This window comes from Sebastes fasciatus, chromosome 24, assembly GCF_043250625.1.
Source record: "Sebastes fasciatus isolate fSebFas1 chromosome 24, fSebFas1.pri, whole genome shotgun sequence".
NCBI lineage: Eukaryota > Metazoa > Chordata > Actinopteri > Perciformes > Sebastidae > Sebastes > Sebastes fasciatus.
Genome location: NC_133818.1, coordinates 14,395,387 through 14,539,565, shown reverse-complemented (window position 1 = coordinate 14,539,565; position 144,179 = coordinate 14,395,387). Strand labels below are relative to the sequence as shown.

At 42.1% G+C, this 144,179-nt stretch overlaps 1 protein-coding gene across 3 annotated transcripts; it reads left to right on the top strand.

The window, feature by feature from the left end:
* Positions 1–38,627: 38,627 nt before the first annotated feature.
* Positions 38,628–134,599, top strand: nlgn4xa (neuroligin 4 X-linked a). Of its 3 annotated transcripts, none has more exons than XM_074627818.1 (7): positions 38,628–39,038; positions 52,764–53,485; positions 69,238–69,291; positions 80,825–80,977; positions 119,974–120,159; positions 123,124–123,913; positions 133,015–134,599. In XM_074627818.1, the coding sequence occupies exons 2-7, from the start codon at positions 53,035–53,037 to the stop codon at positions 133,907–133,909; spliced, it is 2,529 nt and encodes an 842-aa protein (XP_074483919.1). In that variant the 5' UTR covers positions 38,628–39,038; positions 52,764–53,034; the 3' UTR covers positions 133,910–134,599. The 3 variants fall into 3 exon arrangements, with proteins under 3 accessions (XP_074483919.1, XP_074483921.1, XP_074483920.1); XM_074627819.1 differs by lacking the exon at positions 38,628–39,038 and adding an exon at positions 49,204–49,349; XM_074627820.1 differs by lacking the exon at positions 69,238–69,291 and having other exon boundaries at positions 38,634–39,038.
* The last annotated feature ends 9,580 nt before the right edge of the window (positions 134,600–144,179 follow it).

The following is a 144,179-nucleotide window of genomic DNA, read 5'->3' as shown; positions in this document are numbered from 1 at the left end:
AGAAATCTCCAAATGTCAAAAGATTTTGATCCCAAATCACAGCATGGCTTTTTCTACGGTGTTCCTCAAGGTCTTGGTGTCTTAATGTGATATTTTGGAGGGATTATTGATCATTTTTATCAATTCTCCAGTGGTAAAAAATGGTTAAATTTTGCACCAAATCTGTGTAACAAATGGTATCAACCCAAAAACTGCTGCAACGATTAATCTCCAGGTTACCTCAAATTGATCTCCAGGTTTCCAGCTTTCAGATGATGTACACTACTTCTATGTGACATCTACTGCTGACCTGCTATCTCCCCCTAAAGCCCCACCTAAAAAAGACAAAAAACTCTTCTATCGTGGGTCTCAGAGGGTTAAAGCACAATATAAGATGAACTTTTAGGGTTCCTTAAGGTGGCTCCTGCATTTTTAACTCATCTTGAGGTACTGTCTTGCAGAGGAAATCTCAAATACTTATGCATTTAAATCATATAACCAAGCTTACTTGGGGAAACTGGGGAAGTCACGGGGGGCCCAGAGTCCTGTAGTGGGTCAATTCGGTTAAAACAGTCAACTTGTCACAATGCTAATATTGGTGGACGGGATGCTCCGACGTGTTTGAGGGGTTTTCCCAACTTGTTATTTACAGCTCCAGCTCCGGTACCAGTCTTACTTTGAATCCGATTGTTGCACTGGAAAAAATAGCATGCATTTGCTGAGGCAGCTGTCGTGGTAATTGGCCTTTCAGAATCCCCTCAGTGGAGAGCTATCGATTTCATAATCAGCGCTGTACTTCTCTCCCTTGACCTCTACTGTACGCGGCGAAGGCCGAGCCGCCCGTGTTTTCAAGAGCATAATTAGAATGGATCTAATATCTTTTTTATATGCGCCCACGGCTCAGCTGTGAGGCGCTGCTGCAGCATCCCCCCCCCCACCCACTGCCAGACCTTTATTTACCCGAGTAGGCCTGCTGCATTTTGATAAGAGCATCTGTCTGGAAGAATTAATGTAATGCCTACCCAAGGAGAGGGGTTTCAATTAGGGGGAGCAGGACAAGTTCGAATGGGATGAATTCAAGCAAAACGCAGCAGCACCTCATCCACCCATAAACACGAGAGGAATATAGAATCCTCCACTTCTGAAGCCTTCTGCTTATTTCTCCCTTCAGTGATTAGTTGTTGTACGCGGCATCATTTCCATGCAGAGCATCCTTCCTCTGTTAGCGTGATGGGCTGTCAGCGTGTACAGACTGCTGCTCATTTGTGCACATTATTCTCTCTGTGAGATGTTCAAAGTGTTGCTGAATGCAGAAGAAAAAGAAGAAGAAGAAGAAGAAGAAGTCCGACAAACTTTGTGATGCATCTGTAGGAGTCGGTGGAACTTTTTTTCCGGAGGCTGCCGCTGTTGCTCCTTGACGGATGTTGCCAGCCTTTAACTCGTGAATTCTAAATCGCCTTGGACTAATTAATGTGGAAAGGCCAACGCCGCTGCAGCCAGACATCCTCTGAAGAGCCAGACAGCGTTCAGAGAGGAGGAGGAGGAGGCTGTTAGCAGCCGTCACGTGGCTAAATAAAGGACAAAAATGTCGAATTTATCAGGACATGAAGCGGAATGTCCCTTTATATTTGGCCTGAGCTCTCATCTCATTCCCTTCTTTCTTCCTCTCCTCCTCTCCTAGCATCCTCCCCTCTTATCTCCTTATCCCCTTCATTTTTTCTTGTCTCATGACTTTCCCTATCTTCCTCCCGTTATCTCTCCTTTCCTCTCCTCTCTTCATCTGTCCTTTTACCCTTCCTTATCTTCTCCCCTTTGTCCTTTCCTACTCTTCTTTGCTCCTCATCTTCTCTCATGCTTCTTCTCCCTTCTTTATCTTCCTTTCTTCTCTTCTCCCAACATCTTCCCTTCCCTTCTCCTCTTCTCTCTTCACCTCTTCTCACCTCCTTTCCTTTTCATGCTATCTTTTCCTGCTCGTCTCTTCTTCTCCCCCCCCTCTTCCTTCTTTTCTTTCTTCCTCTGCTTTGCTCCTTCTCCTCTCCTCCCCTCCTCTTCTCACATCTCCTTACCCCCCTTTAATTTTTTCCTCCTCCTCCTCCCCTTATCTCTCCTTTCCTCTCTCCTCCTTTCCTCTCCTCTCATCATCTCCCTTTTCCCCTCCCTTCCTTCTCTCCTTATCTTCTCCCATTCTCTCTCCCCCATTGTATCCTCTCATGCCCTCCTTTGTCTTCTTATCCCTTCTTTATCTCCCTTTCCTCTCTTCTTCCAACACCTTCCCTTCTCTTCTCCTCTTTTTTCTCCTCATCTTCTCACCTCCCTTGTTTTTTTCACCCCTTGCCCCTTTTACTTTCCTCCTTCCTCCCTCCTAATCTCACCATCTTCTTCTCTTGTATCACTCCTCCTCCTTCTGAACTATCTTTTCCTGCTCCTCTCTTCTCTTCTTCTTTCACCACATCCTTCCCCTCTCTTCTCCTCTTCTCTATCTCCATCTATCTCTAGTTTAACCTTTCTTTTTCTTTCTGTACTTTCCTCTTTTCTCATCTTCTCTGCACCTCCTCTCCATCTCCCCTTTTCTCTCTATTCCCATCTCTTCTTCCTTTATTCTTCTTCCCATCTCTTCTTATTTGACCTCTCTTTGAATATCACCTCCTCTCCTCCCTTGCTTTTTTTCCTCCTTTCAATCTTGTCCTGCTCTTCTCATTTTCCACTCTGTCACCTTGCTTCTATTACTTTTCTTTCCTCTTTCCTCCACTCTCTTTTCTCCCAGCATCTTCCCTTCTCCTCTCCTCTCATCACCTAATTTCTCTCCTTTCCTGCCCCTATTTGCTCCATTCATCTCCATCCCCCCCCTCCTTTCTTGTCATCTCCCTTCATGTTTCCTCCCTTCATCCTTCCTCTCATTTCTCGATCTCTCTTCTATTCTCCTCTCCTGCATGTTTCTTTGCCATCCCAGTTCAGAACTGGAAGGACGAACCAGCACGTCCAAAGCTTGAAAATCACAAAAACGCTGATGTTAGATCGATATCACCTTCAGATAAAATGAACGAGGACAACACCAGATATTCATTCAAACGCTGGATGTGCCGTGAACATGACGACCCTTAACCCTCAACATCTCAATCACATCCCTTTTATAAAGGGCTGTTTAATCTGGTACATTAATAAGGTCTCCTATAAAATCGATATAGGTCAGGGTCCCGGTGCCGTTTCTTCGGTCCACATGTATCGACTTAAAGGATTAACAAGACCAAAGAACAGAGCCGAGAGGTGGATGAACAGACGGAGGAGAAGCTCAGTGGGAGTCTGTGGTGTTGCTATGCCATGCAAGGCCATACTGTATATTCATGTATCACAGTAATAACATTAAACACTGTTGTAGTGTTTAGTACAACTCCTTCTTTGACTCTCCAGCTTCATTTGGAGTTTAGTGCCAGTTGTTTGTGTTCTTGGCTGACCTCCTTTCAGATTTGACAATCAGCATAACCACACGAGTTTAGCGCTCGGTAGTTGTGCTACTTTTTTCCCTGTGTTTTTCTGAGGATTACCCTTAATTTGTGCTCAATTTTACTTCAAATTAACACACAAAGCACAGAGCACTGCATCAAAACAAAACTGGATCATCAAAAACACACTGTGGATTTACTCAATTGGGGCATTTTTTTGGCTGCGTCTCCATGAAAAATGGATAACCCGGAAATATTTTTGGCAAAGAAATCCGCTTGAAAAGAATCAGATGTTCCCCGACGTCTTTGTGTTCCAAGGAAAGTCACGCTCATTTAGTTCATGAGCTCCACCATATGTAACGTGCTTGGCCTAACAGCCTTATAAATAAGCCTAGCTTTATATTTTTGGAATACAAGAGTCACATATAAAACATGACACATATAAATCTTTACCCCAGAAACCATCCCGTTTTTTCTGGTTCATATTGAATCCCTCTCAATGCTGCTGCTTATATTTAATTGAAAGGTAGATTAAAGTTTCAAATCTACATGTGGTGCGTTGAAACACTGGCTTCTTTCTTTAGCAGAGAGACTTTGCCAGACAGTTTGAAGTTGGCAGAGCAGAGCTTGCAGACCTCCAGGGCGCAGCGAGTGAATCTCTGGCTTTGACTGTGGAGAGATCTGCTAATCGCTGTCAGAGAGCCACGATGTAACAGCAACCAGTCTCACGTAAAGTCCCACTCGAGTCTGCTGGGAACTTCCTGATGTGATTTTGCCGATTTTGTGTATTGTGTTATGTACGCCCAAAGCGAGAGCTGTGTTCGAGTTTTCGGCAGTAAGTTGGACTCGTTTCCGGTGGGGGTTGGCCTCCGCCAGGGCTGCGCTTTGTCACCAATCCTTTTTGTGATATTCACGGACATGATATCGAGGCGTAGTCGGGGGGAGGAGGGTTTGCAGTTCGGTGTGCTGAGGATCTCATCTCCGCCTTTTGCAGATGATGTGGTCCTGTTGGCATCAATCGGTCCGGGACCTCCAGCACTCACTGGATCGGTTCGCAGCCGGGTGTGAAGCGACTGGGATGAGGATCTGCACCTCTAAATCTGAGCCATGGTTCTCAGCAAGAAACCGGTGGATTGCCTACTCCGGGTAGGGAATGAGTTGAAGTACCTCGGGTTCTTGAGTGAGGGGACAATTGAACGTGAGATTGGCCGGAGAATGGGAGCAGCGGGGGCGGTATTGCATTCGCTTTACCGCACCGTTATGACGAAAAGAGAGCTGAACCGGAAGGCAAAGCTCTCGATCTACCGGTCAATATTCGTTCCTACTCTCACCTATGGTCATGAGGGCTGGGGTCATGACCCAAAGAACTAGATCGCGGGTACAAGCGGCCGAAATAGGTTTCCTCAGGAGGGTGGCTGGCATCTCCCTTAGAGATAGGATGAGAAGCTCAGTCATCCGTGAGGGACTCGGAGTAGAGCCGCTACTCCTTTTGCGTTGAAAAGAGACAGCTGAAGTGATTCGGGTATCTGGAAAGGATGCCCCCTGGGCGCCTCCCTAGGGAGGTGTTCCAGGCACGACCAGCTGGGAGGAGGCCACAGGGGAAGACCCAGGACTACGTGGAGAGATTATATCTCCACACTGGCCTGGGAACGCCTCGGGATCCCCCAGTCAGAGCTGGTTAATGTGGCCCGGGAAAGGGAAGTTTGGGGTCCCCTGCTGGAGCTGTTGCCCCCGCGACCCGACCCCCGGATAAGAGGTTGAAGATGAAAGAGTGAGAGTGTTATGTGTACATCATTCTCACCATCACCAAGAATGCTGGCTGATGATTTATGGTGATGTGAGATTAGAGGTGCTGATGTCAGTGACCTTTCAGCTGTCGGCAGGATAACGGCGTCATTTTAGGTGACGGACTACCACAAACAGGGTCAAATGAATACCAAAGAAAAGTAGAATTACCCGCCTTCCGTCAACCAGTTAAGTTTCAGTTTACAGCCATCACTTCACCATTTATCCTGTCAGACATTTCTGTGAAATTGGAACAGGGAATAACAATTGGGCAACATTTTACGATAGCAGTTTTGTCAGATGGACACCAGATGTTTTTGTTTGGGCAACCTAATAACTGCCATGAGCAAAGGGGTAACATTTTATTGTGCTTCATCCATTTCTATAATCAATCCATGGAACATAAGCTGGTAAGAGATAAATCTAGACTTGAACAAACTGTTAGGAAACCTTTTTTTCCCCCGGTGAATGGAAGAATAAGGCTCTTGCAAATGCATGTATTATTGTGCACAAAGTAAGCCTGTTTGAAGGGTCAAGGTTCTGCAAAGATTGTTTGTCTTGAAGAGAGGGTTACATTCAGGAGGCTCAGCATTATGCAATGTCTCTTGATGTTTCTAATTTCTGCAGAACAATGACCAGACCTTGGCTTAAGAATTGCATATATAACGCTCTCTTGTGTGCTCGCTGCTCAGTTCTATTCACACAGGTGTTGTTCTTTGTGTTTTGTTTCTCGCTCTCAGCTGCCTGAACAACTCTCGGTTGCTGAATTGGTGCACAAGGACTTATATGCATGTTTTATCAAGCTCGCACCATATGACATGAATGTGTTCGCTCTCAGGTGTATCCTTCCTCAGGTTACATGAAGCGAGGTCTAATCGCTCCAATTAAACCTTAAATCGCCGTGCGATGCCTTTTAAGAGAATTTCTAAATTATTAACGAAGGCTCTTTCTGCCAATGTGACGGCGCCGTAGGAGAGGGTTCCTTTTACTGCATCAATTAACCCTACATGGTTTCAGCATTAGCTTCCCGGGGCTCACACTTGTCATAAAACACAGAAACCTGCAGCTGATTGCTTCAGCGAACAAAAGAAAGGAAACGAAGGCCACGGCTCTCACACTGGCTTTGCTGCAGGATGCTCAGACCTTGGCTTAGGAATCCAGAAACACTGTCCTTTATGCCAAATAATGGAGGTTATTTGGAGGACCGAAACAGTTGATACATTAGAAAACACAAATAATTTATGTGCTGCCCAAGAAGCAGGGCACCGGGTGAGGAAATCAGAGCAATTTTCTGCCATAATCATTAACACAACCAGTAATATTCTGAGATTCTGTTCCATTTCACATGAAGTAATTGGCAGCCTGCTGGGGCGCCGACTGTGACACGGAGAGCAATCTGCATGAAGAGACGTGTCAGAGTCTGAGAACTGCCAGATATTTGGTTAGATCTGAATGATCATTTGGGCCATTTATTCTTTGGATATTTTTTTTATGAGATACTTAATAAGTAAAATTTAATATTTGACCTTAAAAATAGCAGCCTGACAAAAAAAAAGGATGTTCCACTTACTCATGGCCTTCTTCAGCAGATGCTCAGTTGCCAGTATCCTTTAGTTCTCCCAACCTCAGTTGTTTCAATAGAACAATGCATCCATCCATTTTCACAATGTCATGACGGCGTGACGTTGGGACCCCGTGACCGGGTCATGTGATTGAGCGGACGCTACTCCGCCAATCATTTCGGAAGCTATTCCGCCAAGATCCGGGTACTTTTCCAGACGGAAGTCGAGCCATTTAGGCCTCATGCGCCAATGAGCAACTCTCATAGGAATGACCGGGGCCCCGTCTTCAACGCTGTATCCAGTTCTTTTAATACATCCATGGCGAGCATGAGCAACAGGATGCAGGGCTGCAGTTCACGGCCACTGGTGTCATTAATAACAAGAATTTTCTGAAAGTTACATATAGTACCTTTAATTATAACGTCTTTGGTCACCAAAAAATGTCTTATTCAGCATTCGGTTGTGCTTAGCTCCACTCTCTCTCGTACTTCTGGTTGCAAAAAAACAACTTGGTGGCGGCCAAAAACCAAGATGGCGACGGCCAAAATGCCGAACTCGAGGCTTCAAAACGTCAGTCCACAAACCAGTGGGTGGCATAACAGTGACTACGTCCACTTCTTATATACAGTCTATGTTTGCGCCCCCCCTTCCACTGCCTGAATCACAGCATAAACATCATAAACTTCACACACGGTTGGAATTATTGCCAAGCATTTCTGTTGTACTGGACTATATTGTGCAGTTGCTCATGGTGATGTGTTCACCATCTGTATCTCGAACATAATAGCTTTTGTTAGACTGTTGATGGAAAACAGCTATTAGATAAATCTGGTCTCAAAACACATGGTTTCTGAGAAATAAAGGAATAAAAAGAAAATCACATTATATTAAGTAACTCGTTAAACTTTCTCTTTGATTTTTATGCTTTTAAAGGTCCCATATTGTAAAAAGTGACATTTTCATGTCTTTTATATTATAAAGCAGGTTATATAAATACTTTGAAACTATTAAAACGCTCAATCCATGGAGAAATACACACAGCCCATATTCAGAAACTGTGCGTTTGAAACAAGCAGGATATCTGTCCATTTGTGATGTCACAAATCTACAATATTTAGACCATTTCACAGTTTTAAACGTAAACATACTAAATGTGTCTCAGTTTATTTCCTGTTGCAGTGTATGTAAATAACATCAGCTGACAGGAAGTAAACATGGACCCACTCTGTTTCCTAGCAACGCAATTCTGTTGCCATTCCCTTGAAATGCGCTAAAACGGAGCGTTTCAGACAGAGGGTAAATACAGGCATATTCAGACACACAGTATGAGAAAAATAATGTATTTTTTGAACATTAAAGCATGTAAACGTGTTCTAGTAGAAACCCAAAATACAAGCATGAATCCGAAAATGAGCACAATATGGGACCTTTAATATTTTGTAACTGAGGAATTGCATGTGCACACACTGAAGCAGTGTCTTCTGTTTCTCTTTCACGCTCAAACACACCGAGCACCTTCCTCTCCCCGACTCGCTGTTTAATGGCCGTGATCATTTGTATCTGCTCCATAGATTGTTTATCGCCTGTCACCACCGACGCCACTCTTAACCTCACAGAACGTCAAGGCCCCGTCCGTAATGAAGAAGTTGTCTTCCGTCGCAGGTAAAAAATGAGCCGTTCTGCCGCTGCGTAATGCAGGAGATAGTGTTGCAGTCAGTGCTTAAGCTGAGTGTTTCTATATGAAGTGGGACTGAATTAGACAGGCTTCATTGTGGAGAATTTCAAGAGGCTTAAGAACAATGCTGTGATAGCCTCAAACAGAGCAACGGGTTGAGGACATGAGGAAAATCTAGGTTGGCCTAATGAATCATAATTAAAAAAGCACCTCAGTCGAGCAATACTGTAATTGGATAGCACGTACGAAGGCGCGGAGTGCAGCGCTGAGGCTTTCTTCCAAGCTCAACTGGCCGCTTGTGTAAATCGCTAGGCTGAAAGGATTTTAGACCACAGCTGGCGGAGCACGGAGCGCCGGCCAAATGAATTTACTCTGAGAATACAGACAGGCATGAGATCAATAGTAATTAGATTCCTAATGTGTTTCACTCTGCACAAGTTTGTTTACACGGCACAAGTTTGGTACACTTCCCAAGGTGAAAGTACTGTACGCAGCGGAGAGGTTAGAACTCATCCTCCCTACGAACCTTCAGCACCTCCAGCGCATTCCGGTTCAATACGTTTGACGAAGTCATGCCTATCAGCATCTGTTTCAAAGGCGGCGGCAGCTTAAGCGGAGCTAAGTTTGTCTTCATTTGCATTTTCAACATTGCCCCCTGGAATTGTTTTGACTCATAATCTCATTTGCCTTTATTCATTATTACAGTCGCGAGCTAATGGAAGATTTTGCAAATGTGCCATGACATGCCTGCGCGTGATTACCGCTCCGCTAAGAGAGAGAGAGAGAGAGAGAGCGCCGGCCTCCTCGCCTCTCTGCATGCCACGCACCAGATAAGTGAAATGAGAGCTGTCACTACGAGGCATGCAGATTCGAGTAGTTCCAGGTAGAATCCTCTTCTCACTAAAAATTGGCTTGCAACAAAAAGACAGCGGCAGTTCTAATGGAAAAGTGATTCACGGGAAAACACACCATGACAGCACTAGAAGTACTGAGTATATCTTTACTCTGCCACTGGTATTGTTTCTGAGTACTGCTGATAATAAAGGGTTTATACCAGGGGCTCCTTATCTTTATTATGTATCCACTGTATTCACGTGTCAGGTAAACACATTATCTGGATAGATCTATTCTGTTCGACTTGTTTTGTACATGTGAACACAAGACAGAACACATTTTCCAGACTGGATTATTCACAGAATGGTGCATATTATTCTAGTTGTGTCATCTTTTACATGTTTAGAAAATGTGGGACCCATTTATAACAATGACTCTTTGAACGGAAACCATTTCATTACAATGATTAGTGGATTTGCTCACGAAGGAGAAGTACATTTACTACTTACGGCAAGTTTGGTGATTTTTGACATTCACTGTTGAGTTATTGCAAAGTTGTTGCAGACCCTTGAGGGAGCAAAGACGCAATCGTACAATCCTATAAGCTAAAATTATCATAAAATCCATCTCCCGGCAAAGTTTCCCTTTAAGAAGTGTTTCCGAAAGCATCTTAACTTAAGACACTCCTAGAAATCCAATGCCTTCTTCCCACTTTGTACAAGGATGAAAGTATGCATCAAACAAAGCGGTGGTCGGATTGTCTAACAGCGTCTGAAATGTTCTTTCTGAGGTCCTAGAACCATAAAACCCAACTGAACCCAACTGTTATTGTCAAATGTAAGAACCAAATCCAACCCAGGACTATACTGTATATCTTTACTAGTGCAGTTTTATTCGGAGCAGATGCCCCTCCAGAACGGGACGATCGTTTGGCCCCCAGAAGTTCTACTTGCAGCATCGTAGAGAACCGCGGTATGGCTGCTTGTACTCGCTAAGTGTGAAGTTAATTGAATGAACGGTTCTTGAGATATGCGAAGGAACACAGACAAACAGAGAATAATTCCTTTATAGTTATATGATGATGCTACAGTGCTGTATTGGCCAAATGGCACCTAATTTGTAGACGTTATATCTACACATGTCCACCCAATGTGGTTGCAATAGCACAATGTGTTGAGACGTGATATTTTTAGCATTTGAGCCAACTTTGAGGGCCCGCTATAGCAAAAATGTACATCAGCAATCTTCATCCAGAGACGTTCTGTACCAAATTTGATGACGGTTGCTCAAAATTTGTAGGAATAGTAGCAAAAAAAATCTAATTTGGACAAAATTGTTAAAGACAAATCAGTCTAGATGCAAATGGAAGCAGCTTATATGCATAGATTCGCCTGGACCCACAAAACCCATGGAAAAATAATTGTATTTTCCGAGACGTTCAAAAGTTACAAGCCAAAACGTAAAGTTCATTGTTATAGCGCCACCATTTGGCCAAATTGCACCACATTCTCCACTGCACTTTGGTGGCTCCAGAGTAATATACCCACCAAGGGGGAAGTCGATCGGATGAACGGTTCTTGAGATATGCGAAGGACACACAGAGGGAGGGACAGAAAGACAGACAGACTTTATAGTTAGGTGACATGCATTACTGACTTTTAGATCATCTACCAGCAACACAAGTAACAAATCATTCGGTTTCCCTGTGGTGCATAAGCAAATCAAATATTAACAACACGGACAGCTGATGTTAAGAAGCTCTTAATGGCACATGTACTAGCTCATAAGTGCTGCTTTGGGAGCCCTGGTGGGGATTAAGGCATTGACAATGAACAGCAACATCCCTACACTAGTTCATGTGTGGCTGAGGACTTTTGTTGCACGTCATTCCCCTTCTGTCTCCTCTCTCTTTAACTGTCATCTCTCAAATAAAAATGCAAATCAAGAGAAAAAGAAAACTTAAGACTTTTCATAGAAAATACTCTTAGCTTTTAAAATCATTAGCTGTAGGGAAACACGGCCTTGCTCTGCCAAATGAAAATTAAACTTAATAAGCTTTTTCTATTTTGCTATCAGCAAATCAAGAATAGCTCCACAACTACCAGGTCTATATGCATGATCTTGGTCTATATGGATAGGTAAGACCTCAGAGAATTCATCCAAAGTGTAACAGTCACAATGTTACTATGCCTGAGTAAATTGTGATGAACCAAAGGAAGACATTTTTTATCCTCTCCTAAAATGTTTTCTACATTAGACAGTGGATAACACCATTATAGCAATGATGCCACAAGAGAGACGCCACTGAATTCATTCAGCAACTCCTTGACTACAACTGTGCCAAAGCAGATGTAAATAACACAAAGCACATAGATTCTACAAAGGTTTTAGTGAGAATAGGACCAGGAGGACTCTCCATTTGGCACACTTGGATACCCAAAGTGTGCCAAATGGGTTTTCTACCTCTTGAAAGGGAATCTGGCTCTAAAATAGTACTGATATCCACTATAGGAGGCTATGTGCACACAATGGAGCCTTTGGCCATGACATTTACCCTGTGCATCATCACATTCTACCATTGTGCACAGTATAAAATCAATAAAAAACAACTAAATTGTTTAATTTTGTCTCCAAATGGAGTAATTTTATTATAATAATGAAAGTAAAACTTAAACAAATAAGATCAATAACAATGTGAATAAGATAACAAAAGAGAAGTATGTACATTCAATATAAAAAAAAGTACTATGAAGTAAAAATACAATTTCTCGTGCATTGATTTTGTAACTAAAATATTGAAATCGTTGCCAAACAAACATTGTTTGGACAAAATACACTTGGAGTGTGGATGACACATTTCATTTCCACTTTAAATAACATTATATTTACTTAAATATGTCAAACTCGTGACAGCGGGACCTGCTTTGATCAGCTGAATGTATGTCATCAGAGTGTAAGAATCATCTGTTCTCATTGTGTGACTCTAACACGGACCGACATCATCCCCTTTGTGATGTGGATGAAGCTCCTGTGGCTCCCAACAGGATCCCTCCTGATCATCCAAGTGGCAAAATTCAGCTCATTGCCATCTTCACTACTGGAGAGAGTTGAATCAATTTCAAGGCTAATCGCTAATTGGCCCCGCAGCTGACTCCTGTCAGTCACTGAGGGGGGTGGAGGAGGAGACCAGCTGCCGCACCACCTCCCGTAGCATGATGTCAGCCGCTTTCGCAATGACTTCATCTTAGTGGGAAAAGGGCGTGGAATGGCTTTGATGCCGAATGTGAGAAGTCCACGTTGATTTAAACCCCCAGGAAGCGTTGGTCTCTTGAACTATGTTTCGTGGTTACTGATGAGCTCCCAGCAGGAGCTGGATGTGCTGCAGGAAGGTGTCTCTCTGATGTGCCTGAGGGCGAGGACGGCCCTGGACACCGAACACTATAAGGTCCCGCTTCCAATCTGGAGCCGCAAAACATTTGAGCATTGCGATGAAGGTAACACAGTTTATAGTCTAAGTATATAGTATACACTGTAAGTCTAATGCAGTGAGGGCCAAAGTGCAGATGTACTACGGAGTATTAGGGCCACATTGAGGGAAAAACATCTGAGATTTCCAGAATAAAGTCGTAATATTACGAGAATAAAGTCATAACTTTACGAGAAAAAAAGTCGTAATATTACCAGAATAAAGTCATAACTTTACAAGAAAAAAAGTCGTAATATTACCAGAATAAAGTCATAATATTACGACTTTTTTTCTCGTAAAGTTCTGACTTTATACTCGTAATATTACGAGACTAAAGTCATAACTTTATGATATAAAAGTCGTAATATTACCAGAATAAAGTCATAACTTTACGAGAAAAAAAGTCGTAATATTACCAGAATAAAGTCATAACTTTACAAGAAAAAAAGTCGTAATATTACGAGTATAAAGTCAGAACTTTACGAGAAAAAAAGTCGTAATATTACGAGTATAAAGTCAGAACTCTATGAGAAAAAAAGTCGTAATAATACGAGAATAAAGTCAGAACTTTACGAGTTAAAAAGAAAATAACACGTAAAATTACTGCATTATAATATTATGACTTAAGGCTCATAATACTACGACTTTTTTTCTCGTAAACCTATGACTTTATTCTCGAATTTTTTTTCCTCAGTGGGGCCCTAATACTCCGTGGTACCGTCATACCATAGACCTGCAACAATGATAATAATAATGAAAATGTAAACAAAAAAACAGTTATTCATTTCCATTTTTAAAAATCCACAGGGAGCCACTGGAGAGGTGCTGAAGAGCTGCAGGTTGCTGACCCCTGCAACATACGGACAATGATTCCACAATAGAGTTGGTCTCATAAAGGCTTCTTATCAAACAACACATACATTGTTAGCCTCTCTGACTGCAGTTCCATAGTCTGCAAAAACCTGCATTTATAAAGGCTATTTTAGCAGCTAATCATTTAAACGTCTCCCTCGTAAAAGAGATTCTATCTCAAGGGATTATTCAAGGGAATATTTTGTTATATTAACAATGGATTAAATGACTGTGTTGAATATGAAATGTGTCACGAATAGCGATGAAGACAGAGAGAATCATCTCCAGCTCTGCAGTTCCCCTCAACTTCACAGAACTTCGTTCATTATTTAGGTTTTCCAGCCCACAGACTCTCATCGGCATCATATATTCTCCATACATGTGAAACCGTATGCTGTCTGCTGATAAAAACTTCACATTTTCGCATGTTCCGCTGCGCTCTCATGAAAAAGACTACAGAAGCAATTAATAGGAGTTAATTAATTGGAGGTTTGCTAATTAAAAAGCCGACTGTACTTTCTCTGTAATCAGTACGTTATTACATTTATTATTTCCAGCAAACTTCTTGGAAATAATTATTCAGGAATTATGTAGAATAACGGATTATCGTTTTTGATTTCATCTTATTTATATCATGTCAAATTATTAATAATAACATAAATCAGCTCACACAACCTGGTAACTTTGTAAAAAAAAAAATTATTTGTATTTTTTTTATTTTTTTATTCTGCCTTTCTCTTTTCTATAGGGAAGAGGGAAAGTTTAATAATCATTTGCTCCAAAAATCCAACTACTTTTTTACAGCAGCAACCAGTAAATATCAGTTAGTCTCTCGATGGTCAGACTATTGTTTTTCTTGGTCTTCGCCAAGAGAAACGTTCATGTTAATCTAACACAGCTGCAGAATCTTGATTTATTTTGAAAACCCACAATGGATGATTTTAAAGTTTGTTATTGGCGTTTTTTTTTTTTTTTTACTACAGAGTGTGAGCAAACAGACAATCCACCATCTGTCTGAATCAGTTGTTAACAAGCTGTCAACCTTATGGGAAAATTAAGCTTTTTCCAACTGCCGCTGCCGCCGCCTGGTTTTCTTCCCACAGCTTTTGGGTCATTATTGCTGTGAGTTATAATAACATGATGACTGTGATTAAACAAGTTTACAACAGTTAATCCATGTTATGTAACGACGGATGAGGCAATTACAGTTATTAACCAATGTCACTAGATGCTGCACATCTACTTCTTGATCCAACTTTTGACTGTTGACTGACTGCTTTGTTTTACGATGTTAAAGATGCATTACGAGTGTGGTCACTTTCGGTTTCTGTAGTTGGATTTACAATAACTCCTGTGGCTCACCTTATTGTATTCTAGTGGCTCGCTGTGTGTAGGAGCTGCTGTGTCTCCACATGTCAGCAAATTAAGGCATCATAGCTAATATGGAAGCATAACTGGGGTGGAAATAACTAATTACAATATGGGGTAACTGTTGTAACTAGGGATGCACCGATACCGATACAGTACTCGTACTCGCAAAACGGCTCCGATACAATGGCAACGATTTTGGATTTATTGGCTCTCGATGATGGGGTTGTCCTGGAAACGAGGCCAGGCTGGCAGGTGTGTGTGTGTGCTTCTGTCATAGGCAAACATTATCAAGAAGGTAAGTTGAAATGCACAGTATGATAGTAATCATGATGGATAAAGATGCAAAAACAACTTGATATCAACCCCAATGTCTCAGCTACCAATCTAATCAATTTGTAGGGAAATGTCCAGATGACACTGCTATTCTCAGAGGAGACACTTATGACAAAACTTCACCTGCTTACAAGCATAGATATTTATACCTAGACGCTACATTGACTTCTGCATCGAATGTCAAAGTGGGCGCCATATTGGACAGGGCAAGACATATAAGTGAACAGGGGAGCTTCCCTTTTTTTCTGGATAAAAAGCACTATAACATGTACATTTCTCAACTGATTTCAAAGAGTTGTTTTATATTCAAACGTCTTTGATCTATGAGGAGAAACGTTAAGTTAAAGTTATGTTTTTTTCTCCCAAAGATATTGGTGTAAAACTAATATACGTTAACGTCGGACCCGATACTGGTACCGGTAACGGTGCATCTCTACAACGAGCAATCACGAGGTAAGGCTACATGTAATCCTATGATCTGTCTTTCAATAGGGCTCTTGTGTACGATACAGTATACATATATAGGTAGTGACGTCGAACTCCCATTTTAATCATAGCATTGTATATCTGGCAATAGGGGGGTTACGGTAGGAGCAGTAAGGCCACGTACTGTGTGTCAGATCACTGGACGTCTCATCATTTAGCCCATTGGTGTACAAGTCAGCTTTTTGTTAATGTGAATGTGTCATGACCACATATTGATCTTAGCATGGCGTATTGATTCTGTATTCGACGGTGACAGAAGTGTGAACGAGTCAACGGCTTACTGAGGATTTTCTTCGGAGGGTAGTCGAGTCAAGTTAATGGCACGTGCACGAGCGCGTCATCTTAATAACCACAGCCGAGTGATCTTTAATAAATGAACACCTCAACTCTCTCCGCTGACTTCAGCGAGCGCGCCGAGCTCCGTTCATTCGGCCCCGTGCATTAACTCCATATAGCGATTATAGATTAAAGTCCAGCTCATTTTCGGTGTACTTCAGTTTAGCTCTATATCAATAGAGGGATCAGCCCCCCAAAAACAAGATGATATAGTCATTTATATCATGCGGTGTCTGGCTTGTCAGAGCCGAGTTAAACGATGGATGGTATTAGCCCGAGGCTGGTTCAATACCTAATTTAACCTCCCTCTCTACTGTCTTGAATGATAGATCAATCAAACATGGCCATCGACTTGATTTACATTTTGAGAGCAACAGACACAGTCGCACTGCTTCGTACAGAAACATGCTCAGATACAGCTGTTTTCCAATTATTGAACATGTTTTAATTATTGTAATAACATAGTCAATATATCATGACATTTTAGCATAGAGCGGGTCAAACGATAACGATTTACACCTCATCTGACGACTGATCTAATTGAATATGATAAACATTGACTTCTGCTCGTTGGTTACACTTGACAACTATCTTTGGATGTAATATTTGTCCTGAGGACGGCGCTTCATTCTCTGGGGATCATGAATGTGATCAGAGAACCTAATAGACTAGATTTTGTGTTGATGAACACTCAATAAACTGTTAGCTGCCACGTAGAACTTTATATTAATGATGTGGAGTTTACATTTGGAGCAGATGGTGGTATTATATGAGGAGAAGTTGTCCAGATATTTTGTTCTGGATCGAAGTGTTGGGGGCGATATCACTATCTTTCATCCCTGCTGCTATTGAGCTAAAATTATCCAATCATTGATGTTAGTATTACTCTTAGTATTTAGTATTTCTAGAGAGAAAATGGGACTTCTTCAACTGATAACAATAATCTTTAATCTAGAAATTGCAGAAATTATGTTTACAACAACAACAAAAATTATACTGTTGCAGGAATCCATTTGTTTCCACTCAATTTAGTGCATTGCAAAAATACATTATTTTGAATGGATATACCTGGCAATATTCTATATTTATAAGTTATAATAACTAACCCAACAATGAATGTTTCTCACAAATATTGTGTGTGTTTAAAAAGCCTGATATCTTCTTCCTCTGTGCCATAGCGCTGTCCAAAAACTATTAAAAGCCCATTGATGAGCCACACTGTTGCACCAGTTGTTCCTTCATTACCATGAACACACACACACACACACACACACACGGAAATGAATGGAAACCACTGGTAAGAAACACACTCGTACATGGGAAGGTCCTTGAAAACACTTCCACAGTTGTATCCCAAGAGTCTAAATACTAAATATGGAAGAAACAAATCACCGGCACTCACAGATAAAGAGTCTTTTTTAGTTTATTTCGGGCCAAGAAAACGAACGCGTTTCAGCTATATATATATAGATATATATTCAAAGCCCACATGTCAAAAGCCAATCCATAAAAATAGAATGGTGACACACTCATCAATAACACATAATTGATATACATTTTCTATAGCCTCTGTTGAAGGAAGACATAAATAAAATAAATCTATGCTTACAAACTGTAAAATGTAACCTCGTGAATGCTCGGTGGCTCGCGGGCTGAAAATACCGAAGAGCACAGAAAAACAATCCAAAAATAGAAGGAATCAATCGTATGCAAAGGTTAATTAAGAGCTATGACCCCGTTAAGGTAGTAAAATCTTTTTCAGTGTACAATGAAAATGCCATAGAAAAATGTGTAAAGCTATCATAAGAAATATGGTAGAAAAATGTGTTAAGATATGTAGAAAAATAGATATCATGGAAAAATGGCATCAAGAAATATTTGCACAATACTTTGCAATACAACATATAACATTGTTACGTTCCCCTCCGTTTAATGTCCAGGGGATGGAGGGAGTAACAAAATAAACCCGATATTATAAAAATAATTATACAATTTATTCACAAAAATATGAAAAAAAATTTACAAACACCAACTGAAAACTACTCTCTAACAGAAAGTTTGAGGTAATTGAACAATTAAATAAATACGGCAATAAACCAATATTAAAACACTCAATTTAAAGCTACTGCTTAACGAATGTAGCGACTAACAACCCAGAAGTGCTTAACTTCAAACTACTGCTCCACAGAGACAGCGAGCAATTAGGGAGCAAACAATTTAATAATACTTCCCAAAAATATAGCAATAAGCACTTCACAATAAACCACTGCCGACTCCGACACACGTGTGAAATTGTCATATTTAGCACATGAATTATTGAGTTATGGCCAAAAATATGTTTTGTCACAGTGACCATAACTTTTGACCGTTGACCATCAAAATCGGAGAGGCGTACATACGGTCAGACGGACAACCCAAAGACATAATGCCTCTGACCACGGCTGTCGCAGAGCCATGAAAAACCGGCATAACAGTATACATACATCTAATGAAGAGAAAAAGTCAAAGTAGAGCAGAGTGAATATGGAAAATTATCCAATCTGACCACATATCCTGGATCCCTGTTATTGTATGACAGAAAAGGAAACAATATCCAGAGATTTATTCCGCAGCATTGCCTCATTTGTTGATGCTTTTAGGGGTAATTTGATGTGCAATAACAGACTGTTTATCAGATGGAACTTCTCTCAGATATTTGATATTTCTCTGTTTATTTGGACTCTCCATTTTCTCTCATCACCTGTAATGCAGCCACGGTTCAGACGGGATTTTCGCACTAATATCTGAACGCCGAGAAACAAATCAATTGCCGGGGACAAATAGCTTTTTGATTAAGATTCCCCCGGCTGCCTAATGAAGAAAGCTCTCTCTATATCCCCCCCAACTCCTCTGCAGCCTTATCGGAAGGGAAGTTAGAATGTAATAAAATGGAGAGCTCTCGTGTGGAGTTGCGGCATGGTTAGTGGGAAACATGTAGACCTCTGGAAGGATAAAGCGAGGGAGGCTTTACAGATGAATGGCAGGCGGTGGGCGTATTGATCGCACTCCAAAACTCATCAAGCCAATCCAAAAAAAATGTCCAATGGATCTGACAGCCAGTCCACTCGGCCCTCATGGTGGCTAATGACAAATCCGCAGCTATATGTCACAGAACCGTAAGGCAGCCTGTGGCATTTGTCACCGACTCCTGTTACAAACTGTTTTATTCCCCACTAAGATACTGATAGCATTCATCTGTAGTCCATGTGGCTGCCACATGATCCTGCTAAGGCTGCGATGTCAACAGAGAGATGAAGGTCAGGGAAGCTGCCAACAGACACGGCTGCGGAAAGGAACGCTTTAATATACTGTGTGAACTAGTACAGAATGAAGGATTGGAAACAGGGATGATGACTCGTTATTAGAAACAATAAATGTCAGAAGAAGCTGTCGTGTGAGGGGGGTGTTAGGCCCTGTGGGAACTTAGCATCACTGACATGCACGCACCACAACGCACAGAGCCATTCTTGGTCAAGTTAAACTAATTTCATGGAAATGTAATTTTTGTGCACAACTTTGAAAAGGTATAAAATGCAGGAATTTTCTAAAAAAAAAAAATGTAGGTTATAGACTGATAGAACAATAATTCCTCTCAATTATCACCTTTGAGCCACTATAAAACTACAATAACATTTTATTTCTCTGATTCACTGCTTTGTTCTTACTAACGCCGCTCCCTCTCTTCACTCACTCAGTCGACCATTGCTGTTCTCTCTCTCCCTCCCTCGCTCGTTGAGCTGTGGAGGAGGAGGGGCCAACTTTGAAGCAACCGACAACTGTGACATATTAAATCTTTAACAGCAATAAATTCAACCTGCACAACTATGCACAACTTTTAAACATGCATTGCATTTCATCACTAAGAGAAAACTAGAAGTGCACTCAGAGAGCGGAGACTTCCGCCAAGGCAGGTTTCATGTACGTTGCTGCCCCCCCCCCACCCCCCATGGTGGCCTGTGGTGTTAATGCACAGGCTGAGCGGAGTTATTAAAAAAAATTCCCAAAGCCAGATCATGATCCGGATCGCCACCAAAATCTAATGGACTGTTCATTGTGCCACATTTCACCTCCTACAAAAAATCATCATCATTCAAATCCATCGCGGACTTTTGGAGTTATCCCCCAAATGGACAAACTAACCAACAAACCAACAAACCAACCAACCAACCAACAAACCAACCATCAAACCAACCAACCAACCAACCATCAAACCAACCAACCAACCAACCAACCAACCAACCAACCAACCAACCAACAAACCAACGCCGGTGGAAACACCTTGTAATAACAATCTTTAGAAATTACCCTGACAGTCATTTATGTAACCGACAGACGAGATATTGCCGTCATCATCATCTGTAGACAAAGCCGGTGTCTCAGCGGGGTTGACCGCAGGCAGTGGCGTAAAATCGGTGGTTGGAGCGGGGACTTTGACGGCGTCGATCTCGAGGTCCGGCCCACTCTCATCACAGCGAAGCATCACATGTCTGCTGGCTTTGAATCTTGGGTAGCGCTCTGCGTGGGCTGCGCCGAGGCACTCGAAGCAGACATATCCCAGCTCGGCCCTGGATGAGTGTACGGATTTCGAGTAGGAAAGTCAATAACCTCAGTGTGATGAGTTGGGATTGATCTAGTTCATATTGCATTAAGGCACTTGAGTTCACTGAAAAATGTGTACAATATGTTATTTTTTGAACTAGTGCTTCAGTGTGTGTGACTACAATTGATCAAATGGAGATGTGTTAGCGCCTATGGAGCCTTAATTTTATACGAATAAAGATTCAGATTTCCCTCGCTGTTGCAGTTCATTACAGACGTGTCTACAGTGTATATGCGGGGATGCAGAGGCTCAGTGATGACAGGGATTTGATTAGTCATTTTTATAGATTTTTCGACTCATACAGGATTTTCTCTTAAATTGAATTAAAGTATTTGCAGAGGAGGATCCCCTGGAAGCTCTTCATCGACCCCTCCGTGTCCCCGGACCCCACTTTGAGAACCTCTGGTGTATCCATCATCCCCCTCCATGTGTCCAGCAGTGCTTCTCCTCTCTGCTGCGCCCTCTCTGGTTTCATAAGAGGCTTTCTGTGTCAGTGAATTTTCTGCACCCATGCCTCCCCGTCCACGCACTAACCCCAGGGGCGCAGCCTTGTTTTATGGATGTCCTCTTCCTGTTGTGAGGCCCATAAATGGTCTCTCAGTGGGGGAGAAGTGGGCCAGGGCTGCTGCATGCCACTCACATTGGGGATGTGCAGGGCAGCTGACGGTCTGCCCTGAGCCTCGCTGACTGTGGCTGATTAACCCCTCCCTTACTCTCACACACTACGCTCTATGACTCCGGGAAAGCGACTGTAAAACAGTGATTGCACGGGTCATGTACTCGCCAACTGCTTGGTTTGGAGAACAGCAAATATCACCAATAAATCCATTATGACTCACATTTAGCCTGCGGAAAAACTTGGGAGTAAAAGAAGGTGGGGAAATTCTTGAAATCATTGGGGATATGCTGACATGATATGACAAAGATATCATATGCATATAAACACTGCAGCTGGTCGCAAAGGAGGTTAAATAACGCTCCAATCTTACGCAAAATTTGGGCGAGGAAAAACTGTCATGGCCATTTTCAGAGGGGTAAAAAAAAAATAATCTGAAAACAGGATCTGCACACTGCAGAGGTAGCTCCTGGCAATTTTAATAAAGCAACGTTTGGATCGAACAGAGATCTTCGTCAGGCATTGTCAAGTCACCATCACAAAGCAGAGCAGGTAATATGTGGACACGGACACATCACCACTCAGGTGCTGGTGATCTGCTTGATTGGAAGTCAATCAGGTCACACAGCTGGACCAATCATGGGAGACGCAGGACACTCCTCTAGAAGACAACACTGGAAGTTGCACAAGCACTAATCTATCACATCACAGGTTAGATTCAAACATTAGAAGTTACAAATCTCAATTTACAAACTCAATACACTGTACATATTGTTAATGTATAGCCCACATTTTGCTTGAAGGATGAAGTGAAGGAGTTAAAGCGAAGAACTGACAGCGTATTTAGCGTCTATCGGGCGGATATGAGATAAAGACGTCGTGGCAGCCACTGATTGGTCGCTCTCCAGTGTTCAGGATAATGAAACAATTGAATGGTTTGTGAGTTAATGCGGCGGCGTAATGCCGGAAAGTCCCCGGACGCTCTCTGAAATAGTCTTCGACAGACAAATTAGCTGCAGATTGCTCTGTGCAAACGGAGAGAAAAGACCAGAAACAACAGTATTTCTCTGTGGAAATACCAGGCTCGCTGTAATGTAACTTCGTTTGTATGCATTAACATCCCAAATGCTTTTACACGGAATGTGCTCAGCATCACAATGAGGACTACCTCATGTTTCATGTTTAACTATACACATGTATTGTCCCCAGTAGGGAGCGTTACTGTGAAACAGTTGGGTGGCGTTAAATTTAGAATACTTGTAAAGCTTTCTCAAATATCCTGGAGGGATATCAGCATGCTTTAGTTACAACGCTGCCCAACACTGCCCCCATTAATATCTTTAATAAGCAAAAAGCTTGTGGTAAGTATCTATGCATCACGCTCCTAATTATGCATCTTTCTCTGCCTAACTTTATTATTTATTGTATTATTAGTTATACAATTCCATGTGTAATACTGCTGACACTGTAAACTTGGTAGAATAGAAAAAAAAACCTCTTAAAGGTCCCGTATCGTGCTCATTTTCAGTTTCATAATTGTATTTTGTGTTTCTAATAGAGCATGTTTACATGCTGTAATGTTAAAAAAACATTATTTTCCTGTCTGCTTGAATATATCTGTATTTACCCTCTGTCTGAAACGCTCCGTTTTAGCGCATTTCAACGGAATTGCAACGGAATTGCGTTGCTAGGCAACAGTTTGGGTCCATGTTTACTTCCTGTCAGATGATGTTATTTGCATACGCTGCAACAGGAAATAAACTATTTAAACATATTTAGTATGTTTACGTTTAAAACCGTGTAATGGTCTATATATTGTATATTTGTGACATCACAAATGGGCAGAAATCCTGACGGCTTGTTTCAAACGCACAGTTTCTGAATACAGGTGTATTTCTTCTAGTATTTATATATCACTTAAACCTGCTTTATAATCGAAAAGACCTGAAAATCAAATTTTTTACAAAATGGGACCTTTAAGTGAAACTCTTTAAGTGTCTTTCGAATGAACCCTTTTAAGTGGAGCCTTTATTGCTTTGGCTCTCCAATATTCTCAGCAGGTTTTACGACCACTCACAGACCTGTTCGCTAAACTTAAGTGGGATAATAACCCTCCATGCAGCAGGCCGGGAGGCAGCGAGCTCCAGGAGTTTAGAATCCTTCAAAAAATGTAGGCCACAACGATGCTGCTGCTAAAAAATACATGCAGAGGGGAAAAAAACATTTGCGGGAGCCTCTGTGAATACTGAACAGCCCATCTCCAGTCAGTGCGTTCCCTTTGTATAGAAAGTGATGGGGTCAGTGCAGACTGCTTTGAACCATAAGCACAGTCTAGGTTTAACAGTCAGGTAAATCCCAGCGAGGCTCACATCAAAGTGTCCGATGACAGCTCTCTCTCTCTCTCTTCGGGCTGTGCAGCCGCGTTGAGCTGCAGCCAAATGTTCCACTTGTTTTGATCTGGGATATTCTGTGCACTATAAACACACGTGTGATTACCCAGCTGTCTGTTGGCCCATTATCCTGAGATCACTGCTTCATTATCTCATTATGCAAACATAACAAGTGGTGCTCACATTTACTCTTTTTTAACTTTTTCGAGATCATTTTTCTCAGGATTTAATTATCATTTTATCATCAGACATCAGATATACACTCTTAGAAATAAGGGAACCACATGGGTTCTCCCTGAGGGGCTGAGGTTCTACCAAGTACCATTTGCTACTGGAAAACCTTTTTTGAAGAAATGTTTTTTCAAGGCTTCTATGTAAGATCCAAAGAATCCTTTTAGGAAGAAACAGTTCTCTAAGGGTTGTTGAAAGCACTGTGGGAACTCCCACCACCCAGCCCACACCCCTCCAAAAACTGTGATTGTGAACCACGATTGTTGCACCACATCAGCCCTTTAAGGCCCTTCAAGGTCCTTTCAGATGGACCACGACAACAGCAGCACTGCACTCTGAAACCACGCCCCTTGGTTGGTGCTGTCACGCCCCTTGGTTGTTGGTGTCACTCCCCTTGGTTGGTGTTGTCACGCCCCTTGGTTGGTGTTGTCATTCCCCTTGGTTGGTGGTGTCACGCCCCTTGGTTGGCGTCACACCCCTTGGTGGTTGTCACGCCCCTTGGTGGGTGTTACGCCCCTTGGTCGGTGTCACGCCCCTTGGTCGGTGTCACGCCCCTTGGTCGGTGTCACGCCCCTTGGTGGGTGTCACGCCCATTGGTGGGTGTCACGCCCCTTGGTGGGTGTTACGCCCCTTGGTCGGTGTTACGCCCCTTGGTCGGTGTCACGCCCCTTGGTGGATTTCACGCCCCTTGGTCGGTGTCACGCCCCTTGGTGGATTTCACGCCCCTTGGTTGGTGTCACGCCCCTTGGTGGGTGTTACGCCCCTTGGTGGATTTCACGCCCCTTGGTGTCACGCCCCTTGGTTGGTACCAACTTGGTTGGTGTCACGCCCCTTGCTGTCATGCCCCTTGGTTGGTGTCACGCCCCTTGAAGATTAGAAATGTCTTTTTAAGACGGTGGTTAACAAGAACAAACACTGAAGACTGACAGTATACCTGCACAACTTGACTGCCGAACTGAAATCACACAAATATTTAGCATATTTTTGATATTTTTGCAAATGTTTGTAGTCAAAAGTCAAAGTGATTCTTATCTCAACACAGAGGCTTATGTCTGTGTTTGTAGATCAGAACGAGACATCAGCGAGGAAGCTAATGTGGGTTGTTTGTCAAACTCTGAGGATCTTTTAGTGTTGATGTCTGGCTGTTAACTGCTGTCAGCATATGCACCTTCATGATTTGATTGAAATTATTTGATTGGCATGAAAGCATGTTTTGTGTCTACATAGACAGAAATACTTAAATTCTAGGGTCTGTTTCTTTGGTCCGTTTCTTATGCTCCCGTATTGTTTTTATTTCTTTAGTAGTAGATTTGTACCTACCAATCATACTGCAAAAAATACACTATTGAGAAAGATAATAATAGTATTTGTGACTTGCGACTTTAAAAACCAGCTATAAATTGCATCCCCTTTTTAATTTAGTCAGCTTGTATTTCTAAGGTTTCTCTGGAAACAGCCAAAGTGAGATGATGATTGATGCATTTATCCCACATTTCACATTATATATCATTTCCTGTTTGTGAAGTTACCCGTGAAAAACCAATGCTCTCTAACAATGACGGTGTTGTGTTTGTTTTTCCTTTGAGTTTATCTGAAGGGATGATATTGAAAAGAAAAAAATAAAGCATTTCATGACTGACGCGATACAAAGAGAAGTAGTAAAGAAGACTCAGCAGGTAAATTCACTCTTCGTCGTTGTGTGTCAGTGTGTGTGTGTGTGTGTGAGGTCAGCATCCTCCCCGCCTTCCTGCTTTTTAAAAAAAGCCTGAAAAGCTCTCCAAACAGTCCGGCGGGGGCGGAAACGAGTATTTGCGCGGGGAGGCAGGGAAAATGAATTCAAGGCCAACTGTAGAAATCAGAAGGACTTTCCATCACTCATGCTAATGAGAAGGCACTCAGAGTGCAAACCTCCATAAGAAGTTGAACTATTCCTGAACTGGAGTTCCACCCAGAAGCATCTTTTCTCTCTCTCTTAGATATAACTTAATTTGCTTCGTTGACCCTGAGAATACACCCGGAGGATGTGGCTCCTCTCTCTGAGCTCCATCGTTAAGACTAAAACAAGAGATCTTGGGCTGGAAATGCAGAAAATAAAGATTACAAACAAAATCTGTTTGCCTTTTTGTTCTTTGGTCCAAGGTCTGTCTACTAAAATTAACAGAAATATATTCATTTATTTTTGAGTCATGACATTGAAAAATCCTACGAATCTAAATGGGGAACTTTGATAAGAAATGCTTTATTTCCCCTTCATCTCCCACAAAATTACCAAACGTTTCCAAAACTGCATTCTACATTGAAACGTAACACAATTACTTGGATAGGTTTAGTAAAACATCACGGTTCGGCTTAAAATAAGTACATTTGTTACGTCATTTAAGTCAAGGATGTAAATTAAAATAAGTCAACGTTGACTTTTGGTTTCATGCGGGACATGACCAGCAGTCTCCTGGGTTTGTTGGACCCATCCATCCACCCTGACCTCCTCACTAAGCAGACTTCAGTGGACTTTGATTTGTGGTACGGCAAAAAAATGTGATCCAGGAGAAAATATTTTTGCCTCAAAACTTAATTGACAATTCAGTTTTGTTGTATGGGAACATCATTTTTAGGAGACCAGGCTGCAGATGTCATTACAGTAACAGATCTTTCAGCAATGATGTTAACATTCAAGTGACAACGCCCTTCAGAGGTCATAATAATTCTGACAGGGGGCAAAGGAGGAAGTTATTATAAAGCGACAAAGTCCACAGATGTCACTTTTGTTTGCTGCAACTTTGTTTGTTGATTGACCGCAGCCTGTTTGGCTCTCATTTAGATTGTGCATTTAACAATAAATGGCTACTTTACGCCTGATTCCATCGACTCATGTTGCTTCCTTACCCCTAAACCCTTACTGGGAACGTAACATTGGGTTTCAGGAAAGAACAACATGGTTGGGCTTAAAATTCCCATGTTTGTACAGTGAAAATGACACTGAATGTTGTGAACACCGGACAAGAACGAACAACCGATTGTAATGTGAAAGTGAAACTTAACGCACAAGACAGGAACATCGGCTGGATGAAAGCCCTGTGTTTGTTGGACCCATCCACCTCTCCTCCTGCTCACCCGGGCTTTTCGCTCTTTAAACTACGTCACCACACCACCCGGCGGATTTTCTCCGAGCGTTTACTTTTGCCGTGGGTTGATTTACATTATAGTTAATGGAACGCCCGGTTGTGTCTCATACTGTGTGCTAAAGAATGTCTTGTGCGGCGGTACCAAACCCCAAGAGCGCCGGGACGGTGGACTTACAACATCTGTGTCGGTCACGTGGGCCCAAAAAGACTTTTACATACATCCATGGGCGGTACCAAACGGCGACGGCCGTGACCATGCCTCAGTATTTTTGATGCCGTGGGAATAAGAACGGGCTGACTGTTGAGCAGAGTGCAAACACAACACGTGTGTATAAATATACAGCAGGCTATAGGTGAATATATAATGTAGGGATGAGCAGCGGTGCTTCCATGAACTGAGGTCAAGTACTACCAGAAAGAAAAAGAAAAAATGGCTCTCAGGCATCAATAGAGTCACTTGTATTCACTGAAGGAGGCATAAAAGCCAGGTGTTGAACACATGTCCTTGTGCTGCTGTGCGGATCACCACGCGCTACACACTTCGAGGCTTTAAAGAAGTGGAAGCAGCGGCAGTTAATTGACCACCGAGGCGGAATGAATAGGAACAAATGAGTGAATTGTTGAAGGAATGACACCTTTCTCTCTACAACCACCAATCGCAGCGCGGCGAGGTTGCGGCCAGTCAGCAGTCACCCAGGATTATTTTACTGCCAAACAAATAATCCATCTTAATCCAACATGGCAGCTGTGCGACTGTGGCCTTCCACCCTGCCACTTACTGTCCAACAGATAGAGCTCTAATGCAGCTCTAATGAACAGTTGACATAGTTTGTTTCCTCGCCGTGCCGACTCACACGGCCGGAGAACATGCGTGATTACACAAACTAATGCCGCGCTGCTTATGATTTTATGTGATTAAAACAAAATTCCTCAAACTAGGCAGCGAAGGGCTGCAGCGTGCACGGCGGCTGCCAGCGACTAATGGGCTCTCGGTGACCACAGCCAGTGAGCAGAGTGCTGCGAGGCACCGACTGCTTTATGCAGGTCAAGGTCGTGGACTGGATTTTTTGTCCCCACAGCCCAGCTTTGCATTCTGTTTCAGTGTTTTCAGCAGTCAGTGGTGAGCATTTTGGAGAGTTACCCCGGTGATTCTCCAAAAGCTGCTACCCAGTTCAGCTGGCGGTAAACTGTCCACGGAGTCCTGGACATTCACTCCACATCATGTCAAATTGACATTTCATGCGTGTTGCATTGATCTATGTTTGTTTGCTTATTCCTGTTTATGTTGATATAATTGATTTGAGTCACCAGCATTGCAGTAAGTTAGTTCCGTTAAAACAATTTGCGTAATAATGCACAGCTATAGAAAGATGAGGATGTGTATAGACATTTAATAAATGCTTTATAACACACTGTAAGGCTGCGTTTGTGATCATATATCATTAAATATGATGTCATACTTTGTTATCAAACACATAACTTACATACAACTTAAAGGGACTCTATGTAAGAATCAGAAATTGCTTGTTAACAGTGACACCTGTGGCTGTTAAGTCAACGAAAGTCAGCGTCCTGTTGCTCACGCTCATGCTCGCTCTAAATAGACATAAACGAGCATCGGTCAAAACAGTGAGGCGACACACGTCAGCGAAAACCATAATATCACTCTATATTTCAGCTGCTTGGCAGTAATGTTAGCTGACGAGCGCGCATGGGACACCGATCCGCAATGATTTATCCATGTACAAAGTTAGTCCCTTTAAACATGTCCTTGTATCTGCTAACAACCACCTTATAGTGTGTTATAAACCATTTATCAGTTTTCTAAAAGACTGCTTTTCAACGCTAAACACCATACCTTCCATTAGACATGAATCTGAGGAAACTCCCACAATGCACTGCAAAAAAACAGTGACAATGACCTTTTCCGAAGTATCCCTTTAGCACTCTGAGCTGTATAGAGGGCTCTCTGCATTAGGGTGGAGGGTATAAATAAACACGTTCACAACTTGCCATTCACCACCATGCCCGTCACCATGGATACTGATGGGTGTCTTACTCTCTCAGCTGATTTGCTACAGTATATGATTCCCCCCTGCCCAAAATAAAAGCGCTATAAAATAAATGGTTCCTTCTTTAAACTGCATGAGAAAAAAAGGGCACAAGGAAACAATTTTAGTGACAAATTTACTTTTTTTCCCCCCTTCATTATAACCCAGAAGCACAATGGGAAGCAACATAATGGGCTAATTCAATGTTTGGATGGATTATCAGAGTTTTACGTGCCGTAATGAATGAATCTATTTCAGATGCAACAATTAGGAGTTGAGCAAACGAGGGAACGAAAGATCAGCAGGTGAAGACACATTAAAGAAATACATACAACAGAAAGGATCTTCCCGTCAATTTACAACTCAACTGATTTAATTTGAAGATAAAAACCTGAGCTGCTGGAAACAAAAAACACAAAGGAGCCAACCATCCCTGCGGCTACTGAGTTTTACAGTCAGCAATAAGCACATAAAACTCTGCCCATGTCATAATCCGCCCTGCTTCTGAGGTCATGTTTTTCATTTATTCATATCATTCATGTTTAGTGCTTCCTGTTTTGTTTTGTTAGTCACATCTTAAGAGACTTAATTGAAAGAGACACTTAAAGAGTAATAGATTTAATTGAAGATGAGAGGTGGAGCAGGACTTTCTGATGAGCTCGATGGAAGGCCAACTGGGAAGGTTGTGATGGAGACCGAAGGTGAATGGGGAGGAGGGTCACATCGATCTGACAGCTGACAGCAGCAGAGACAGGAACGGTTTTAAACGTTGGCAGCAACAAGATAATTGTCTCGCAGAGATTGTGGTAAAATCAGATTGGTTTAACTGGAAGCTCTCAGTCAGCTGACGGAGAGAGAGAGAGAGTATATGAATAGAGTAAGCATGAAGATTGTCAGTCTTCTTGATTGAACTCATGCTAAAGTAACCTAATATCCATATGTATTCATTTTAACTTGTGATTTTATATAAATTCTAACGCTATTCCCACACAGAATGTTGATATTGTGCAATACTGCCAAATGACACCGACACCGCAGCAAAGCGTTACAGTGATATGGACGGGGGACGGCAGAAAAACGTATTCTAGCCACCTAAAAGAAAGGCTAACTTTAAAAAACATCTGTTTATGTGTACGCTATATTTAGAATATTTTCACCACTTTATCTCGCCGTCAGACAGCCGTTTCCCTCTCCTTTCTGACGGGGAACTGAACTGAAAGTAAAACTTATCTGTGCTCTCTCCAGATGACAAAAACAGTAAAGATACGTTTCACTTTCAGTTCGGTTACCCGTCAGAGGTGAGCCTTTATTTTAGGTGGCTAAAATACATTTTTCTGCCGTATCCGTCCACAGCACTGTATTGCTTTGCTCCGGTGTCGGTGCTCCTGTCTTTCTCGATGCTGGAGGCACACTGACCACCATCTACTACGGGTGAGTACCTCGTACAACCCCACTGAGAAACATCCGAACTATCACTTTAAGATAAGGGATAAATCAAAGATCGTGTTACAGTTTAAAAAAAAAAAAGGAAAAAGTTAAAGGCAGACACGCTACACACCCTTTCACCACCCCAACCTCCACAATGCTACATAAAAACTGTGATATAAATAGTGTAAGAGATATGCTACAAAATGTTTAAATATTTAACCGTTTAGCCGATTAGTCAGCGCCCCTCGGTGTCGGAAACACGGAGGCCCCCTTTAGCAACAGTTTGTGACGAACCGGGCTTTCAATTAACTCCAATGTAAACCCACTCACGGCGTTATTTGACGATCGGAGCAAGTGACGTAGTTGTAATAGCATGAGAGTCTGCTCATGGTGGTGGATGGGTCAAACAATCACAGGACTTTCAACCTGTAGACCCGTGTTCGTGTCCCGTTGACTTATTTTGTCACGTGAGTCGCTAGTCGGTGAAGTTAACGTCAACCTCGACCGTTTCCTAACCCTAAGTAAGTGGTCGTGTTGCCTAAACCTAACTTCCTGTGAAGTTTATTTTGAAAGGACACCATGCATGTAACGAGCGTATACTGACACGCCGTCCCTGGTCCGTCCAGAAGTAACGCAAGAGGGGTACCCCGTGCGTCGGTCTCCGATGCCGAGGGGCGCTGACCAAGCGGCGGTTACAACAGGCTTCACTAATGTAGGTTTAATGTCGATGTGTCCGTTAGAAAGCAGTAACAATGGTGTGACATGTCAAGATATTTCCAGCTGCCACCAGTAAACTGCATAGATTTATGTCATGAGACGGTATCACTGAGATATCGATGATAATGGTTTTCACACCTGTTCATCCGTCCATCAGCTGCTCGAATCAAAGTCAGCTGAATCTGATGCAACGGCACGAAAAAAGAAAAGCAAAATAAAGAAATGAATGACAACGAGGCTTATATGTTAAGACAGAAAAGCCCAGTACGAAGAGGGGATCGCTACGGGACAGCTTTGCGTCAGGCTGAATCATGAATAAAACAGTCACAGTTACACCAAATTCACTTCTGTCTTACTCAGATGCATTACTCTGAGTCACAACTAAAAGACATACTTTGATTAAAATGCACAACAAAACAGCAGCTGAAATATGCTCTTCACCTTAGACTTCATGATATCCTGCACATATTGTGATCCGTGACACCACATCTGTCTGTGTGCCAGTTCGCTATGGCAACTGCCATTTACGATTTAGATCAAAAGCCCTGGTTGGCGAACGGGATCGCCTGGAAATTTTCCGCAGTCTAAGGTCAGGGAGAAACTGTGGGCAACATCAATCCAAATTCATGAGAGTCAGGGTGACGTGGGACGTCTGCGAGGTGCACTTCTCTGTTTGAGAAGCGAGGATCACTGACAGGTCAAGGAGACGGAAGGGTGAAAATATCAATGCAAAACACAGGCGGTGGAAATACCTCCGGCGAATCCAGATAAAAAAGAGGGGACCAAAAGAGAAAAAATATGAACTAGGGTCAAAACAAAGAAAGGGCTTAGGGCACAACAAACGTGGCCAACTTAAAATGTCTTATTTTTTAACATTTCTACAAGTGGGCGAGCAAGCATTTCACATTTCTGCTTCATCAGCCCTGCTTGCAAAATCATGTCATCATTGTGTAATAAAGCAGAATTTCAGTTCTATTGCTCATCATCTGACACCCTAAAGTTACACAAAAATAAAGACTTCCATCCCAATCCAGTCTCAAAATGTAATCTATTGATTTGAGTACATAGACACAAATTTATTTATTTTTTCGTGATGGTCAGGACAAAATCATTTTGTATGTAATCCACGTAATTGTGAACCAAGGAGTTTTCGCCAGGAGACCTCTGTTCATGTCCCGTGTCAAACCACAAGTCAAAGTTGATTTATTTGTAACTTCCGTACTTAAGTTACAACACTTCCGGTGTTATTATAACCCAAACCACCATTTTTTTCCTAAACCTAATTAAGTCGTTTTATTTATAATGCTCATATGCCCAACCAAGACCAAGGTTATTACATCACGCTACTTCCTTTGTATGGAGGACGGAACCTGCCAAAATAAAAATAAAATAGATAAATAAATAAATGACCCGATAAATAAATATGTAATTTATCTTTGTATTGATGTCTCTTCTGTTTAATTTTCCCTTATATTTATTTATGTATTTATTTTTCTACATTTTTAAATTTATTTTTTTTGCATTTTTTTTAATTTGTTTTATATTTATTTTAAATATATGAATGTATTTATTTATGTATTTAATTTATTTATCTCTGCACAAATTTCCCTCTGCATTTCACCCCTTATTTATTCCCCCCAAACTTATTTATTTCTGTATTATTTGCTTTGTATGGAGGACGGAATCTGCCAAAATAATAAAAAAAGATAAATAAATAAATAATCTTATCTTTGTATTGATGCCCTTATTTATCTACTCTTCTGTTTAATTTATATTTATATTTATTTATGTATTTATTGTTCTACATTTTTAAATTTGTTTATTTATTTTTACATTTGTTTTATTTGTTTTATATTTATTTTAAATGTATGTATTTATTTATGTATTTAATTTATTTATTTCTGCACAAATTTCCCTGTGCAGTTCACCCCTTATTTATTTCTTTATACGTGTCTTTATGCATGTCAGCCTCATTATGCAAATGAGGGTGCTGTCCTTCAGCGTGTGTTGTCGGTCTCAATCCCCGAGGTTTAGCTCGCTCAGAGTGGGAACTTCCAGGCCGATGAAACTCGGCAGAAATGCAGAAAACAGAAATACCAATTTATCACATTTGTCACATTTTACCAATCCATTAATGGCTACATTTATTTTTAATATTATTTTTTGCTACATTTAATGACATTTATTGAGTCATTTATTTATTTATCATTGATTTTGGCAGCTTCATTCATTATTCACATGACCACAAGAGGTCACTTGTCAGGCGAACGTAACATGAGTCATAAGTAACCGAGGTGAGGATGGTGTCCATAACTTCGGCACGTAAAAAACCCAAACTACCTGCATGGTGAGCTATAGCAGTAGAGTTCCTTTAGTGGAAGGGTGAGAGGAGCAAACACACAGAGTCTCTGCCTGTTTACAGAGCCTGAAGTCTCAGCAGCACTGAGCAGCAGAGGAGTGACTGCCACTGATCACTGCCAGAGTATGACTGTATCATGCTGCTGATTGTTCCTTTAAAAGATGGTGGTTAAAGAAGGGCCTGCAGAAAAGAAGCCGTCTGCAATCGTCTCTATTGCTTTCAACACGGAGACGACGCTAAGTATTCGCTGAAGAGGCCTTGTCCTCGTCTTCACGTGTCAACACCAGAGAGCTCGCTGCTCCTGAAGAATCCCATCGTCATGCCTCAGCGGTCCCTTTACTGCCTTTATGTATCTGTTTGCTACCCCGAGGCGACAGGAATTGTCTGTGCTTAAACACAGAGGAAGAGAGGAGTCCTCGTCGTCTCAGATCCCCCCTCCTCCTGCCTCCTCTCCCCATCTCTGTCTCTCTGCATGCGGTTACTGCCACTGTTTGTCTAAATCATCAGAGGCGAGCTTGTCCTCTGTGAAGTATTAAACGCCACACTTCTTGCCCTCAACTTGTGCTGCCTGCTGTAAGTCTACAGGTCTGACAGTCTCTTCATTCTGCAAGAGAGCACACGGCCACACGCTCCATCCATCCATGCACGCCCCATCCACTGCTGGATTTATATCTGATGGGAGCTGCATGCACTGCACTGTTCACTGTCAAATGCATGCATTCATATCTGCTTCTAACAGCAGTCGTAAATATTGTCTTTTGTGCCTCTCCGATGCTTTATCAAGTCTAACTAATCCCTGATGATGTCATAGCGGTGTCTTCGGGATTATATCAGCTGGGGTTTTTAAAGGATACAGATTTATAACAGGAAGCCTGGAGGAGTAGAAGGATGTAGGCGTTTATGAGGCAGGGAGGGTCTAATGAAGAGACGCTTGGTGGCATTATGGGAAATGTAGGATCTAGTGGGGATTGTATATATATATATATATATATATATATATATATATATAATATATATATATATATTTTTTTTTTTTCAATTTTGTTGTTCCTCCTTTTTCGTGTCCAGCAACTCTTTTCAAATTAAACTTCCATCTTCACAGAAAATAACTTCCTCAGGTTTAAGCAACAAAACTACTTTAGGAAAAGATCAACTTGGTTAGGATAAGATTACAAAACTATTTAGTTAGGTTTAGGCAACAACACTATTTAGTTAGGTTTAGGCAACAAAACTACTTACTTAGGTTTAGGAAAAGATCAACTTAGTTAGAATACAATTACAAAACAATTTAGTTAGGTTTAGGCAACAAAACAATTTAGTTAGGTTTGGGCAACAAAACAATTTAGTTAGGTTTGGGCAACAAAACTACTTGGGTAGGTTTAGGCAACAAAAAACAGTTTTAGGAAAAGATCGTCTTGGTTAGGTTTAGGAAACAAAACTATTTAGGTAGGTTTAGGCAACAAAACTACTTGGTTAGGTTTAGGAAAAGATCAACTTGGTTAGGATACGATTACAAAACTACTTAGTTAGGTTTAGGCAACAAAACTACTTACTTAGGTTTAAGAAAAGATCAACTTGGTTAGGATAAGATTAAAAAACTACTTAGTTAGGTTTAGGCAACAAAACTAATTTGTCAGTTTTTGGGAACAAAACTACTTAGTTAGGTTTAGGAAAAGATGGTTGTTTGGCTTAAAAATAATTCCGGAAGTGGTGTTATTTAAGTGACGAAAGTTACATGACAATTAAATCAACGTTGTCTTATGGTTTCACAAGTGGTATGACCGTTGGTTTCCTGGGCGAAATTCTGGTGTTTTTAGACCCACCCATCCACCCCGACCTCCTCCCTATGTGGCCGTTCTTTATATTTCCTGGTTCACGATTACTTGAATTGCACACAAATTACAGTGCATTACTTTTAGTTACATAAAAAAATTAAGCGTTTGGCTGTTTTAAACGGTTGAGTTCTCTGAACTAGCACTGGAAAATGTGTTCAGTTCCTCGATGAGCTGTTCCCATGTAAAGAGGCAAACTGAGCTTCAGAAAATACACATTTAAGAAACGACGTTTAGGGCAGCTATAGATTAGTTTTGATTCCAGTTCAGGTCTCTTGAGCTATAGCTGTACTATTAGCGGTCAAAAGCAGCAGATTTGCAGTACTAAATCTTCCACTATGGGTTGTATTTGGAAGATGAAACCATCAGTGACAGTTCCATCATGCAGCATGCATGCTAATGCAGGAGGAGAGAGAGGTCATGTGTCATGCTCAGAGGTCCACTGCCACAGGTAGCAGCTGGATCTGTAATCCTGCGGAACATTTGATTCGGCTTCACCGAGGCAGCGGTGACGTCCCCTCATCAGTCTTGTGAAAGTCAGCCAGTCGATCTGGGGCCGAGCCGCTGACTGAAGCTGATATATACTTCAGAGGCGAGGAGGGTACCCCCGACCGCTGAGGGGTTATGATGTGGGGAGAGGGAATAAATGATGACGATATCAAAGGGAGGCCTGCCGTCTGTGCAGCTCTCGGCCTCTGACTCCGCTGCTCGCTGACTCCACCGCTGTAGGCCTGTTTTTCACCGACACCACCACGAGGAACGCTGGCGATCTTATCCGTGTTGATTTGAATTGAACTTGACCTTGATATCACAGAGGGATCCTTCTGCAACTTTAAGAGCTTTTAGCATCCTTTATCGTGATCTATGCACACTGTTGAAGAGAGAGGATATCCTCGGTGGATTATGAATATCGCTTTCTTGAGATCAAATAAAATGTGAAGTGCATATATAGGCTGAATAAAAGTCAATAAAAGGGGTTTGGAAACATGACGAAGACTTTAAGGAGAAATTGTTTCATTAAGAAACATTGAGCAAAATAGTGTCCAAGTGCGCTATTGACCATCCCTTGGGGATGACAAATAGATGTATAATTGGATGATACACCTGCATGTTAGAAAGACAGTAAAACAACAGTATTGTTTGTTTGTTCAAACTTTTAAACGACCTTTATTTATTCTCTCCTGTAAAGTGACCTCTTGTGGTCGGAAGAAGAAGAAGTCGGCTACAGGAAATGACACGTTACTTCTGTTTGGGGTTAAATACAAGAGTTTCTGTGGGTTACCAATGTAGTATTTTCTACACGTGTGCATAAAGCTACTACAAGGAACTTTCATTTCGTGTTGATTTTTTGCAGTCCCTATGGAAAAGAAAGCTGCAGTGTTTCCAAGCACCAGATTCCCTTTAGAAAACCTCATTTTACTGCCCGTTCTCATTCCCAGGGCGTCGAATACCAACGCTTTGTCATGGCCGTCGGCGTTCAATACCTCTGCACAAGCATCTTTTATGCACCGGGCTCTCCATTAACTACAAAGTAAACACATCCGCGTCAATATTAAACACTCAGGGAAAGTGCTGTGGTGATGTAGAGTTTTAAAAGAGAAAAAAGAGACACACAGGGTGGATGGGTCCAACAAACACCATCCAGGAGACAGCTGTTTGTGTTCTGTGCGTTATGTTTCACATTCACGTTGCAATCAGCTGTTCATTTGTGTCCCGTGTTCACAACGTCAAGTCACATTTTCACTGTAAAGACATAGTAGTTTGATATCAAACCATGTTGTTTTTTCCTAAACCTAACTAAGTGGTTTTGTTGGAGGAGCCGCTGCTGCCAGGCGTTGAGCTCTCCACCTCCCGCTGGAGCACCGACTGCAGGTCGCAGGCAGCAGCGAAGCCGGATCTGGGTCCGTCTGCACCGGACTAGCCGAGTAACTATGTAGACATAGCCTATATTCTCGCTGATGGCCTCGCTTACTTCTGTAGGTCATATAGAGTCATCAGCATTACACTGCAACCCAAGATCACGCAAAAGCGTGTAACAGACCCGCCTGTCCACCAGAGGATAAAGTGTCATGTTTTGCCTCGCAGAGATGTGAATATTACACGCCTGTATTAACGTGCAGTACCAGCAGGGGGCAACAAATGCACTGACTTAGGTTTAGGCAAGAAAACCACTTAGTTAGGTCAAGTACAATGTTTTTTCTCCTAAACCTATGACTTTATTCTCATAATATTACAACTTTTTTCTCGTAACATTATGACTTTATTCTCGAAATCTCAGAATTATGTTTTTCCTCAATGTGGCCCTAATACTCCGTCGTAACGTCGTACCATAGACCTACAACAATGATAAATGAAAATGTAAACTAAAAACAGTTATTCATTTCTATTTTTAGAAATCCACAGGGAGCCACTGGAGAGGAGCTACAGAGCCGCATGTGGCTCACGGCCGTGACAACCGTCACTAACTTGCAAAACAAAACACCGGTCTCAAACATGGGTCTCCCGCTTGAAAGTCCTGTGTTTGTTGGACCCATCCGACTCCTCACCTTGCCCACCATAAGTGGTCTTTCTCACTTATATTAAGTTCGACTTTAAGTTAAGAGTTAGACTTCTGTCGCTAAAAAAAACAAACACCGCAATTTCATGCAGACGTGTAATATTCACGCCTGGGTGGCAAAAAATATTTGAAGACAAAATACACACATTATTATTAGTAGTATTGTTGTTGTTGTTGTTGTTGAGGAAGTAAAGACACCAGATTTGGGGGGGAGTGATGGGTGATTGGGGGCCCATATCCCTTTTGCCCGGGGCCCTTCTTCTGTCCAGATGTTTTACCTCTGACACATGTTCCGTCTCTCGGTATACATATACATTATAGGCATGTAACATGTTTCTTCTGTTGTTTACATCCCAGTGAAGTATTCCTCATGTCTCTATGGTGGTGTGTCTCTCAGGACCCCTGGGTCCTGAGAGACACACCCCCCCCCCCTCACCATGTCCCCCTGCTCCATGCCAGAGCTGCCACAACACAGCGGCTGGTTAAGGGTGATTGAGAGAATGCGGCAATCTATTGGCTGCAGGCTTAGTAAATTTCAGGCGGTGTAGTCCAATGGCAAGCTAGAGAGAGAGAGAGAGAGAGAGAGAGATGGAGAGAGAGAGAGAGAGAGAGACCTGGTTTCTCTAACACTAATCTTGTCCTCGCAATACACTCTGCTCTATGAGAGCAATTAGATTCAGCACCGTTTCCAGTGCCTCTGCAATGACTCATTGAAACATCTTCTGTGCTGATAAAGCCGCATCTCTATCCACACACACACACACACACACACCACACACACACACATACACACACAGGACGTATAGCTGCTCCTTCAGTGCACATCGGGACTGCGCTTCTTCTTCTTCTTCTTCTGACTTTGGATTTTTGCAGAGCAGCAGCAGGCTGGACGTGGACTTAATTGTGGGTTTTTTATTTCCCCCTATGAAGTCGGGACTTACATAAAGAGTATAGAGGCGGTGGAGACACAGGCTGAGGTAAGTGTGGAGACTCACGCATTTTTCCTTCCAGCAAGGGAGAAAAACACACGAAATTTATAGACAAGCGGCTGGATTTCTGTGCGTTTTTTCCTCCTCATCCTCCTCTTCCTCCTCCTTCTCGTCCGGACGCGCTTCAGTCTCACAAAAGGAGCATAATAATCCACAGGGGGATTCATCCACATCCACATTTACTGTTCACCTCGTAGTCCGTCTGACAAATCAGAACTTCTTAGAATAAAGATTATTATGGGAGCAGGCGTAATGGAGAGATGTAAAAACGCAGCAGCAGATTTCGGATTCTTGCGCACTTTTTTCATCCGACTCCAGTTGTAAATGTTGATGAATGCATGAATGAATGAATGAATGGATAGCAGTGATATTGATTTGTATTATTAATAAATGTGTGATTGTGATCAGTGTCATCTCTGCGCACACACATGATGGTGCCTTTTTTTTTTAACCAAACTCGGTGCCAAAAAAGCAACAGCTCGGTTAACTTTACAACGCCACCAGGATGAAGAAGAAGAGAGAGAGGTGGTCGTGATGGTGATGTGACAGCACAAAGTAGTCCCTCCAACCCCCTCCCCCCCCCCTCTCTCCTTCAACATGGCAAAACCCATTTCACACCTGCGTTTTCTCTCCACAAGTCGTTTGTGTGTGAACGAGGCGCAGCAGCAGAGACGAGCATCTGCCAGCAGCTCCATCTCTCTCTCTCTCTCTCTGTCTCTATCCAAGCAGCCACAAGATGGTGGTGTAGATATCTGGATGTGGATTTTGAGGGAAAAAGGGGGGCTGGGTGGTTTGTGGGGTTTTGAGTGGGGTTTGTGCCTGGCATGATTTTTTTTTTTTTTTCACAGCTACACTGCTGCTAATGCTGTGATGTTCAGCTTGTATTCACACTGGGTGGCATTCAGTGTGTGTGTGTGTGAGAGAGAGAGAGAGGTGCATCATGGGCTGCAACTGCTGCACACTGGTTTAAACAGGGGGGGGGTGACCTTGTGTGTGTTGTCATGCACTTCTTACCTGCTCCAAGATGGAATCACAATGCCCACAGTGGCTTTCAGGCCCAGAAAACAATGTTGCCGTGTGTGTTTGCTATGGGAAAAAGGTGTAGGTGTGACCTCTTTTGCATTTCAAATATGCTCTATCGTACAGAAGGGTAATCACTGATAATAAATTCTGATGGGATACATTCCTAAAAAGCGTGATATCCTCCTCCAGTGCAGCTGAGCTTTTGAGTGTCTCTGCTGTAAAAGCGTCGGCTGCCTTCCTTTCGCCATCTTTAGCAGGGCGAAGGGGGGGGGGGAATGGCCAGGCAGGTGTGAGATTCACACCGTCTGTGATTGTTTGCAGATTATTGTTGTTGTTTGACGGCGACTGAGAGAGCCGGACACGTCTAACTTCCAGGAAATCTGCATGTTGACGTGTGTTTACTTCTGTGTCCAATCAAACAGTCACTCAATCATTCCCCCCCCCTCTCTCCCGGCTTTGGCTTTTTTTTTTTTTTTTTGGTCCATTTTCCAACAAACTGCACAGTTCATCCAGGATGAAATGTCAATTTAAAAATCAAACATGTCCAACATCACTCCATAATCCACTCCTCCTGTGCATGTTCCGAATAACATCGAAGGATTCCTGGAACATGTCACGGCGAGGAAATTGCTTTTATTGTTTTTGCCAGAGAATAATCTTTGCCTTTAAAATATGCACTCACGGTTTTGGCCTTAAATCTTTTTTTTCATTTTTAATTCCTCCCTGTTGTTGTTTTTTAAAATGCACAAAGAGAAGAAGTCATTTAGGGTAAAGACTGGAGCTAAACGTGGCCAACATGTTGCAGTTTTAATGCATCCCAAATAGAAGTAATCTGTCATTATGCTCACTGTGCCTTGCATCTGCTTCCATAATGATGTCATCTACCATGTGCAGGCCCTCCGTCATCATCACATTCATCTGACAGGCGTGACATGCAGATGCTGAGCAGGCAGTTGTTTGCTGATCTATCCAAACCGTACGCACACAGACACATGACTAGCAGGTAAAAAACACAGCAGGAGCCGTGTAACATGCCGGACTATAGCCTATCTGCTGTTGATATTTATTTTATTTAGTGTAAGCAGAGCTAGTGAAAGCTATGAAGGAGGGATTATTGCACAGTAAGACATCCTGTTGTACATCAGTCCCCCACGCATTCATTACTACTCCGTTCGTGTGCGCGGTATGTGGTAGTGAATAGAATTGGACCGATCTGTTAAAGCTGCAGAAGGAAGAGGTGGAGGGAATATATGATTAAAAAAATATATTTTTATTAAACGGTCGCTATATCCTGACATGAGACAGGTAATCTGAAAAAAAAAAAAAAAATCATGTGCCTCTGTGTCCTCCGGTGCTCCTAACGGCATCTGCAAGATTTCACAGACCGGAGGATAACAACCAGTCAGAGCTGATCTGGAGTCTGCCGTCTCTGAGCCAGCTGTCAATCACTCGCAAACTCCGATCAAACGGTCAAACTAGGCAGCGCTGATGAAATATGAATCAATATTCTGTCACTGTAATGCCTATTTCTCGCTTCAGATGTTTTCAGAATCATCTTGTAGTGTACTGTTGAGCTGTAAAATGAGAATGACCCAGAAGCCATGTTGAGATCTGTTGAGGAAATACCAAGCACAGCCAATAGGAACACTCTCTCTCTCTGAAATGACCTGTGATGGTATCCCGGCACGGGCTAGATTTTTTTAAAAGCCTGTAAACAGAGCCATGAGGAGGTGCAGAAGTCTCTCAGAACACTTGAATTACAATATGCTGAAACGTTATTATGGAATTTTTGCCCAATGATGCCAAAAAATGTCTGCCTGCTGCAGGTTTAAAGGGTCATTTCAACCAAAAATCACAACAAAAAAAATATTTGTTCATGCTAGCTCACTGTCACACCGTAATGGGACACTTAAATAGAACAGAGCCATCGTTCGATCGCCAGCCTTAGATCAGCACCATGGACAGCAGCGATAGCGCCACATTTAAACCAGCCTTAGATCAGCACCACGGACAGCAGCCAGAGCGCCAACTTTAAACCAGCTTCAGATCAGCACCACGGACAGCAGCCGTAGCGCCAAATTCATCAACGCTAATTTAACAGCGTGCCCTGAACTCAGCAGCCAAATATTATCACGTACACAGATTACATTAGGTGTGCATTTTCCATCAGATGTGACGTAACTATTACAGTGCTACAGATTTCATCTTTAACCATATTTGGAAGAGTTATGAGAATGTACATTTTCCTCAAGAAAATGTGTCAATAGTATTATTTATTAAACGATTTGTGAATGGTAGCACGAGTTTCCACTCCAAACTCATAAGGGGCATGGAAGGAAGAAGTGCAACTTCTTCCGGGATGCAAAATAAGCTTGAAAGCAAACTTACCCCGTGTTTGGTTCATGGTAATTCTGCCTCCATGTTGGGACACAAACTGTTTCCGTCGACATCCACGCAACGTTTTGGTAGCTCGTTAAATGGTTGGCCGCTGTGTTGAAAGTTCTTTTACATAGTTGAGATGATGGTTGTCTCCAGGTTGCTGCTCCTGCACATTAGAGCACATCTGCATACAGATGAACTCTTCTGAACTTCCCCACATTGTGCCACTGGGTGACATTTCAAAGGACATCTGAAAAAAGGAGAGGCATTGCACCAAATGCAGGGTGGCTCAGTGGTTAGCACCGTGGCTCCTCTTGTGTAGAGATTCTGTTCTTCATGTGTCCATCGTGAAGAGAGGCACAGTGTGATGACTCTTCCAAATGATGTATAGATAGCAGCACACATTCTTCTTCAGCAATCTGACACGCAGCATACTGATGTCTTCCATCACGTTCGGGTTCGTCAGAGGACACTGAAGACATCCTACAAACCTCCAGGTCACGCAATAATCTTATTAGACGTTTTTTCATTAAATCACTGAGCCCCAAATTCTGTTGACGTGCACAACATGCATCTTAAGTAGCCGGTTTTACCATAATGCGTGATGCTGGAGTGTATTCTGGAACCTTTTAGTGTTAGTCTACAGTATATTCTACAAATCTGCAAAGATGCAGTGTCTCAAAGGGTTGTGGCCCTGGCCAGTGGCGGATCTAGAGAAATATTCATGGGGTGGCAAGAAGGTGGCATGGAGGCAGAAATATATATGTTGATTTAAATGCAAACAATCACATACATCAATATTTATTTGGAAAAGCCCCCATATGAAGATATTTTAACTCTAGAACATGAGTGAAGCATTGCATAGAAATACCAAAAGTTGTCTGAAATTTCCAAATATTCAGATATTTTTTCAATGGAAGAAAACAAAAAAACATACATTTTCCTAGCCTAAAATGTGGCCATAACAGATCATTACATTATACATGTTAATTTTTTTTTTTTTTTAACAGATTATTTTTCAAATTATCTAAATTATACGTGTTATATTTGACACTCTTTGAATGAACTTTCACTGACTTGTGGGGCATTTTGTTCGGAGCTTGGAGCGAGTGGTTTTAGCGCCCTTTAAACTGGCTGCTTTTGTACGTAGAACTGATCTCAAACGCGAACATGTTCGTCTGCAGAATGAGCCGTTTCAGAGATGTTGCAGGAAATCAGGAGACACTCGTAAGCACCGGTGAATATTTGGGTTTAGTCAGGTTTACACCGTCCCTCACACAATCAAACACCAGATACTATTACTAAAAAAACAACCCGCCACTATCCATCTGCAGCCGTTCTATATTTATAGTATTTATACAAGGAGTCTAGGGGCGTCGTCTCCTGCTGCATTCACTTGCACTTGGACACTGGGACCGATAGAAAATGTGTTTGGGACTAACATAGATGTTCCCCGGGACGCCTTCGGGACGAAAGCGATTTGTAGGCCTATGTATAACGCTTATCACTTAGTAAGTGACAAACCGACATGTTAAATCCAAAAAGGACACACTAAACTACATAGATAACAACAAATCCGTGTTGAAATCAGCAGGTATAGTGTTAGTAATGTTAGCTGTTATCAGCCGTTGGGCAGCACAGTCCTGCTTTGCTAAATAACGGAGCTAACAGCTAACGTTAACAGAGGTTGCATTGAGTTACATTATGATGCCTTCAAGTTCTATTCAGTAAAACTAAACCTACATGTAAAACTTTGCTTTTGGTCAGTATAAAACCGTAAATAAAGGAGTGGATGTTGAAGTGCATGGGATTTATTGTTTTGTTTTTGGAAATGGTGTCGAGAGTCGTGGAATTTATTGGTATCGATTAAAAGTTCTGGTATTGTGACATCCCTCGCCCTGGCAGTAATTTGCAGTAGGTTTAATAAACCTGACCCCTATCATGGTCCAAATGATGCTTCAGCAGCACAGACATAACATGTATGTATAATATATACAGTATGTAATTACCAGCTGCTGTGGTTGTGTTGGCGTCTGTGACATTTCATAGTTAGGAGGACAGGGTGCCTCTGACAGGATCATTTCGTAATGATTGAAATGCAAATGACCGAGAGCGCCTTCATTGGTATTCATAAGACTTATCTCCTATAATCATTAAGAGTGAACAATGTTCGCAATCTCCTGTGTGCGTCTGCCAAGGAGAGCCACGACTGGAGCACGCTCTGCATTCAGGCCCCCGAGCCGTCTGAAGAACAGTGTGTCATAAAACAGCACATTATTACAAATACTGTACGCCGTGTCAATCTATCACAGGAACATTTACAAGCACATAACCTCAGTGAACAATGAGCAACAATCCCACCTGTGCAACCTGTCGCCACATTCACCCCTTTTCACGGTTTGACTGTTTCTGTGCTGCCATGTGAGGCGACTGCACACACAGCCGCTGATATTCTCCATATACATTTCATCATTATGTAACCGCTCTTTTAGGCAAACAGCCAGCGATGAGCAGCCTGTGTTTGTTCTCAAACACCAAACAAAATGATGTGCTCAAGGCAATCTGTCTCCTGTTGCTAGGATATCTATACACAGTGATGTTAGATAATTAAAAAATATACTTTAATTTCTGTACAGTCGCCATAAATTGAGCTATTTAATGAATCAATAGTCTTTGTTAACATGTTTACGTCTTTACACTTTAATATGAGCTCAAAGCATTTAGGAGTTAAAGTAGACAATTTTCCTTATTAATATGCAAATGTGTATAATGTAATCAGCGCATAGAGGAGAAGCTGTGGGGTAAATATGAAATGTTCTATTCTTGGTCCCTGTGTTCAGCAACCCATGGCCATAATAACACTGAATAGAGACACTGGTAATGTGTTGCCTGCACTTTCATGATAGATGGGTAATTATGGTGTTATTCTATATGTTTTCTTATAGTTAACAAACCCCACAAAAAGACCAAGACCAGTAATGTGTTAGTCCACCTCGTCTGTGGCTCTCAGCTCCAAGCCCATGTTGTTGTAAGACTGATTCAAGTATTTGTGGAATATACAATTTACATATACATTTATACATAAAGGATTCAGTGATTATCCCCCATCATTCGGCAACGGCCCCAGACCCTCAGGGAACCTAAAGGCTGCAGGTCCACAGTGCAATTAGTTTGCGGTGATTGAATTAATTCATTTCAATTAAGTGTGTCTGCTAATGCTGTATACACCACTAAAGCACAAAAGGCCTTTAGTAAACGTATATATACACAGTACTGTGCTTACATGGTGCATTTAACTACATAAAGGTGTGCTTAATCAAGTTACCACAAACTAATTACTTACTAATTACAAAAGCTGCAAGGGACTGTAACTCCTCCACTACCCATGGAGAACTTCAGGGATCAGTCCTTGGTCCTTTACTAATCTCATGCATACCTTTATTTCAAATGCATCATATCAGTATTTCTTCTTTGCAGATGATTCCCTAATTTACATCTTTGATTCTGATATCATGCAATGTGACGTTATCTGGAAAGCACTTTACTTGTCAAGTATTTAATACTCTTATCAACACGGGAGTGGACAAATATGCTCCTTTATGCAAATGTATGTATATATTTATTATTGAAAATCAATTAACAACACAAAACAATGACAGATATTGTCCATAAACCCTCACAGGTACTGCATTTAGCATAAAACAATATGCTCAAATCAAACTCAACAGCTGTCAGTGTGTCAGTGTGCTGACTTGACTATGACTTGCCCCCAAACTGCATGTGATTATCTTAAAGTGGGCATGTCTGTAAAGGGGAGACTTGTGGGTACCCATAGAACCCACTGTCATTCACATATCTGGAGGTCAAGGGACCCCTTTGAAAATGGCCAGGCCAGTTTTTCCTAGCCAAAATGTAACGTAAGTTTGAAGTTTTCCTTCACTCTAGCTTTAAAGTTGAGCCCGCTACAACCTAAAAATTGGGAGGGCTCATTACCTCAGTATTTCTAAAATCACCCTGATGGAAGACTCCTCATACAGTGTACATGTGTGTCCATGGGAAAAATCCCACACTGTGATATGACTTCACAGTCAGTTTAAATCAATACATGATCAACTCTGTCCCCGACCTGGCGACACTCCATTAACAATGTGTTAGACTGTGATGTGGTGCACTTCAAAACAACCCAAACAGCTTTTATTAACGGTAACATTTGTGGATCAGGACATGTATTTATGTACTGTGTAATGTGAGAAATGTCCTCAGGGCTCTGTCACAGTGTCCACAGAGACTCTCACTGACAAACACATCATCATGTTAGTCTCGATAGGGTTCCTGTTAACAGTCGTGTTAGACATTTGTTCATGGAAGTCAATTCATTAGCAAATCAGGACTACCAGGCCACCTTTGGCAGGTAAATAAACCAACGTTTAGGACAAATTAAAGTTTTGACCTGATCATTGCGCTGGATGAAAAATTGAAGGATCACCAAAGTTATTACAATTCATCCTGAGGGAAACATGAATGTGTATCATGAGAATCCATCCAACAGCTGTCGAGACATACAACTCAAAACCACAAATGTCAACCGCTGTTTGCTGGAGGGAAAGTCAGGGGGTCACCTGAGAATGTCTTAACTTTGCTGAGATATTTCAAAGTGATGGACTGACTGACCGACATTGCCATCCATTGAGCCACACAAATAGAAATGAATAAATAGTTGGTAATTTGAGTCAGCTGTGTGGCATATTGCGGTCAGCCCCTCTCCAATTACATCCAGTAGTTGTACAGACTATAATAGTGCTGCATCTTGCATGTATTGTTCGAAATTCTCTGCGGACTGCGGAGGACATGAAATTGTCTCTTCCATTGTCCAATTGTCCCTTTTCAATTACACCTCTTGTTGAACATGTTGAACATTTTATTATTTCCATGCCTGTGTTGTGACCTATTTCTGAAATATTATAGCGCTGCTATCACCAATTTTAAGTAAATAGAAAAAAAAATGTCATGACTTCACGTTGAGTGGTTTTAGAAATGAATGAATCTGTGGATTACAAATTGATGGTAATGTACAATGGTGTATTATGTGATTTTATGTATGATGTGCTTTTCTGTATTTTTTCAATTTATTTCCTTTTTGCTTAAAAACCAGGGACAAGGTCTGCAAATTAGCTACAGCTAGAAGTCCTATATAGGTTGCATTGTTATCGGTTGCACTTCAATTAAGTGTAAAAATGCCTATGTATTGTCCCTGTCAAATGAACCAGTAAATAAATAAAATAAATCTAAGGGGCTGTAAGAGAGAAAAATTGATTGATTGTGATAGACTTAAATCATCACTGTTTCAAAACGGTGTTTTTCCTGATGCTGTGAGGTTGCTTGTGAGGACCTTGACTTTTGCCAATCATTGTAACTACCCACTAAGCAAAGACACGTCCAAAATACATCAATTTAACGTCTCTGTCGACCGTCCAAAAGACATCCAGAATAAAAAAGTTTGCGGCGTCTTTTTTAAACGTCTTTTTAACGTTCGACAGACGTCCAAAAAGGGGTCCTGGTCAGACGTTCAAATATTGAACCCAACTTGCACGTCCACCAGACGTACAAAAGTGGGTCTGGAACCGACGGATGTTATGCCCTGAACGTCTTCCTGACGTCACATGTTTACTGGGAACATCAACAACTCTCCTCCGACTGAGAGGAGGAGCGTGTCCGTCTGGCTCCGCTGGAGTTCCCAAATATCCGCAGGTGTCGTTTCCTAATTGAAGGAATCTGATAATGAAGTCTGTGTGCATCAGTGTGAGAATGTGTGGCCATTAAGGGCTGACTTCCTCTGAGATGGACACTAAACTACATTTGCCAATTGAAGAGAATGTGTCTGTTTTTGTGTGAAACCAAGCAGACATCAGTTTAACTATAGATTTTAGGACATTTTTCTGAGAAATTCAGAGATGAGAGCAGCAGCAGCAGACATTTAAGAAACTATTTTCCTCCCCAGTTTTTTTTTTTTTTAAGAGCTTGTTTACTGCAGTCTTGAAGAATGCCTTCTCTTCTCATCGCCGGCTCCACAACATTGTTAGCGAAGCAGAAAGTACGAGGCATTCTTTGCCTCGGTTTTTGCCACTTGTCAGCAGGTGTCATTGATTGTTACCATGGAAACACAGCTGCTAGCTGCTGTTGATAACACTGATAACATTCAGCTATGTGGTTGCCAGTTCGTTGCACAACCTGCATATTTAATGATCGAGTGAAGTTAGACTCAGACAGACAGACAGACAGACATGCAGCTATACATTAGCTATAGATATTTGGGTTAATCTGAGGATATGGCTCTCTAGTTTTAGGTAATGTTTAGCTTGCCATCTGGTGTAGTGCAGGGTATACACATGTTTATACTGGGAGTGGCCAAATGTATATATATATATATATATATATTGAGGCCACAATTTACTAATATGTACACACAAGATATAATTCTTTTCCTGAATTTAATTAAATCGTTCCCACGTTTTGATGAACTTGAATGTGCACAAGATAGTACTGTTACGCCCCACCCTTGGGCAGCCCTACTGGGGCGAACAACACTCCCAAAACTGACCCAAACCAACCACAGGAGACACCTTTAAAACCCTCAAAATCCATAGGATTTATTAACAAAGACATATGAAAAAAAAAGACTCTTCTGCTGCTGCTGGCACAGGAGCTTTTAAGCACTTCCCTTCCTGACCTCGTTGAGCAAATGCAGCACACCTGGGAAGAGCTACTTGAGAGGGGAAAGGGACAACAGCACAGAAAACATACAGCTGTAGCAGTACTTTGTGGCTTATAGTTTGACAGTTTGATCGGAGTTCACAACCTTTTATTTTGTTAAAGGTCCCATATCGTGGTCATTTACAGGTTCGTACTTGTATTTTGTGTTTCTACTAGAACATGTTTACATGCTGTCATGTTCAAAAAAAACTTTATTTTCCTCATACTGTCAGCCTAAATATGCCTGTATTTACCTTCTGTCTGAAACGCTCTGTTTTAGTGCATTTCAACGGAATTTTAATGGAATTGCGTTGCTAGGCAACAGCTTGGGTCCATGTTTACTTCCTGTCAGCTGATGTTATTTACATACACTGCAACAGGAAATGAACTGGGACACATTTAGAATGTTTATGTTTAAAACTGTGTAATGGTCTATATATTGTGTATTTGTGACATCACAAATGGACAGAAATCCTAACGGCTTGTTTCAAATGCACAATTTCTGAATATGGGCTGTGTGTATTTCTCCGTATATCGATCGTTTTGATAGTTTAACAGTATTTATATAGCACTTAAACCTGCTTTATAATATAAAAAAAGACATGAAAACCTCACTTTTTACAATATGGGACCTTTAACAACCTCAAAACATTTTTGCGCATTTCGATGGAATTGCGACGGAATTACAACAGAATTGCGTTGCTAGGCAACAGCTTGGGTCCATGTGTAATTCCTGGCAGCTGATGACATTCACATAAACTGCAACCAGGAATAAACTGGGACACGTTTAGAATGTTTACGTTTGAATCTGGGTAAAGGGTCTAAATGTTGTATATTTGTGACATCACAAATGGACAGAACTCCTGACAGCTTGTTTCAAATGCAAAGTTTCTGAATACTTCCCTGTGGATTGAGCGTTTCGATACTTTTACAATATTTATATAGGACTTAAGCCTGCTTTATAATAAAAAAAACATCTCAGTTTTTTATAATATGGGACCTTTAATATCCCCTGTGTTTAATGTGTCATCATGTAGAGACTTGAACTAAATATGTGTTACCTTCATTCCTACACCTGCACATGTTGATCAGGTTCATGCACGTGGCCTTACACGTTGCGCTTTTGTTCCTATGACACATAATACAGCTTGTTCTGCTTCTTGGGGGTGATGATAAAGTCAGCCGGCTCAGCTCATGTTGCCACCCTAATACGCGCCACCGTGTTGAGGTGGATTTTCGGCAGCCCGAACAGCCATTTTCTTGTTTGAGCTGATGTGTTTCCAGGCAGACAGGCCCCTTACATGACAGATCCTCGCAGCTGTAGTCGGTAACAGCTTCAATCCTTGTTCTCTTTCGCTAATCCATGCTGGGAAAAGTGTTTAGTTTAAAAAAAAAAAAAATCTTGCTTGCAAAGATTGGCATGTACTTTGACTCTATTAGCAGGAACTCCACTCATTTATTCATGCAGCCTTTTCATTTATATTTGATATCAGAAAGGAGTCAGTGCCGGTCAGCTTGATATTTAATAATTGATTTGGCCGGCCTTTTGAGTGGCACAGTGTTATTTGAGCGAGCGGGTAATTAATCAACATTTCTTTGCAGTCAGGTGTGAGATTTTCTTCAACCAAACCACTTAAAATATATGAAAAAATATGTATTCAAAAAGTGTCTACAGACCTGAGGGCAGTGGATTGAGGCGAGAGCTCGATCGGGAAATTGAATTAATGGGTGGAGTTGCCATCTAGTTTTAACCACGAGATCATGAGACTGTGAGACGCATCCAAAACCCACAGAGCTGGTTCGAAGTCAGGGGGGCTTTCCAAAGAGAATTAACTGTCATCTAATTATTCCAACCAATCTCAAGACCTCAGCAGGCCTCCACTTGTTTTTCTGAATTAATTTTTCCAAAAACCCCGTTTAAAAATTAATGTTGAAAATTAAGATATAATTCATTTGCATTTTTTTTTGTGGCTTCAGCATTTAACTTGTGATATGGACAGTGTAGTATTTTAAGAGTTTACAGCGATGCTAGCGGAACTGTGAGGCTGTACTTGAGCTAAACTTTATCAGCAACATGCTCACAATGACAATGAGAATCAGCTGTATATATATATATATATATATATATATATGCGGTTAGCACTGCCGCCTCACAGCAAGAGGGTCACAGGTTTCTTCTGTGTGGAGTTTGCATGTTCTCCCCGTGTTAGCATGGGTTTACTCCGGGTGTTCAGGTTTCCTCCCACAGTCCAAAGACATGCAGGTTAGGTTCATTGTTGACTCTAAAATGTCCCGTAGGTGTGAATGTGAGCGTGAATGGTCGTCTGTCTCTATGTGTCAGCCCTGTGATAGTCTGGAGACCTGTCCAGGGTATACCCCCCCCACCCTTCGCCTAACGTCAGATAATGGATGGATGGATGGATAGTGTGTGATGTGGTTAAAGTTCACTCTTCTCTCTCTCATTAAAGTAAATTCTTCAGAGTTGAGGTTATTTTTGTCACGCTACTGACATTACAGATTGAATATTTAAATTATACTGTGATCAAACGGTATCAGGGGATCCCCACAGTTAGCAGGATTTATCCTCTGGGGACCATGAACATGTCCTGTATGCAATTTTTTTGGGGCATTTGGACTGACCAAATGACCAAGATTTATGGCGTTAAATTAGTATCAAAACCCGCGCACGCACAGAACAGTATCTGGATGGAATAGATAGTGGCTGATGTGGCGAAGGCAGAACCTGAAGAATTCATGAACACGTGACACCGTCGTCCAATCATAAAGCACATAACACGTGACCATCCACTCCTCCAAGTATCACAATGTTGTATCTGGGAAGCAGTTGAGTATTAGCATTAGATAATAGCATTTGAAAAGTACCCAATTGGCTAAAATTGGCACATTTACAGAAATGCCAACAACAATAATAATGAAGAACACCCCCTGACTTTGACTTTCGACAGGTTTAGGAAAATAATTTTAAGACAAAAGATGTTGAAAGTGACCAATCAAAAAGGGGACACATCAGCCACTGTTGCACAGTTATGGCACAGATCACAAGATCACAAACTTGGTGTTCACCAAGATGATTTTTGAATGGTCTGATTAATAAATGTAAATATAATGCTTTGTTTGTGTTGACAGTTTTGTTGTCCAATGTGCTCCAGGCTCTGTGGATTTTTAATGCGTTCCGTGACTTTTTCTCTCCTCCGACCTGCCGGAAATCGCCCCGTCAGAAACTCAACACAGACTTTGACTCATCATAAAATCTATTCTGGGGCATTACAAGTTACAAATTATACCACAGAAATGTCTTGGGGGTGCTATAGCTCTTCTAGAGGTAGCTACAGCACCCCTGAGCCCCTCCCTGGTGCCGCCTAATCCTGGAACCCCCTGTTAGCTAAGGACAACCAAGGATCTGACAGTTGTTGGTTGATCTGAACCTAATGATTGCTGATGTGAGGAGTTAATGGTGTTAACTACTACGGCTCCTCTGCTACTGTATATAGACAAGTGGATAAACATAATTAGTGATGATGCTAACTTTTTTTCTTTCAGGATACCCCATCAAGCTGGAGCCCAGGTAACCACAAAGTATCCCAGGCCCTCTCCTGTTCTGGACAGGGGAGTCGTACAGCAGCTGCCAATCTCCATGCAGGCTCTCGGGATGGGGAGCTCTGAGAAAGCTGCTTTGTCTGGCTGGAGCTCCTTCGCTCAGCTCGCAGCCTGAGGAGGAGGAGCGGGAAGCATCTCGGTGGAGGGGCAGGGGGAGCGCCGAGGACCGCCGAGGACCGCGACCTGCCAGGCTCAGGCTCAGCACAGCGGGAGCATGTCAGCGCCGGGAGGCCCTTCATGGATGTGTCGCTCCGCAGCTGCGGCCAACCTTCTGCTGTGGATTGGGCTGGCGTGCGTCTGCGTGGCAGCCGGTCAGGCCCAGCAGCAACCCGTGGTCACCACCAACTATGGGAAATTGCGGGGAGTGAAGGTCACGTTACCCAATGAGATCCTGGGACCGGTGGAACAGTATTTGGGGATCCCGTACGCGCTGGCCCCAACGGGGGAGCGGAGGTTCCAGCCGCCGGAGCCGCCCATGTCCTGGCCGGGCATCAGGAATGCTACTCAGTTTGCGCCGGTTTGTCCTCAGTTCTTGGAGGACCGCTTTTTGCTCAACGATATGCTCCCCGTGTGGTTCACCGCCAACTTGGATACAGTGGTGACCTACGTGCAGGAGCAGAGCGAGGACTGCCTTTACCTGAACATCTACGTCCCCACGGAGGATGGTAGGTCAACTGAATGTGTCTCTTGTCTTCGTCCTGTTTGTCTTTATGTTGTATTTCACACTTCCTTGTGCAGGTCTACCCTGAACTTTGAGGCAGTACTTCACTGAAGGTCTCAGTCCTTTTCTACTCACAGGAAACAGTGTACTACTTGTGATTCATCAAGATCACTGATTTGTGTTCTGGCCCCCACTAACCTTACAGCAAGATAGGGATGCACCGATACCAGTTCTTTCAGACAGAGTACAAGTACTTACATTTGGGTACTCACCGATGCCGAGTACCGCGTGCAATAGGACCCGAAAGATGGTGAAGAGAGGTTAACATTGCGCTGTTTAAAGTGGTATCGGTGCCGTTGTATCGGAGCCGTTTTGCGAGTACATGAGCAAAGTATCGGATCCGATACTGTTATCGGTATCGGTGCATCCCTACAACAAGATCATGGTGTGTACCTTTTAATATCATCATCATTGGAAGGTGAAGTTCTAACACAGCTTGTCATACCTGCCCTTCTACACAGGACTGCACTGCCCAAGGCTGACTGTGTGGTATTCTGATGATTGTTAAATTGTTTGGCAATATCCTCCACTAAAGTTCAATATAAACAGAAATTTATGGGGACATTTCTTTTGGCATTTTTTATTCGTTTACTGGACAGAGAGACGGCCAGAATACAACAGGGAACATTACGGTTCTATGAATGGATGCTGCAGCTCCTGCATTTATATTCCATCGCCTATTTGTTGCATAAACTTTTTTTTATCGTTTGCTTTAAAATGCTCGGATGGAAACATGGTTTTGTGTTTCCCTGTTGCGTAGTAACTCGAGAAAACCAAGTGTCCTTGTACACTTATTCAATGTCATGAGCCACTTTTTCTTTACATTAGGTCGGCCTTTGTGCGGCAGAGCGAGAGGTTTACTTGAAGCCAGTTTATATTAGAGACAGGCCTTTAGCTCTAATTCTCTCAGTTTGAGAAGTATATTTCCTTTATTTCCTAAGCCTGAGGCTTTTATTGTGAAACATTTTGCAAGACCTTGGTGTGAAAAATAACACTTTATATGAGAAAAGCATGACTATGCTGTTGAATTTATGAAATTTAAGCAATGGAAATGTACATTATGCTTAGTTGGCATGCACATTATATGACACCAGAAGTTTATCCATCCTTGGTTCTTATTGCACGGCTTGTATTTGGGGCATAGATTGTATATGAGAAGTGGATGTAGTCACCGTGACGTCACCCTTTGGTTTGTGGACTGCGGTTTTGAAGCCTGAAGTTCGGCATTTTGGCCATCGCCATCTTGGTTTTTTGCAACCAGAAGTGACACGAGAGGGTGTGTCATTGCGGGTCTGTAGGTAGGCATTATACGCCTATAAACCAAAAGTGGGATGATCGTGACAGTCCATGCAGGAGGCTGATCAATCCTTTTTATGGAGTTTCAGTCAGCACCATCAGACCTGCAGCAAACGCCGTCTCTACTGCTTGCTACAAAAAGCTCTTCAGCGCCGAATGGGCGAGCAAATCATTTTTAATTGGTTAATCCATCCATCCATTTCCTTATGGGTGCCCAGGTTGTGTTAATTTAATTAATAATATCACTAGGAATTATTGTTATATACTGCTGGGAAGTAGTGAAACTAAGTGATTAATCAATAGTAAATTATTCTAAGCATATAACTGCTTTTAATAAGACTTCTCTCTGCAGTTGAGGTCAATAAAGGCCCTGGTAACTTTTTGATAAATGACGGTATTCCTTAGTAAACATACTGTATTATCCCAGAATATGGTTGCTTTCTGAATAAAATATAATGAAGCTGCTGTGCTCTGTAACAGATGGATGCTTACAGCCAACATGCATGATGCAAACAAAGTGACAGGACCCAGGGGCTGGGTCTGCTAACCAGTTCCTCCCTCGAAACACTGATTGCATCCATGTGCTTTCATTTGCTACTTATTTAGAAATCATTCTCAGAGTTTATGCTGAAGATGCTTGATTATGGAATTGATAATGGTGGATGCTTCGGAGCAATTTGATTAAAAAAAACATAATTTTTGATGGGCAACTGTCACATTTTTCTCAGTTAAAGGTCCCATATCATGCTCATTTTCAGGTTCATATTTGTATTTTGGGTTTCTACTAGAACATGTTTACATGCTTTAATGTTTAAAAAAATATTTTATTTTCCTCATGCTGTCTGCTTGAATATACCTGCATTTACCCTCCGTCTGAAACGCTCCGTTTTAGTACATTTCAATGGAATTGCAACAGAGTTGCGTTGCTAGGCAACAGCTTGGGTCCATGTTTACTTCCTGTCAGCTAATGTCATTCACATACACTGCAACGGGAAATAAATTGGGACCCATTTAGAATGTTTAAAATCTTTGAAATGGCCTAAATATTGTATGTTTGTGACACCACAAATGGACAGAAATCCTGATGGCTTGTTTCAAACGCTCAGTTTCTGAATATATGTATTTCTCTGTGGATTAAGGGTTTCGATTCCTTCACAGTATTTATATAGAATTTAAACCTGCTTTTTAATTTTTACAATATGGGACCTTTAAATATTTTTTACTATTTTTTTTTTTTTTACTACAGCATACATTCTGTAAAAATCTGAAATCAAAGGAGAGACATGTATAGTATATATGTTTGGTCCTATCTGTGAATTAACTGTTCATTTTCCATCTGCATATTCTATGGAGATTATGTTTTTCCGTCACACACACATACACCAACAGGCCCCTTTAGAGGCTGAGAGAGAAAAGGGAACATGTCTGACATCTCCTCAAACAGCTTTTTGTTTTTCCTTTTAATAATGAAAAGAAAACACAAAACCGCCATAAATTTAATAATCGCTTTGACGCGATAGAGCTCCTTTGATTTTTCTCAACAAACAAAGTAGCTGCACAAAATGTTGGGCTCAGTCAGGGACAAGCTCATGCACGCTTTCTTTTCTTTTTTTTACAATGCATTTCTATTTCATTTTACAGTGAGTGATGTGTGGTAGCCTAATGGTGAAATTAAACTTGTTTCTTTGTGCACTGATTACCTGGGAGCCCTGCAGTCTGTGTTGCTATCAGGGTAAAGGCTGTTAGAGCGAGCACTTTGACTTGGAGTGGGTGTGGGGAGCACTTTACACACCCAGGTCCTGCCGTGTGCACGACTCAGAGTGTGTCGAACACGACCTGGAGTGTTTGGAGGTCAGAGGGCTTGTTTTAGGAGGCAGCGGGACGGTGTGGACGGCCTCTGGAAGGACACATTAACGTGTGTGTCTGGTTGAGATCTTTGACAGCTCCGGGCTAAATTTAGTCTGAGCTCTTGAGTACATGGTAGATTAAAAAAAAAGTGCAGGAGAGGGATAATCTCACAATCCCGTGTTCTTTCGGTGGCTTTTCTCGAATGATAAGTTATTGTACTGGAGTAGGGACCAAACACAATAAATCAGTGGACAGCATGTTTAATATTTTTTTGTGCCTGTTTTATGTGCATTTCTCTTCCACAATGACCAATGTAGTAGTAGCCAGTAATAGGGTTTTATCACGGGCCTGGGTCGGTCCACTTTAGCCGTGCCGTGCCAAGCCGTGATGACATGCGAGACATCCTCAGGGGGATAACTGCACCGAGCTGTGCTGCGTTCCTGTCTGTACTGTCACGCATCAGCCTTATTCTGCTGTTTACTGATGGTTTTCAGCCAGCTGTGTTAAGTTAATGCTTTTATTGTTAAAAAGTTATAGGGAAAGCAGTGTATCGGTCAGCAAGAAAGCGTAGCTTCATTAGCAGGTCAATAAAAACTGGTCTAACACACAAGTAAGGCTGCAGGATTTTGAGAAAATAAATTCTCATTTTCATTGAAAAACATATTAAAATGATTATGGTGTGATTTATTAATTGTATAGAATATGATTTGTGGACCAAGACATATCTGCAGCACGACAATATTTAAAGTTACGACTTTATCCTCGTAATATTACGACTTTATTCTCGTAAAGTTATGACTTTTTTCTCGTAAAGTTATGACTTTATTCTCATAATATTAAGATTTTTTTCTCATAATATTATGGCTTTATTCTGGAAATCTCAGATGTTTTTTCCCTCAATGTGGCCCCTAATACTCCATCGCACATCTGCACTTTGGCCCTCACTGCATTAGACTTACAGTATATACTATATACTTAGACTATAAACTGTGTTACCGTCATCACAATGCTCAAATGTTTTGCGGCTCCAGACAGATTTTTTATTTCTCATTTTGACTTAAATGGCTCTTTTGATAGTAAAAGTTGCTGACCCCTGGGTTAAGGAAAAGATCGCGGTTTGGGTTTAAATAACACAGGAAGTGGAATAACTTAAGTACGGAAGTCAAGTGACAAAACTTGACTTCACTTTTTATAACATTTGAGTAGCTGGAACCAACTATCAAAGTAGTTAGTGATAAATGTTCTTTTGAACAATTAATTCATATCAATTTGCTGTTGTTCGCATGAAAACATCATACAGTGTGTCCAAATTGCCATCCAAAATAATCCAAAATATGCTGCTGTTCAGCACGACCGCTATGACTCCATGCTTTCACCCAACAGGGGTTTTGAAAGGTTTTCATCAGACCGGCATTGTGAAACACTACATTAGTCCAGGCAGCACTATGTCTCTGAGCTATTTTTAATGGGTTATTGAAAGCAACGGGAGCCGCTGCTGTGTGTGTGTGTGTTTGGAGGTGAGGTGAACCTGTAGGAAAACAGAGCGCGGCGGGTTCAGACTGTACGTGAAAATCACCCAAAGTGGAGTTATGAGATGTTCAGACACACGACATAAAATGTTGCTCCACATCTGTGCATGGACCGAACAGTTTTTCTATCCCACTATTTCCCATTATTGTAAGAGACAAAAAGCGCGAGGAGCAGACGGAGAAAAGACTCATAATAGTGTGTCTCCTCAGTCGACGGAGGAGTGACATGTCTATCCCAGTTAGAGCTCCCCTCGCTGCCCATCATCTTTATATCCCCCGAGTTGGCCTTTTCAGAAATCCGGTGTAATGTCAAAATATCCTGCGAGCTCGAGGATCAGGGAGGGATTTATAGTTTTACTGCACCTCAAGTGGGTTTGACAGATTAAGCGATGCCTATTCTTTGTCATCTGATTTTTGAAGTTGAAAGAGGAAAATCCGTTGCCGCCTGCACTGAGCATGCTCAAACGACTGTATTGCCGTTTTCCTGCTGAATCCATTGGGCCGAGCAGACCAAGGTGCTGGCTGTGTGCAGCTGAAAAGCCCAAGAGCTCTTTTTCATTTGTGTGTACAGACAGAGAAGAGGCTATGAGGATATGAAGAGGAAAGAGAGGCTAGTTTGGAGTGGTGTTAAGGTCTCTGCAGTAGCTGCATACCGACTGGGGAGGTGGCTGTATAGTGAAGATGTTTCTACCTCCGCCGCCTTGTCTCTATTGTTTAATTGTCGACATCTCCCACATTAGCTCCGTTTTACTCGGCTCAAATGTGAAACCCAGTGCAGTGTTACAGCCGCCTGTTCCCTTCATACGCTCTACCAACAGCTTAATGTTTCAGCAGCAGCAGCCATGATTTATTCCAAGCTCCCAAAAAAAACCAAAAAAGCCATTTTTCAGCTTTTTGTGCAGCGTTGGAGCAAGCTGTTCAATGAATTAAAATACTCTTACTGCACTTTTTATACGGCGGAGATAAAACGAGGTAAAACCGAGGTAAACAGAGAGAGAGAGAGAGGGGGAGAAAACGGCTCCAAGACTGCATTTTCCGAGCCACTGCAGCTCAGTTTTATTTACTTGCGTCTCGATGCCAAACACATCAACTGATTATGTAATTTGTAGGGTGTAAAGTCAGCACTTCCACTTTATTTGGTGTAGCCTAAAGCTCAGATCTGTGCTACACTCAGCCACAGTCTGCCTGCAGTGTTGTGGGAAATAAAAATCATTCAACCGACGTTGTGAATTTCCATTTTTTTTCTGTTATTTTCCAAGGTTTTTGCTGGTATAGACGTACAACATTTGCTTCCTTTCTGCATGAGTTGGATGAATGCATTGATCAGGGACAACTATAACAATAATGTTCATTTCAGTGCTGCAAAATATTGCACACCACAGCGCCGTAGTATGGAAGATGTTAAATGCGTAAAATAAAAACAAATCAAAGAAACAAAATGGAATATATTTTTTCCATTTCATGTACGCATTTACTGTATATAACTGAATGACTTGGGTGAGCGACTGGGAGTCACTTTCACTTTCCAAGGCCGCATTAAAATCACAACACAGAAAACAAAGTTGCTGACGCAAGCTGACGGCAGCCACGATAGACAGCCTTTTTATCGGGACTGCCCATTGTTCCAACAGCCCAAAATTGGTGTAATTTAAGCATTTTAAATCTTCCATACTAGAGATTTAGTAGCGTTAAAAAAGTTATGTTGTAGTTTTGTTTTGTTTTTTGCCAGTGGCCTTCTTCATCAATCAATACCAATGGTGTAGTACCAATAGTGTGTCAAAATCTGGTTTTATACCTTCATTATTTGAGTTTAGATTGTGCTCACATGGAACACATTTCTAAATAAAGTTGTTTAATCACGTACCAGGCCAGGTAGTATTTTAGAACAGGAAGTACGGGTTGGTTTATTAATGTATCGTGACCACATATCACAAAACAGTAATGGCTATTTTGTCATGCAATAACTTCAGATTTGGAAAACTGTTCCAAGACCGCCACCCTGAACAGAAACCAGAAACCATCATGGCTGACCGTCACTCCATAATAAATAAATTGGGTAAAACAAAAGTCAAGTGAATCATCTATTTCTCTCTAGTGTTGTCTCAGTCCAGCATCCATTAGAGGAGCATAGAAAGCAATGTTTACAAGCAGCAGTGAGTGAGAGGGGCTTTTTTTTTAGCCCTGAGATTTGGCTTTCAGGAGGATATTTTCCCCAAGAAACATTATAATTGAACATCAATTAAAGAGAAAGCCCTTTGTAGGAAAGATGCAAAGACAACCGTATCTATCAGTATCAAGTCTCCATAATGGAAACTAAATGTGCTTTTTTAAATTAAGGTTAGTGCAGTAAATGTATAAAGCATTCCCGATGCTTTCGTTACACTACCATTATGACTATGAAACCAAAGCTGCCGAGGGGTTTCTTCCACAACAACCGTGCGGTGAACTGGCCTCCTCTCCGTCTACCCACTGCTGCATCTGGGCGCCTGATAAAACAGCAGTCAGGATATGACATTTGGAGTCTTGTGACATTCAGTGCTCGGATGCCACCAGGCTGTCTTCTAGCTCGCCTTGGGAAATATACAGGATGTCACATGAACACTGGATGATACTAATCAACATGGAAAACAGTTTGGACACTTCTTTCACTTCTGTTTTTTCTTTTAAGGCTGCGTTTATTATCATGTTCTCTAGCATATTCTTCTTCTGTGGCTCTTTTTGCTCCCCTTTAACTCAAACAAACCATTCATATACATTACTATGTTGTAAATGTTTGTCTCTAAGACCGTTTTATTATCAACAGCAATCACACCCATCTTCTGTTGCATTCAATAACCATTCACATGGTTCCTACATACTGCACGCTTCATGATACATCATCATTTTGCAGGTTTTTTTTTTATAGAAGGTTGTTTTTTTTGCTCACTAACTCAAAAACGGTCAATGCATTATCTCTTTATCTACCTTTTATTACATTTGCAAGTACAGATTTTATGCAATTTCCATTTTCTCTCTAAGCCCGTGTTTATTCTGTACCCCTTGCATACTTCTTCCAGTTATTAATATACTTCCTTGGCATTGTAATTAGCTGTATTTACCTGTACCTTGGGATGCACCGTTACCAATACTGGATCGGATATCGGGCCAATATTGACTCAAATGGCTGGATCAGATATCGGTGACGATGGGACCGATCTATTCAGTTCTATGTTTATATACTATATACATTATATACAGTCATTTTAATTCCTGTTTAAGTTTTGACCCACATCCAAATTTTGCGTGCACACGGATGGGCGGCGGAAATTGGAGAACTTTGAGGTACTTTGAGTGTCTGTTTTGCTGCAAGGGGAAATCAGCACAAAGTATAAAAAGATGCTTCCTCGTCACGATTCCACGTCAGCTTGTGTCCGTGCGGCCGTCCTTGCGGAAAGTATAACTGGAGCTTTAGTGGTCTCTGGTAAGTATGCCCTACTCAGTGCATCTGCCAGCAACATTGACTATTTCGTCTTTCAGCCTTGGAAACGCTCCCTCAGTCCATTCCCACAAGTTATCTTTGTGTGTGACTTGTCTCAAAATCTCACAATCATCCGACAGATGGTCATAGAATTTTGACAGGTAGGCATCTCTCCCTGACCCCTCGCACCGTCTCCGGGTCAATCCGCAGTCCCTCAGCAAGTGTCCAATGTAAAGTACTGCCTGTCGTCTACGTTTAGTTTGATGTTTATTCTCTTTGCACCTGGAGAGGAAGCGTCTGAGTTTCTCGTCGTGATCTTTGCTTGATCTCAGCTAACGGAACTGGTCAGATTTTGGTGGTGAATGTGGTGATGTAGCGTCCTCGAATTTGAGAAGAAATGCTTTACATCACAGAACACTTTTTGCCTTTGACATCTCTGGGAGGATGTCATCAATTGTAGGGAGGCAAAATGGCTTCTTTTCAGTGCTCGATTCAGTGGTTTTGGGTCGATGCAGATCCTCGGTTTTCCGTTCGGTTTTGTCACTGAGGCCATACTACTTATCCTGTCTGCGCTACGTTCCACTGGTGTGATGATCCTTTGTCTCTCCAGATCCTTCAGTTCCTCTTTAAGAGGTGCAATCATAGCAGCCTGCTCTTTAATAGGTTCACTTGGTGGTACACTGTTGTCTATTTCAATGCTGTATTCACCCTCCATGCAGCCATCACCGGTGAACATCATCATGTGTTCGTCACTGGGGCTGCACTGCGACGGTTATTTTTTTAATCCATCAATCTAACAAGCTGGGTTCAAGGGCAGCAGCAATGATTTCACACATTTAGCCAATCTCTGAATGTGGTCTCGCCCTCCCACCTTGAAGCTATCTCCTGTGCTGCAGCCGTTTTTGAAAGAGTTGACAGGAGCCGACTCAAAAGGATGCTTTCTGTGCTGGACATCTGGAGACAGAGACAGTTATATAAGCCTCTCCACTCAGACGGTGGCTTGCTCCAGTTCCTCTAGGGTCCACTGGGCACTCTTTTTAGATCCAGGTAGTGGATTTCCTCATGTCTGACCTCCGGGTCTGAAAGGGGTTGCAGTCACTGGCCACCGCTGTTTCAAGAGGCGACTCACCACATCGTTGGGTCTCTGTCTAAAACACACTTTAGTGGATCATGGGCCACGTTTTTTGGCTGCAGCTCGTTCTCCGGGGGAATCCATGCTTTGCCCGTGCGCAAAGGCTGTCAGGCAAATATTTCTGTAATTGATGACGGACGTTGACAAATCACCCCAACCCTAATCGTCACATCTTTCCTCATTTGTCAGAGGACCCAGTTCTTTAAATATAATGCTGTCATTGACCAGGATATTCTTGTATAAAGGAGTCATTCTGGTCCACCACTTTCAAACTCCAGTCTGTACAGTCTATTGTTCCTTTGGTTTCTGACCTTACATTTACCGAGCGGACCATAACCTGGTCTTGTTATACATCACAAGCTCTTTCTCAGTGCGCTCCCGCTGTGTGTCTGGGTTTAGTATTGGGGCAGCTGTGGTAGAGCAGGTCGTCAACCAATCGGAAGGTCATTTGTTCGATCCCCGGCTGCTCCGGGTCACATGTCGATGTGTCCTTGAGCAAGACACTTAACCCCAAATTGCTCCCAAAGGCATAGCCATCGGTGTGTGAGTATTTAGATTAGATCCTGATGGTTAAAGTTGGCACCTCAGCAGCCTCTGCCATCAGTGTATGAATGTGTGTGTGAATGGGTGAATGCTGACATGTAGTGTGAAGCGCTTTGAGTGGTCGGAAAACTAGAAAAGCGCTATATAAATGTAAGTCCATTCACCATTTAGTAGATGTATGGGGATGATGTTACAGTCTATCTGGAAGTTGACCAATGTTTATCATCATCCCTGCAAAGAGTTGTTGGCCTTACTTGGTTTGACAACATTTGATTTGCATTTAGTAGCAAAATTATGTTCTTCTTGTCAAAAGCTGGACACTTGTTCTTGTTTCTCTCGTGTGTTTTACCACAAAAGTCTGTTTCAGTGTAGGAACTTCCTCTACTGTCTGTCCTTGCTGTGTTTGGTCGTTCTCCGTTGACAGCTAGCTCTACATATTTGCAGCCAAGTATCAGATTAGATCTTCTTTGAGTAATCTCTCCTTCATTGCAGGACTGTTTATTCCACACACAATTTGATATCTCTTATCAATGAGTTTTTAATGTTTCTGAAATTGCAACTACTGGCCAAGACGTTCAAATCTGTGACATATTTGTCTGGTTTTCTTCTAATCCTTGGTTCCACAAAAATAATTTGTACCTCTCAACAGTCTCGTTCACTTTTGGATTACAGTGTCCGTCAAACAGTGCCGTCATCGCTGTTCTCCTCGCTGACGCGCTGTCACTCATCAGAGTGTCCAGTAGCTCTCTTACACTCTCTCATGATAGTAAAAATGCTTTCTTCAAGGTAATGTCCATGTACAGTGTTAACTACCCCTTCCAACTCTTCCATGTCTTTGCAAGGCTGTTAGGGTCCAAAACCAGTAGGCCTATTGCCAGAGGTTTCAGTCCTTCAATCCTGGCATCAGCTATTTTCTCTTTAACCAATGTTCTGTTAGCCAGTCAACTCCTCAAAGCTAATCAGCTAGCTAAGATAAGATAAGATAATATATTCCTTTATTAGCTAGCAGCACTTGTCTCCATTTCATAGCAACTAAACTCTGCCACCACGTTTCATTGTTTTCCATTCTTACCAAACCATACAGAATGGACAATCAAAGCCTTGAACTTGCTTACTTGTGACTTCATTTTTTTCTTCACATTCAGCTCTAGCCAGTATTACTTGTGGTGGTGTCACACTCTTTTTCAATTGCTCCCCGCAATAACACAGCTGTATGTTTACGTTTAAAACTATGAAATGGTCTAAAAATTGTAGATTTGTGACATCACAAATGGACAGAAATCCTAACGGCTTGTTTCAAATGCACAATTTCTGAATATGTCCATTTCTCCGTGGTTTAAGCGTTTTAATAGTTTAACAGTATTTATATAGCACTTAAACATGATTTTAAATGTAAAACACCTGTAAATCTCACTTTTTACAATATGGGACCTTTAAAGTCAATGAGTTTTCATATTGTCACAGTACAGGCGATTGTAAAATCATCAACAATGAGGCCAATCCGCATCAGTGTTTATAACAGTCACAGGATTTATATAATATAACCTCTGTGAAATATTGGTTTCATTAGGCTGAGGTTGTGCTTATTCATCTACACGTATTTATTCAGATTTATTGTATAATTTATGGCATGCTGTGCAGATATGTGTGTGTGTGTGTGAACAGCCCGAGCAGATGTGGACGTTCACGCTCGGCCTAGTTGCACTGACATCATGGCACTAGCCCGTGTTTGTGCAGCTTGCCCTCTCAGTGAGCAGCTATATTGTGCAAACACTCCACCATCCCAGCCATGCTGCCACATTATGTGCCTGTTGAGACCTATTCTCCACCATGTGTTGATCAGTGAATGCTACAGCACGCAGCACGGAGGTGGGAGCACAATGAGTCGAGCAGATGATACACTGTGAACGGCACAAGAGCTCAAGGACTATTGGGCGGCATTCATAATGAGCACCATTTGTTTTTCAGCAAAAAAAACAACTCTCATTTATATCGCGTCTGCTTCGTGTCATTACAGTGAAGCGGCACTTGCAGTAATAAGCCCGTATTACAGCAGATTTCACAGTTTAAAGATGCACTCACCCGATACAAAATCATCACATGTGATGTTTCATAACTCAACACAGTTCACAGATTCGAGTTTGGAGACATCAATGCTGAGCTGAGAGGAAACTTTGGATGTGTGGGTGTTATAGCAAATCTTTAAAGGTCCCATATCGTGCTCATTTTCAGGTTCTTACTTGTATTTTGGGTTTCTAATAGAACATGTTTACATACTTTAATGTTTAAAAAAAACACGTTATTTTCCTCATGCGGTCTGCTTGAATATACCTGTATTCACCCTCTGTCTGAAACGCTCCGTTTTAGTACATTTCAATGGAATTGCGTTGCCAGGCAACAGCTTGGGTCCATGTTTACGTCCTGTCAGCTGATGTCATTCACATCCACTGCAACAGGAAATAAACTGGGACACATTTAGAATGTTTACGTTTAAAACCGTGAAATGGTTTAAATATTGTAGATTTGTGACATCACAATTGGACAGAAATCCTGACGGCTTGTTTCAAAAGCTCAGTTTCTGAATACTGTGTGTGTTTCTCTGTGGATTGAGCATTTTTTCGATGCATAACAATTAGCTCAGGTGTTAGAAATGGGGGGTGGGGGGGTTACACCTCTGGAAGATTATAGAGAGAGGAGATGATAGTGGCATCAGCAATGTGTGCAAAAACATAAAATGTCACAGAATGATGCATGTTTTTGGGATAAATATAGTACATACAGCATTTTTAGCTTTATAAAATGTTTAACTATGTTGTATGTATGGAGCTAGTTATCTAATATGATAAAAGAGGCTACATTTACAAAAGGATTAGACAGACTGAAATGTATATTTCACTCACTCCACCATCCCAGCAAAGATTTGCTTCATATAGTAGACCTACTAAAGTTGTTCAGCTGGGCATGTGGCAACTGTTGGATAATGTAAGAGTTTGTCCAAACATAATAAAATGAGATTATATTTCATTTAGTTTGCCAATAGCTTGATAATGTGAAGAACTTGGACTGGGTTTGCGACAGATGGAACAGGTGACATATGGACCTTTTTTGCAGGTTTATTTGGAAAGATAAAAAGTAAAACAAAAGGTAATGTTACAAATAGAACTTGTGCAAACACGCTTTAAAAACAGACGCGCGTACAGCTGGCGGCACCGTGAGGTGGTCGGCTTATTATTAATAAATAAATAAGTATTTCTGTGCTTAACAAGACATAACTGAGGAAAAACAGATAGTGTTTTTTCTTTCAAGTTAACATAAAATGGTCCAAGAAGGAATGCACAAGTTTCTGATTTGATACCACAGGAGATCCTTTCATAACTAGGTGATAAACATTTCAATTCCGTTGAAATGCACTAAAACGGAGCGTTTCAGACTGAGGGTGAATACAGATATATTCAGGCAGACAGCATGGAGGAAAATAAAGTTTTTTTTTAAACATTAAATCACGTAAACATGCTCTAGTAGAAACACAAAATACAAGTATGAACTTGAAAATGAGCACGATATGGGACCTTTAACCTTTAACGGGACGGGTTCGGCCCACGGGCTGCCAATTGAAACTAACTGTTACATGGACACTAGGTGAGGCTGTGAACTGTAACTGGAGATCTCCCAGTAGCTGCTGGTTTTAAGTCAACATGAAAAGCTTTGGAACCATCTAGAACAGGTAATACCTTTTGTCTGAAAGGACAAAGTGGATATACGCGTACAGGTTAACACCACCGCCTGCTGCCCATTCCTGTCCGACAGGTCAGAGCTATCTGACAAGATGGAGACGGAGTGGGCAGTGAGCTGCCAGTCAGAATGAGCAACACCTAAAACTAAATAGGCGTGTTTTTTTATGTTTCTAATGTTGCTGTTAGCTCAGCTTGTTTGCTGCTGTTCATCTGTATTTGGCAATCCACCAGCTGGCTGGGACATGTCTAATTACTGGAGCTGCATGTCCATCACTGCAGTAACTCACACCACCTGACGGAGAACAATATCTCTTTAGGCTGCATTGATTGTTTAGTCTCAATTCATTTGAAATCACATGAACGTAATTAACACCCAGCGCAGGTGAAACAGGTACTTACAGAATTTAATATTTCATAGTCATAGTGAGTGTTGGAGGTGTCTTTTTTCCCTGCTGATCTTCGAGTTCTGACTCAACTTTCTGCCCTTCAAAGTCAGACAAAACACTCCCACACTGATCCCGGACCAGAGCTGCCTTCATACAGCCCCTTTGTTCCAGGCTGGATCGTTGCCAGGGCCAAATGTTTGACAGTGGAGACCAGTTTTAGCAATAAGCTGCGATAACAGATGAGGTTACAGGGTCAGTTCACCCGAATAACAAAAAGAAAATAACGTATTAATCTTCTCCCTTCACTGGTATCTCTTCATGCAAATAGATTTCTGCCTCCGCATTAATACAGTGGAGTTGGATGGGATTTAGTTTATGGCACTCAAAGCATCACATAAATGCATGTACAAATTAAAACAATATCTCTTTTAAGTTTCTCTGTTACTGTAATTCAAAGAACAGACTATGGACAGTTTTTCATAGAGATTGTTTAGTGGTTGAAAGTAGTTCCAGTGTTGACAGATTGGTCTGGTTTCTGCCCAGTTGGGCTACTTTTGATTGGGCTGGTGGATGACTTTATGGGCTGCTTTTTTCAACATTTGGCGGGGTTTTATGAAAACAATATTCCCAAACAAGCTGTTTTATGGATAATGGAGTAAGTATGGAGGACCTATTTACCTTGACGTCAACATCATTGACATGGGAATTCATAGTCGGTTGTCTGACTTAACTCTTTGGGGGTTGCGATAGCCTATTTATCTAACATTTTATCTTTGGTTATTTGATTCAGATATGAAGCTTTGTATGCTGATGTGTTTTATATTGCACACATAATGGTTTTACACAGCAAGGTTAGGATTTGGGTTGTTTTTTTATTGAATTGGGCAGTTTTTAAAGGTCCCTTATCATGCTCATTTTCAGGTTCATACTTGTATTTCTATTAGAACAGGTTTACACACTGCAATGTTAAAAAAACAACTTTATTTTCCTCATGCGGTCTGCTTGAATATAGCTGTATTCACCCTCTGTCTGAAACACTCCGTTTTAATAAACATAAAATGTCACCGAATGATGCATGTTTTTGGAATACAGTGTAAATATAGCACACACAGCATTTTTAGCTTTATAAAATGTTTAACTATGTTGTATGTATGGAGCTGTAATGGATGCAAACACATACAAACATACAGATTTACAGCATCTATTCATCATCATGAACCTTTTTTTTGTATCTATCTTCCTCACCTGAAGTTTTTCTTTTTCTCTCTGCTATTGTTCAGCCTACTGTGTTCTTGGTGCAACATGTATACTTTTGCCACACGGATAATTGCAATTATCAAAAATAATCTCACTCAGCTGCACAACTTTTTTAGCGCGTTTGTGCTGTAATATCTTTTAGCGAATGGGTTCGTTGAGACGGGGCAGATATCGGTTGCAAGTGATGGTGCTGTCAGCGGCCGCAGTGCGTTCTTTGTGAATCTGCCCGTGACCGTACAGTTAATGAGAGTGTGTATCAGACCAGTGTGGCAGATTTGTTTGAGCTGGTGGAACCGTTTTGGTCCTGCCAGGCTGCTGTTGTGCTCCTTGTTAGTCAAAGACACTTCATCACACCACAGCCTGTTTCAGCACACGATCAATTTGTTCCCTCTTGTTTTTCCTCACACAGCACCACGAACCTTTTTCATCTATTTTTAAGAAAGAGATTTTTTTTTTGGCTCTTCTTTTTCATTTTAAATCTTTCCCCTTATTCTACTTTTCTCCTCAACACTAGGGGCAAACACGCAAGGCGCAGATTTCAACAGTAATGATGGTGGCGGTGATGAAGGTATTTCTCTTTTTTCCCCCCTTTTTGACCAACAAAATAAAAGCCTGACACCTGTGCATGACAGCAAACCTGCAGACATTTTTTTTTAGTCCGTTTCTTTTGACCCCACTTCCTCCCCTCTCTTCTTTTTTTTGTATCAACCTCTTTCCTCTTTGGAGTCATGTAGATCAGAGGATCTGAGGAGAGAGGTCACCTCTAAACAGGAAGGAGGCCCCAGTAATCCTTTACTCACCTGTCGTTGCCAATTCAAAATGTGATTTGAACTCAACTCTGCATGTTATTTTGCCTCCGCTGATGAATTAATATTTTAAAGCGATCATGTCCCTCTCCTCCCTCTCTACATTCTTTTTTTCTTCTTCCATTGCTCGGTGAAGCATGAACACTAACCCATGTTGTTTTGACAGTGGAAATTTGTTCATCGGTGGCTCGAGAAAAAAACAACCCTGCCACGTTTTTTTACTGTCTTCTATTAACACCTCGCTCCTCTGCATGACAATAACCATATAGTGCAGTGTATTCTCTGTTGGGTAATCTGTGGGGATTGGCACATGACTGGAGGTGAAACAGCCGACAGGAGGCGCTTCAGTTAAAGGGCACCGTTTGTCTTCAGGGCGGGGAGAAACATGCAAATGCCAGAAAAAAAGCGGTGACATTTTGTGAATAACATGGGCAGTTGTTCAGTTTTTACGGATGTTGCTCCAGAGAGTGATATTTGACATAATCCTCACCGTGCATTCTTCTACATGAGTTAGCTTTAGCCAGGCTGCTCTGTGAGCCGGGGGCCGGTCTTAAAACTGAGCGGGGTTGAATGGATTGTTCACGGATTTATAGCATCAATGTACCTGGATGAAGGGGGTTTATTTCTGGTTAACATGCAGCTTTTTTTCAGACTAATCGTACAAAAATATGTGTCCAAATCAAACCTACATATATTAAATCATTGGCTCGCTAAATTAAGTCCTCCTCAAGATGGATATACACCAATCAGCCATAACATTAAGACCACTGACAGGTGACGTGAATAACATAAATTATCTCATTACAATGGCACCTGGCAGTGGGTGGGGGGATATATTAAACAGCAAGTGAACATTTAGAATTTTGAACTTTGTGTTGGAAGCAGAAAAAAATGGGCCAGCGTAAGAATGTGAGCTACTTTGACAGGGGCCAAATAGTGCTGGCTAGACAACTCGGTCAGAGCATCTCCAGAACTGCAGCTCTTGTGGGATGTTCCCGGTCTGCAGTGGTCAGGACTTACCAAAAGTGCTCCAAGTGTAACAGGGATGCCTTTAGGACCCTGGAGAGTGAGGGAAGATTATTTATGGACACTGGTAGCGAGCGCGCTCTCTCTCTCTCTACTACCGATCCTGCCGACAACGCCAATTATGTAGTATTGAAAATTGTATTTAAGACTGTAACTATCAATTTCCAATCTAGTTCACCTCATCACTCCCCAGGGTCTTAAAGGCATCCCTGTTACACAAGGAAGGAAAACTGTTGAACCGGCGACAGGGTCAGACCCGAGGCTCATTGATGCACGTGGGGAGCGAAGGCTGGCCCGTGTTGACCCATCCAGTAGAAGAGCTACTGGAGCTCAAACTGCTGAAAAAGTTAATGCTGGTTCCGATAGAAAGGTGTCTGTACACACAGTGCATCGCAGTTTGTTGCGTATGGGGACCAGTCAGGGTGCCCGTGCTCGGTGTAAGCTCTGCAGCCAGTAATGCTCCTTGTGTAATATTTAATATTAGAATGAAATCGGGAGATAATCCAATTAAAACCCAGCTCAGTTTCTTTTTCACAATAAAAGTTCATTGCAGGTAATTTTATGTAATTCAATTTCATAATTAATATTTCATAATGCCAATTTTCATCATCCCCAAAAAAACAATGACCTGAATGACAAAGGGTCGCTACTGGGAAACTAACAAAAATAAACTGCACACAGAAATAATAATAAAAGGGTCTCCCGGGTTCTAAAAGGAGACTGAGGGAATATAACTCCTCACAGCTGCCCACTAAATCTACCAGAAATGACAAATGGGGCACAAAAAGAGAAGTAGAGGCTGGCTAAAGATGTGCACACTCAAAATCAAAACCCCACAAAACAAACCCAGAGAGCCAACTGAAGGTGTTGACCCCCTGCAGACACACAACCAACTGTGCAGCCAACCTGCTTATAAAGCCTCCCAGCCAGGCTGATTATCAACAGCTGAGGGTGATCACAGGTAATGAGCAAGGAGAGAGAGAAACCTGCAGCCGATTAATTTAATTAAATTTGTTCAAAATGTAACTTAAAGGGAGATTTGTCCAGTATTTAATACTCCTATCCACATGGGAGTGGACAAATATGCTGCTTTATGTAAATATGTATATATATTCACACTATCTTGAGGTCAAAGGTCCATGGACCCCTTTTAAAATGGCCATGACAGTTTTTCCTCGCCAAAATTTTAGCGCAGGTTTGGAGCGTTATTTGCAACAAACCTTGCATGGTTGGTACCAATGGATTCTTTAGATTTTTTAGTTTCATTTGATACCAGTATCTTAACTCTAGCTTTAAAAACTGAGCCGCTGCAGCCTCCGAAATATCATTTGTGTTAAGGCGTTATTAATCTTTGACAGCCCTAATCCAAATGCATTCTCACCTGGCACAAAGTCGGTGTAGGAACACACTGGTTTATATTTAATAAGTGCATCAGATTGCGCTGTGTTTTTACCTGCGTAGGAGATCTACCAGTGAGTGATGAGCTGGTGTAGATACAGGTGGACTAAAAGTGTGCAAGCTGATGGCTGGTCATTACAAATATTCATGCTTGAAGCAACGATGGGAGATATGATGAAGTGATAGATAAAGTGCTACAAGGTTGTTTAATTAACTACGTTCATGCAATTTGCAAGAGAACATTTCACATGGAAGATTCTCTGCCTCTGAAGAGCTAATAGCACCGGTTGATTAACAATTAAAGCTGTGATGGGGAAAATAAATGAACAGCTTTCATTTATTGAACTTCTATAATGTATAATATATTGAATAAGCGGAATATAGCAGCAACCAAAGAAGGAACAGGAAGTTGTGGTTTTGTGTTCATTAAACTTGACGTTCAATGAAGGATGAGTTTATAATGTACATTTGGCTGAATCTACCTCAGTGTTCTCTTGAGCTGTATCAGCTGTATTCAGCATTGCAGTGATAGGTCTAAAGGTTTGTCTAACGTAGTGAGCAAAAATACACTTTCATTTCCAGGTGAACTACATGTTTCTTACTTCATATTACCATGCAGCATCACCTTATCATGTGTGATATCAGATAAATCCTCCTCTGAGCTGCATCACCTGCAGAACGCTGCTGTGTAATGAGCTGCTGCTGCGGTAGATCAGGTGCTAATTACATGCAAATTGTGAGCACAAATTGAATGAAAGGCGCAGTGCAAATTTGCCATGCACTATTACATATGTAAATCTGGCCCTGGGTGTTTTTTTTGCCGCGGTTCCGTTGCATAAATTGGTGCCAATAAAGGATCAGTCTGGTGTTATTGTATATTATATTTATTGTCAATTAATCCTATGGAAAGACTTTCTGACCTCCCTACTGTCTGTGTCTCACAGCTCCAAGCCCATTGTTTCCTATACTGAAGACGTGAATCTTTAAAAGCTAACTATTATTTTTAAAGTCTCGGTAATTTTCTAAAACAGCTGGTCACTGTAGTTTTTTTTGCAAATACTACTCAAATAAAATGAAATAGAGCATTTGTTGGGGACTATTTTCAGTGGCGGATTAATCCACATCTGGTGCGCTTACTTGGCTTATACTGAAAAGTACACAGAAAAGTCTAAGTATATTTGGCTCAGTACTATAAGCAGCAGAAAACACAGCAGAAACGCTGCAGAAACACAGAAGAAACGCTGCAGAAACACAGAAGAAACACTGCAAAAACGCAGCAGTAACGCAGCAGAAATGCTGCAAAAACACACCAGAAACTAAGCAGAAACATAGCAGAAACATATCAGAAACGCTGCAGAAACACAGCAGAACGCAGCAGAAACATAGCAGAAACGCATCAGAAACGCTGCAGAAACACAGCAGAAACGCAGCAGAAACATAGCAGAAACGCAGCAGAAACATAGCAGAAATGCTGCAGAAACGCTGCAGAAACATAGCAGAAACGCAGCAGGTCTGAACATCCGACGCGTCAATCACGCAGCCGCCACGCACTCCTGACGTGCCCAGTCTGTCCCGGGCGTAGGGCTCCTCCAGAGTCACAGAACTTATTATGCAACTGTTTTCACAGACTGAATTTGGTGAAAGTGCCCCTTTAACCCTAGAGGTTGGTGGCTTGTTGCTTTGCTCCTCCTGCCCTCTTCCTGTTAAGGACATGTCCTCCTGTCCTTAAAGCAAGACACTGAACCCCAGAATGCTCCCAGTGTATGTGTATGTAAAATGTATGTCACTTTGGTTTAATTGTGTAAATGAAATGATACACTAATGTTTAAAAATTCTCCTCAGAGACTTCCTTATGTGAGCCAAATGTTCCTCTTCACATGAGAGCGTTCCCCAAATTGGTTTCATGAAGTGATACCTCTTATTTTCTTCTTAAGGAAACTGTAATTTATTTAGTCTTGCTCCGTAGCAACGATCTTCTAAAAGCTTGCATTTCCTCTGAGGTTTCATCACGCAGCCGAGGAAACACCATCATATATTGGGTTTGCACCTAACAGATGTATAGTTTACATCCACTTAGAAGGGCCGGATCTTTGGGAGACGGTGATGCGTTGTTAAAATAGATTAAAAGCACACCATCTGCCCACAGCTGCTGTGGAGAAAAGACAATATCCACTTTGGAATCGCAGGAGGAAACTCAATGCCTTTGATTATGTAGCAGACGTGTTCCTACTCAGACATGACTCAGGTAACGGAGATAAAGATAGAAGCAAAGGAACAGTATGAACCTTTCATGTTCTGCTGAATCTACAGGGAAAAAGGCAAACACTTGTAAAATAAGATTTCTATATGGTGAGAGGTCTGGATAAAGAGCGTCTTCAGGCACCACTTGGCTTGACTGTGTTTTCAGGGGAGCACGCAGGATCGATGCACTCTGACTGTTTGAACATCTGCAGTGGCAATGAATTACTCCTGTGGATCCCCTGTGGTTCCTGCTATACCTCAGCGGCGGCTGCTGCTGCAGAGAAACCTTGCAGCACTGCAGACAACCTCAGACCTTATGTGCTCGACTCTCCCACAGCACTTCTTCTGAAAGTTTGCTCAAAACTGTTAGATGAGCTTTTGTTAGAAGTGCTTGTCTTAAAGGGGACGTATCTTTTTCACTTTCTGGTTCATACTTGTGTTTTAGGTGTCTACTAGAACATGTTCACATGCTTTAATGTACAAAAAACACATCATTTTTTTGTCAACTTCACAGAGGTTAGCGGCTTTTCTACTGGTGACTGTACAGTTGTGACATCACAACATTACAGAAGTCCTGACAGGTCATTTAAAGGCTTAGTTTGTGAATACGGGCTGTGCACATTTCTCTATGCATTAAGCATTTTAATACTTGCACAATATTTATAGCACCCGCTTTATAATAAAACAAGACAAGGGGATCTCTCTTTCTACAATATGGGAACTTTAAGTGTACTATGTCTATCAAATGCACCCTCAATTATAATTATGTCGAGGGCATCATTAGAACTGCTTTTGAGATTTCATTGTAATTACATTCCTCCTTTTGACCTTGCTGAAAGAACATTGTGAGATCAAATCACAGGGAGTGTATCTTAAATCTGATAAATGGCCATAGGCTACATGATATAACATACACTGGTCAGCCATAACATTAAGACCACTGACAAGTGAAGTGAATAACAATGATTATCTCGTTACAATGGCACCTGGCAGTTGGGGAGGATATATTAGACACCAAGTGAACATTTTGAACTTTGTGTTGGAAGCAGAAAAAAATGGGCCAGCGTAAGGATGCGAGCGACTTTGACGAGGGCCAAATAGTGCTGGCTAATGACTGGGTCAGAGCATCTCCAGAACCGTAGCTCTTGTTGAATGTTCCCGGTCTGCTGTGGTCAGGACCTACCAAAAGTGGTTCAAGTGTAACAGGGGTGCCTTTAGGACCCTGGGAAGTGAGGTAAGATTATTTAGGGACACCGGTAGTGAGCGCTCTCTCTCTCTCTACTACCGATCCTGCCGACACCGCCAATTATTATACGGGTCAGGGCTGTTTTGGCGGCAAAAGGGGGGACCTACTCAATATTAGGCAGGTGGTCATAATGTTATGGCAGAAATGGTGTATATCCATTGTATAGCTGTCATTTTATTGGTAATAATACGGTCCAAGTTGGACATTCTGCAGAGATCCCTTACACTATTCATATTGTATATGCGGCACTATATACTTAAGAATGCTTATAAGGTATGCACATATTGAACACATACCTCAAATACACATTTTTTATGTCACATATACTGTAGTATATTATGCAATATGGACAGTATTTTAAATGCATGAACAGTATGCTACATATTAGCAAATACAGTTTATAATATATGTTTATAAATGGCCATATTTGTGATTTTACTGTTTTCAGTGGTTGTTTCGCTGTTCCTGACAGGTTTGTGTTTGGCCAAATAATGCCTCTGTGTGACGGTGGAGAGAGTAGGCTGTCAGTAGACGTGTATCGAACAGGAAGTAGGTTGCTGAGGTTGTGGCAGTGATAGTGGTGACACACGGGGGGGGGGGGGGACACACACTTTACATCGCCTCCATTAACCGCCATTTGTATTCGTCCAGCTAACAGTAGGAAACGCTGAAAGCTATGGAAAAATTCAGATAGACCCCCTCGAACAAGCTCAATAGCATCCTCCTTCCTCCCCCCCTCCACCCCTCCGCCCATATAAAGATGAGTAATGTGTGCGACGCCGCGCAGCCAGCGGAGGAATATATTATCCCCCCGGCCCGGGTGGCAGTGATGAATGTCCGGGACGAACTCGCTGCACAGTCACCCAGGCGGCACCGCGGGGCCCCTGAGAGAGAGACCGCGGAGTGAGAGACACGCGAGAAGAGGGACAGACAGAAGAGCACTCGGAGCAGTTTGATTTCTTCAGTTTTAAGTGCACTCCACGCTGACAGGATTGGGACACGGTGCCCCGAGACCACCCTCTCCTTTCCCCGGCCATAAAGCACGACTCCATCTCTCTGTTTGATCAAAGTGCCCCCCCCTCCTCTCTCTCACTCCTGACTTCTGACTCCATCGCTGCACTACACCAAAAGAGATGGGTAGTAACAGTCAATTTGCCTGTTTGTTTGATGGAGAGCCAGCCGAATAGTTTTGTCTGAGCCCACAGAGGCCTGCAGCGACCATCAGATGTGTATCAGTTAGAGACTATGACAACTTAATGGCGGCGCTCTAGTTTTATGTGCATCTGCCTCTTCAAGGTTGTTTCCCACCCGCCCACGCCGTTCCACCGGGCCTCTTCTAATGTGGAAACCGAATGACAAACAGGAACTTATTGACACTGGCCGGGGCCTCTGTAATTAGCAGGCTTGTGTTTAACCGGAGTGAATCTGCACGGGGGTCGGTCCGGGACGCCGACCCCAGATCCTCCTTCAGGTTCACTGTTTAGAACCCCCCCCACCCCCTTCTTCCGCCCTGCCTGGCTGCAGGATTAGCAACCCACTCAGATCACAGCGGAGATTAATAACCTGTCACTGTGGGTTGTTTTCCACTCTTTGCCTCACTGTTTTCTTTTGCGGAGGAGGAGAATGATACACTCCTCCTGCCCTGCTTGCCTTCTCCCGGCTCTGTTGCTTTCTGCTTACCGAGGTGCGGCGTATATACACAGTAGCTTTCCTGTTGCACACCGTCGTGCATCTCCACAGCCCATGGCAACTGAGGAGAGAAAAGCAATGATTGGTGTGGGCAGCAGGCATCCTCTCTTTAAAACTGCACACGGCACACACATCCCGCTCTAGAATTTAGTGGCAGGCTCGTTTTTTAAATGGCAGTGGTGACTTCAATTAACATTGATGTTCCTGTGCACACACTAAATGTCCTGATAAAAGCAGGTGTTCCAAGGTCACCGTGAGATAAATAAAGTCAAACAGGGTAAAAAAAGCATTGTGGAGAGATGGAATTACCCGTACTATAACAGCTCACATAGTACATTCAGTAGAATGTACATTTCCACAGCAGACATGTCATACACATGTCTCTTTTTGTTTTGAGCACGGTTAAGCTACTTTCTATGAAGGTCAACACTTACTGCACTGACGTTTATCCCCAAAGAAAAGCAATGAACTAGTCAATCAATTCATGTGTTATTCGCATAATGGTGGTTAAAAAACACTGGACTTTCGCCCAGAAGACCGACCTTTGTATCCCACATGAAACCAGAAGTCAACGTTGATTTACGGTATTTGTTAAGTTACATACTTAAAGGTAGGGTCGACGATGTTGGAAAGCTAGCATCATTTGAAAGTAGCATCGCCTCAGGAGCTCCGTCTTAACCGGAGAGAGGACCTCAACTCAACAACGCTACCTCATGAAAAGTAACAGTGCTACAGTTGGCTGCGTTTTCTCTTCCATTCTCCAGTGAACTTACGACGGCGCGCTTTGAGTTCAGGCCGGTGCACGCCAAGGGTAGAGTACGAGCAGGGAGGCAGGGAGGCATCTGATTGGTTCTTTCCAAGCGGACCGCGAGGCAGTGATTGGTAGACATTTTTACAGGATCACAGCAGCTACAGATAACGACATTTTTCCGGTCCTTTTTCAGAGCTCATCAGTAATGGATCGCTGTCGGGGTGTAAAGACCATTTCAACCAATATAACAAATAGTGTCTACTGGACAACATCGTCAACCCTGCTTTCAAGTAATGCCACTTGCGGAGTTATTTTAAGCCAAAGTGAAGACGGAAGTTTATTTTGAAAAGACCGTATGCACGCAACGAGCAGAAACTGATGTGTGTTTGCTGGACATTCGTAGGAAAACGAACAAAAAAAGGGTTATACATTTTTCGCAAGATATCATACATTAATGATGTTAGAAACACACAGCAGCAGAGTGATGAGTGTTGCACGACTTGTACTAAATTAGTTTGCATTAACAACAGATCAGATTGAACCCCTGTCTCTAATAGAAGCCTGTTTCAAATACAGTGCTCTGCAGCCGAGGTAAACAGAGGCCACTTTCTGAACACAATATCGTGGCTTTAAATCTCTCACACTTGCAGCGCACAAGCTGGCCAGCCCCCCCTTCTCAGAATGACATTTGAGAGACTTCCAAGCAGCCTGGTCGGCAGGGCCGGGGATAATGGGTTCGTTCTGCTGCTGGTTCCAGGCAAACCAGAGCTTACTGTAGAGCAGCAGATCTGAGACACGCTGGGCCATGTGAGGACAACAGTGATACTTACTTTTTTTGTTCTTGGGTTAAAGGACGTGAAGTGAAAAACAACACTGAGAGCTCCCGATGATGAAGCTGCTGCCGGCTGATTTATTGTGAACCGGACGATTTATCTTCTCCTTCCATCTTCTTTCATGCAAAAGGACCCACTCCTAATTTATAATCACCACCTACACATGTACTAATCACCCAGCTTAATCACAACTGGAGAGCCTCATAAACAAGGCATTTGTCTGGCCTAACAGCATCCCCCTGCACATGACACAAAGAACAAATGAAGCCGGCCGGAGGGGAGACAGATGTAGAGATAGCAGGGGCTGAAGCCATGGAAACTCTCATCAGAGTCTGCTGGAGAACCATATCTCTGACACCATCTATCCCTCTTATATGGTGTAAAATGATCAGTGTTACATTAAGAAAGGTCAAACTATTTTCTGTGTCTGCCGGTTGATTACAGCATCAAGATTGAATGTCGTCCATGTTTCAGTCCAAGCTGTTACTGCTCTTTGTCCAACAGAGAGCACTGACAAGTTTATTTTACACTATAAAAATGTCCTGCTCTGTACTTCACAATTCAAAGAAACTATTCCAAATTTGACTTATCTACCATGTGCAACACGTTTTTGTCACATATCTTAGCTTTTTTTGGTTGCAGTAAATACATGCTTAATGTTGTGAATTAAACAACAACACTTGCTTATAGGCAACAAAACCATTTAGTTCGGAAAAAACAACATGGTTGGGCTTAAAATTACCTCCTTTTTACAGTGAAAATGTGACTCGACGTAAACAAACAGCTGATTGTAACATGAAACGGACACGTACAATGTACCTTAAAGGGAGATTTGTCAAGTATTTAATACTCAGTCCTTGCTCCTTTACTAATCTCATGCATATCTTTATTTCAAGCGCATCATATCAGTATCCATTCTATGCAGATGATTCTCTAATTTACTTCTTTGGTCCTGATATCATGCAATGGGACGTTATCTGCAAAGCACTTTATTTGTCAAGTATTTAATCATCTTATCAACATTGGAGCGGACAAATATGCTCATTTATGCAAATGTATGTATGTATTTATTATTGGAAATCAATGAACAACACAAAACAATGACAGATATTGTCCAGAAACCCTCACAGGTACTGCGTTTAGCATATGCTCAAATTATAACATGGCAAACTCAACAGCTGTCAGTGTGTCAGTGTGCTGACTTGACTATGACTTGCCCCAAATTGCATGTGATTATCATAAAGTGGGCATGTCTGTAAAGGGGAGACTCGTGGGTACCCATAGAACCCATTGACATTCACATATCTGGAGGTCAGAGGTCAAGGGACCCCTTTGAATATGGCAAAATGCAAAAGTTTGGAGAATTATTTAACCTCCTTCGTGAAAAGCTAGTTGGTACCAATGGATTCATTTTTCTAGTTTGATAATATACCAGTATCTTAACTCTAGATTTAAAACAGAGTTTCGCTACAACCTAAAAATTGTGGGCTGACCATAGGGGCATCCAAGCAGGCACCTTTGCTTTGGTTTGTTCGAACATGGGGGCACCAGGGGGGTTCATCTCATTTGGTTCACTTATTGGGTCGTTTTATTTTGATTCAACAGTGTAGTTTTTTATTTGAATGTCATATTTCCGTGCTTGTTTTTTCTGTACAGTATATAGCAGATGATTATATTCAGTGGTGCAGATTCTGCAGGTTCCCCAAGTTGAATGCAAAATAATTTAAGAATACACTATGGAAGTATAATATCGAGTGAAACACTGAAGGAACTAAAACCAGATTGTGACATTGGGCCACTCTGCATGGGGCCCCTTGATGGTCTGGGGCCCTGGGGTAGTTGTTTTGCACTTACTTTGCTAATCTATGCATGCATCTGTTTTGTACTCCTTCCTTGCTGCTTTCCCTGCATGGGGTTAATGAGGTTTATCTTACTTTATAATGTAATACCAGAGTAAAAGTAGCTCAAAGTTACTTTCCACCACTGACCTCAGATATGTAAAACAAAATGACTGAGCTCTATTGTGACATTGAATGCAGTATGATATTCTTTGACAACGCTTGCTGGATACAAAAGCAACATTTTTACATCTTTGTGTGTCTTCTCTGCAGATATCCACGATGAGAACGGGTTAAAGCCAGTCATGGTTTACATCCACGGAGGCTCCTACATGGAGGGAACCGGCAACATGATCGACGGCAGCATCCTGGCCAGCTACGGGAACGTCATCGTCATCACGATCAACTACCGGCTCGGCGTTCTGGGTGAGTCCACCGGTCTGGGGGCTTTAATTAGTTTGGAGAAGGCTGATTGAGTCAGAAAGTGAGTTATTGATTTAACGAGTGATTTAATGACTCATTGGGTCCCACTGTTTCACCAACTGGCTGGTCTCTGCGTGAGGGGGAAGCTACGGTGGATGATATTTATGTACATGCAGGGAGCTGGACCGAGGAAACCTTCTTCAGCTGTCTCTTTTGAATCGTTGATATCTTCAATTAAACTTTGTCTGAATTTATCATATTCTTATAGAGCAAATCAAGCAGGTTAATCTCCTTCTGTATTTTTGATTGCTTGCGTGTTTCGTGGGGTTTCCTGCCTCCAGCTATCATGCATTATTTCCTCCCCTGGTGCCAATCAGCTGCTAATGGCAGCGTAGGAGTTTGTATTTTTCGGCATTCTTCGCTTTATTCCAAAATTGCTGTATTTAAATGACCCAAAAAGCTCAAGATAAGCCCATGCAAATTAAGTGAAGACTCTGACATTTGTATTCCTTTTCAATTACTTTAATCATTCTGCAGCATCAAACATCCAACAGCCTCAAAAAAATCCCACGCTGGGAAGATTGATCCGTTGTGATCTGAGCCGGCATCTACACCACGGAGCCGTGCATCTTATTTTGTTCCCATCTGGTAGATGAAAGTAGTTTCTGGCTCAAACCGGGGGTACTTTATCTTGCCTTTAACATAAAGGTTTTGGGTTTCTGTTGCCCAAGAAAATGTCTGAGTCTGAGAGGAGGCTGATGACATCAAACGTTTGGAGGGAAAGAGTTTTGAAATTTCCAGCTGGAGGGAGCAGAGCTGTGGCCATTTTCTGACAGAGCGTCGGTCCTCTTCTGCTCAACTTGCACCATTTTGAAAGGTTTTCTCAGAAAGTATACTTTGTGTGGCCAGAAAACAAACCTGTCTTTCTCTCTTTATAAACAACCTGCAATGCCTTTGGTGAACACAGATTGTGTAAACGGGCAGAGATGCAGTCGAGTTTGATGCTGTGAATTGATGTCTGATGTTGAGCTGTTTAAGAAGCATCTTCCACATGTGTGAAAAGGAAAGAAAGTGTGAGTCCGCACCTACGAGCTTGAAAAGAAACCATTAAGCACGCTTCAGTACTGCAGTCACACTCTTCCCTTCTGCAAGATGGAGGGCTGTATTGGAGAAAGTGGCAGTCAGCTCGACAAAAAAAATGTCATCATGAGCTGGGAACTCGTTCTCATATTATCCTCTGGCAACATGAATAGCAATGAGTGATTTAGAAACAGGCCTCTACTTTCTCAAATATCTTCTACCGGGCCAGCAGAGCCACTACCAAATGATGCATGAATGACAGTTATTTGTAAAGCATTTTGGGTGCAATCACAACGCCTCTCGACGTCATTTCACACCGTGAAGTCTGCACTGACTGCAATGCAAACGCATACGTGTGAATACGCTAAACGCTCAGAGCTAGTGACGTATAATAAAAAAGTGAGCTGGATGGATCCAACAAACGCAGGACTTTCAAACCAGGAGACCGGTGTCTAAAGTGTTGTGGAGTTATTTTGAAGTAAGTGACGTTTGTGCCGTGTTTTTGGTGCTTACGTTACGTTGTTTACATACGTATTTTGCTTACTTTAAGTACTTAGTTTAAGCCCAACCATGATGTTTTGCCTAACTAACTGGTTTTGTTGCCTAAACATAACCGTGACCGTTTCAGGGTAACAACGTGGTGCCAAACGCGAAAAGTCCCCATGCTATTTATATGCATGCCCATGAGATCAGGTTGGTTCAGGACATCTATTTCATTTGGAGCTGTCAAAGATAACGTTATAATGCAAATTTGTTTAAACGCCACTAATTTCTTTAATGCATTAATGCAATCGATATTCCGGTGGTTGTACCGGGCTCAGTTTTGAAGCTAGAGTGAAGATACTGGTATCATAATAAACTAGACCTAGACCTAAACCTAAGGAATCCATCGGTACCAACCATGTCATACTAGCTCGTTAAATAGCTCATTGAAGGAGGTTAAATCACGCTCCAAACGTAAGCAAAATTTGGGTGGGGAAAAACTGGCATGGATTTTCAAAGGGGTCCCTTGACCTCTGACTTCAAGATATGTGAATGTAAATGGGTTCTATGGGTACCCACGAGTCTCCCCTTTACAGACATTCCCACTTTATAATAATCACATGCAGTTTTGGGGCACCAGGTTATGATTTGAGCATCTATTTTTTATGCTAAATGCAGTACCGGATCAAAGAAGTAAATTAGAGAATCATCTGCATAGAATGGATAATATGATGCGCATAAAGGTATGCATGAGATTAGTAAAGGACTATATATATATATTTTTATGCTAAATGCAGTACTTGTGAGGGTATCTGGACAATATCTGTCATTGTTTTGTGTTGTTCATTGATTTCCAATAATAAATATATACATACCTTTGCATAAAGCAGCATATTTGCCCACCCCCATGTTGATAAGAGTGTTAAATACTTGACAAATCTTTAAGGTACATTTTGACAGATAAAAAAATGTGTGATTAATTTGCAATTAATTGCACTTCTATGTTCCTAATTCAAGGAAAATGTTCTTGCACCGACTTGTCCTGGTAATAGCTGTGAAGTTGTGTTTGCAGCTTTAAACTGGATGTATCTGTGATGTGGCTCCTGTGCTGTTTGCTTGCGGTTCGTTTGTTGAAGTGAAGCCACAGCACGTCCTTATGCTGATACTCCCGCCGCCGCCGCTTCTCTGCTCTTGCTCTGCTCTGCTCTGCTTACCATTTGTTATAAGGCCGAGCTGTCTGCACCAGTCACTATATTTAGTTGCCTGAGAGCCGGGGGGAAAAGGTGTTCTGGAAAAGTGTGCACCGCAGAGAGGAGAAAAGAGATGAAGAGAGAGAGAGTGAGAGAATGCAGATGAGGATAGAGATAGAGCCAGGAAGGCGAGTGCAACAGAGAGAGAGAGAGTGACAATGTAGAAACAGTGATCTTGTTAGGCTGCAGATTTTTATATAAAAACACACCAGTCCCCCAAAATCACAAAGTGTATGTGGCTGTGACAGAAACTAGTGTTCCATCTCCACTAATTGACACGCAGTAGATTCACTGTGTGCTCGTATTAAATCCTCGCGTCGTCGCAGTCGCTGGGGGGAAGCCATCTGTGCACAGAAAGGTGACAAAAACTTAAACCATCGAGCAGCATGGGTCCAAACGGAACCGGACTCACTGGTGTTTGGTGTCTTTCTGGTCCCCTTGGTATCATTAAATATAATGCACCGGTGTTGTGCAAACACTGGGGACTGCCCCTTGATCTTAATTTGGTGGAAACAAGCTTATTAGTTTTTACTAATAATCCCAGTTCATTACAATTTAGCTTATTTCTTTTCATAGTTACCATCGTTTCTTCCAGTCACGACGACATTATACTCACTTTTTTTTTTTCCATAATGTTATTCCATAGGATAGCATTGCAAGAACAAAGGTTTTAACCTTGATAACATATTGGAGAGGTGCTGGTTTACACAAACTACAGTCGTCTGCAGCTCATAAAGGCTGTACCCACCATCGAGGGTCCAGACCTCGATATGTTTTGTGAAATAAGTGCCTAAAAATAACTTGGCTGCGGCAAAGATAAGGAGTACAACGTCAAGATTACTGACTTAATGGGTTAGGGTTAGGGTTAGGTTAAGATAAAGGCGCTGCATCATAACTGGGTGCACCGAGGGGCACGGGCACAAGGGGATTTATGGGTTCAAATATGTTCCTTGATTAAAACCACAGTAAAATGGTTAACATCCCAAGAGAGAAATAAAATAATAATACAAATAAAAAAGATAAAAAGATTAAGATTGAGATAGAAATGAAAAAAAAGTGTTTGAATAGTTTAAAAGGAGTACAGACACAAGCCAGACAGCGGAAGCATCCTATTTTAATAAAAGCACTCCCGATCCCCTGGTTGTAGAGATAAAAGAGAAGTGTATTATAAAACTGCTCACCATAAAACCATAAAGTAAAACAATAATTTATTGATAGAATTTGTTATTTATTTATTTTATGTAATTTAAGAGATGACAAGCTTAAAAAGAAATGTATTTGAAATATAGAATTGACGGGATTGATAGGCACAGGAAAAACCTACGCACACATTTAATGTAAGTTAAAGTGCCATAATAAGTGCTTAAAATACGAGAACCAGAACATAAGTGCTTTAAAAGTGCTTTAAAAGGAAATAAAAAAATATGTATAGAAATATGAATAATATAAAAAAAAGAATTTCATGCATGAAAAATGAGGGTTAATGATAGAAAAGGTGTAAAATACTTGCATAAATAAATATCTGCCTTTCAAGTCCGTCAATTTGAGTAAAAATTAGATTAGGTTAGATTATATTATATTACTAACCTGTAATATTTCCCTCCCGTAGATTGGCACTGAATTGATTCTCAAAAACACGACACGAAAGGCGCCCCTTATCACTTCAATACAGAGCACGTCTTTTTAGTTTCCAATTAAAACTGTTAGTTTCAGTTGACTGAATGGAACCAGCTAGCTAATTAAATTAATTCCATCCATTCCAATGGGTAGACTGATGAACTTTCAACAAAAGTTGAAATGCTTTTCTTTTAATTCAGTTTGTGTAAAGGTGTTGAAGTTTGTGTTAAAATAATCTTAGCGGAGGCCGGTAACATTTACATATAAATACCAAATTTACTGTTTTGATTGAAGGGAAGAGATACAGGACAAAAACAATCAGAAAACAGGATCCGCACACTGCATTGGTAGCTCCCGGCAATTTTAATGAAGCAACGTTACGATCTAACAGAGATCTTCGTCAGGCATTGTCAAGTCAGCATCACAAAGCAGAGCAGGCAATATGTGGACACGGACACATCACTACTCAGGTGCTGGTGATCTCCTTGATTGAAAGTCAATCAGGTCACACAGCTGGACCAATCATGGGAGACGCAACACTCCTCTAGAAGACAACGCTGGAAGTATCAAGCACCATATATCTGGGATATTCCCCCAGAGAGGGGACAAAAGATGCCTCTATGATGATGATCAAGAACAACTAGAGACAACAAAATAACTGATATATAAACACATTAATTTTGTCGTCTCTAGTTGTTCTTGATCTTCTTCATAGAGGCATATTTTGTCCCCTCATTAAAATTGTTGGGAGCTACCTCTACTGTGTGCGGATCGTGTTTTCTGATGTTTTCCCTTGTGTTTGTTGGACCCATCCACCTCGCCTCCCACCTGCCCGACAGATGTGTCTCTTTTCACTCTTTTAAATCTACGTCACCGCACTTTACTGGAGCACTTTCCCTGAGCGTTAATATCGCCTCGGATGGGTTTACATTACAGTTAATGGGAAGCTCTGTGCATTGCTAAATGATGTCTTACAGTATGTTCTTTGGTAATTACAGTGGAACCTACAGGCTCAATTTAACAATACAAACATCTAGCGCAATTATAGTATACATATATTATTGTATAGTGTACATTTTGCTTATGGTCATGTACTGTTTTGGACACCAAAATAATGAAGTGGATCTGTAACTGTGATGGAAGTTTGACTGGAGGTTTTCTTGAACCCGTTCTTTCAGGTCTCAGCAGTAACCAAGTGAAAGGTTCTCACTTGTTTGTGGAATATCCTGAGTCACAGTCAGGTCAATTAGGAAGCCCATTTTTTGCCACAGAACGCCTCTCGGATAAGGACACTTCTGTTCACAGGACGGAGCGAAAGGTCTCCTAAACGCTGTCAAACGGACACAGCGGTCCCGCCCGCGCCTCACACCGTTTCTGGGTGTTCGTGGTTCAAATGATCCAAACACCTCCAGCTGTTGCGTGGAAGGTGCTAACGTGCAACACTGCCCATCGCTGTGAGTGTGTGAACAGTGTGAGCTGGAGCTGAAGCAGAGACATGTTGCGTGAAGGGACGGACGAGCTCCGCGGGGCCGAGCAGCTTCCGATAGTGTCTGTGCCGGCGGGCTGATACGGTGGGGGGGTGGTGAGAAGTCATCAGACACTCATCACCCTGCACCACTTTAACCTCACACACCCTGTTGGACAGCTGTCACAGGCTGTATCGCTTACTCTGTTTCCCTCAGCTCACTTTCCTCATATTGATTCAGAGGTCCAACCCGGACTACTGCGCTGCACACATACAGTACAGGGAGCTGTGGTTACTTTATCTTCCTGTTTATGTGCAGAATAGTGTGGACCCGCTCATCATCACGGGTTATTTATCACCATATCACTCTGACGATGATGACTAATGGAAGAGCCCAAAGTCAGAAAAACAAGTGTTTCACAGATGAAGATTGGGTCCTGTTCACACTGCTGCATGACTCAGCAGCAGTGAGACTAAAGAACCAGTTTGGCACCAGAAAGGGTCACTGGGGTCTGCTTATAATGATAATGATGGCAAAAACAATTACTCAGACTTAGTAATAAATTCAAGTGTTCAAGCGGTAATCATCAAGATCCTCAAGATCAGTTGGATTTAAAGTACGAGATCATCCAATGGCATATATGTTAACTAATGTTAAATTGTTAATTAACATATCTGGCAGGTCACAAACATTTTGATACTGAACAAAAAAAAATTACCCATATAACTAAACTGCATTCTCAATTATGTTTCGAGAGACACATATTTTATTATTACTATTACGGTCACACTTTTAAACCGTTTAACCCTCCTGTTGGCCTCCCGTCGACCATGCAACTTTAATCTTCCCGGGTTAAAATTGACCCAATCTGGTTTGACTGTTTATAAAGCATGCAGTATAAATTATCTACTAATTCTGTATTACACCTTTTTGGCCAACTTCATACCAACTTTTACACTTTTTATTGGAATTTAAGGTTGATAAACCTAATTTTGCTGACCTAATTTTTGATTTAAAAAAAAGCAGAAATGATGAATTATTTTGACTATAGTTATCGGAGGAACATAATGTTGATGGATTATCACAGACGGGTAAAAGTTTAGTTAGAATATTCTTTTGAAACCATTTGAATTATTTTTTAATGACAGCACATAATGACACCTGTGGTCCTCAAAAATGACCCGAGAAGACCACAGATGCTATAACTGAGGATAAAACACCCATAATTCAACGAAAGAAGTGGTCATTAATTGATTTTGCAAAGACCATAGTATAGGGAACCATCCGTGTTATTTTGGGGCAATTAGATGAAAGAAATCCATATTTATGATATAGTGAATTTTGAAAACGGGTCAAGGTTAAACTACTTTGTTAAGTTTAGGCAAAAAAAACAAAACGCCAAGGATCTAGCTTGGTTAGATGTAGTAAAACATCATGGTTTGGCTTAAAATGACTACGTTAGTTATGTTATTAAACTAAATTAGAATAAGTGAACGTTGAACATTTGATTTCACAAGGGAGACGGACAGAGGTCTCCTGGGTGAAAGTCCTGTGTTTGTTGGACCCGTCCACCTTCCACAGTCCATCATTAGAAACTTATTTGTGATGAGTCAAAAACAAACAACAAAATATGTTTCCCTCGAAACGTAATTCACATTGCAGCTTTGTTGTATGGGAACGGCATTTTTAGGAGACAACGCTGACCACAGACATATCCCATATCCCACCATAATTCCGGCCACAAAAGTAACTGTGAAAACAGTTTATCAATATATAAACATAATTTGTAGAAGACAGGGTTGTTGGACAAGCTGAAAGGGCTGCTGGCTTCACATGTCACTACAGCTTCCTCCCTTGTTGGAGCAGTAAAGCGATATAGTTGCCTCAAAGCTACCTTCAAGTCTTTTGGTGCAAGTCCAAGTCACGTCTCAAGTCAACCCAGGCAATACAAAGTCCTCTCAGGTTATGTCAAAAACAAGTCTTGTGTCAAGTTGCTTGAGGGGCAAGTCCAAGTCAAGTCTTCATCAGCAGCTCATTTTACAGGTCTGTTATATCTCAGGAGGTTTGCTGCAAACATTATAGAGGAAATAGGAATCCCTTTCAGAGTAAAGCTCTGTTGAGCACTGACTAAAAGAAAGTCTGAGTTATGCTAGGCAATTACTAGAATTAATTGATTGGAAGTGAACCAACATTATATTCTCTACAATTGGTACCAAATTCAACATATACTCATACAACGGTTCGTATGATATTTTACAATTCCTAATTTTTTCGTTTGTTTTCCTACGAATATCCAGGAAAGTCCAGTGTTTCTTGACCTCCTCCCTATGCATCGTTTGTCACTCTTTGTACTTCCCCATCCACAATTACGTGGATTATATACAAATTGATTGGGATATACATGTATTACAAGGCATTACTTTTCATATAGTGTATGAAACCAGCCTGCCAAATTACAGTTATTTCCAGGAAGCATCTTAGAAATTATTTGAATAAAGGGTTTCAGCTCACAAACATTTCACTTTAATGCTAACGGTGTTTTTTTAGAGACCAAATGTTTTCAATGAAGAGGACAAATAACAAAGTGGGCAAGCTCTCAGCTCCTGTCTTATTAGTTATTCTTTATGGTTATGGTTTCTCTCCAGGATATTGGCAGAGAAAGTGCACACAGAACCATGATGCCTCGCTGGCGAAGCCTCCCAGACAGGATGGACAGATCACTAATCCTATAGGGCACAAGCATCAACATGACCTTTCAAGGCCAACGCATGACGGACAGCGCGGTATAGCGGCATCGTCCGCAGGGCCAGGGTCTAGGTTTCCCCCTCTTCTCAGCGAGATGGCCACAGGTTGTAGCCCTACCATAGCTGCAGTGGGTCATCTGTGCGTACAGATTTTGGTTCCAACAGCGGGGCGCTGGAGGTGCCAAGATGAGCTCTCTTGGATAACACTGAGTGCCATCTGGCTTCAGGAAGCCGTCACGTGAGCCAGAGTGACGGTGAGCTCCATTTGGCTGTACTGGGATCTGTCAGAGGCACATGGCACTCTCCATTTTCCTCTCCTCCTAAACCCCCCCACTGCCCATTGTGGCCATATGGGAGATGACTGGTAACGGTTGCCTGATGGAGATGTGCCGCTGATTTGTTCTCGATTTGCTACAAAACCTGTGGGAGAGAAAAGAAAACGCAGCTCTCTCTCAGTATATCAGAGGCCCTTTAGACCAGAGGGAGATTTTACTCGTCATTAAATCACGTTTAATGGAACATAATGTTGTGAATCAAGCAGTTGGCCTGGAAAGTATTCAACCTTCGACAGATTTGTGGAGCCAATACAAATAGTGCTCTGTTATTTTTGAAGCTCCTGATAGGAATTTAAAAAATGTTCACTATGTTTCTTTTTATTTGTATTATTAGGGCCCGAGCACCGACAACGTCGGGCCAGCGAAGGCCCTATTGAAACTGTAGGAATTATTTTTTTCTTTCTCCCAAATGAATCGCCTTTTTGACGACCTTAACATGCTCAAAAAGTTGTTAAGACCCGGGGAAAAATTCGATATTTTAGGATCTCGGGCTTGGGTGCTGTAAAATGGCTCGCTAGCGCCCCCTAGAAAGTTGGAAAAATTGAGCCCCTCACTTCGGTTTCACCTACATGTATGAAATTTGGCAGGCAGATGTAACATGTGGAGACGCACAAAAAAGCCTCTTGGAGTTATGCCCAAAACTCAACAGGAAGTCAGCCATTTTTAATTAAATGTGCGATTTTCACCCATTTTTAGTGTTTTAAAGGGCGCTTACTCTAACAAACTCCTCCTCCAGATTTAATCAGATTGACATGAAATTTGGTAAGGACCATCTAAAGACCTTAAGGATGAAAGGTTATTCAAATGGTGAGTTTTCACTGAACGACCTGACCGTGGCGTGGCGGCCATTTTGAGCCATTCGCCATGAAACAGGAAGTTGTTGTAACTCCACTGTACATAGTCCGATCTGCCCCAAATTTCTCAGGCATGATAAGGGTCCAGTCCTGAGGACATTTACATGTCAAGACGTTAGCCCCACCCCCTTTCATAACTCATTAACCGTCTGTTGTACAGTCTTGTGGCAGGCGTCATTGCGCTCATCAGAGTTCCGGTTTCATCGTGCCAGGCCATGTCAATCGGCGTCTCGCCAGTACCCCCCATGCGCGAGAAGGTGCGAGGGCCCGTTCATCGCTGCTCGCAGCTTTAATTTGTATTGTACTTGTAGCTGATGGGACCTGCAGATCTGTTGCTAATTGGGAGGGTGCGCATGACCAGGGGAAATAATGTGAAGTGAAGAGACTTTTTTCACAGCAGACATTTTGACTTGTCAAACACAGGTGTCCCTCGTAACATTTTTAATTGCCGCTTTGCTCTGGAGTATCCGCTGGAACGGAGCCACCCTCAGCGTTAATGAGTTTCACCTGTTTCACCTTTCCTCAATGACAAGTCAACATGTCTGCTGTGAAGAAGGATGCTCTGAGGCTAGCGAGACTATAGCATGATTCAGGATACTTAAATCTCCCGGTTTCCTCCCGGGATCACAATTCACCCGTATTTCTCCCGATTTATGGCAAATTTTCACACCGTTTTTTCCTTTTTCGTTATCTCAACATATTTCTGGCACTGTGCAGCATGTATAAGCACTACTGAACCGGCGAATTATGCAGTTTTCTTTCATGAGAATTAAAAGTAAAATGAAAAAATAGGCCTATTTAACATAAAAAAATGCTTTTTATTTTGTTATTTTCATTCTTTAAAAGTCACCAGAATTCAGGAAACAAAGTATCTGAAATATTTCTGGTGGAGGACCCCCACAGCCCACGCCTTGGTTTTGAAATCCTCCCTATTTTTGTAAGTATGTGACTCAGTACAACATGGAGTGGCATCTTTCGGCTTCCAAAGGGAGGCATGACACTCGTTCTGAGTCGTCATCAGTCTGAATTAGAGCGTCCATCTGTGTGTCTCCATGGATGTGAGGGAATTAGGGATGTGACGGTGATGGAAATTCACACATTCACTTTCAGTTTGTAGCGTCCCACTATGTATTGATAACACAGCGCTGATACGCCATAACATGTACATTCTGTATTAGTCTTCTAATGGTCTTTATTGTCTATTTAGCAACGACAATGCACCATAAATACAGTATATCCTACCTGCTCATGTATCATCTGTGGTCCCTGGGCAGGTTACACAGATACAAGTTGACACAATTAAACAAAAATGAATAGAAGAACAAGAATAGAGAGCAGCAATCCCATGACTATTAACAACAGACAGTTCATCAGTACAAGACATTTCCAACCAGACACTCAGTGTCTCAATGACCGCAGACATGATTGTCCTTCAGACATGTTTTCAGACACAATTGAAAATGTTTAAAAGAACTCTCTGATACTCTGAAATGTGTCGACCAAAAACTGAACAAAGCAGTCGCCCCCTAGTAGAAGCTCCTGTTAACCTTCAGCTCTACATTTAAAGAGGTTGTGGTGTTATATTGATAGAAATGAATGGCTGCCTGGAATTAATTCCAAAAAGTGATGGTATCATTTGTAAAAAAAAAGATGAAAGTCATCCTGAGCATCATGTTTTTAGAACACATTCAGCCTTTAAAGGCCCGTCAGAGTGATGGAGAATGTGATACGCTGCCGCCGCTGTGACACTGACGCTGACAAGTTGAATAAAAAGTTACTTTCCTGTGGTATTGCTTTACGGCACAGTAAACCGTTTGCTTGGAATGAGTCAGTGACCCTGAGAGGGTGAAACCTCTCCCAGATAAGACCGATGGGATGAAGCTCTGAGAGAGAGGCTGTCAAACTGCTGTGTACCAATCAACCTGGACTCTCTCTTATAACCTCAGGGATTATTAATGAAATGAAACCAGTTCATAGGCCAAGAAAAACAATTAAAAACTGATCATTTATGACTCTGTCAATTAGAGCGAGCTTATGTAACTTTTGCTGGACGATGGCCAGAGGCCACACAATAACAATTATGGGACATAGTAAATGCTTAATGTAGTATAATAGTAGTACACGTAAAGTCAAGACAGTAAACTGACTCATTAATCAATATTAACATTAACTAACAATAGCCACCCTAACCTACTGCTCGTACCAGACCTAGCAAAAAAAAACCTGAGTGAACCGTTCTACATCATTTACATCAGAAGTGGTGAACATCATCTGAAAGCTGGGAACCTGAAGATTAATTTGAGATGCTGAATGTGAAAAGTTGTTCTAGTTATTAATAAGAAATACAAATGAATTAAAGGGGCTATATGTCAGAATCAGAAATTTCTTGTTAACAGTGACACCTGTGGTCATTAAGTCAATGACAGACAGCGTCCTGTTGCTCGCGCTAGTGCTCTAGATGCGAACGAGCATCAGCCTAAACAGTGAGGCGACACACATGGGACATGAGCGGACATAACCGAACATTAGTTATGGTTGCACGCCGTTAGCCCTGAAGCGGAGCTGAAGAAAGTACACACAAGTGCGCATGACGTCACAATCGGTGGATTTTCCTCAGAAAAAAACGGCCCGCATTCTTCACATTGAAAGCCGTCTAGAGGCTGAGAGAGGAAATCCAGAAAGCTGCGGGAGGTTTAATTTTTTTTATTTTTATTTTTTACAACCTGTTCACACATTGGCAATAAAAAACAAGTTAAAATAATTTATAAAAAAACTTACATACAGTCCCTTTAATAAATTAATTAATTAATTTAAAAAAATTCTAAAAGTGTATAAGGGTTTAGAACATGATGATATAAGTATATGATGATCATCCCTATGCTCTATAATGTCTCATAAAACAATTTTTTCCTGTCGCTCCCTACTGGCGACAGGAAATGGTTGTATACTGCCACCGATCCTCATAGAAGTGCCTTTTAAGGATGCCCTACATGTTCTCAACATGTCATTTCCAGGACCACGCGCTGCACGCAGAAAATACCCTCTAACTGTTGCGTAAAGTGTCCGACTTTCATGGAAATGCACGACAACGGGTATCCTCGACGTGCGCATAGGGGCGAGGGCCCGTTCAACGCTGCTTGCAGCTGTAATCAATATATTGATTTCCATGTGAAGTTAGTACAAACAACGAGTCTTTAGCACCAAGTCTTTACTGCATCTATCTCCGTATAACAGCAACTCCACTTTAATTATAAACTTTTATTGCATATTCACGCTTTGTCCTCACCTGCCCTCCATTATCCCTGTTATTCTTCTCCTTTTCTGTCACTCTGCGTCATTCTGTTCTATTCTAGTTGTGTTAGTGGCCTCTGTAGTTGCCAGAGGGCAGGTACTCAGCCTCCCAGCAGCCTCCTCTTCCTCCTCCTTCATGACTCCTCCGTCTCTGCAAGGACAGCTGTGGCTGCGAGGAGGTCATTACCACTCCAAAATCCCCCCATTCCCCCCACACTCCCTCTAGCGGCGGAGTGACGACAGCACGTGGGGGAGCGAGATGGAAACGCGCCGTCGCCGTAGAGGTCTCACGACAGTCGTCGGGCGGCTGATATCCACTCCGGATCCTGAGTCAGACGATGAGGTGATGCCTTCTGACATGACACAGAAAGGCAGAAGGCTGCAGCTGCAGCTCAGACCCCCCGCTGAAAGGGAAAAAAACCCTGCAAAACGTGCTCTTCATCTTGGCCGGCACGCACGATGAGAGCGAGGGGAGGAGGGCGAGCCGAGTCATCTGTCGCTTTGGCAAAACAACATGACAAATGGCGCTCTGTGTGTGCTTTTGACGATGCGTGCCACCGCCGCGGTCCTGACTAATCAGCAGTGTCCACTGGCAGCCCCTCTCCTCCGCCCGCTTGTCACAGCATGGCTCACACTGATTCAGGTTATCAGCTTAGATACATAGTTTAATGCGCCTGTTTGCTTTGTTTCTCAGACGAGGAGATGTCTGCGTTGAGTATTGAGCTGGACTCAGAGCTTGCTAGCCTGGCTCTGCCCAAAGTTCCTATAAAATGGCACCTCTGTGGAGCCTCTGAGCCTCATGTGGCTGCAGTAAAGTCTGTCTCTCTTACAGCCCTCCACTTGTTTTATAACTTGTTTCCTTATATAACCCTTTGTGTTTTCTACCCAAACCTGCCTTTTAAAGGTCAGCGTTATCACAGCCTTCATTGTGGTTCCAAATCAAAACTCCCCTATTGATATTCATGTTGAAGTATTCTCTCCCGACTCTGCTGGCTGTAATAACTGGGAGGGGGGATGGAGAGAACATTTTGGTTCAGAACCAAATGCTGCTTGGAGGAGGTCGGTGTTGGGAAACCATTACAGTTTCCTGCATTATCTCTGGGAGCTGCTCTCTGTACAGAATGCAACAGATGCACTGCAGGGATTTGAGGAGCAGATGGTTTTTCTCTGGGAGGAGACGGACGTCCCTGTCGGCCTCAACCTGCACATGGACACGGCTGTTACAGCCGATAGAAAAGCCAAAAGTAGGGCGGTGTTGAAAATGGGTTGTTTTGGTCAGCGGCATGATTCAAAGCTGTCTTCAACCCCCCCTCCCCTCCGTCCTGTTTTCTCAGAAAGGGTATCAGGCATGGGTGATATACTTCCCTTTGAGTAAACGGTGTTGTAAGCAGAGGATAGTCAAGATAATTGCACACTGCAAATGAATTTTGAGCAATTACAGTCGCCGAGATGGCGGGGCTCATTTTGGCTGAATTGAAAAGCGGCGCGGCAGGTCTGGAGGATAATGAAAGGGAGCGGCAAATAGCTCTTCCAAATGGATGCTTTGACAACAACAAAAACACAAAATACATCTGCAGAACGTCTAAATCAGAGATTGGCTAAGTGGAGCAGAATGAAACATTAGCTTTTAATCTGTGACAGCCGCGTTTGTCAGAGGGTTGACTGGTTATCGCAGAGCTTTTGGTGTCTTCATTGGCTTAACAGTTACAGTCACTCATCCAACATCAGCCACGGCTCATTTCCCCTCCCCACTTCCTCCTGGAAGTGAATGAGTCACTTCCTGCGACCCCCGCGCCACATTGTGGGTCAATCATCACCTTCAAATGGAAAATATAAAATTTCATTTCAAAGATGCCCATATGTCATTTCCTCAAAATGGAATGATGTGTTTTTATAACATAATGGAGCACTTATGCTGCGCTGTGGCCGGCACATGGAGGGTAAGTGCCTGCCATTGCTATAAGTGTACCAATTTGTGGCACGGTAGGCTCCTGTATGAAACAGGCCTCTAACTGTGACTTTGTTAGTGCACTTCTGATTTGCACAATACCTCACATAATTCACAACAATTGTGATGCGATAAACAAGTCAATACATACAATATTTATGTGGAAAAAAAAGAAGAAAACATTGAAATGACTAAAGTCTCAATGCATGTATAGCTTATGCACAGTATCTGATGTAATCAAGGACGTTTATGCAAAACCCCAGATTAATAGAATAGAGGAAAATGAGTAATAGACATCATGCACAGCCTTTTCATATTAACTGGCTTTATTGTGATTCTTCTGTATGGTCTTATGATATAGTAGCTATAGTTACGTCTTTTAAAAGAACAAAAGATCTAAATAATAAAGGACAATGAAGACTAATGAACAGGAATATTCCGCTAATATTCCTGTTTACATGCCGCCGTGCATATTCCGATTCACGTAAAACGTCCCCATGACGTACATCATGCTGACCTACAAACAACCCATTCAGCTATACAAGTCAGCTGCTACCTAATTGTCTTTGTCCCTATTCTTACCATCATCATCATCATCATCATCATCATCATCATCATCTCGTCCATTTGAGGAGCTCAGGCCATGATGTCCATAAACATGTCGTTTATCACATCAAAATATGGAAAAGGAATGGCAGGAGTTGCTTGTGCCATTTTGCTTTTTTGCGTTAAAACTATGTTTTTTTTCAAAGTTTTCCCAGCCGATTAGACTGTTGTCAGGCTATTAAATAGGCGTTATCAGTCCCTATAAGCCCCATAGATGTGGGTCAATAGGGGCCTACTACACCCACTAGTAGGTTTTATCATCCATTCCCATGGTAAATCACAGAAAGAATGTATAAAATAACACAACAGCGGCCTCTAGCGACCGTAGTAATCATGACAGTTGCCTAAAACTAATGAAGTTGTGGTTTTATTGCCTAGACCTAAAGAAGTTGTAGTTTTGTGGCCTAGACTTACATAAGTTGTAGTTTTGTTGCCTAGACCTAAATGAGCTGTAGTTTTGTTGCCTAAACCTAAATAAGTTGTAGTTTTGTTACCTAAACCTAAAGAAGTTGAAGATTTGTTGTCTAAACCTAAATAAGTTGTAGTTTTGTTGTCTAAACCTAAAGAAGTTGCAGATTTGTTGTCTAAACCTAAAGAAGTTTTATTTGTTTTGCCTAAACCTAAAGAAGTTAGTTTTATTGCCTAAACCTAAAGAAGTTGTAGTTTTGTTGTCTAGACCTAAAGAAGATGTAGTTTTGTTGTCTAAACCTAAATAATTTGAAGTTTTTTTGCCTAGTCCTAAACAAGCCTTTTTGTTTGTGTTCAAAACGTGACGTTTCATTCAGTTTTACATGTTGGAACGTGTTGATTTTAAGTTTCACTTTCACTTTTACAATATAGTAGGCGTAGTAGGCCCCTAATGACCCACATCTATGGTGCTTATAGCGACTGATAACGCCTATTTAATGGCCTGATAACAGTGGAATTGGGTGGTTTTCCACTGGTGGCAGACTCGTTCGAATAATAGTGGCATATGAGTGTACATGTAAACGTAGTCAGTGTAAAACTTTTGGAAGTCACAGACAAATGATGTCATCCTGCTGAAAGGGGCATCAGATCAGAAAACACTTGTATGTCTGGTACTAGAGGGACAAACAATGTATTTTGTTGTTTAACTTGGAGGACTTATTGGAATTACTGTTCTGTTTATGGCTTCAAAAGGCTTTAGTCAGCCTCGCCTTAAAATATATCACACAAACAATGTGGCCAACACCCAAGAATACCATCAGTAACTCGTATCACAGCCATGTAAATGTGATGCTGAGCTGCTTAGCTGTGCTTTGATTCCATCAGAGACACAGTGTTCTTTTTTCTTCTCCTTGTGGTCAACCTTTATCTTCAGTAGTTAGTTTTTTGTGTCCCCATTTAGCCATCATCCCGATATAACATCTGATACGACACACGAGCATTTTATTTTCAAAGCACATTAATCTGCACAGTTTAAGGTGTCACTGAGCCCAGGCCTGGAATCTGAATGACAACGGAGGTAACAGCCATAATACGAGGCTCTAAACAGCGCTGAGGAGAGATGACTGGCCTGACAGCTTTGTTCCACGCGACTCAAAAGGTGTCTGTGTGAATACACAGCTGTCATTGTGAAGTTTAAAAAATCACACTTGCTCTGTTATGGCTGAAGAGCAGGCTGTTTGCATAAAGGCTCGGCGTACCTTCATTCAACTCCTGCAGACAGTTAGCACATCAAAGACGGCACTTCCTTACAGAGCAGAGAGGCAAAAGCTGCCGTCAGAGGACGTTACTGAAGTTCTCTTATCTGCAGGCTGTCGCATCTCGCATTAGGATGGAAGAGGTATGGAAATGAGAAGAGATAGAAGGAAAAGAGATGAGGATGGGCATGTTCTTGGCATACAATGGCATAGTGGACCAAGACGTACTTTAAAACAGTTGTAGTGACATCCATGCTCTTGTTTCTTGGTGGTTTTTCTTCCCGCGGATCACCTGATCAGGTGTTGATGATGTGATGTCAAAGGCAGACAGCTCTGCTCTACACTGTTAGAAGGTTTGATAGACACAGATCTAAATCATAAACAGTAAATGTCAGGTTTTGGGTGTCGAAATCAAAGAGCCGTGGCTTTTTCTGAAGCTGTTCTACACTGACATTCAACTATCACACAGGGAGCAATCCTCTATAAGGGAAAAATATACCAATTTCTCCAACAGCCGTAGCCCATAATGCACTGCAGTCACACGTAATGATACACCATGTCAGAATAAAAACACAACTTCAAATGCATTTTCCTCCGTGAACACAAATGGCTCCTATCATGGCCAACGGTTTGATTAGATAGACAAGATGTTGACTCAAATCACCCATCAATCCATTGAGTCTAAGATACACCCTAGGGTACACTGGGACAGATCCGAACTTGGGGTCTTCAGGTGTTTACATATTAAGCATAGTTATTTTACGTTTCAAACGTAGTTGTGTTGTGCAAGTAAACCTAAAAACTAAGTCAACTAAAGTTTTTTTTTAAATATATATTGAGTGGAAACTGACACGCCGTCCCTGACACGTCCAAAACTGATGCTACAGTTGTACGTAGAGTGTCATAGTTTGAAGCGTAGGACCAAGCGTCGGTGTTTGGAGAGTTGGGCGTGAGAACGTGTTGCTCATGCATGGGTCACAAGTAGGCTATGAGGTAAACGCCAAATTTAATGGGAGCGGAAATGATCTTGTGTTGACAATCTTAGCTTGGTTGCAAAATTATCTTGGTGTGTCTGTAGTGAAAGAGAGGTTTGACAGGGACAGGACATAATGTGAGCATTAACTGCAGCAGCCAGCATCGCTAGGGAGCTAACAACAGCCTTTTACATGTTGTTGGATAAAGAACTAATCAATACTTCCGGGGAGCCTCGGTCATTTGCAGGTCAAAGTTCAATGAGATGGAAAGGAATGAGACAGGGATCAATTCAGGACAATAAACGGATGTCTTCATTGAAATATTTTGTCATTGAAGTGAATGTTTAATTCCTGGGATGAACTAAACACAGAGTTATTGTTCACAGACAGCTGGAGGCAGTACCTCTACGTTACTGCAGCACTAAATATAATTAGATTTTATCAGCCTGTTTCTGATTGTTATATCTGATGAGGGTTTTCTTCCACATTTTAGATATAAGACTGGAGGGATTCACTCTTACAGGCCGCAGACACCGAGACTTTATCCAAAAAAGCTGTGGTGAATGTAGCCAGAAGTAACACATCCAGTGACCCAGGTTGCACACCCACAGATACCTCGCCAGCCAACAGAATGGATCACTTTCCAGCTCCATCCATCTGGAAGCCCCCCCCCCACACAGCTAGCTTCTTGCCAGAACTGAATTGAGGGGTTAAGAGGTAAACTTCTTGTTTTGCGAGTCTCCCGGAGAAGCAGCGCTGCTGCTCGGCTCAGGCCGGCACAAAGTATTCCAGCGTCGACTGCGAGAGCAGCGGACCACCATCAGGGCCTCGCCAGGCGCCGCTCCACCAAAGAGGCTCATTTGCATGATATCCTTTGGGGGCAGAGCGTTCCCCCAGATGCAAAGCTGATTAAAGAGTGATGTCGCTCAACAACTGTAGGGCAGAGACGGAGAAAGAGTGAGACGGCCCGACGCTGCTTTGATGTTCTGAAGGCACACGCGCGGAGGTGGCAGCTGCTTCTTCTCTATAATTAACCCGCATGAATCCTAATGAATGAATGAGAGCGCCTCTAGTCATATAACCCAGGTTCTCTAGTCTGTAACAGCCACGTCTGGGCTCCCAACATCTGTATATTCAGGAATCTCCACACTGATGACCGTTGATTTATATGACTTTTGAATTTTGGTTTAGGCAACTAAAACTATGGTTAGTGAAAGATGGTGGTCATAGTTCAAATAAACCAACATTGACTATTGGTTGGAATGACATGTCAAAGTAAATGTTTACCTCCTTCCCAAAAGGTTTTACAGATCCATAACAACATACTTTCACAAGAGCTGGTTATTCTGGTGAGGACGGTTCCGCAATGACATTTAGCAAATATCTGCATGTTATACATCACTAGATCCTCTCTTTTATCAGCTGGGCTGATTGATACGTGTTTTTCTACCGGCTGCCGTAGCAATTATCACAGCTGACTGCAGCGATGCAGCGGTGTGACAGGTGAGCTCCTCTGGGCACTGAGATATAACGGGACGTCACTCATTTTCATATGGGACGGATTTAATTAGTGAACTGAGTTTCACAATGTAAGTTTCTACTGTCTTCAATAGAAGATTGACTTATTAGTTATGCATATTATTAAGCCTGGATTAAAGTGACCTGAGGCCTGTACTACGAAGCAGGATTTGTGGTTAGCGAGGTAACTTCAGGGTCAACCCTTCAGGGTTTTTCCGTCCTACGAAGGTGGTTCACTTCTTACCAGGGTAGATCGCCATGGTAACTTATGCTGAACACCTAACCTGCTCCGGAGCAGGTTATGTTCCAGATAAGAGATCAACTCGTATAAAAGCAACGCCTGCTGACCAATCACAGCTCGGTGCGCGGATCGTATGTTAATATTACAGACATATGAAGAAGTTTAAATCATAATCCAGGCTAAAAACAACAGAATTTAAACTGACAGATGCAGGAAGGACAGCTGGATTTATGCTGTGGGTGTTTACCGCTTTGAATTATGTTTTTATATATATTTTTTTTACTTGCTCTAGTTTCACACCGCCGGAGACGGGGACACAGCTGGTTGAAATAGTCACACACGCCATATCATAATTAATGAATATAATGAGGTGTAATCCATCCATCCTTTACATATAGTTATTCTCTTTATATCTAGACGCCTATATCTGACTTTTGAGTGTTCCGTTAAATTAATATGTCTGTTAATTTACGCATTCACACATCGGGAGTTTTTTTTCTTTTGCCAGCTGGTCTTCCTGCATTTGGCAGCTTCAACTGTGTTACTTTTAATCTGGATTATGTGTTTCACTTCTTCGTATTTGTCTAATATAGTTCACTCTTCCTTTGTAAAATGTGCCGCTCTGCCTGTCTGTCTGCAAGTCTGATTGGTCATATGCTGCAAACACCGCCCCGTTCATGTGAATGCGCTCACATCCAGACTGAGAAATCCTGGGTTGATTTACCAAGTTGATAACCAGTGTTTTAAGACCGCTTAGCGGGATCTCGGTTGTTAGGGTTAGTGAAGCCAGATAACGAGAAGATACCCTGGGTATGTTGAACTCGCTTCGTAGTACAGGCCTCTGGTGTCCCACTCTACGAGGTACTGCACAGCTTTTGCATCCCAGTTGTTGTTGTCTCACATATTGAGACGATGTCCCACATTTTCATTGGCTCTAGTTTTCAAGGGTCAAACCACTGCAGGAATCTGGCTTTTATCCAAAGGCTGTGAAGAAAGCAGGGAAGGCTGGTCAATCAAACTGTGCACATGTGGGTCAAGTGCAGGTTGAATTGCGAGTCACACACTACGCAGATTTAGGTCGAATATGATGGAAACTACCACAAAGAAAAAGAAATGCGACTACAACAAAAGGCGGAAGGCGAATGTCAGAGTTTTTTTTTTGCGAAATTTGCCAGTTATTTTTCAATTTCACAAGGAGGGGGGGATACGACACGAAGCAACACAGTTCACGTGAGTCTCACAAGAAACGTGCGGCTCAAAAAGAGTCGTGCCGATCAATGGATGCATCATTGGAGGCAAAGCACAGAAATGGTAACGTGTCCCACACAAACATACTCTTTGTCCCACATTTGGTGTGTTGAGATCTGGTCACCTTAGCGTGGATCTACACATTTAAGAGCTCATTTTGACCTCAATCTGACCTCAGACGCAGACATTTCTCAGAATTTCTGTCATAGGTTGACAGAGATAAAGTAGTTCCTTTTGAACCATACCCTTCTGTGTGGAGTCTGCATGTTCTCCCCGTGTTAACGTGGGTTTTCTCCGGGTTCTTCCTCCCACAGTCCAAAGACATGCAGGTTAGGTTCATTGTTGACTCTAAATTGAGTTTGCTATTCAGATACTGCTCTATTGAACTCCTGTGAAACACACTCACTCCATTATATTCATTTGGCACACAGTTTTGTCCGCACACATACATTGGGATGAATTTAGGCTGCAGTGTCTTGCTCAAGGACACACGACATGGACGAGGGGAGCCAACACTAGAAATAGTATCCGACCCTCTCCTCCGGCTGAGCTGTAGCCACCAGTCAGCCGACTCATAGCATTTAAAACGAGAAGGATGGCACGAGAGTTACGAGTTTCCTTTTGGTTTCAGAACATTAACAGTAAGTTAGGAGGACATTTTGTTATCTTAAAAATAGCCCGTAACCTGATGTCCCATAATACCTGACTTCATCCCGTATGACTGAGCTGCAGCGCCCGCAGGATGACTGATGTCCTGTTCTCTCTTAGCACCCAGAGGAGATCACCTGTCACGCCGCTACACTTCACCGCAGTCATGTGTGATAATTACAAAAGCAGCCCGTAGAACTCGGTGAAAATGCGTTTCAGTCATCTCAGGGGGGTGAGACGTAGCGTTGGAGAAAAAGCGACATATTCTGTGTCATAACGGTAACAACTTCAGTGCATTAAAAAGGAGCAAGGGCTCGCCACTCTGACAATTAAGATCCATTATTTAAGAGTACGGTAAATCACCGGTTTCTTCAGGCAAAAGACTGTGTGCACTGCAGCGATTATTTCAACATGTTTTTACATATTCCAATAATAGAGCATTGATTTTGTTTTTCATGGTTGTGAGTGGGGTGGGGGGGTGATGCTGTTTCAAGCTGTTTACGTCCCCGTCAGCCTCCCTGTAGGAGCTGCCGCTGCTGCCTGGAGGAGCTCTTTAACAAAGAGGATTAGCAGCTGCTTTGACATGCTTGTATGTTTGCTCCGTATTGATTATAATTTTTTTTTTTTTTGCGACCCACTTCTGTCGACTTGGCACGCCGGCTGAGGTGATGGAACGCAGCCCAAAAAAAAAAAAAAAAGAATGCAAGTCAGGGCGGAGACAACAACGCTCCGTCGTCAGCGGCCCTCAGGAGTCAATCTGATGTGTAATCACAGATATTGATTGTTTATTATCTATAATTTATCCCCTCACCCTCCACATAAACCTGTCAGAGCTTCAATGCAATGTGATCTCCAGAACTGTTGTGTTAAAACAGCTCCGTGGCTCCACATAACCACTAAAAGTGGGCTAATGCTTGGTTGAACAGGATGTCTGTTATGCGGAGGTCAGATTTCTCATCTCCCTTGATTGATTTTTCTGAAGTTGGAATGAACATCACAACAACTGAAGCATTTTATGGAGGAGTTTGACTGGTATGGAAACCGGCTGGAAAAACACCCAAGGTTTTATCAGAGAAGTCAGCTTACATGCTAATCTCTGTTTCCTCCTGATCTCTGCCGGTCTTCCTTTATCGTCTCATTCTACAGAAAGCTTTCCTCTCTCCTGTGTCTCTCCCTGTCTCTGTCTCTCTGAGTCCTGTTTGCTCTCCTTTTTATGAGTCCTGTTTGCTCTCCTTTTTATGGTCAGTCTGCCTGACACGATTCCCCAGCAGTCTGACCAAGAATGGTAAGGTCGCAATATGGAGGCATCTCGCTATGGAAGATCATTGTTGCCAGGAAAAAAAAAACTCTCTCTCTCTCTCTCTCTCTATATATATATATATATATATATATATTAATGCTGAAGGTATTCAAGACGACAAAAAAAAGTGGGTCAGTACTTTGTTATACACTTGCAACCTACTAATTTGCAACCGCAAATCTGTTTTAGGAGAAACATAATACTACCTGGACTGTTTCCAAGTTCAAGAACGAATGTTCACGCTTCCACGCTTTAATTTGAATTGTGTTTTCATCAACATACTGAGGAAATATTTATACAACAACACTTTATAATGACAATCATCAATATCATAATAAGCGATTCAATTCAAAATGGCTGACTTCCTGTTGAGTTTTGGGCATACCTCCCAGAGGATTTTTTGTGTGTCTCCACATGTTACATCTGTCTGCCAAATTTCATATTTGCCTGCCAAATCAATTTTTCCAATTTTCTAGGGGGCGCTAGTGAGCCATTTTGCAACAGCCGAGCCCGAAATCCTTTAAATATCAGATTTTTTTGTTAATATGTTTAACAACTTTTTGAGCATGCTAAGGCCCTCAAAAGGGCGATTCATTTGCATGAAAAAAGAAAGAATAATCCTTACAGTTTCAATAGGGCCTTCGCTGGCCCGACGTTGTCGGTGCTCGGGCCCTAACCAGTGAACCTAACAGTGGTGTGTAGTGCCTGGCTGTGTAGACGTGTAGTGTCTGGTAGATGTGTCCATTGTCAGCCGACTGGTTCACGCGCGTCTGGCAGCTCTGCGGAGGTTGACCTGTTAGACCCGGATGGATTTGATAGCCCAGCTTTAGGAGGACAGATGGTATGTGGCGAGGTGACGGTAGTGGGTCATACTGTGTGTGTGTGTGTGTGTGTGTGTAAGGGCAGCTGATGAACAAGGGGATTTAATGACTTGTGACCCAGATCTAGCCTGAGCAGTGGTGTGTGTCCAGTGTTCAGTGCTGTAGTGTGTGTGGCTCCTCATGCTGCAGTACAGTATATATATATATATATATATATATATATATATATATATATATATATATATACACACTCTATTATCTGCTTTCACTGCACAAATCTGCAAACAGCTCTGTGTCTGCAGCATTATAGAACGTCTGCAAGACGGCAAAGACTGACAGTGACTATAGGGACCTGATGACTACTCCCCCTCCATCACTGTCACCCAGCTGTCCCCCACCTGGACGAGCTGTCACTCCGATGGAGATCCCCCCCCCCCCCGACCCTCTGCTCTCCCTCCTCCAGCCCCCCATTACTTCCTCCTCGCGCTGCCTCGCCACAGTCGCTGGATTTGCCGCACACAGTCTTGATACCTGTGACAGCTCTGTCACACATCATACACCCCCCTGCAATATGTAACCCGCGGCTGGCAGAGAGGAGTCCGAGGAGGGGGGTAGGGGAGGCGCACAGCTGGGGTCAGAGCAGAAAGCTTGTTAAGCCTCGCTGCCAAATCCACTGTCGCTGCCGCAGCCTCAAATTTCCTCCAATTTCCTTCTTTCCTGCCCGCCGCTTTCCCCTCCCAAGTGTGAAGAGTAAAGTGTGGAGATGACAGCCAATGAAAACTACTGTTGTGCAAAGAAATATTCTGATCCTTAAAATATCGATATATACCACTAAAGAAAAAATACTGTACAAGTAAAAAAGCCCTGCAGTCAATCTCTCCTTAAAATGGTCAATACAAAGAGGAGGGTTTGGACTTCCTTTCACCGTCGGGGTGAAATTAAACTTTCTTTTTGTTTTATGCATTCAGATAAGTCAGAGAAAGAGAGAAAAGAGATTGTTTAGCAATAATAAAAAGAAAGGAAGGAAATAAAAAAAAAGACGGAAAGAAGGAAGGAGAGAAAGAAATACAGTGAGAATAGTGATGAAAAATTGAAGAAACCTCAGGAAGAGCAACTGAGGAGGGATCGTTCTTCCACGACGGACAATTCTTCAAATTAAACAACATAATTCAACTAGAATGGCACGAACTCAACTCTAATTTCACAGAGTGTAATGTGAAAAACGCTGAATCTACAGGTGTCTCCCCCCTCCCTCCACCCGCTGCTCTTTCTCTGTCCCTCTGTAGGTTGCAGGAAAGAGGCAGGGTGACGCGTTATGAACGTGTCATCAGTTACACTGTGCATGTCTTAAAGCCTGTGGTGTTAATGCACAGGCTGAAAAATCCCGAAGGCGGATCATGATCCGGATCGCCACCAAAATCTAATGGAGTGTTAATTGTGCCACACCCCACCCCTCCCCTCCAAAATGTTTCATTCAAATCCACCGCGGACTTTTGGTGTAATCCCGTAAACAGAGAAACCAACCAACAAACCAACGCCAGTGAAAACATAACCTCCTTCCTAGGCCTTCGGCCTTGGCGGACGTAAATTACAACATAGACAATCCATATATAATACAGATAATGTGAACGTATATGAAGAGATGGATCCAGGAGGAAGTCAAGCAGCTTCTAGATGTCACCAAAAAGAGTGGAGCAACACGACCTTCTCTCCACCGTAGAGACCTGCAAAGGGAAAGGGCATAGGGAAAGAAGAAAGAGTCGGAGGGGAAGAAAATGAGGAAGGAGAGAGGAAGCAAGGAGGGCAATAGCACAACAACGCAACAAAACTACGGTAACGTCCTCACTTAGGTTTAGTAAAAAAAATCATGATTGGAATTAAAATAATACGTAAACTAAGTTAAATACATACGCAAACAACGTAGTATAAGTACAGAAAACATGTGACAAACGTCACTAACGTATCTTGCAAAACAAAACACCGGTCAGGAACACCGGTCTCCTGTGTTTGTTGGACCCATCCACCTCCCCCTCCCTCCGACCATAAGCAGTCTTTCTCCCTTTTTAATCTACATCACTAGCTCCGAGCGGAGCATTTTTACATGGATGCGTTTACATCGCGGTCAGTACAGACGTACAAATGACACATCAAAAGAACGGCGGCCGTATCGCACGCTAAACGCCGTGCATATTATCATTCATACGCCTTTCCGTGCAAACAGGCTGAACATACAGTACTCCAGGTCCATGTACTTGGTTGCTTCCCACCTCTGATGCTGTGTGTGTGCAGTCCCGACTTTGATTTGAATTCTCATTTCCGCTCTTAATTCATGTGCATCATCAAAGAGGCTCCTTTTCACTATACTGTACGCCGGCGCAGTAATAATCAAATCATTGGAAATCGTCCTTCCGCGAGTATCCTGAAGGTCGGCTTTAATCTGCCGGTGTGACTAAGTGACTCCTTCACCCCGTTTAAAAAGCCTGTTTCCCCGGGGGCCATCATGCAAAGAAACATCTACATGTTTCATTTTGGAAACTTATTCCTCTCCGCGTGCCCTCATTCCGTCCTCTGCCGAATGCAGATCTGCCACGGCTGGCTAGGTTTCGGGAGCAATTTGGAAAACTAAGAGGAGGCTGACATCCCCACTCAACTCAGCCGCATGACGGGAGGAGGGGGGGACTGTTATGGGGGGCAAAGGCAGAGAAAAGACGGAATATTTTGGAGGGGAACACTCCCTGTTGGCTTATTTCCCCCCCTGTACCAGGCAGACACGTGGGTGCCCACTTGATTCGCCCTCCCTTGCTGTTTAGCAGGAGCTTTGTCAGAGATTCTATGTCAAGTCGAACAGCCTGTGTGTGTGAGCGTGTACCGTCACGTGGATGGCTTGCGATGATGAGGCTTTAATGATGTGGGTGTCGGAGCTGGAGCAGCAGCTCGGCCCCGGGAAGTTAAGGGAAGGAGGAGGAACAGGAGGTAGCCCTGACTCGGACTGACACACGGTCTGAGTTTGACAACTCGGCTGACATTTACGAAGTGACAAACACTCGGGGAGTCACGCGCCTCGGGATCGCACTCCACACTGGAATGTGACAAAACAAGTTTGCGGCTCATTTTTTTTTCAAGGTGATCCGTCTGGTTTTACACCGACACTGGATTCTTCATACCTCGACCCTGCTCTGTTTGAAATAGTGCTCAGTGAGCTGCATCTACCAAACACAATATGACAGAGTGTAGCGTAAAGCAAACCCAAACAACCAGGGTGCCACCAACTATTCCCACTGTGACACTCCTGATCTCTGCTGCCATGCTCTCATAATCACCTCAATAATCCAATTCATTTAAAGAGCATTAACTGTAACTGGAGAATAGTGCATGTTGGAGTTCAGTCAGTCGGTGTCATGATTACTGAAAAGATGTTAAACATTTTAAATTTTCAAATAGAGAATTGTGGAATGCACTGGATTCATAAAACATGGAAGAAGTTTCTTGTAATCCTGACTACTTTATTTCATTATGAATATACATATTAGCCATAACATTAAGACCACTGAGAGGTGAAGTGAATAACATTGACTATCTTGTTACCATGGACATATTAGACAGCAAGTGCACATTTTGAACTTTGAACTTTGTGTTGGAAGCAGAAAAAATGGGCCAGTGTAAGGATGTGAGCGACTTTGACAAGGGCCAGATAGTGATGGCTAGACGACTGGGTCACAGCATCTCCAGAACTGCAGCTCTTGTGGGATGTTCCCGGTCTGCAGTGGTCAGGACCTACCAAAAGTGGTCCAAGTGTAACAGGGATGCCTTTAGGACCCTGGGGATTGAGGGAAGATTATTTAGGGACACTGGTAGCGAGCGCTCTCTCTCTATCTGTACTACAGATCCTGCCGACAATGCCAATTATGTCCACCGCCAAAAAGCGCCTACAATGGGCATCAGAACTGGACCACGGAGTGATGGAATAAGGTGGCCCTGTCTGATGAATTTTCTTTTACATCATGTATGACGGCAACGAGTTGGAGGTGTCGACTCGGCCTACAAATCTCAGTCCGATGGAGCATCTGTGGGATGTGCTGGACAAACGAGTCCGATCCATAGAGGCCCCACCTTGCAACTTCCAGGACTTAAAGAATCTGCTACTGAAGGCTCAGTGCCAGATACCACAGCAGACCTTCAGAGGTCTAGTGGAGTCCATGCCTCGGCGGGTCAGGGCTGGCTACTCAATATTAGGCAGGTGGTCATAATATTGATCGGTGTATGTGGCATTTTCTAATTACAAGATCAATATCTGATACATTCCAGAAAACTAATTATCTCAGGATTATGAGATCTTTAGCTTGTAATTAGAAATATGAGTTCTGTATTTGTATATACTCAGAAATAAGAAAAAAACAACATAATTACTAGAAAACATCCTGCATCTCATAATTACGAAATACTGAAATTGTTTTCTTGTAATCATGAAATATGGATATGCTAAACGTGTGCAGCCTTATAATAATTACAGGAAAAATGTCTCCTATGAAATACTTTTCTTGTATTTGAGAGAAATGGATCTTGTTATTAGGAAATAATTTACACATAATTCTGAGATATGTATCTCGTGATCAGGAAATATAGATATAGTAATTATGAGATAGTAAGCCATAAGTACAGGAATTTATAATTACAAGAAAAAGTATATTTCACATATTTGCAAGATATGAATCTTATGGTTTTGGATCTCATCATGAAAGCCATATCTCATAATTATGTCATAATAACAAGAAAAAACTCCTGTGAAATATTTTACTTGTAATTATTTAGATCTTGTAATTATGGGATATGAGTTTTTTGTCATCTGTTTCCTACATATCTAGACATCTTGTACTTCGTGTAATCTTTTTTATTTTGTAATTATGAGATACAGACCTCACAATATTCTGACATACAGGCTTCATAATTATTAGGTGTTATGTCATAATTACCAGTGACAATCAACTATGTCTAATGTAGTTAAAGAAAAGGTGGGATGTGGCTGCTTTTAGCAGGGCTAAGTTGCTAAAGTGGCAGACAGAAGTGGGCATCGTTACCCCCCGGGGGGTCTCTAACCCTGCGTGTCAGCTGCTTTTTGGTAATTTTATTAATTGGTAATTTCTTGTGGAATATGCACCACCAAAGGCTCAAAGCGAGTCCTGCATACCTTTATCTTGAGATGAACATCAGAGTGAACAAGCCTTGGAAAATATATGAAGTCATGGATTTAACGTTGTGATGGTCCTTCAGCGAGGAGCTTCGTCAGCAGTTCGAGAATACAAATGAAGCAGGATAAATATTGGCTGTCAGGCCTACTTCTATTGTTTAAGGAGGAATAATAGCCCAAAGTGCTTTCATTACATGCAGCCGTGGCTAATGAGACATTTCGAGTCGAGTAAACTCGCCATGCTTTATTTACGTATACGGCGCAGTACCTTGTGTGCTGTAACGGCATCTTTCCCCCCCCCATTTGAAATGCCTGCAGTGTGCACGGCTGCTTGTGTCCGTGAATTGTTTGTGCAGTTCTGCAAGCTGTGCAAATGTCTCCCCACGGACGTCAAATAGATTCTAATTAGCTCTGCAGAATTTAATGAACATACGCCGCGTTGATCGCTGGGGTAGCGCCCCGGCTGAATGGGTGTGTAACCAATCACACTTTTCCACAGTTGAGAGGGGCTCACTGCAGCACAGTCGCTCTGTTCCCCCCCCCCCCCACCCCTCTACATCCATGACTTCACTCTGTAGCCTAGGAAGTAGGTGATGAGGAAGCCAAGTGGGCTTCTTCAACTATTTTTAACATCTATATGTATACGTGAAGATCCCCACCAGACCTCTTCAGAGATTTTGCTCACATTAAAAGCAAATATGCTCAGCGTTACACTCCAGGGGCCTGAGTTATATTTACACCTGCAATTAAAATGCAGCGGTGGTACACACAGAAAGAGAGACATCGGATTTCTCTTTGCATGTCAGGTTTTAAGGGAACACTCTGACATTTTGGGAAATATGCCCGATTGCCATCTTACCCAGAGTCAGATGAGGAGATCAATATCAATTCCATCTCTGTCAGTCCAGTGCAGAGACCCAGGATGTGTTTAAGCCTAAAGCTTAGCTAAGCATAAAGACAGGAAACAGGGGTCCGGCTTGTGGTCTGGGCTCTAGGGCTAATTCAGCTTTGTTAAGTTTATGTTCCTTTATTGTTGTCTTACAGTTCAAAAAAGAAATAATTGTTTGTTGTGCTACTATTTATCTTGTAGTTGTAGTTCATATTTTTTAATTGTGTTTATGATTCTATGTACAAAACAACTCAAAAGTAAAGTAGCTTTAATTAGCTTCACCTTGACCAGCTTTTAAATTTCTGCTTGAATGAGTTGAAACAGTTTGAGTGTGCCGTTAAACACACATGGCTTACTCCTCTCGCTGCAGCGTATACTCTATATCCAATATACCCTTTTGATCATGACGGTGTACTCCAGCTGTCGGCTCATTATGTGGTGTCAATTGCTTTATACTGTACTGTTGCTATACTGTCACTTTGTGTTAGCAGCTGCTGCGGTTCATATAGAAGTTTCAGAAGCCCCTGAACTGTAATAATGTTACATAATGAGCACTTTCAAGTTTGATGCTTGAGCTGATACTATTGTGTTACTACTGAAGGCAGGACTTTTGCATGTGATGGTATTTTTTCACACTTTTACTTAAAGGAACTGCATGTTACTTTTTACACATTGTTTTTTTTTTATTGCCAGTGTGCGAACGGGTTGTAACCTAAAAAATGAGACCTTCCGCAACTTTCTGGGTTCCCTCTATTACCCTGTGGAGTGCTTCTAATGTGAAGAACCCGGGCCAGTTTATACCGGTAAAATCGTCATGCGCGCTCACGACTGCCTTTATTTTCCTACAGAGATAACTGTATGCAACCATAGCTCACGTTCGGTTAGAAATGGAGTCCATTTTCGCCAATAAATGACCACAACTCACACTCCAACACAAACTTCACGGAAGCACAACAAAACAAAGTTCAAAAAATCAACATCGGCCAGTCTTTCGATTCATGGCGGGACCTTCGTTTACGAGCATAAGTGCGAGCAACAGGACGCTGACTGTTGCTGACTTAACGGCCACAGGTGTCACTGTTAACAAGCAATTTCTCATTCTTACAGAGAGTCCCTTTAAGTTAAGGAACTGAATGTGTGTTAACGTGAGTGGTGACTACATCTCATCTGGATTTGAGATAGCTGTCGGTACCTGATGTAAAAGCAGCCCACGTACCCAACCCGGTCTCACTCCCAACTCGTCAAATACCGCCGTTTGGTAACAACAGTTTGTGAGGAACCGGGCTTTCAACTAACTCCAATGTAAACCCACCCGCGGCGTTACTCGACGATCGGAGCAAGTGACGTAGTATTAATGGCGTGAGAGTCTGCTCAGGGTGGTGGATGGGTCAAACAAACACAGGACTTTCAACGAGCAGACCGGAAACTAGAAGTAACGTCACGTCAGTCTTAAGTCACGTGACTCATTGGTAACGTCAACCACTATCGTTACCTAACCTATCTTAAAACAGAAGTTTATTTTGAAAGGACACTATGCATGTAACGACCATATATTGACACGTTGTCCTTGGTCCGTCCAAAAGTAAGTAAGAGGGGTGACCCGTGTGTCGGTCTCCGATGCCAAGGGGCGCTGACCAAGCGGCGGTATTTGACGAGTTGGGAGTGAGAATATGTTGCCATACCACCAGACTGTGACACTCTCTCACACTCAGACGCAGCATGCATACATACATACATAGATTTGTATATCTGTGCCCAAAGCTGGCTCGTCCCAGATCAGCAAATGTTGTTTCCTTTGATGCTGTGAAACAAACATCTCTCATTGTCAAAGCAAACAACGAGGAGAAGCCTTGTTATCGGGAGAGAAGTCGCATCTCATCAAAGAGCTTCTCACTAAAAATGAGAAAAACCCAGACAAGAACAGATTTATATTATTTACCTCTTCAAAAATGCCCCTGAATGATTAAGCTGGGCAACATCTGTGTCTGTGTCTGGGATAGTATGAACTAACAAGAGAGAATAATTTACAGGATGGAGGAGTTGATTGAGTCCATTCAAGCTGCTATCAAAGCTTTATTTCTAGTCTATAGTTAGCTGTTTATTAAGCTCTTAAAACTCCATCTGAGGTGACCTTAAAGAGTGATTTCACTTTGTGTCTGTCACCATCAAAAACCCAGGAAAAGTCTTAACCCATCAATGTATCTGTGACAATCACAAGCTACTGTTTTTCTGCAGATTTTTGGCAGCAAATGTCACCAGCTTTGTCAAAAATTAAATCAGCTCTTTGTAGTTACTAACATAGAGAGCCGGAGCAGGGCTGTAGCTGCTATTTAAAGCAAAGAGGTCACGTCCTCTGTAGGGTTTCTGGTAATGTGGGCGTTTAGAGTACTTAACCAATCTTAGGAATAAAGGTGCTAACTAGAACCATAGAGGGTTTTCCGGCTTGCTCTCATTGGAGAACCCTTTTTTTGTAAAAATTAAGATGAATCTTTGCTGTCCAAGCCGAGGGTCCACAGTCACACCACAGCGGGGTCATGTTCCCCCAGAATCATCCAATAATAGACGGACGCGTTGCCTTCCTTGGTTAGGTTGGTTAGGTTTAGTCACAAGGAGTGAGCTTAGTTGGGTTTAGGGAACGAATATCAGCTAGTCAGAGGCAGAGTAGGGCCAATCAGTCCTTCACCATAGTAGGAAAACATATTGCAACTGGGAAGGTTCCGCGTTCCAAGAGCCAGTCTGCCATGAGGGAATCAGAACGCCTAGAAAATGGATGGATGGATGGAACTGGGAAGGTCCGGTGACGTCATTCTGAAAATGAATTAGCCATGTGCTTGTATTTTCGGCACAATGGGCCGTTGGAACAATGGGCGTTTGTTGGGGTTGGGGAATAATGGGCCGTTGGAACAATAGCATGGCACCGGCGGAGGTACTGATCTTAGGGACCATAGACAACATGGTTAGAAAAAACCCCAGGAACACCTTTCACTTTTTCAGACACACTGATTTAAGAAATGCTCAATTAAGGGAGTGGACAGAAGCTGGAAGTAGCATCAGTACTGTAGTACACCAGAGACATGTATTCTTTTCCTAACATGACTTAATCACCTCCCACTCTGCCTTCAGCTTTGTTTTGCCTCCTCACTGCCACCAGAAGTAAGTAACAGCACACAGTAATGGGGGGAAAAAAAAGTTAAAATAGTCCCATTAAAGTGGTAATTAGCTGCGTAATAAAGTCACAGCAAGACAACACTGCAGAGCACGTGTTGTTGAACATGACTGATGACATTAGTCAAGGCAGCGCTGCTCTGTTTTAATGGATTTTGGGGACTTGGGGAGGTAAGGAAGAACCTGCTGTATATAGTGTCTGAGAGGCAAATAGTTTTTTCACAGGTGTTAATGATGATAGGAAAAAAATGACACTGGTGTCATCCTCTAAAATACCCTCAAATATGTGTAGTCTATGGAGACAGGACGCAGCCCAGCCAACCGCAGCTAATCTGCAGCTTAAGTGAGAAAAAAAAGAGACATAGAGGAATGTTCACTTTTGTCTTTTTCAGTCATTATCATAATGTCAGTCTTAGTGTGACTCATTGCTCTGCTGTCATCCAAAATCTGCCACATGATGTGACCCTCAAATGTGCCGGTGTGGGCTGACGCCCTCTGACAGCTGTGCTGTGTTTGTTTCACTGCTGTACTGTCAGTCAGGGGAGGTTATGTTTAACACCAGGCGTGCCCCCCGTGTGGGCTTTAATGCTTCAGCCTAATTACAGACCTCAGCTGCGAGAAAACGCCTGGCTGTGATTGTCTTCTCTTCACCTTCCCTAGTCCCTGTGATTGTGCTCGAAGCCGGTCTGGCCCGGCACTGCTGGGCGACTTCACATTTGGCGTTTTTGAACGTGGCTATGGCTGAGCTGAGCTGACCTTGCTGAGCTGATCCCAAGCCATTCCCTTCCCATCGTTTCCTTTGATAATTAACATTTCATCTGGGTGCCGCGGGACAGATTATCTTCTGGACAGGGAGCGCAATTAAGCACTATTACTGTCATGTTGTCAGTGTGCTGTGCCTTTCTCCATAGGACAAGATGATAAAGGACTTTTTTTTTTCCTTCCTGCTGTATTAGAGCAATAGACGCTTAAATGTGCAGATTTGCTGGTGTCACTTTATTTTTGTGATCATCTGTTTCCCAGATTGAGACATTAGAATAACAAGGCTTTAGGTAGTACAATTGTGGACTCACAGGGTGTTTGTGAGAGCTTTTATGCCCAGATGATGACATCTCACATCAGTGCTGCGAATCAGAAAAGTGAGTCCACAATCCTTTAAAATCACCCAAGGTTATGCCACAGTCCAAAAAACACGTTTCAGTTTTTGTGGAGCACCTTGTTGTGTCAGTTAGGAATCGTTTCTTGAGCTGCTGTTTGTCATGTTGACAAAATTGTCAACGCACCAGACTTTCAACTGACTCCCAATGTGAATCCATTAATGTCATTATTAGACGGCCAGAGCAACTGATGTAGTATGAAGAGGGAGAACGTCCGAGTAGGGTGGGTGACGGGGGCGGATGGATGGGTCAAACAAACACAGGACTTTCAGGAGACCACTGTCCGTGTCCACCAAAAGTCAACGTTGAGTTATTGTACGGTAGTTTTGTTACATGAGTTCCCGGTCTGTACAAACGGCAGTTCGCGTAATTGTCAGGGAGAGTGGAGCAGGTGCAGGAGATGGAACTGGAACTTGGAGAAAATAATTTGAGTTAAATCCTCAATGCAGGCAAGACAAAACTCTAATAACAAAATCAAGGATCCAACAAAGACTGAACTGAAAACCAGGACACATGGTGCCTTCAAATTTGGTGGTGTTTATCATGTTCACAAGAAGAGTCCACATGAACGCCCCCCTGTTGTGGTATTCACGACCTCGCAAGTGGAAAGTTTCCAAAAGCTCAGAGTCCACGAGTTGTGACGTGTTTGTTGCAGTTGTCAGAAATGGCGGAGGCCTTGGAAGTAAAATTTTTGGTGCATAATAAGTGAATATATTTAAATTTTAGTCGTGTATTGTTTGTCTTCTTAATTTTATAATAGGTCTAAAGAAAATGTTGACATTCCAAATGACCTCATCCTATTCCTCTGTTATTATACCTTTGCATTTCCTGCATTATGTTATTCAAGCTTGTTAGCCTCTGTGGCTTCTAGATGCCAACAGTAACGTTAATATTGCGGTTGCCTAGCAGCGGTGTTCTTCACGACTTAACCACTTGAACGCCACGCATATCGTGTACACGAATTCCCGTGTTGTAAAACACAAGCTCACGATTTTCATCTGAAGGCACCATTAAATACAAACTGATCTGACGAGAGGATTAAGTGCAAGTGGAGAGATGGGCGGAGAAGCTCTGGTGAGGGGAATGAGGCAATTAGGCCAAGGAACGGGCAGGGAGCTGATTGGCTGGGTGAAAACACTGGAAACAAGAAAAGGAGCTGATTGTTTGGGAAGAACTAATGAGGCTGATTCAGAGCAGGTGTGTAGATGGGCTGAACTCTGGGAGCAGGGAAGAACTAATGAGACAGATTGAGACAAGGTGTGTAGAGGAGGCAAAGGAGGGGACAGCCAGTACAGGAAACCCAAAACACAGAAAGCAACTCAGTCCGGTCTACAAAAAGTCTGAAGGCATCTGGATACAGTGCCATACTGTGACAGTAATAAGCATACCTATTTACTTAAAAAACATACTTATTCTAAAGGGGCTATATTATGCTTTTGTGCTTTTTTTCCCTTTCATTTAGTGCATCATATAGTTTTGGTGCATGTTAAAGGAAGGGAAAGGCTGCTCATGAACTGCCTGAAACGCCTTGATTAAAGTCCTGCCTTTTTTTCTTCTGTAACGTGGTGATGTCACCAAGTAACAACTAGTTTGTCATGCCCTCAAACAAAGCTAGTTAAAGCAAGTACTTAACCAAGTACTTTTGTTGCATAAGTAAACCTAAAAACTGAGTAGAGGTTGGAAGTTGTCTGGAGAAGACTATGCATGCAACAAGTGGAAACTGGCATGCCACCCCCTGACGCGTCCAAAACACTAGAGGGGTATCTGGAGCGTCATGGTTGGAAGCGTAGCCGACCAAACGGCGCTGCTCCAACCTGCTGATCGGCTTGTCAGGTCAGTCCTGATATGATTGGTTAGATTTAATTGGTGCATGCCTAACACGTATAAATGTTAATCTATAATATTCCAAATTAGGAATATAACAAAGCCCACAGCTTCTTGCAACTTTGAGCTCAAAAGGAAGATATCCGACATTTCTCATCTGTGATGTAATGACATTAAATGCATTGACTCATGAGGCTCTCTGGCCTGTGAACATTTCGTGCTCAGAGCTCAAGCGCTTGGCATTCTGCCGGGTCACCGTCTGTTCACAGAGATGCCGTTTGTGTCACTCACGCTGCTCCGCTGTCATCCGACGCTGCTACTTTTTTTTTTAACATTAAACTGTGTACAACAACATGCCGTGGCATTTAGATAACACACTGATGGTATTTTCAGGGAAAAAAAAAAAAAAAATTTAAATTTCAACTGAGATGTTTTGTGCAGATTAAGTCAGTCTAGCTGCTCCAAATGGAAGAAATATGAGAAATAAAGCGACTGTGTCTGCTTTTTTCTGATGTCAGGTGAAAATCACTTTGTGTCTCCGAAATGTCAACATCAACTTGGTTCAATTTGGTCACATTTTGGATTTTATCCAGTCGGGTTTTCAGGTTTTGGAGAAATGGTTTTGGAGGAATGGAGCTCTGTCTGAATATTGATGTTGTATTATTTTGGCTGTTATAATAAAAGACTTAATTGGTGTTTTACCATTTTGTACTGCTGCCAATTCAGAAACTAAATAGAAATTAATTATATATATATATATTCTCTCTGCATTCATCCTAGCTGTACCACGGCCACTGCACCAAAATATGCAATTATTGCACATTTTCAAACTGTGAGTAGTTCCTCCATTTCTACGCTATTGTTACTATTTTTACTGCATTGTGAGAAAACACATATTCATCAATACCACACAAAAACATACAGTGATTTTGCCTGATATTGACGTAAGGCGATCACTTAGATCGTAGGCCTATTTGTAGAAGAAGACGTGTGTTGGTTCTTATTTTAGATCTCTGATAAGTCTGTGTTTTTCAGACGTTGTCCATAATGTATCTCTCGGCGCTAGGCTTAGTTATGCGGTTTATTTCGGGGACATCGTGCTTTGAAATGAAGCTTTGACTAATCTCCACACATCCTGGGGAGCGCCTGGTAGGCATGCTCCTCTTCCTCGGCTCCCTTTGAGGTGAAGGGGATGAGAAGGGAGAGAAAAAAAAGGGCTAACAGAAAAGAAATGTGAGGGACTGATGGGGGAGGGTAGAGGACCCGTGGTCATCCTACGGGGTCTGTGAGGCTGCCAGAGGCCTTGTAATCCTCCCCCACCCCTGCCCTCCTTTCCTCTCTATCATCCCCTCCACCTCACCATGACAAACCGGATCTGCTCTCTATCAAAGAGCCACAGGCTACCTCTCCTCTTTTTTCCTCCTTTTCTTACCCAGCAGTCCTCATCCCATTTGTCATTTACACTGCCTGGGTCTTGGTCAGCTCGCGGGGACAGCCCGTCGCTGCCAGGCTTGGCCGCCGAGCTCAGAGGCCTGGCAAGAAAGAGCCACCGGTCCCCCCAGTGGCAGCATTTAGAAAGCCACTTAATGGGTTTAGGCGCATTTGCTAATTTGTCAACAAGTTTCGGATGTGGCGCCCGGCTGCCAGGCCGGTTGGTCTGGCACTTGACTGGAGGGGTATCTCTATTGGCCGACCATTTCTGGAGCCATGGGTGGAATCAAATTCAAAGGCCTTTGCATTCTTGAGTATTTGCATGTTGGCACTTGAGGCAGCAGATCTCAATGCTGAATGGCTTACAAACAGGCTGATGTGCTAACTAATTATTCCTATTGTCCTGGGTTTTAATGCAGACAGATTATCAATGCAGGAAGGAAGACAGCAAATCATTTGTTTTGGCATATGTTGCACTGAAGATGATGGAGTCTAAAGAGGAAGCATGGCAGCATATTAGCAGAGCAGCGTCAATGTTCAGTCTGTGTCTACACAGATGTGTTTCTGTTTATCACTATCAAACAGGTCTGAAGCATTTAGGTTGAAACATTTTAGAATAGAAATAGTTCCAACGGCATCTAAGAGTGCAAATGGTAGGAAGCGTTATGCATAATTAGTGTTACGATTTAGTGTTTCTCCACTGTAAGGACCCAAAAAGTTTGAGAACCCCTGCTCTAGTTGTGTCAGCAGGACGGTGTATGAGGGGATTGAGTCTAAATCAACTACAGTGTGTGTTCATGGTGATGAACACGTCTCCCAGTGTGGCTCAGTGATGTGTTTTAATATTTTTGGGACAATAATAGAGCTCTATGGCACAGAGGAAGAAGACATATGAGGCACACACACACACACACACACACACACACTACTATTTAACACACATGATGTCCGGCCTGTCAAGCAGGCTTTAGCTATTTTCTATTGAAAATAGTTGGCAACGCAGCCGCTATTTCCGGGAGTTAAGTACAACACTAATGCAATAATAACGCTATTATAGACAGAGAGTATAACCTGCTATTTTCACAAAATACTGAAAACCAGCCAGATGAATTCCTTCTCCATTTCACCAATTTGACTCACTTAAACAGTGAAGGACGCATGATGGCCTCAAGGCTCATATACTGAACTCTCAGTCTTGATTAAATGAATGTCTTTTAGAAGTAAAGTTGAGATGTGTTTTGTTTTCTTCAATCCATCCAGGGTTTCTAAGCACAGGAGACCAGGCAGCCAAGGGCAACTACGGCCTGCTGGATCAGATTCAGGCTCTCAGGTGGATCAAAGAAAACATCCAGGCCTTCAAAGGAGATCCGAAGAGAGTGACCATCTTTGGCTCTGGCGCCGGAGCGTCGTGCGTCAGCCTGCTTACCCTCTCGCATTACTCAGAAGGTATGTCTACTTACTCAAAGGCATCCGTTGCAACACAGAGATATGCTCGCCAACAAACGGCCTTTTTCATCATTTATGTTACGTATGAGTATCTACTCAACATGGGCTTCACATCAAGAACATGTTCACAGCGAGCTCTGGAGCCTTGGTTTTGTTACCTTTTAAGGCACAATAAACTCTGGTGACACTAAGTAGTTACGCTCCGAAAGTCCTGAAAGTGATTGCAAACTCAAGTCTGGACTGATTGTCTGGTTCGTTCGCACAAAAAGGTGTATAAATGCCACGATAATGTGCAAGGCGTTTAGCATGCAATAAGTACGCCTTTCTTGATTTCAGTGTGTCATTTGTACGCCATGTATCCTGTACTGACTGCAATGTAAAGCATCCATGTATAAATGCTACAATAAGGGTTATTGACGTAGTATATAAAGCGAGAAAGACCACTTATGGTGGATGGGTCCAACAAATATTGGACTTTTAACCAGGAGACTGGTGTTTGGAATCGTTGTTGACTGGTGTTTTGTTCTGTAAGTTACAGTGTCAGTGACGTTTGTCATGTGACGGTGTTTCTGTAGTTGTGTTACGTTGTTTCCGTACGTGTTTTACTTAGATTACTTACTAAGCGCAACCATGACATTTTCCCTTACCCTAACTAAGTGGTTTTCTTGCCTGAATCTAAGTTAGTGGTTTGTATTTAAGTCATTATAGACTTAATTTAAGAATGAAATTAATTTATTGACTTGGTGCACATTACATTTTAGAAATCTGAAGAGCCTTTGGCGAATTAGACCCCATGCATTCGTCTGTCATCCATTTTTTTTAGTGGGTAGTGATGCCATAAATAGTACAGGAATATGGTGGCGGAAGGATGAGATGTGGAGTGTGGCCTCCGATGATGGAAGGGAACCCTGGGTGCGGGATATGACGAGAACTGGAGGCGAACGGTCGTGTCGATTTTACACTGAAATGACAGCTAATAGCAGCGGAGAGGAGAACGAACGGTTCCAAAGTCTGACAGCAACAATATGATTGGCTCACGGAGATCGTGGCAAAAATCTGGTTGGTTTAACTGAAAGAGTGAACGCCCCATAGTCACCAGAAGCAAAACACAAAGAAAACATCACTTTAGTACAAGCAGAATGCACTGAATCGCTCAGTAGCATCAGTTATTAAAATAGCCTGTCATCAGATTACTCACGGCATCATATTTGATCACCGCATGCAGAGACAACAACCGGAGCATGGGTTCATTCAAGTGTGCATTCTGCCCTCAGTCTGAAAGCATCAGAGGGTGGAGGATGGATTGTGAATTATCATACCGTGTTTGCATCTTTATTTATGTGTATTATGGACATTTTAAATTCTTTATCTGGCTTTCACAAATGAATAGTTCCGTGCAACTAATACAGCGAGGACAATCGCCTGAACCCATCTGTCAGGAAAGAAAAAGAAGATTTGGAGGATTTGATCTCAAAAAGTGCTGCTGTTGTTCTCAGGCCATTTTCTTTTCCGTGCACAACAAATACAGGGTTTGTGAAAAATGCACCTTCCCACAAAAATCTTTTTTATCTTGCTGGTAGAAGTCCATCGGGTTTACCTCAGACAATCAGAAAGAGGGAGACTTTCTATTTGCCCTTTTTGTCTTGTGTTGCAGTTATTAGGTCTGTTTCATTTTTCTCCATCCTGTACTTGAGGGAATACAAATGTCTTACTTTACATTTAGATAAAAGTCCTCATGTACCGATGGTCAACAATCAGGGCTGAGAGAGTCGACAAACACGCCATGCCTCGCCAAGCATTCGTGGTGATGCTGCTTTTTTTGCATTTGCTCCTGTATATCGGAGCTCTGCTGTTGTTAAGCTGCCATGAAGACCGGCTCAGCATACCAAGATCATAACTCAGTCACTCTGCATGCATAGTTCTGAAGTTATTCTCTGACTGACTAACGGCAGCAGCAGCAGTAAAAGCTCGTACACTGCTAACCAGGCCTTGTGGGAAATGTCTGCTGTGTGCTCAAAACATACTTTTCAAGTCGGCCTGGTTGAGTCACCACCACTGTGTGTTTGCATAGAGTATAAATAGAACAATAAAACACACATAACTCCAGTGTTCCTGGTGTATTGTGGCCTACTTGCTGATTGGCAGTCGGTGAAGCTGTGCTACCAATCATCCAGGATGTGAAAACTGCCTTAGGTGTTATCGTTGTTATATAATATACACAGCAAATATCTTTTATGTTCAGGGTTGTTCATTAGGGACACGAAGATGTAATGTCAGTATACTGAATCATCCTTTTATTTGCCTTGAAATGTTTTTATGCTGGCATGACAAGAAGAGATCTTTGTTTGACTGGGTTTCTCTCAGTGATATTTTTAGAATGAACTATTTATTAATACGGTATAAAACAAAGAAAAAATGATGACTACCAAAGTAGGGACCAATCTGATCTGATGGAACAGTATTAACTGGTATATATGCCAAATAGCAAAATTTAACTGGTTAGTTTGTTTTCATATAGCCAAACTAAATCATTAAATTCTAAACTGTATTTGCATAAAGCAGTAATGTTACCAGCTAGGCAATCACACTGCAAAGCAGCCAGACAGCTGCTGAGACACACAAGAGCCTCAGACATCCACCAGTGAAAAGGGCACTGCTGACATCAGTTTGCAGGATAGATCACTAATTAGATAGTCAGCTATAACACATTAAATAGCTTCAAAACGTACCTGCAAGTGGCAATTTTGTCATTTTAGATGCTGGTGTGGTCATTACGTAAGTTTGTTTGCATTGTCTCTCTGTTCCCCTGCAGGGGCTCAGCCTGCCAGGGCTTAACTGTCAATCAAACACAGATACAGCCCTTTAGAGGCTGAGATAATGATCTTTTAAGAATAAAAACTGTAAATGATGTATGTTTCCATGCTGTTTTGTTAATTAATTAATTAATACGAGCTTCCATCTCAGATCTGTTCCAGAAAGCCATCATCCAGAGTGGCACAGCGCTGTCCAGCTGGGCAGTCAACTACCAGCCTGCCAAGTACACGCGAGCCCTGGCTGAGAAGGTGGGCTGCAACATGCTAGACACCATCGACCTGGTGGAGTGCCTGCAGAACAAGAACTACAAGGAGCTGATCGAGCAGTACATCACGCCTGCAAAGTACCACATCGCCTTCGGGCCTGTGATCGATGGCGACGTCATCCCGGATGACCCCCAGATCCTAATGGAGCAAGGGGAGTTCCTCAACTACGACATCATGCTGGGGGTCAATCAGGGCGAGGGGTTTAAGTTCGTAGATGGCATCGTGGACAGCGAGGACGGGGTGTCCGCCAATGACTTTGACTTTGCTGTGTCGGACTTTGTGGACCATCTCTATGGCTACCCGGAGGGCAAGGACACTCTGCGCGAGACCATCAAATTCATGTACACGGACTGGGCGGACAAGGAGAACCCAGAGACCCGGCGCAAGACCCTGGTGGCTCTGTTCACTGACCACCAGTGGGTGGCACCAGCAGTGGCCACAGCTGACCTCCACGCCCAGTATGGCTCCCCCACCTACTTCTACGCTTTCTACCACCACTGTCAGAGCGACATGAAGCCCAGCTGGGCCGACTCGGCCCACGGCGACGAAGTGCCGTACGTGTTTGGAATCCCCATGATCGGCCCAACGGATCTCTTCAACTGCAACTTCTCCAAAAATGACGTGATGCTGAGTGCTGTCGTCATGACCTACTGGACAAACTTTGCTAAAACAGGGTGAGTGCTGCCGTCCTTTGTCCTTGTTCTTTGGGTTTTTATTGCATTTTTATTCATGTTATACCATCATTCGTATGAGAATTTATTCCTGCAGTATATGAGATACTTAGCATTCACTTCTGTATCTGAAATTGCACCCCTTCTTCCTAGAGTCATCACTCAGCCAAACGGAGTAAAACACACTCTTTACTCTGTGCATTCAGAGAAAACATCCACAAACTGCTTAGAAATCATGTAAAAGCTTCCTTTATTCTATCAGACCTTGCTTCATCATGATCACGTCTTGATTAGGGCTGTCAAAGTTAACACGCTAATAACGCAAGATTGTTTTAACACCACTAATTTCTTTAACGCATTAACTCAACTTGCGTTTTCAGAGGAAGTAGTGGGCTCTTACAGCTAGAGTGAAGATACTTGTATCATATTAAACTAGAAAACCTAATGAATCCATTGGTCCCAACCATGTCATACTGGCTTGTCGGGATAGAGGCTAAATAATGCTACAAATCCGCGCTACATTTTGGCGAGGAAAAACTGTGGTGGCCATTTTCAAAGGGGTCCCTTGACCTCTGACCTCCAGATATGTGAATGAAAATGGGTTCTATGGGTACCCACGAGTCTCCCCTTTACAGACTTTATGATAATCACATTCAGTTTGGGGCAAGTCATAGTCAAGTCAGCACACTGACAGCTGTTGTTATTATTCTAAATGCAGTACCTGTGAGGGTTTCTGGACAATATTTGTCATTGTTTTGTGTTGTTAATTGATTTACAATAATAAATATATACATACATTTGCATAAAGCAGCATATTTGTCCACTCCCATGTTGATAAGAAGATTAAATACTTGACTAATCTCCCTTTAAAGTACATTTTGAACCGATAAGAAATGTGCAATTAATTTGCGATTAAATCCATCAATCAATCGACAAAGCCCTAGATTTGATGTTTCTTTAATATCAAAAGTAATTGCTGTTGACATGCAAGGGTTCAAGGTTCCAATGCATTCATCCATAAACTCATGGAAATGACGGCTCTCTCTTCCTCGTCAACCAATTACAGAACAAAATAAGTACTAATTAAAATAAAACAATGGATAAAAACAACACAAAACTACATTTCACTCTAGAAACTGTTACAAAATAATGAATGAGGTAACCATTTATTAACCATTGTGACTGAATCCACACGTCCTCCCACCAGGCTAGTGGACTGACCTTCATCATACACAATTAAAATGACCGTTAACATCTACTATCTGATACTCCAAAGATAGACGTGGAGCGGGGGTTTCGACAGGAGATTTGGTTATGATTAGTGTATTAATAATTAACTGATGAGTCAAAGAGATCAAGCGGAGGTTAATAAAACAAGCCCGATCCTCCCCCGGTGCTGCGCTATGCTGGATTTGATGAGAGGATTTGCTCTCTGTTTATATTTGAATCACGTTTTATGTTTCCGCGCACCTTGAGATTAGGTATCAGGGTGTTTGCAGCCCAGTCAAACTGAAAATTCACTTTAAGTTGAATAAATAAAGTCTTGATCAGCTTCATAGGCTGCAGCGTTCACTCCCCTCGCTCTCTGTTTGGCTTCCATCCAGGTGATGCCTGATCGGGAGGTGGGGGGGGGTTTGGCTGCCTTATACACATTTTTGGAAAGGCTCTTTTCTCTTGCTTCTTTTCGAGTGTACTTCCAATAAAGCAGTGAGTGAAAGTGGCCGCTTTTCAACAAAATCTCCCCCACAGATCTCCCCACCGCTCGCTCAAAGTGTCCCGTCGTGCATCCTGGCAGGTTGGTGTCTGAAAACACGCCCGTTCAGAAGGGGCTGAATGCTCGGCCTGCGGCGCTGCTGCTTTGCAGCTTTCTGGAGGAGCCGCTCGTACAAAACAACTTCACACTCGACACTGAGCTCCCTTTGGGTCCAATACACCTGCCGTGACATGGTTGCATCACACAGCCAAGTCACGGCTACTCGTGGTCAGAAACGCTGGTGAAATACACTCTAGTTCATGGGGAAAAAAACACCACTAACAGGCCCTAAACAGCTATAGATTTATTATGATGTTTAGATATGAAACATATTGAATGAAGTTACTATTCTAACTCATTGCACCCCGAAATAACACACAAAAGGCCCCCAAAGCACTTAAAAAATATACTTACTGTGTACTTCAGAGTGTAGACTGACCCTGGCTGGTGATTGATCCGAACTGATCGGTGATTGAACATCATTGATTGTATGGGGTGACAGTTGGCCGCAGGGGAGTTCATAACGATTAGATGTTTTAGAGGGAACATTGTCACGATGGCACACTCGGCCTTCAAAATAAAAGTCCGCTGAAGCCAGTCTTTCACTGCAGTGTAAAGTGACATCTTTATACTGTACTGTATACCATACTGTGAGGACTTTATCCAACAACATCTTATAAGTACAAAAAAATGTTTCTTCTCAAAACAAGCTAGTACGTGTTGTGGATTTCATAGTGGACTTGAGCAGAATTATCTCCTCAGCTGTGATATACTGCAATAGGCAAGACTCTGAGGTACATTTCTTACGTTGACTCCCGTAACTGTGACAGCGCCAAGTATAAAACTGGCTGAACGCCACCCCAGCTTTGTGCCTATATATGAGCAAGAGATCACAACATACGGGCCTGCTGATAACTCTGCTATATTTAGAGCTCACGGACAGTAGCGTTAACCACAATAACCAGCACGACTGTGTACTGTCAAAAGACACATACAGAGACTCTCTCAGAAGGAACATAACTGTATTTTCTAGTGACTGTCGCAGCACCGCCAGACTCCTCGACACAGAAACCCCGTCAGTAGCTGCTCATGGCTGGTTACCTCTGACCACCAGCAGCACTGTGGGAAGCACAGCGTTACCCAATGCTGCACTCAGCGGTTTACGGTCAACGTCGGCGTCTGCTGTGTCTCCACAACCACAGTGTATGTCACCCCGTCTGGTTACTACACACTGAGGGCTATTTTGGGCTTGAAGACTACACATGTATTACATAAAGTCTGCGTTATAAACTCAGGGTAGGGGTTTTTATACATTTGGGTTTTTAACCCCTACAGTCCTAGGGTGCTGGAAGGTGAGGTTCTCCTAGACAGACATCCCTAAAATAAATCAAGAGTAGCTCCACAACTACCAGGTCTATATGCATGATATTGGTCTCTATGGATAGGTAAGACCTCAGAGAATTCATCCCCAGTGTCAGTAACATTGTGACTGTTACTACGCCTGAGTAAATTGTGATGAAATATAGGAAACATTTTTTATCCCGTTTTCTAGATTACACCATGGATAACACCATTATAGCAGTGATGCCATGCACAGAGATGCCACTGAATTAATTCAGCAACTCCTCGACTACAACTGTGCCAAAGCAGATATAAACAACACAAAGCACATCAATTCTACAAAGGTTTTAGTGAGGATAGGACCAGGAGGACTCTCCATTTGGCACACGTGGATACCCAAAGTGTGCCAAATGGTGTTTCTACCTCTTGAAAGGGAATCTGGCTCTAAAATACGACTGATATCCTCTACAGGAGGCTATGTGCACACAGTGGAGCCTTTGGCCATGACATTTACCCTGTGCATCATCACATTCTACCATTGTGCACAGTATAAAATCAATAAAAAAAGAACTAAATTGTTTAATTTTGACTCCAAATGGAGTACTTTTATTATAATAACGAAATATGATCAAGTAGATAATACAAATAAGATCAATAAAAAATGTAAATAAGATAACAGAAAAGAATCCAAAGTCAAGTATCAATATAAATACGGTCAAAAATATTATGAAGTAAAACTACAATTTCTCGTGCGTTGATTTTGTAACTAAAATATTGAAATCATTGCCAAACAAACATTGTTTGGACAAAATACACTTTCACCTGGTACTGAGAGAAGACAAAAAGAGGTTCATAATTAATTAATGGTTTATAACATTAAATAATTTATCATGCAACAATACCAAATATTGGCTGCACGCATTGTATTTGTCATTTTATAGACTAAAATATTACTCAGTAAATGAAAAAAAAATTAATTGATGAAGCTAAGAGTGAAAAACATGTATGTTCATAATTGGGAAAAAAAAGTTATGCAATACTTTCACAAACATGTAAAGCTGCTCCGGTGGCAGACAGTAAACGGCATCACTGAATATATTACAGCTCATCCGAGTACATGAAAGCATCTGCTCCACCACTCTGCTGACACGTATTACGACTATGAATTCTCTGTTTTCATACACCTGTCAGACTGCGAGCAGGCCAGATTTAGTATCTCAACCTCTGACAAGAGTCACTGCCATTATCAACAGATTGGATGCTTAATGGAAACATATGCAAGCAAAACATGTCTTTTTGCAGTTCAACGAGCAAGGAAGGCCCCGAGCGTTGGCTTTTTTTTCTTTTCTTTTCTGAGCAAATTCAGTGGCAGAGTAGCAGCATATTGTTCCAGCATATGTTAACGCTGAGACGACACATGCTAGCAGCCTTATGTATAGCTCCATATGTAGCCACCAGTTGGAGGGCAGACGGTGCATTATGGCCGACTCCAGCCTTTTTTAATGACAGGAGGAACAGGTTGGAGCTGTGTACATTCAGGACCAATGTGTTCGCCCTACCTTTAATAGTAGTTGTTACCTTGGCAAATAGACAAATAAAATGTGACAATAGTGCAACATTTCTGTCATTTACGTTTTGTTTATGTGATGTATCCTAATCTGCAGTACTTAAGTACAAATTTGAGGTACTTTACTTGAGTATTTCCATATTACTTTATACTTCTACTCGACTACATTTATCCGACAGCTCTTTGTTGGTGTCGAATGTTTGTGATGAACTGAAGGATGAAGTGTTCCTTCATGTGTTGCAACTGGAAAATGCATCGTCACAACGCTGAAAATGGGGACGTTTTTCCTGAAACTATGAAAAGTTGACTTTTTTAGAGATACGTCAACGCGTTCTCACTCCCAACTCGTCAAATACCGCCGTTTGGTCGGCGCCACTCGGTGTCAGAAACCGACGCACGGAGACGCCCTTTAGCAATAGTATATGTGACGAACTGGGCTTTCGAATAACTCCAATGTAAACCCACTATCGGCGTTATACGATGGTTGGACAAACTTATGAAGTATTAATAGCATACGTACTAGCATAGAGAGTCCGTTCAGGGTGGGCGGAAGGACTTTCAACCACACTCTAAGAAAAGTCAGTGAAAATAGCAATCCAGAAAAATCTGATAGAATAGGAAAACACTGACAGGGAACATTTTTCTGATAATACTTGAATACTTTTAGTAAGATTTTGAATGCAGCACTTTTACGTGTATTTTCACGGTATGTATTAGTACTTTTACCTAAGTAAAGGATGTGAGTATTCTTCCACCGTTGTCTATCTGATGCTTATAAATTGTGTTTTTGCTTTTTTCGCCCTGAGGATGAAAGTTGGGAGATTACATAAGTGAGAACAAACTGTTCTTTTTTTTATGCCGTAACAGTTTATTTCTGCACCTGCAATTCTGGAACACCTTCAAAAAGGAGTCGGTTATCTAAGCTCAGGACTAGTTTACATAACGAATTACGGAAACAATACAATCACATGCGTCAGTCGCAAAACAGAAGTTTAGGATGTGGCAAATTAAAGTCCATGTTGTCCTCTGTAGAAAGCAAACTCCAACACCCAGAAAGGAAGTTTAGCTCCTGAGCTTGTAATAGTTTCTGGATTTATTTGGTAAAATGGCTATAAAAGGGCAAAATGTGCATAATCACTGCAGAGCTCAGGTTGGCGGCCCCACATAAATCCTCCCGGTAAAGGAATGTGGAGCAACATGCATCAGTGGGCTTGTGATCGGGGTCAATATCGGCCGCTCATTATAGTCAGCTGACACGCTGACATATCTGCGTAAATGCTGGAATTTAGAAGAAGGCTGAGCAAAGTGATCCACTCCAGGTTACCATCAAATTACCATTAAATATTTGATAATTGGTTTCACTAAAAGATTTTATAATAACAAGCAGTAGCGCAATCGGAGAAGCAAAAAAACAACAACAACCTTTAAACTGGTAAAATAAAAAAAGTCAGACACGAGCAGATGGCGGGTGTGTGCAGGTCTGTTGTGTTTGCAGATTTACTTCCCTCTCTGCCCTCCTTTGTTCTGCACCATCAGTGGAACAACCCTTCCAGAAGCTGTGATTATTTTGTCTCAGAGCTCTTGGGTCAGCTTTGTCTCCCGAAAGACCTCTACTGCTTGGACAAGCTCCTAGTTTGTGCCAAGTTTAGATCCTGTCAAACCAACCAAACAGACTCTATAGGGCTCAGCTGATTCCTCTGACTCGATGCATTGGTGAACTCCAGATATTATCCCGAAAAAGAACCAATATATAAATCTGCCGTTTTAGCCTGAAATCCTTCTCAAACATGAAGCAACTCCCCCAGGACGCCAGCTATCCTCGGTGGACATTACTGTCTTTCAGAGGCTGTCGTAGGCTCGTTTAAAAAGCTACCGGTATCATATAGAACTAGATCTAAGGCCTCCACTGGTAACATGTCATGCTAGCTTGTCAGGAAGGAGATTAACTAACGCTCCAAAGTTACGCTCAATTTTGGCGAGGGAAAAACTGAGAAGGCCAGATATGGGTACCCATGAGCCTCCCCTTGACAGACATGCCCACTTTATGATAATCACATGCAGTTTTGGGGCCAAAAACCTTTTTGAATGCAGTATAAATGTGTTATTTCCCCCTTTTCTAAAACTGGTTTCTGCATACTGGGGTCCCTATACAGTCTTGAATTACATAAATTGGGTATCACCAGGGCTGGACTGGCCATCTGGCATACCGGGCATTTTCCCGGTGGGCTGATGTCCTTTTGGGCCGACATATGTCTTTTTTTTTTTGGGCCCATAAAACAGGTAAATCGGCCCATTTCTTTTCCTTAATTGACACTGGGCTGGTCCAATCACTCTGTGCCGGGCGGCCACAGTGAGGAGGAGAGGGAGAGACATGATGGAGGGAGTTTAGAGTTTGCGGTAAAGCTGGTAAATCACTGTAAAGCTGAGACTCTTGTGGATCCAATGAGCCTAACTGTATTCAAGTGTGATGATGTTAGTCCCCATGGTAGCCATTTCATTGACCTCACTGTATAAAATGACCTGTGGTGACCTCTAGGATAATCACAGCTTCATGAAACTTTACAGCCACAAACTAGAGACCTAGAGCATTCATAGGATGGATGGCTTTCCTAGCTAGATTGACAATAAGGGGGTGTCTGAGCAGTTTACACAACAGAAGTGCTCGCCATCCAATCGCCGAAAAATGTGCAAAAATCTCCAAATGTCAAAAGTTTTTGATCCCAAATCGCAGCATGTCTTTTTTTTATGGTGTTCCTCTAGGTCTTGGTGTCTCAATTTGGTATTTTGGAGGGATTATTGATCATTTCTATCAATTCCCAAATGGTTAAAAATGCTTAAATGTAGCACCAAATCTGTGTAACAAATGGTATCAACCCAAAAATTGCTGCAACAACTTATGAGACATAATACAGCATGAGGATGGACATCATATACTTCTATCATAATGTTATACACTCTAGACTTTCAACATTTGAATAGACCTCGAATCAAAACACAATGTTTATTACAGATTTATGACTAGAAAACCTGACGCAGTGCTGAGCTTATACTGGCATATACTACTGACCTGCTATCTGCCCCCTGAAAGCAACAGATTAAGGGATGTTTGAGCAGAGCAGCTTCACATTTGCTTAGTCACTGATGATGCACAGCTAGACATACATAGTTAGAAAACTGAAAATAATGTTTTTTGTTTGTCAGTTTTTGCAGTTAATATAAAATAAATCAAAATACATAACTCTTTTATACTTAGAGGAAATGATAAAATACTTGCACCATCAATCAAACTGCAACTGTGGACTGTCATTGCCTTTTAAAAAAACACGCAGTTCCCAAAACTGTAATAGCTATTTGTTATTTTCTGGAGTGTTCCTTCCTGGAGCTGTTTTACCACCATCCTCAATTTGATTTTCTTTTTCCCCCCAGCTGTGTACAGTTCCTCTATTTCCTTTGTGAATTGCATTGTGGCCATCAACCACACATTCAAAAAGGAGTTTTTTAGTCTTCCTACTGACCTTTTGAATACTTTGTTTGTCACTTCCACACTACAGACTCTAAACCAACAGTTTGTCGTCATCTTTTAAGCAAAAATCCCCCCAAAATTGTTGCTTCTTTTCTTATATTATAACATTAACAACATTAGCATACACACACCTTCTCACACTAACACTTTACATTCCATATATTGCATTCATTTGAATGAGATGGAGGTGGAAGTGCACATCCATAACACACCCATAGTCCCATGCATAGACTGCACCAGTGTCGACGTTCTCACTGTCTGTCGCTCCACAGGCAGGCGTTCAATAATGTTCCCTCGGTGGCCCCCAAAATGCAATGCATGATTCAAGATGTGTCCTCCTCCTCTTGAGTGTTGAAATATACCCCCTCCCAACACTCCAAGGTTGTTGTCTAGCCTTCACTCCCCCTCACCTCTCCAAAGTTAATGAAATCACTCCCACAAAGTCACCAGAGAGGCGGCACTATATTCCAAACTACAGAAAAAAACCACCCCCGGGGTGAGATTGAATATTAAGAAAATGTGACAAACAGAAACCTGGAAAAGTGTCATTGGTGTATAAAGGACGCGGAACATGTTGTCAGTTCGTGCATTCAAATTCAGAGTCACCTCGGAGAACACATTAGCTTTGAGCAGAGGGAGATGAGAATAGAATAAAAAGGCTTTGACTTTTTGTTGTAATGACACGTCTGGAGTTGTCACAGATTAGTGCTAAGTGGATCTAAAGTCCATTTGCAGAGTCGCTGCTTTAAATATGGTCATTATGTTTTAAATGGTGATGAAGGTGGATGTAATAATTAGTATGTTTCCTGTATGCTTACTGTGTCATAACGTTTTTTGGAGAGCGTATTAATGATTCAGCCCTTTATCGTCGGCATACAGTTACATTAAAAGAGCTTCATCTCTTCTCTCTTCTCTTTCAGGGATCCGAACCAACCAGTTCCACAGGACACAAAGTTCATCCACACTAAACCCAACCGTTTCGAGGAGGTAGCCTGGACCAAGTACAACCCCAAAGATCAGCTCTACCTCCACATCGGCCTCAAACCTCGAGTCCGAGACCACTACCGCGCTACCAAGGTCGCTTTCTGGTTGGAACTAGTTCCTCACCTCCACAACATCAATGAGTTTTTTCAGTACGTGTCCACCACCACCAAAATACCTCCGCAGGACACCACCCCTTACCCTTACACCAAGCGGTTCCCCGGCAAGAACAACTGGCCGTCCACCACCCGCCACCCAGGGGTGCCACCCGCCAACACCAAACAAACCACCGACCAGCACAAGGGCGGCGACCTAACCGACGAGTCGACCGTGGTGATCGAGACCAAGAGAGACTACTCCACCGAGCTCAGCGTCACCATCGCAGTCGGAGCCTCCCTGCTCTTCCTGAACATCCTCGCCTTCGCCGCGCTCTACTACAAGAAGGACAAGCGGCGGCATGAGTCCAACCGGCGCGTCCCCACCCCGCAGCGCAACTCCGCCCCGACCAACACGCCCTCGTCCGCCAACGACGTGGCCCACCTGCAGAGCGAGGAGCTGATGTCGCTGCAGATGAAGCAGCAGCAGCTGGAGCACGAGCACCACCACGAGTGCGAGTCGCTGCAGACCCACGACACGCTGCGCCTCACTTGCCCGCCCGACTACACTCTCACCCTGCGCCGCTCGCCCGACGACATACCGCTGATGACGCCCAGCACCATCACCATGATCCCCAACTCGCTGGCTGGCATGCAGCCTCTGCACAACTTCAATACTTTCGGTGGCAGCCAGAACAGTACCAACCTGCCCCACGGCCACTCCACCACACGGGTATAGCTCCACGGGGACGGGAACGGCGCCGGATTCCCTCTGGATCAGCCACTGACCTCGCAAGGCAAATACGAGTGGCTGACTGTGTGAAGCACAGACTTAGCAGATGTTATTTTGCTACCATGCCTTCTTGAAAAACATATACATTCATCATGAACTCATGAAAATATTCAAAGTGAATGTTACTATAGTAATAACTCTACTTGGAGCTAAGCTTCATGGAAGGTTTTCGAGGAGTTTTACCAAAAGAAAAGGCAACCAGGGGATGACTATTAATATTCGTACAATATGAAATGAAAGAGTTTCAAGTGTGACAGAGAAGCTTCCGCGGGACGCTTCTGTGCCATAAATACACAACAGGAAGTGGCGACTGTTGTTTGAAAAGCAACATCTTTTCATGATCCTTCATGCATCAGACACCTGACGGGCACAGAATTCTACACCCCAGCCTGAAATGTATTTATGAATACTTTGTAAAAAAAAAAAGGAAAAAAAAAAAAAGAAAGAAAAAAGGTATATAGTTGTGCGTGGAAATTTAAAAATCTAAAAAAAAAGAATATTAAAAGAGCTCCTTCTATTATTGTTTTTTTTTTATTTTGGCTGAAATTTTTTGGGTTTTTCCAGCTTGTGCTTTCTGTTTAGATGCGTGTAAATATATCCCGACATTCATCATTTCGCGTTTCGTTATTTTTTTTTTCACAGAACGACCAAAATGCGAACACAATCCCATCCTCGGAGAGTTGCACACCGTGCGTCTGCAGGTCATCACATCACAGTATACTGTCTCGTGCGTTTGCTTTGTTTCCACTCTTTAGACATGCATGTTCAGGAAGAGCTTTACTCTCCATTTTCAGACACGTCTCCTGTCTGAGAATGAGGACTGACTTCATCCCATCAACCTGCCGTCATCCTGTTACGCTTCCGATAGTTTCCTTTGTGGGCTTTTTTCTGTCTTGCGATCTCAGCACTGCCTGAGCTTACGATGTGACCAGCAATGTATTATTTAGAAATAAAAAAGGCAGTGATCTTTTTTTTTTTTTTTTTGTATCAATATTAGTTGGATATGTTTGTAAAGAAATATATGTTAGATATTTCAAATTGTCATATGCTAGCAATATGTAAAGTATTGTGCCAGGCTTGTGATATTTTGGGTTACAAAAGCAAGTGAATGAGTGTAAATATTAATGATATTAATTATTATAAAATTACAACAAAAGTAACCAAGAACTCTCTTTCCGTTTTGCATCCTATTACAAAAAAAAGAAAAAAATGGAAGTACATCCAGAAGATTTTAAGCTACATTTGTAAATTCTATAAAAAGATATATTCTTGCCATTTGGTCCCTAAACCAGTCAAGATAACAAGGGTTTTAATGTAGACTTTTAAAATCCTTAGTTGGTCTTATTTTTTGTTTGCAGTTTTGCCTTAAGTGATAATAGAGATATTTCTGGCTGGACACCTGTATAAACTTTTTCTGCAACATTTTTAATAAAATATCACAGTATTTTCTAAAAAAGAGAAAAAAAAGAAACAATTGGGTTTGATTGGATGGTTGTGTGTGCAAATGTGATTGTCTGAATGTCAGTTTGATAATACTTCATATTTTATTTCACTTATTTTAAATTACCCTGTTTTTTTAAGTTTATTATATTTAGTACAATTTCTCCCTCTTTTAAAATGTCATACTCACCACTCTGCTGCTCTCAGTTTCTCTTTTTAACAGAGATACGGTTTAGATATTCTTTTCAATAATGGGATGTTCTGTTCATGCTGTTCAGAATTAAAACTCAACACGTCGTGCACTTTTTCACATTAAAAACTAACAGCTGAAAGGGCATAAAGCTACCTTTCCTGGTAGGATTTTTAATGTGAATCCACAGAAAGATGAACAAAAAACTTTGCGAACTTGCCCTTAAAGCTACAGTAAGTAATGCATTTTAGAAACCAATTTTTTTTTTTTTTGATTTTTTGAAATTCTCATTGCATCCTGACAGCAATCAATAAATCAAAAAAGCTATGACAACAAAAGAAAAAAAAAATCCTGCATCTGCGGCTATCGCAGGACCGTAATAAACGCGTCCAAACATTTAATTCGGTCCGAATGAAATGATGACTTTTACTCCTTTGTTAGTTCCACAGTGGGGACATTTGCAGTGTACAGCAGCAAAGGGGATAGTGCAGAAATAAGAAGCATCATAAAACAAAAAAAAACAAAAAAAGTAGAGAGACATAAAATATGAACAATTTAAATAAAAGGAAATATTAGAAAATAAGAACAATATATACGGTATTGACAATAAACAGACTATTAACACAATTGCACAAGTGAAAATATGATATTTCACAGTGATTGGGCCGGAATTTCAACTGAAAGTGTTGCACAGTATGAATTGAGTTACACCTGAGTAGTAGTGATATTGCACGGTCGGTGTACAGTATAGTGCAGTATTGGAGTTAGTGCTGCTAGCTTCTTTCATTGGAAAAGAGTTGGTAACACTGGGCTGGGTTTTTATATTGGAACATTGTTAAATCTAGCTTACTCGTACTGTCACCGACCCCAGCTTCAATGACAGAAACAAATGAATAGATCAGCGTATCCAATGTCCAAGGTCCAATGTTCAAACAATTATTTCAAAACCCATGGTTAGTTTTTCGCATCTCTACAGGAGGTGATATACAGCCAGCAAAAAACTCAAATTATTTGGTTACACAAAAACATATTTTTTTAATAAAGTGTACGAGTCAAAGTCGAAAACAAGGGGCCTCATGCAAGAACCACCCGTACGGACAGATTTCTTCTTTTGAACTTGACCAATTTTCTCACATTTTGAATTTTTCTTATAGGTACGAACACAATTTAGGAGTCCAGAACTATCGTAGGAGTCATATTCTGTCTGCTAGTTTTTCACAAATGGATTGTTTATTTCATTACTCTGAAGCAATTTTGATTTTGAAAATCCTATATGAGTTACACATCATAATTGTGTTGAGATTATCCTGTTTGACTGATGAATTCTAAATGTATTCATAGAGCCTAACGATCTCATCATTCATTTAAAGGGGTCATTGATAATATTGCTAACCCTCTAACCCTAACCCCTAACCCTAACCCTAATGTTCTTGCATGAGGCCCAATGTTTGCAACTCAAAGTTTCCACACTGTGACGTTGAATTAGCACACATTTAAGTTACGAGCACAAGCTTTAACATTTTTTAATATCTACACATTCCCAAACTTGAATATCTCATGTAGAGTTTTGTTCACATGTTTACAAAGGATGACATACAACCCACAGGCTTTGAAATGTTTCTCATCTCACAAGCGTATTATTATTATTATTATTAACCATAATATGAATCCAAATTGGGAGCTATATTCGTGTTGATACACATTTTGGCGCTCTTCCTTGAGAAGCATGGAAATTTCTACATACCAACTCCTCACGTTATAATGAGATAAGTTTGTTTCAACAAGATACTTGTACAGTTTTGTGATATTAGAAGACAAAGTTTCTTGTAAAAACAGAATTGTTTGGTATTTAGTGATGATGACACACTGACAAATGAAAAGGATTTCATTTTAACAAGATATTAACAAACGTGTGGGATATTGTTCAGGTTGAATATATGCGTTACAGTGTTCCCAATGAAAAACCCTCGTGTTCAAAGAAGGCAAGATTGACTCTCGTTGCAGCGATGCAGCCGTGTGTTGCTTATTGAGTTCGACTCGATCAATACCGGCAATCTAGCACTTGAAACTTTTGAAACATTGAATTGCATCTGCAAACAGTTTGGGCTCTGCCAGCTAAGCTATATTCTCGGACTGTTTCGGCCTTTTGTGAATTGCGGTTTGTGCTCCGTAAGGGGAAAACCAAGACCTCTGAGCTGAATAGCAAAGAGTGCTGCTGCCGTGGTTACGAGCCTCCCCTGATGCTCGCATCCAGGCTCTAAGCATCTTGTATTCAGTAAAAGTGTCTTGAAAATCACCCACCACCACCACCACCTCACCTCCCTTCTCACTATTCAATCTATTGATCCTCTTTGCAACAAGCCAAGCAAATTAGCTTTTGACTTAAAACTGAAGTGACAGGGGGAAAATTGAAATCTTTAATAGTAATCTGCAGTTACTGAGGCGCAGTGGATGTCTCCATACATTCTCCTGTGACATTTGCAAAAGCTCCCCCATAAGTAAAAAGGCCGATGTGTAGAATATTTTTTTCATGAGACGGGGAAACTTTTCTTTCATTATTGAAATTGTTTGATCCATAATATATGATCTAGCAAACAAGCCTTATACATACTGAGATGAATATTTATCTTGAGACTCGTGTGCAAACAAAGCAGCGCCGATGTGCAGGCACCCTTTTAATTGGCATGTTGTTTATGCTTAGGGTAATGGGGGTGGAGGTTGGGTTGAGGAGGAGTGATGCAGGGCGAATGGCATGTGGGTGGGGTGGGCTGGATGTGAATACTGGAGACTCGACTGGAAGTTAATTAAGCTGGCAACAGCGCTCCATCACTCAACCGCGGTCCCAGAGCTGTCATTCAAGTGCACCGCTCTCCAGGCAGCCATTACCGAGGAATATCGATCGCCACGGTGACAAGGTAGCGCGCCAAATGGGAGTGGGCAGAGATGAAGGTTTCGTGTGTGTGTGTGAGGTGTTTCTATGAAACGCCACACACACAATCCTGCTGTGACCAGCTGCGGCGAGAACCTCCGCTGCGTTTTCCCCGAACACAAATTAAAATGCAGGTAAATACCTCGGCTAGCGGAGCCAGTTGATTGCATTCCCCTCCCTGGGTAGCTGGAGCCTTAATAGATGAATATGAAATCTTCAGAGTCAATATATATGCAGTTAAGTGGTGAGGAGCCGAGGTAGCGGTAATGGCCTCCAGAAATCCCCATCAACATCTTTTTGCTTTGGAAAATATTGTCCTCAACTCCCCGTTCAGCCTCCTCAATAGTTTTCTCATCACTTGCAGCGTGAGGCTCGTGACCTGAGGGATTTTCCTCCACATCACTTGTCCATATAAATGAGGGAGCTGATGGCAGCAAAGGATCATGGGACTTGTGCCGGCTGAATTTTGAAATTCTCTGCCACAACATGGGCCTACACGACATTTCTTAAAATGGCTGCCTGGTATATATATATATATATATATATTTATATTTTAACAGCTACTACTAACCCTGTATGGATGTGATATGATTTGCAATCTTTATTGTATGTTAAACCCTTTGTAAAACATGAAGAAATGTATACAGAGAATGAATGCAATACAACTACAAATATGACCAAATTGCTGACATTTGCGCTAGCTCTGGATAACATTACGCTCTCCGCTACCACCTTACCCGATCGGCACTGCACACCGGTTAGCTACGTCATCGATTTTGGACCTCAGCGATGATGGAAGTAGCTGACTCGCTTCTTTCTCCTCTCTGTTGAGAGTTGACCATGTGCAGTACCGATCGGGTAGGATGTACTGATCGGGTAGCGAGTGACACGTGTTGTTGTTCCTGTGTAGCGTAAATGAGATGATAAATACATGATTGGATCGGTGCATAGACTTCTGTACTCGCCGATACCCGATCCAGCATTTTAGGCTGTATCTAAACACGTTTCTGATACTGGTATCGGTATTGGGACAACTCAGGCTCAGCAGACTTCCCGAGGCATCCATTATATTTTGCTCATACTCCCAAAAACCAAACTCAACAAGTGCTCCTATACTGTCTAGCCTCTGGTTTAAACAGGGGGTCCCTCAACAAGACCAGGCCTCAAGATTAGATAATCAATCGGGCCATCTTAAAAGGACCATACCAGTGGTTTTGCATGTTTTAGTCAACAAAAATACATCGTTTGTAGCTCCCAAAGTATTTTCTCATTTGACCCAGCAATCGGTAGTTCAACCTCACATGTGCTTTCAGAAACTGTTAAATAGACTTCCTATTTAGGGGCTTCATCACTTAAAGGGACAGTGTGTAAGATTTGGTGGCATTTTGGTGGTGTGGTTGCAGATTGCAACCAACCCTCCGCTCACCCCTCCCTTTCCAAGACTGAGGTAACGTGAGCCGCCGAGTGCAAAACCGAGGTAACGCTTTGCTCAGACACCATCCATACGAACTTTTACACTCTTCACAAGCGTGTCGGAGAACTACGGTGGCCTTCAGGTAACGTAAAAATATAAAAGTCTCTCTCTAGAGCCGGAGTTTGGTTTGTCCGTTCTGGGCTACTGTAGAAACATTGGCGGACTCTGAAGAGGATTCGTTACCTATGCAGATATGAAGGGCTCATGCTAAGCTAATGAAAACACAGGTGATTATACACTAATGAAAACATAGTTATGAATATTATATTCCATTTCTGCTCCTAAAAGCTGCACACTGGCCCTTTAAACACAGCATAACGTATATCTCTTTACTGGCCGTTTGCTGAAGCTGTCGTTTTTTTAGGTCAGTTTCATTTTAGCCTATTTACTACAAATCACTTTCTATCACATCCAACCATTTTCCATCACTTTCCATATGTACAACTTGAGTGCAACTGTATGTCTTTGAGGAGAGACCGAAAGGCCATTCGGAACAGAGAAACACTTCCCTGATGTGGTGCAAAGTAGCTTGTTGGGTCCAGGTAGACGTTACGTAGAATGGGAATTTTTTTTTAAGGAGAAAGTATAGTAATTGTTAGCAGACATATTTATTTAGGAGTCGAGCATAAGATTCATGAGATGATGGTACCTGCTGGTTGATGTCCTCTTCCATCTACTCATTTGTGCAGACTCCAATTGGAAAAAATATGTTGTTTGCAATTTGCTGCACTGAAATTGGACTTTGGTCCATTTCCATTGTATGAGCTTCATCTGTGTGTGATAGACTGGCCTGCAGCACCCCGGTGATCCCTGATGGACTAATGCTGTAAGCTGAGGGGGGCTGGGGGGGCATGCAGGGAAGCAGCTGGCCCGCCCTAATGTCCTCGTTTCTCTTCACTTTCCCATTTTCTCGTCACAACATCAAACCGATGCCATTCAATTAAAAATGTTTATAGTCGACGATGTGGACTGCGAGAGGACAAAGAGGGGAGGGATGAATGAGGAAGTCTGGTTTGGGTCGGAGGGACGGATGCGGTGTAATTACGCCGTCGAAGGTGGCCGTGTGACTGCTGAACAGATGTACTGCCATCTTGTGTGCTAAGCTGTCGTACTGTGGATCTCATCCAACTCCACGACCCCTTCGCTGATGGCAGAATTTTCTTTAATTGTTAAGCATTATTGTCTGGTCAAAGCAATTAGCCGGATCCATGTTTGTGTGTGTTCAAAAATAGTGCCAAAAGGATTCACATGCTTTTAGGTAACCAGGTGAAATGACGGCAGAAGAGGAGGAAGAAGAATGAAATATTTTCAGCCCACCAGCGGAAGCATCTGGAGCAGAATATTAAAATATGTTTTTTTTATTGCGGAGCCAATCCTCAAGCTCAATATTAGCAAAATATTCACCTGCTTGTCAACCACCTGAGTGAGATTTAATTAAAGCCTTCAGAGGGTTCGTATTTCATTATGGAATAGTCTATGGAGTTTAATCAAATAATTAGAGGTATAAATAGTCTGCACCACCTGTATGATGCTATACAGATCAGCAAAACAGTGAGATGAACCAGAGGAGTTGGATCTGTTTTCATTGGAATCTGAACAATTACAGTGACGTCTCACTCTCCTGATTAATGTTTTTACATTCAGAATACACGGTGATGAACAGTTTAACAATACAGCTTAACACATCAGTAATTTAAAGGACCCATATCGTGCTCATTCTCAGGATCATACTTGTATTTTGTGTTTCTACTAGAACATGTTAATATGCTGTAATGTTAAAAAAAACACGTTATTTTCATACTGTCTGCCTGAATATGTCTGTATTCACCCTCTGTCTGAAACGCGCATTTCAACGGAATAGCGTTGCTAGGCAACGGCTTGGGTCCATGTGTACATCCAGCATACAACAATCTGGAACTAAACATCAACAAAACTAAGGAACTTATGTCGGACTTTCCTAAAAACCAGTATAGCTACTACCGCTGGTCGTCAACAACCAGGTGTCAGAGTGAGTCCATCATTTAAAATCAATCCCCTCCTCCTGAAATGGGAAGACAACTCCACCATCATCCAGGGAGAACGCTCACGCTTAGAAAATGTGGCGTGTCAAAGGTCGCAAAGTTGCACTCCTACAGAGCGGTAATAGAAAGTGTGCTCACCTTTTTCAATAACTGTACGGTACGGCAATTCTACAGCCCACAAAACTGACGGACAGAGTCAAAAATAATTGGCTGTGTACTCCTCACCGTGACAGAGGTATACCACATCCACATCCAGCAGAAAGGGTTGGACATTTTTTTAAAGGACTCCTCACATCCTGCAAAACCCTCCATTCAGTCTACTACCTCCAGGTAAAAGACTACGCAGAACATCTCAGCACTTATCCTGAAGCAATCCACTTCCTAAATGCTTCGCTCGTGTATAAACAAGCACATGCACTTTCATTTTTTCACTTTAAGAGCATCTGGTAGCAATATTGCATTTATTGCGTGGTTGCTGTATCGTTTTTGTTGTGTGCTATGTGATTATATGTTTTGTTTTTCAAGCGCACCAAAACAAATTTCCTCATCAACTGCAATTGATATGGCAATAAATTATTGAATCTTGCATTAAATCTAAAAAAGAATAATTGTAATGTTAAGAAAGCAGTCTGACACTGACTTACAAACACATATCTAGTCTGCAGAGTGCACATACAGTAGGCTACAATGTATAATTATCTCTGCTTTATACTAGGAATTACCATTTTTGTTGAACCATGATCACTATCCAGCCTGTGTGGGAGACAGTTACTTGAAAAGCATATACAGTTGTGCCCCATATGACCTCGGAGAAGATGAAGCGGTTTAGAAGATGGATGGATGGATATTCCCAAAGCATGCACATATGGAACGTTTCATTTTTCACAATGATTTGTAATACATCGGTTGATCACAGCCTATAAATCTCAAATAGCTCCACAACTACCAGGTCTATATGCATGATCTTGGTCTCTATGGATAGGTAAGACCTCAGAGAATTCATCCCAGTAACATTGTGATTGTTACTGTTTTTTATCCTCGCCTAAAATGTTTTCTAGATTACACCATGGATAACACCATTATAGCAGTGATGCCACAACAGAGAAGCCACTGAATTCATTCAGCAACTCCTTGACTACAACTGTGCCAAAGCAGATATAAATAACACAAAGCAACTAGATTCTACAAAGGTTTTAGTCAGTATAGGACCAGGAGGAATCTCCATTTGGCACACTTGGATACCCAAAGTGTGCCAAATGGTGTTTCTACCTCTTGAAAGGGAATCTGGCTCTAAAATACTACTGATATCCACTACAGGAGGCTACGTGCACACAATGGAGCCTTTGGCCATGACATTTACCCTGTGCAACATCACATTCTACCATTGTACACAATATAAAATCAATAAAAAAAGAACTAAACTGTTTAATTTTGACTCCAAATGGAGTAGATTTATTATAATAATGACATATCATTAAGTAGGTAATAACAAATAAGATCAATAACAATGTAAAAAAGATACTTATGTACATTCAATATAAAAATGGTCATATGTGCCACATTGGCAATCCATATTACTGAGCAACTGATCCATGAAAATGATCATAACAATGAATAAAAGCTGAAGAAATCTCTCTCTGCTTTGGTTGGAAATGACACTATAACGTCATGTTGTGAACATTATGGTCTTGTTTAGGTTGATGTGCATCTTTACTGCCTGATCATTCATCAAATACCAGCTGGGAACCATGAAGATTATTCCACCTATACAGCTCAGGTCTATCTATACCGCAGCGTGGTGTTAGTCGGAGTAGGAAAAGAGAGGAGGGAGCGCGTCTCACTCTGATGGAAACCATAGCATGCAGGACGTGGAGGTCAGTGCCAGATGATATTTTGCCCCTGCCGCTCCGTCGCCTGATGAAACAGCACAGATGATTTATGGCGGCCGGCTGGATGGCAGCAGCGCAGGGGAGCGGTGCTTCCACCGTTGGCCCCGGCAGACACAGACAAAATTGGGTTACTCACAGAATGTAAAGGGGTCTGTCTCAGACTAACAAATTTAATCACGGCCTTCATCCCCTGCAGGTTGTTTTAATACTGCTGGATTACAGAGGTCTCTCATCTCTCCAAGCCTCTTTACGGCCGACACAGATGTAGTCCTG

What these genes read in the sequence shown, in the direction of transcription:
- nlgn4xa (XM_074627818.1), top strand. Translation starts at nt 53,035, where the DNA reads ATGTCAGCGCCGGGAGGCCCTTCATGGATGTGTCGCTCCGCAGCTGCG. An exon ending in TGATGGTGGCGGTGATGAAG is followed by an intron (nt 69,292 to 80,824) that starts GTATTTCTCTTT and finishes TCTTCTCTGCAG; the next exon opens with ATATCCACGATGAGAACGGG. An exon ending in CCTCTCGCATTACTCAGAAG is followed by an intron (nt 120,160 to 123,123) that starts GTATGTCTACTT and finishes CTTCCATCTCAG; the next exon opens with ATCTGTTCCAGAAAGCCATC.